Source organism: Molothrus aeneus, chromosome 10, assembly GCF_037042795.1.
Source record: "Molothrus aeneus isolate 106 chromosome 10, BPBGC_Maene_1.0, whole genome shotgun sequence".
Classification (NCBI taxonomy): domain Eukaryota; kingdom Metazoa; phylum Chordata; class Aves; order Passeriformes; family Icteridae; genus Molothrus; species Molothrus aeneus.
In genome coordinates, this window is record NC_089655.1 from 5,008,557 (window position 1) to 5,132,500 (window position 123,944).

The 123,944-nt window shown below is 50.5% G+C and overlaps 7 protein-coding genes across 8 annotated transcripts; 4 read left to right on the forward strand and 3 right to left on the reverse strand.

The window, feature by feature from the left end:
• Positions 1 to 5,131: 5,131 nt before the first annotated feature.
• Positions 5,132 to 21,010, reverse strand: TRA2B (transformer 2 beta homolog). 2 transcript variants are annotated; one of them, XM_066556277.1, is made up of 9 exons: positions 20,880 to 21,010; positions 14,722 to 14,855; positions 11,261 to 11,423; positions 10,228 to 10,416; positions 9,285 to 9,400; positions 8,350 to 8,433; positions 6,563 to 6,625; positions 6,048 to 6,121; positions 5,132 to 5,544 (listed from the first exon to the last, which is right to left on the reverse strand). In XM_066556277.1, the coding sequence occupies exons 1-9, from the start codon at positions 20,913 to 20,915 to the stop codon at positions 5,534 to 5,536; spliced, it is 870 nt and encodes a 289-aa protein (XP_066412374.1). In that variant the 5' UTR covers positions 20,916 to 21,010; the 3' UTR covers positions 5,132 to 5,533. The 2 variants fall into 2 exon arrangements, with proteins under 2 accessions (XP_066412374.1, XP_066412375.1); XM_066556278.1 differs by lacking the exon at positions 5,132 to 5,544 and having other exon boundaries at positions 6,040 to 6,121.
• Positions 21,011 to 32,706: 11,696 nt separating this feature from the next.
• Positions 32,707 to 38,552, forward strand: CFAP410 (cilia and flagella associated protein 410). The gene is made up of 7 exons (XM_066556447.1): positions 32,707 to 32,820; positions 33,432 to 33,450; positions 34,032 to 34,078; positions 34,778 to 35,007; positions 35,879 to 36,044; positions 36,398 to 36,491; positions 37,648 to 38,552. Exons 1-7 carry the CDS (start codon positions 32,744 to 32,746, stop codon positions 37,771 to 37,773), a joined length of 759 nt encoding a protein of 252 aa, XP_066412544.1. The 5' UTR covers positions 32,707 to 32,743; the 3' UTR covers positions 37,774 to 38,552.
• A 3,309-nt stretch (positions 38,553 to 41,861) lies between these two features.
• Positions 41,862 to 48,116, reverse strand: PFKL (phosphofructokinase, liver type). The gene is made up of 22 exons (XM_066556501.1): positions 47,982 to 48,116; positions 47,396 to 47,469; positions 47,223 to 47,300; positions 46,947 to 47,136; positions 46,648 to 46,813; positions 46,514 to 46,558; positions 46,311 to 46,419; positions 45,900 to 45,995; positions 45,728 to 45,820; positions 45,303 to 45,428; positions 45,151 to 45,215; positions 44,913 to 44,976; positions 44,680 to 44,826; positions 44,512 to 44,582; positions 44,338 to 44,425; positions 44,066 to 44,218; positions 43,773 to 43,937; positions 43,548 to 43,609; positions 43,121 to 43,232; positions 42,933 to 43,032; positions 42,712 to 42,817; positions 41,862 to 42,627 (listed from the first exon to the last, which is right to left on the reverse strand). The coding sequence occupies exons 1-22, from the start codon at positions 48,064 to 48,066 to the stop codon at positions 42,480 to 42,482; spliced, it is 2,343 nt and encodes a 780-aa protein (XP_066412598.1). The 5' UTR covers positions 48,067 to 48,116; the 3' UTR covers positions 41,862 to 42,479.
• Positions 48,117 to 48,262: 146 nt separating this feature from the next.
• On the forward strand, positions 48,263 to 53,060 carry PROCR (protein C receptor). Its single transcript, XM_066556897.1, has 7 exons — positions 48,263 to 48,290; positions 49,418 to 49,505; positions 50,350 to 50,530; positions 50,598 to 50,682; positions 50,777 to 51,013; positions 51,861 to 52,127; positions 52,209 to 53,060. Exons 1-7 carry the CDS (start codon positions 48,263 to 48,265, stop codon positions 52,319 to 52,321), a joined length of 999 nt encoding a protein of 332 aa, XP_066412994.1. The 3' UTR covers positions 52,322 to 53,060.
• A 5,975-nt stretch (positions 53,061 to 59,035) lies between these two features.
• DNAJB11 (DnaJ heat shock protein family (Hsp40) member B11) lies at positions 59,036 to 70,655 on the reverse strand. Its single transcript, XM_066556768.1, has 10 exons — positions 70,525 to 70,655; positions 70,143 to 70,299; positions 67,015 to 67,112; positions 65,985 to 66,117; positions 64,929 to 65,071; positions 64,271 to 64,353; positions 63,741 to 63,798; positions 63,134 to 63,245; positions 62,460 to 62,619; positions 59,036 to 59,414 (listed from the first exon to the last, which is right to left on the reverse strand). The coding sequence occupies exons 1-10, from the start codon at positions 70,590 to 70,592 to the stop codon at positions 59,350 to 59,352; spliced, it is 1,077 nt and encodes a 358-aa protein (XP_066412865.1). The 5' UTR covers positions 70,593 to 70,655; the 3' UTR covers positions 59,036 to 59,349.
• A 326-nt stretch (positions 70,656 to 70,981) lies between these two features.
• TBCCD1 (TBCC domain containing 1) lies at positions 70,982 to 80,595 on the forward strand. Its single transcript, XM_066556598.1, has 7 exons — positions 70,982 to 71,320; positions 71,443 to 71,592; positions 73,010 to 73,376; positions 74,619 to 74,805; positions 76,088 to 76,585; positions 79,330 to 79,502; positions 80,103 to 80,595. The coding sequence occupies exons 1-6, from the start codon at positions 70,982 to 70,984 to the stop codon at positions 79,454 to 79,456; spliced, it is 1,668 nt and encodes a 555-aa protein (XP_066412695.1). The 3' UTR covers positions 79,457 to 79,502; positions 80,103 to 80,595.
• Positions 80,596 to 82,318: 1,723 nt separating this feature from the next.
• On the forward strand, positions 82,319 to 89,611 carry CRYGS (crystallin gamma S). The gene is made up of 3 exons (XM_066556853.1): positions 82,319 to 82,339; positions 86,955 to 87,197; positions 89,339 to 89,611. Exons 1-3 carry the CDS (start codon positions 82,319 to 82,321, stop codon positions 89,609 to 89,611), a joined length of 537 nt encoding a protein of 178 aa, XP_066412950.1.
• The last annotated feature ends 34,333 nt before the right edge of the window (positions 89,612 to 123,944 follow it).

Genomic DNA, 123,944 nt, shown 5'->3' on the forward strand with positions numbered 1-123,944 from the left:
TATATTTATCTACATAATTACTTAATACAATTAAAACAAATACACAAACATGATAAATAATATAAATAATCATGTTTTTACAGTGCTTTTTTGGAAAACAAGAATGTGTGAACCCTTCCCAAGCCAGATGCAACCAGCCATCACTGCGTGTGATCCCATTGTCGGAAAGGCTCCAGGAGATGCCGAGCCTGTGCCAGACACTCCAGCCATGAGCTGTGCACGTTCTCTGCCTGCTGGTAGATGGCTCCTGCAGCCTCTGGGGCTCTGCTGAAGGGTGTCCTCAGGTCACCACGAGTTGGTGTCACCACCTGCCTGCAGATTAAGTGACATTTTTCTCTCTCCTTTCAAGAATAAAAGCATAATCCTTGTGGAATTGCATTGAGGATATGATTGGAGGCAGAAATAAGGTGCAGAATAATCCTGGCTGGGTAGGTGACAAGTGGCCTTGTGCTCTTGGAACGGAGCATTGTGTCCAGGGCCAGGTGTCCCTTCCTGTGCTGGGGGGTGAAGGGCAATAATCTGAATTCCCCAGATTTTAAGGCAATTAAGGACACTTAAACCACCACTCCTCCTGCTGCTCCATCCCACTGCCAGTCTCGCCTGGCATACGGAGATGGATGGAGTAGGAATAGCGGTGACGGGTGCTCAATGCCATGCCTACAGCAAAAATAGATGTGGTTGGGCTGCGATGATGCAAAGCCAGAAGAATCCTTCTCCTCCGATTTCTCCGGCTTTGCTTTCAGTGCAGCTCCTGCCTGGCTGTCATTTGTCACCGGTGCTCGTGGCTCCTCCATCCCCAGTACATTTTTTGGGGTGATTTTAGGCTGAAATTGGTTGATAAAGTCCTTTTCAAAGATCTTGTTCAAGTCATTCCTGCCTCCTCAGGAATGAGTTATCGACAGGAATGGGGTAGGAAGCTGCTGGGTCATTGTGTGAGGTCACTGCTACTGGGAAGCAGTGGGAGAAACACGAGGTTTTGGGATTAATTAGTGCCCACGGGATGCAATACTCATATACTACTCCTCAAATCAGCCTTTTGCTGGAGCTGGATGTAACAGAGGAGTTACCTGCATGAGCTCATCCCTCCTGCCCCTGATTTTTGGCTTTGCAGAAAGAGCTCAACAAACAGATGCTTTCCCAACCCTATGGAGCTGATACTGTTTCCCAGTTTTGGTGGATCTGTCTTGGTCCAGATGTGATGTTCAAGGGAAATCTGTGCTTTGAGGAGGAAGATTTCAGAGCACTGGTACAAAACAGCTGGAGAGGTGACAATCAGATGGAAAAAAAGGTCCTAAAAGCAGTGCAGGATGCAGTAGGAAAGGGAAAGCATCTTTCAAGGGTAGCCTTGTAGATGGCTACCATTCCTCCCTGGAAAGAGATGCTGGCATGGAATGAGTCTGGAATGCAGCAGCAAGACTGATAAAATGAGCAAAAGGCCATGAGAGGTTGAAGGAGGGTTTGTTTAGTCTGGAAAAGGACAGGATAACCCACTGTGTGTGAAGGGCTGCCTTGAAAAAACAGGACAAACTAGGAAAAAACCGGAGTGTTTGGTTGATTGGACACAGGAAGAGCAGGAGATGCTGTTCCTCAGCTGGAGATTTTGAGAGGAGGTCAGTCAAACATCTGGGACTACCAAATCCGTGTTGGGGCCAGCCTGGGGGGTTCCTGAGTCTCCTCCCAGCTCAGGGAAACAGCCTGGCCCACAACTCCATTTTATCCCAACCCTTTGGTAAGCCTGTCTCGGAGCAGGCAGGTCGGGATCCATGAGGTTCCATCACCCTGTTCTGGCAGACTGGTCTTACTGGGACTTGCACTCAGGGCACTGGTTGGGCTCCTGCTAATGGAGCACCCGTGTTGGGATCTCTCCTTGGATCCCACATCCCAGAGGGTATTGGGAACAGGACAGAGAAAGGACAGCAGGGGGAGGGAGGATCCTGCCTCAAGCCAGCAGGGATGTGGTGCCTCCAGAAGTGACCCCAGGAGGCTGCAGTAATCCAAGAGGGACAAAGGCAGTGACCAGGCCCAGGAGGAACCCACCTCACCTCTCTGATGTGCAAGTTTTCCCTGAAGCCTTAAGGATATTTTTCACTATTCATCACACAGAGAATCTCAGGAGAGCTTCCTCCCACCCCTGCACTGTTGGGATTGGGAACAAGGTGGGAATGCAGCTGTTCATTCCTCCATGGGGGACACCTCTGGCTGCAGAGACTGCACAGGTCAGGCAGTGCCAAAACAAAGCCCTGAGTAAACCCTGTCCTAAAAATGAACCAATTTCCTTAAGGAAAGGACTTGGTTTGTCGTCCTTTGTTCTCTCCAGCCAGTGGCAGAGATGACTGTGCACAGTGGGACTGGGACATGCTGCCAGAGCAGCTCCCACCTGCCCCTCACCACTCTGAGCAAGCCACCAGGCAGCTCCAAGCTGGGCCTGATCCCAAATTTCCCTCATGTGGTGGTGATGAACTGCCTGAAATGCAATGTTTGGCTTTTAGAAACCTCCCAGCTGGAGAATGGTGCAGCTGCTATGGAGGAGAGGGAAGAGCATGAAGCACTGGCACGAAAGCAGCCCACCTTGGGAGATGGAAAGAGCAGAAAAATAACTCACAATTTGGTTGGAAAATGCATCCATGCTTTTCAACCCTTTTGCTCACCCTTCGCTGGGACATGAGTGAAAATTTATTCACTACTCACTGGATTTCAGAAGTGTCCAAGTCTGCAACAGTCGGGAATGCTGAGGTGGAGGCACTGGCATGGCTGGGTAATTAAATTCTTGTGTTAATTACAGTTGTGCTGGGGCTGAGCATGAGTGAGACATTAATGATGGGAATGGTGGACAGACACCAGGAGTTCCTTCCCAATGAGCTCCAAGTTTTGCTGACTCTCCCAAGGTGATGACAAGATGATCTGCGGGAACATGGTGTGGAGCACAGGCCAGGTGCCAGAGATGGGCACTAAGAAGGGTCCTTGGAGCTGTACACTTCCTATCCAAGCAGGAAAATGAAAGGATCAGCTTCTCCCAGCTCCAAAGCTGCTCCAATGGGATGGGAGCACCTGCATTTTGTGTGAGCAATCTGCAAAATAAATCGCTTGAACCCAATGAAGGAGATGCAAGGAAAAATGGGATTTTTAGGAGCTCATGGAATGCCATGGGGAGCAGAGAGCTACTGCACTGCTTGAGCAAGGGGTGCCTGAATGTACTGAACCCACGACTGCCTTGATACTGCACAGCTCCCTCAAGCTCCACAATCCCTCCAGGGCCCCTCCTCGTGCCCAGGGAAAGGCAGGAGATGCTGCAGGGACAGCAGCATCCCCTGCACAGGGAGAGGCTCAAACTGCCCCAGAGGAAATTCCACCTGCATGCGTGGGGAGAGGACAGCGGCACAAACAGCTCCTGGTTTCCTTTTTCCCCTCCACGTGCTTCCAAGGTTTTTATCTGTCCTCTGCTGACAGGAAAGCAGGTCTGGAAAGGGCACAGCCTGTCACATCCAGCCAGCAGATGCTGCTCCAGCAGAGATTCCTCGCTGCCCTGGTGGGATCCATGCTGGGGGTCAGGGTAGGCTCCTCCTCGCATGGATCATTCCTGCCTCACTGCTGGCAGAGCACCAGGCCAGCCTGCTGTGGGTTCCAGCACACACATCCCACAGCTGCCTGCCAGCCGTGCCACAGGGCAACACTACAGCCTGGGAGCATCAGAGCCTGGGCTGTTCCTGGACTCAGAGCCCTTGGAATGATTCAGCAGCAGGAAGTGCTGGACAACAGGCTCTCCTCCCCATGGCAGCTAGAGCAGCTATTCTCCAAACCCCAGAACAGCTTCAATGGGGATTATAGGGGGGCACCTCAGCAAGCTGCTGCTCACAGAAAACACCCATTTCCTCTGGAACCCTTGGTGGAATTTTCATCTGGATCTGAGCCTTATCAGCACCTCTGGTCCTCACAATGACATTGAGGGGCTGGAGCATGGCCAGGGAAGGGAACAGAGCTGGGGAAGGGGCTGGAGCTCCAGGAGAGGCTGAGGGAGCTGGAAAGGGGCTCAGCCTGGAGAAAAGGAGGCTCAGGGGGGCCCTTGTGGCTCTGCACAACTCCTGACAGGAGGGGAGAGCTGGGGGGTCGGGCTCTGCTCCCAGGGAACAGGGACAGGACAAGGAGAAACAGCATCAAGTTGTGCCAGGGGAAGCTCAAGCTGGAGATCAGAAGGGATTTCTTCATGGAAAGGGTGGTCAGGCACTGGAAGGAGCTGCTGAGGGAGGTGAAGGTGGTGGGATCCCCATTCCTGCAGGCATTTAAAAACCCTGTGGATATGGCTTTTGGGGACATGGGTACATGGTGGCCTTGGCAGTGCTGGGGAGTGGTTGGAGTCCATCTGAGAGGGCTTTTCCAAACAAAATGATTCCATGATGCACCATGGCCTTGCAATGCTCACACCAAGCATGGACCTGGCACAGGGATTTGGGACACGCTCAGCACAGGGGCCATGTGACACCAGGAGCAGCCAACTCCAAAATGTGTCACCAGAAGCAGCTCAGACAATTTAAGATAATTACTGCCATGGTCCTGTTGTCCACTCTGGAGAGTAAAAACAGGGAAGTTTTAACAAATAGCTGGTTAACTTGTAAATCCCTAAGACACCTGGTGTGCTGCTGCTGGCCACCTCCTCTGCAGGCAGCTGAAGTAGGTGGTGCCTGTTCCCTCAGTCTCTTTCTTTGCATGATGGCACACCATCCTCCTTAAACTTTGTTCCCTACATCCATAGAAATAATCAGTTTTGAGTCTAGAAATTTCCATTATTTCCACAAAACCCCACATTCTCACCACAAACCAACGTGGAAAGCTCCTCCAACACAAGATTAAAAAATAACTGGCTCACAGATCCAAGTGCACAAATTCACTACGTGGTATGACAGATACACATGAAGTGTTGGTCTAAAAGCTTTTAAATACAAGTGGCAACAGCTAAACACCCAAATAAGGGATTCAGTGCTCATTTCACAAGGAAGAAATGGACTTGAGAAGCACCTCAGGTGCAATTTACTCGTGGGACACCAGAAGAGACTGGTTCCTCCTGGAAGGAGTGGATGGCACTTGCCCTGGGATTACCTCCATGCTTTTGTTTTCTTGGCAAAAATAAGAAGGGGAAGAAAAAAACAAACGTCTTTTTATTTTATTTTCTCACTTTCAGAAAGCATTTTACACAGGTTTGGATCTTGGGAATAACTTGGAATCAGTAGAAAAAACTTACTGAACAGTTTTTGTCTTTACAATAGAAACCTTTCAGGAGTCAAAATGGAGACTAAAAAAATACATGCAAAACATACTCCTTTCAAAACACAACTGGAAACAAAGCACCAAACTACACAAATATGCAGAATGAAACAGCATTGAACACCACAGAAGTTGTCTTCATAAAAGGTGTAAAAGTCACCTAATTCACTAGGCACTGTCACTTGGTTTAACAGAAGAGACAATAAAAAAATATTGTCCACAAACTCGCAATTTCAACTCAAAGGCTGTAGCTAGAAATTCCTCTATGTGTCATGCTTTAATAGCGACCTGAAAGACAAAAACCCAACAGTCAGACTTCATGGATTGAATGATTTCTGGCTCAATCCACTGCCTCTCCTCAAACCTGCATCAGATCTGAGCTGATGGCCTAGAGGTAACCAAACCCCCAAACTCCTGTTTTAAGAGTTCTGGAGGAAGAAACAGGATCTTACACTCAACACAAGGGCTGTTATCTCACTTGGTTTTTCCTAAGTATTTACTCTGCCCTCAAGGTTTCTGAATGAAGCAATAAAGGAACTGTGGCTCAATAAAATATCCACATCAAAGTCAATCTTAGTGGACACAGAAGCTCAAAAGAAGTTCAAGGAATGGCAAATTTACTTTTGAGACATGAACTCTGTGACTGGGCTAGGCCCAGGTATGGTAAGGTTGGAGGGGCTTGGAGCAACTTGGTCTATGGAAGGTGTCCCTGCCCATGGCAGGGGGTGGAATGGGATGAGCTTTAAGGTCTCTCCCAACCCAAAGCACTCCGTGAGTCCATGGCTACTTACGAGGTGAGTAGGACCGGGATCTGGACCGGGATCTGTAGCCCCCTCGGCTGTAGTATGGTGACGGTGACCTCCTCCTGTGGCAGGGGTGACACACACAATCCCTTTGTTAACACCTGCACAGCTGAGTGGCAGCAGCTTTATGTGGGTAGCTCTAACCCCATCCTGGTCTCAGGAATGCTAACAAGCATGGGAGACCTGATCAACGTTTCTACTGGGTAACAAAGCAAAGATCTGAATTCTTTTTTTTGTTATCAGTATTATTTTTGACTAACACAACAAATACAAGCTCTTGCACTCACAATCTGCTTTCATGTGAATTTAGTTTGAAGCCAGAAGCATCCCACACAAGCAGGGTAAGCCAAATCCACCTTCACTTTTAATCTGAATTACTTGTCCAAGGTGAAGATGTCCTTGATTTACAGTTAGTGCTACAGCCAGGTACCCCCAAATCCCTCCAACCCAGGCTCTCCCAAGTTTTGTGGTTCATTGTCCAGTTCCACTAATCCAGTACACACCTGTAAAACTGATCCCTGTCCTGAACAGCTCTCCAGCCTCCTCCGCCACCGCCACCTCCTCCTCTGTGAAAACAAAAGCAGAATGACTTTTAGGAATTTCAAAAATAAAAAGTTCACTGCACAAACCCCCCCACATCGAGTAAGAAAATCATGTGAAGATAAGACAACATTACTTCCTACACTGGGTGATGCTGAATTACTTCATTTAACATTGATTTTTAAACACATACCTACCCAAGGAAAACCCTTTTACTTATTATTTTCAAGTAGCAAGATCAACTCACTATCCTGAAGAAAAACATTGATTCCAAGGTGGAGGCAGGGAAAACCCTCCTATCCTTACATTTCAACACTTTAGAGTCACACTTAAACGAGAACTGTGATGCAACTTCTTATGGAGAACAAAAAACACCTTATAGCATTAACACTGAGTGGCTGGACTGGAACCTCCTCAGATTCAGATCAGCAAAGCTTTACCAGGAGACTAAATCAAGTTTAAAGTCTTCCCCAGCTGTTTTAGGGGAATTGCTTTTTTAAAAGTTTATTCCCTTATTTACAGACAGCTCTTCAGGCAAAAGTAAGCCTCCCACTGCAACAAGGAGAAACTGAAGTTTTAACAGGACAATTCCCATTTGACACTGCATTTCCCTTAGGGCATTATTTTCACAGAGGGCAGGGAATGCAAAGGAATTGTTACCAATGGAATTTTTAGGGTGGGGTATGCAATGCTCCACTGCATCTTGAACAATTCCAACTTTTTCTTCCACAGGGAAGCCCTGACAACATAGCAACACTTCTCTCTTCCTCAACCAACCCATGATTGTAGGAGGGGAAAGTAGCACCATGACATGAAAAGTAGCCACACACGAGTCATACTGGCTCCATATTTATTCACAGAAACACAGAATGGTTTGGGTTGGAAGGGACGCTAAACACCATCCAGGGGCACACCCCTGCCACAGGCAGGGACACCTCCCACTAGAGCAGGTCACTCCCACTGGCTTTCTCCTGACCCAATCACAGCTTCTGCTAACACCCACAAACCCTATCAGAAGGAAAAGGCGCCGCTTAAACTTGGGCCCACATCGTAACTTTAACACAGAATTCTGCAATTGCAGGAATGTTTGGTAGTGCAGACAGAAAAAAACAACTATTCTTTTTGTGTTCAATTTAACAACATCCCAGAAATTGTGAGGATTTTGCAGGGGACAAGGATTTTGCTGGAAAATGCTGTCACCAAAACCAGTCATGATTACACACACATTCAACCTGACAAGGGGTGTTAAAAAAGCCTTTTAATGCAATGTTCAATTCACAATTCCTTATTTTAGGCAATTTGAGGTGCCATAATTATCAGCAGGAAATACTGGGGAGCACAGAAATTTCCCATTTTTTATCTACTACACTGTGCTCAAAATATAAGTTGACACTATAATGCCAACTCAAATATTAATCTGCACCATTTCAGTATTAACAGATGAACCAACTAAAGATTCTAAAATGAAAATGCAAAGAACACACTTTGTTTTTCAAAACCTAGTGCAGATTCAGAAAACATTTTGGACTAAGCTAGGCCACAGGTCAAACACCATCAAGTATTTCTCAATCCAACCAAATGGATTTGTACTGAGCAATCATTTTGGGGAAGATTTCACAGGAAGATTCCAGAATGACAGCGAGTGCAAAAATATTCTGGAATAGTTATGTAGGATGAACAGGCTAATGCTTGCACAGGCAGATGAGAAAGCAGAGTTTAGAAAGCAGCAAAATATTGCAAATATTCTGACCTGTATGACCTGCTGTAGTAGTCACGGTCATCGTAGCCTCTGTCGTAGCCTCTGTCATAGTAATCTCGTCGCCGTGAGCTCCCACTGCAGGGAGTGAAGGAAATTGCATTTACCAAGATACAGAACTTTAACTTTGTTTGCAGTCTGGTAAATTTACACTATTTAAACTAGATTGTATTATTATTATGTCCCATCCTTACAGCTGGAAGACTATGAGCACTCCTGTTTTCCCACCAGTGCAGGTGAGAACAGAACTACTTAAATAATTGCTTTTTAAATGCTTGAACTTTCAGCTGTTTTCCTCTACCTTTGTAAACCTCAACTTTTTGGTATCACAGCCACAGGAGAAATTCCATTCTGAGACAAGTCACTTCTAACTCTGAAAAAGCACCTGTTCAATGAAGTGCCTAAAAAAAAATCAGAAGCCTGTAGTCTCAACATCACCATAACCATCAGTAAGCTGAAAGTCTTGGGAAATGAACAGGGAATGACTTGGGAAAACAACTGACACTGTTGGCAACTTTATGTCAAAGTGCAGCGTGTGAACACAGCAAACTGCTAAGCCCTAATGCTAACTGAGCCACCCAGCTCCTTGATCAGCACTTGTTCATTCACTCTTGAAAACCTGAGCTTGCAAAGGACATGAATATTTGAAGGTACATAGGAAAACTATTTAAAATAATTTAGAAATAGTCAAAGTGTCTTCCTGTTGACACAAGCATTACTACTGATGCTCAACGTCTCATCAGTGTACAGCACAGCAGTCACAAATACGGAAACACAACTTGAGCATTAATGTGGAAGCCCAAGAAACCAGGAAAACCACTCAGAATCAGGTCTCTCAGAGGAGAAACAGGAGTTTTTACAAAACAATGAATCTTATCCTGTTCTGGTTGGGGGGGAAAAAACCCAACAAAACCATGGATAAAACTTACTAAGTGGGTCTTCCCATATAAATTCCAGGGGTAGGTGTGTGAGGTCTTTTTGTTATGGAAAAGTCTACCCGGATCCTTCTTCCATCCAGCTCCATTCCATTGGCACGTTCCTTTGCCTAAGGAGTGACAGAAGAGCATTAGCTGTAGGTATGAACTCTAGCAACAACAATTTCTAACTACTGCTTTAAGTGTTAAAATGTCCTAAAACACAGTTCAGTTTGGAAGCAGGTCTGAGTGTCACATCTTGCAGTGAATGTACTGTGTAAGACAACTCTAGGCCAGCTGGACTTCAGTGCCAGTAACCACTGAAAATGTGACTTTTACAGCATTAAAATCCTGAAAGGAACACCACTGGGCAATTGTTTCAGGGCCTCTGACATGACTAAGAGCAACCTTTGAACATGCTGATGTAGGGAGATGCAACTACTCCACCACACAACATAAAACATTTACAGGTTAAAAGAACATCACTAAGGTATTCAAATCCATCCTTCAACTACCATAACCTTGAAACAGACTCACAAATAAAAAGTAAAAAACCAAAACCAATTGTGCTTTGGTTTATTTTTGTCTGTCAAGTAGCAGGACCTACATATCAAGCTGCAAACCAAAATGGAAGACTTCATGACCTGGAAAAAATGTGGAAGAGATGTGGAAAAAAATGGAGATTCTCTGGAGTGGAGTTTATGCAAAATGTAAGCCTTGTTCTAGCCCATAAAGGGTAGCTTTACAAGGATTGGTATGAGTATAGGATTCTCTACTTGGGTGACTACAGAATTCCCGATTCATTCTGCAGCAGTAGTAAGCCCAAATTCCATGATTACAAGACTCCAAGTATCTTCCAGGCTATGAGTTTCCCCTGGCTATACCCTGTGACAGAACACACACACCCCAGGAGCTCAGAGCCCAACAAACATGGCCCACACTGTGTACCCCAAGCTACCTCCTTGGCATCCTCGACGTTCTCGAAGTAGACGAAGGCGAACCCTCGGGAGCGCCGTGACTGCTGATCGTACACGATGGAAACGTCGGCAATGGGGCCATACTTGGAGAAAACCTCTCGCAGGTCTCGTTCTGTAGTGTACAGACTCAGCCCAAACACTCCAAGACAACAGTTTGGATCAGGATTTGCCTAAAGGAAAGGACACAGATATTAAGATCAAATTGGGGTTATTTGCAGTGCAACGTATTTCTCGAGTCATGACTGTCAGGGCTTCAACAAGAACAACTAAGGTGGGGCTGAGATCTGGGTCATGTGAAAAATGCCAATCACTTGCTTTTTTTTGATTTTAAAAGTTTAATAGCAATAAAATGGTTAGAAAAATAGTAATAGAAGTAGAGTAATAATAATTACAATTTGAATTAGGACAATATGAGACAATAAAGACAGAGTTATGGACGTCTGGGTACCTTTTTCTGGGCAGCACAAGCCCGAAAAAGGACACACGTTAACAGAGGATTAACCCTTAAAAACAATAGCCTGTTGCATATTCATACACCTCATCCATGATGCACAAATTCCATTCAAACACAGGATTCTGTCTGGTCAGTGTCAACTTCTTCCCCTGAATCCTAACAGCACCTTCGAGGCGGGAAGAAGTTCGTTTCTTCTGATAAGAGGGCAATAAATTCTCTTTCTCTGAAAGACTGAGGTGTCCTGTGGCTGCTATCTCACTGCGAGTCCTTTCTTTAAAAAAAGTATCCTACATCGCATAGTTTCTGTTTTAACATTTCTTATAACCTAAAACTATATTTAACACAGTACTTAAGAGGATTAATACAGCATTACTTTCTAACACAACAAATATAACATTCATTTTAGTATTTGCAAAAAGCCAATGATAAAATACGCATTTTTCACAGGTCACCTGCTAATAGACAGTAACACATTAAACCTACAGGAGCACAAGCCTGTCACAAACCCCCTTTGTGTTTCTCAGGGCACAGAGCCCATGACCCATGGCTCACACACGTACCCTGTTCCCAATGTGACGTCTGCGAGTAGACATGGGGGAATGGCTGTGGCTGTGCCGCCGCCGGTAGTCCCGACTGTACGACCTGCTTCTGGATCTCCTGTGCGAGCGGGACCGCGAGCGCGACCTGGTGTAGTGTCTGCGGGAACTCCTCCTCGACCTAGACCTGAGGGAAAGAACACAAAGGTACAGTGCTGGGCTTCTTGGGGTGGTCAGCATTTTAAAAATCCAGCAGACAGCCACAAAAAGCTCAAATAATTGTTTTCCAAATTCCTGCAGTACCACATACCTCAGCTATAATCCATTTACTCACTACTCTTGAGGACTGTGTGCTAAATCTTTACTATCAGATTACTGCAGATAGTCTCAGGGCATTCCTGCTGCAGTCCAGGAACTTGCACTTGATCACAGTCAGCTCTTCCTTTAACAAAGCTACCTGGGTGTGACAAGTTAGGGCTTAGAATATTCAGTGTTAGGGTAAAAACAAGTGGGTTGGCTTTCCTTTCACAGGTATCAGTCAAAGTGAACAGTAAATACGCTTTAACACGAGGCATGTACCACTAAGGGGGGCACTCTCTTAGTGCTGCCTTGGGTGACACTGAAAAGCAAATGCCCCTGAAACAGAGCTGAACACAATCTGAAGAAATCAATCCTGAGCTGGCTCATTTACCTGCTGGTATTTCAGCAGTTACTTGGCACTGTTTGTTCATGAATATTTACATGTTCAGACTCTTAAGTGCATTTATGCAACTGCTTACTAATTCTTTTTCCCCAAAAATAATTTCTTACATCACAAGCTCTGTGGACATGGGGGTCTGAAACTCTTCAATTCCTCCTCCCAAAGCCTCACCCCTCCCAACACAGGCAACCCTAGAGGAGAAGCTGGGCACTCACACAGGGATACTACACCTGATCTTGGTCTGCTGATGGCTGCACTGAGTAACCTGCACTCCACACCACTCCAAAGAAAAACCCCTCAAGGCTAAGAAGTGCAATAAACAGTGTAACATTCAATGGATCTGAGTCACAAATTGCTGATTTTCAGGCTCTTGTGTCTTAAATGTCCCCTTCCTCTAATTCCACAGCAGCACCACCCCACTGGTGTGAGGGAAGCTCTGAACCTGAACTGCTTTTACTCCTGAGCATTTAACAGCTTCTTCCAGGATTTCTCACCAAGTGTCACCAAACTGTTCAATCTAGCTCCTCAAAAACCACCTCCAACCTCATCAGGAGAGAGCCAGAGAAGCTCAACTTAAAATGCATATTCATGTCCAGGAGAAATTAACTCAGCATGTCCCATTACAGCACTTCTCACTACGTATTTATAAAGAAAACATTATTTTGGCAACAAAATAAATAAAAAAAAAAAAAAGAGAACTTCCTAAAGCTGGAAAACAGTAAAAAAAGAGAGAAAGAATATCAATAACAAAAAAAAGAAGCTCCACGCATGCACACAGCCACATTTCAGACACTGATATAGGAAAAAAAAATTAAGGCAAACAGAACTGATATTTCAGGTACCAGAATGGTATCAGCCAAAGATAGGAACTACAAACATTAATAAAAGTAGATTTTAAAATCAAGTATATCCACACCCCAACTGATAAAAACACCAGGACACAGGTTGGTTCCCAAATCAAAGTTTAATTTATAAAGCTTGTAACTCAAAAATACATTTGCAACAGAAACTACGAAGAAATAAAGAAGTTATCACAGGGTTATTTCTAGAGTTCAATGATCTGCCCATGACCACATCTCAACGTGTGACAGCACTGAACAGAGATTAAAGTATGTTGTTTCTAAATATGTGCCTCGACACAATTCTGTCCAAATCTACTAATCAACACTAACTCTGGCACGTAATTCCATTATTTCCAGCCAGAGGCACCTTCAAGATAGCTGTTAAATGCTCAGGAAGCCATGGCAGTTATAAACTTCTACTGTTTGGTCATTAAAAAGTAAAAAGCCAGTTGCCAGGGTATTATTTAAACACTGTTTATTGCAAAACTAAGATTTGCCAGGTCTCTCATAAATTCTACATCTTCTATTTGCTTCCTCAGAATTGTGTACCATCTGTGACTGTATTTTTACTCAGTATTGTGGTGATTCTGTAAGTGGGAAGTATTTTAAGGAATATGGAATCCCTGGAGTCATATGGATTAAAGGACAGAAGAACATGCTGGGAGGGTGTCCTGACTTTGTTGCTTTAATATTAAAAGGCTCCCCAAAGGTGTTCTGCAGCTTCCCTCCCCCGAGGTTTTCAAACCCCAAGTGGATAAAGCCCTGACAGCAGAGTCAGAGCCCAGAGCCCTGAGCAGGACCTGGGACTGGGCCCTTCCTGAGCTGCCCCAGCATCTCTCACTGCTGGCACTCCCACAGGTCACTCAATTCCACACTCACTAATGGTATTACTCTAACAAGTATTTACTCCTTTTATTCAACACATTTCTTCTTACACAACAGGGACTGCCAGGTGCACAATATGACACTTGTGACTGTGCCTGAATCAAACAAAAAACCTCATTCTTCTGCTGTCAAAGCTTCCCAATTACATTCCTTCTCACAAAAGCCTTTCTGTCTGATCTTGCAAGATTTAACACACTATTTGATGATGTCTTCAACCCTGGGTGATTGCTGACAGCACAGTATCTTCCTCCAGCCTGCCCCCCAAGCTTTGGCAATTCATTGCTTGTTCACATAAAAAGTTTGTTGTGAACAGCACACCTGAAAACCACACTGCTGAAGCCTCACTTTTTATAGCCTGAATGCCTACAAACGAGTAAAGAAATTACCAACACATTAATTTCTGTAGTCAGCAGTCAACTATCTACTCTTTTTAAGAGGAATTCTGACCCTGCACAGAGCTTGTTTGGCAGGAGAGGTAATACAGTGCAATAGGCACGTGGATGTTTGTGCTGCCACATAACAAATACAATAAGCAAGTTCTCCACAACTTTTCTGGAGAGCTTGAAGAGCTGTCTAATATTCAACACTTCCTACCCTGTTAATTTTCAAGCTAAATTAACGTATTTAAAATGTCAAACTGTGAAATTCACATTTATCTCTACTGCTTCTTTCCACTACTCCAGGAACATCACTGCTTCCAGTAAAGAAATGTAATACAGGAATGTGGCTTAAAATGGGAAATCTGTTGATGCACCAAACTCTGTTAATGCACAACAAAACTATGATCTAGAGTTCCTAGTACGCCATGCTCAGACACAAGGCAGTATTCCAAGAGATAAAAGGCACTTCCAAAGTGTATCAGCAAGGATACAAGAAGCAGCAGAAATATCTGAATTGATATAATTTGGCTTTCCCGATCCTGAAACCACGCACGCCCCTTTGTATTCCATGTCCACAGAAGAGTCACTAACTCTGGAAACAGAACTGGCTAAGCTGGGCCACCTCTGACAATCATCTGACTTGTGAGGAGGAGGAAGAGGTAAAAGAAGCAAACTCACCTGGATTCAGACCTGGATCTAGATTTTGACCTGGAGCGCCTGGAATCCTCCTTAGAGCGAGATCTTGCAGGGGTGTGCCTCCCCGACTTGCCAGACCCATGAGCACTTCCGCTTCTGGAAGCAGAACGGGATTCCTGCACGCAGATATTGAAAGCCTAATTTGTACACAATTCCTTGTTCACCTAGGGGCTGTAAACAAGCTCCAGTGAAATAAATGGTAAATATTCATAGCTATGTGTCCGGGCAGTCGGCATTAGCACTGCCTAGATTTTTAAGGAGGTTTTTTTTTTTTTTTCCCTGGTAGACACTTCTTTACCCTGCATGTACTTTTGCTATTAAACAGATAATGCATGCATGTTTAGCAAAATATACAGGGACACATAAACAGACTAGTAATTACTTAGCGTAGTGCTTTCAGATTCCAGATTACTTCTTATCTTAACTTCATTTTTATTCCTTTTCTTCATTCTTCCGTTTCAAATTCTGACTTCTTTCATCTTCCCCACTTCACACAAATTGCTCAATATTCTACAAGTGGGACTTCTGGTCTGATAATTAGCATGCATTCACTTTCTTTTTTTTCAAATTTCAGCTTCACTTATTCCTGAGCTTCAAATAATTCTCATTTATAAAACTTGTCAAATGGCGACTTCCGCATTTTCCTTCTTCAACATTAACCTTAATAGAAAAAGAACAGGATGAAGAATATTTAAGAACTCCAGGATAAAATCTAGTGCCAAAACTGAAACTAGAAAAAAAAAAGTGTTGTGGACTTTTACTATAAATGCAGTTCAAGAATTGAATCTACCAAAGCCCTACAATTTTATCAACCGGTTCAGTCAACTCAGTTTAACTTAGCCCTAAGTAGCTGAATTTGCTATTTATGCCTGTATTTAACAGTAAGTGCAACTGGATCAACTGAGAGCCTACTAAGGAATTGTAGCATCAGGAAACTCAAAATAATTTGCACTATCAGCCACACACTGAGACAAAATCACCAAGGAGTGACTCCAGTGAGGTCCTGCTGCGGCCATTGACAGATGTGCAGAAAGCACAGCATTGGTCATTCCATGAACTCCAATTATCTGAATGTTGGGCCCCTCCTGCAGTTTGGAAGCCCTGGTGTGAAGGTTTAGGAGCACACACCCCCAGCTGCCTGCACAAGTGGGATTACATGTGCAGGCTTTGTGTTTCCACAGAAATCTGCATTCCCCACTGACCAGAACTGCACTGGAGCCCCACATTCCCAACTGCTCTGGACTAACACCCCACCTGCTCTGTTATTTGTTGGCAATCTCCTCTGGCAGTGACATGACCTAATTAGCAGTTTTAACTTATGTATTTTTATTTTAAAATCAGTATAATACTTGGTTTTAGTCATATGCCTTAAACACACTAGTAGAAAGTGTTCTTCATTTCAAGATATTAGAGAAAACTTAAAATTCAGCAGAATTATACTTCTTTCTAGAAACAATCCTTAATTTAGTGTAAATTCTGATGGAGAAAGCTCACCAATGACACTGAGTACCAGCTTTTTTTCAAAAATCCCCTGTTTTATCTTTCTAACATCTCTTACACCTGAACACTAATTTAACGGGAATCCTGCACCAAGCATTCACAAATTTATTTGCTAACCTGAAACTTACACACTTCAATCACTCCCATACAACTTCAACCAAATGTTACCAATTTGGTTCCATTCCATACAGAGGAAAGAAACATGATGCACAGGACAAAGCAGGTTTGCAATTAATCCCAAGAGCAACAGAAATAGCACAAAGTTGGCCAAGGCTGTATTCTTCACACAGATGTTTAATGTTTTGTTCTAAACTACAGTTTCCCCATGTAATAACACTGCAAAGGGCAGGGGGAATATTTAGGAGCAATTAAAGTTACAATTAATTAATTTAATCTAAGTCCATTAGTACCTTGAAAGAAAACACTCCACAGAGATGAGTTCTGAGTTAATATATTAATTTTGCCATAAGAAGTCTTAGCTCTTTAACAAAGTTAGAGAAAGCAAGATTGAAGAAGGATTAAAACCCAAACCAAGATTACTTTTCACCTGAGGAAAAATACTTCAATTCACAAAAGATAACCTGGGCTAAACAGAAGGAGCTGTGTCCAAGTACAGTTGGAGACCAGAAAGAAAAGGAGAAATGCAGGATTGGAGGGAAGCAGTTGGGAGGATTTTGCCCACAAACACACACCAAACCCTTTTTCAGAGCTTTTAAAAGTTAAAAAGCTTTGAAGAAATGAGTAGAGAACAGGCAAGTCTTCATATATTTGGTACATTTTTCAGGCAGTCTTTGCTGCACTATGCTAAGGTTGATATGGAATCTGGACACTGATTGAGGAGCTGAGCAGAAACTCAGGAAGAAAATGTCTTAAAGACAACTATCCACCAAAATTAAAACAATTTAACAGCTGGCCTATTTTCATTCAACTCCTTTCCATTTTATATTTCCCAGTCTTTAAAAATCCACTTTTTTTCCCAAATCATCCTTCAATCCACCATATTTTATAGGATTATTGCACTTCTTTATTCCAGCCCTAAAGGAATTCAATGCACCTCACCTGCTCTGGGTATCACCAGAACCGGTAATAACCCCAAAATTACCACGTTGCCCCTGTTCCACCCCAAGCCTCAGGGAAATCCTACCCAAAATTCCAAGTACCAGAGACCTGCAGCACTGAAAATTTATTTTACACCCTTGAGGGTTCACATCAGTCACTCCCACAGCTCGTTTCTTGCATCTTTTTTTGTTTTTCTTTATATTTGCTTTTCCTACTCTTTGCTCTTTCTCTCTGTGAATTTTAAGTTACTGAAAAATGCCCAAGTGTGCTCCTGGCGTGACATGGGAAAGAGGGAATAAACAATCTTCTTTACCCTGCCTGTATTTCAGCACTGCTGCTCAGCAGATCCAGACTGGTATTCACTAAACAATAACCATTTTCCCCCCCTAACTTTGTCAAGTGTGAATTTAACCTCCCTCCCCTACATCCCTTGGTCGTTATCAACAGTTCTTCCCTTTTATCAGGGACTTCTGGAATTCACGTGGAAGCCCCAAAGTCCAGGCCTGAGGATTCCAAATGGTTCATTCCAGACCTTGAGCCCGTTCAAAGCAAGTGCTGGGATGATTTTAACAGCTCTAAGCACATTCACAAAGAGCCTCACAGCCATGTACTCTGAGCAGGGAATGTCCCAAAGCAGGATTATTTGGGGGGCAGTAGGTGGGAAAGGTTTCCATGGACAGAAGCAGTAGATGATGGCCACAGTTCTTTGTACTTCTGAGATCCAGGTTTTCCTCACAGGAATCAGAGTTACAGATTTCAGTCAGCAATGTAAGATACAGAGAAATAAAAGTTTTAAGGTTTTATAATCATATATTCCTATGAAGTTATGTATTTCCACTTGTTTTCCTAAGGAAAGGTGCAGCCTCACATGACACTATCAGATCTGCAGCCTCTTTATATAAGGTGTCACTGTGCTGACTGCACATTCCCCAACCTCTCCCTTATGGAAGTTGCCTCCCTTCCCCGGAGGGACACGAGATCACTGCTGGAGGAGCTGGGCATTCACTGAAGGGAGAGCAGAACCACCCCTTTCCAAAAGATTCCAAACTCCACACAGAAAGAACAGCGTGTTCTGAAAAATCAGGCCACAGTTTCCTCCCACCACCTCTGCCACTGGCTCCTCCAGTGCCCAGGCTGGAAGGAAATTAATCCACCAGCAAAAAGCAAATTATCTTCTAGGTTTGGGCACTGAATGAGCTCCCCAAGAGGTGCCATCAAGTGAGGGAGGAACACAGGGTATGGTCCATCCCTTTGGTGGCACTGAGTGATCAGCTCATCTCTGACCTCAGATTTCTTCCTCAGACCTCCTTCTCACACAATTTTGTAATAAAAAAATCACTCTTCCTTGAAAATACATGTATTATATACCTTGTAAGTAATCTGTAAACTGAGCTTTTCTACATAAAAAACCCCAAACAAACAAAACCCCCCACCCCGACTTGCATATTGAAAAGCTTCTGACCACATACCAAGCCATCACTATCATAATTAACTAATTCACAGGGTAGGATTCATTAATTTGGCCTTTAACTCATCTTCTTGCAACTCCTCCATGCCTGAATCCCATGTGCTTCAGTGAGAACAATTTCAGTGAAAACAAAATTGAGTTGGAAAAGCATGGCATTGCAGCATAACAACAGCATCTCAAGTATATTCCAGTACTTAACAATTTATAGTTTCTTCAGTTCATTCCCCTGTGGAACATAAGCCATGAAAGAGAGTTCAAGTGGGGATTTTTTCATCTTCTTATCTTCCCTCCCCCTTTTAAAAACACCATAATCCAGAGTAAATTCGTGCTGCTGCTTAAACAAGTCCCATTCCTGGTGAAAGCACCTGGAATTTCTTCATCCCAAAAGCTGCCATGAGGGCTCAATCAAGTCAGGCCTGCAAACCAATGCAGCTGGAAATGGAGTACAAGATCCAGCTGACTGAATTCCCAGATCTGACTGCCTGAAGAACACCAATAAAGGAGAGAACAGGAGCTCAATTCCTGCTGGCAGCCTGCACTTGGGACAGTTTAAGACAGTTGCTATCATATTCCAGATTATTTATCCAAACACTAACTCAAGTCTGCAGAGACTCCAGCTTGGAAAAGCACAAAAGCCATTGACTCAGTAAAACATAAGCCTTAAGTAAGCAAAAACCCCATAAATAACACAGGCAAGAGCAGAAGGAAAACCAATCCCTGCTCCGGTCTGGAACAGCAGGTGTGCAGCTCTATGGTTTCACCAACACGTCCATTTTAAACAACTTACCTATTTAAAGGTCACAAAAGTTCACACATAATCCATTCTAGGCGCTAGCAAAGACTGCCTACAAATGCTTTAATACATTTTTTATATTAAAAATACAATAAAGCAGCAGACAACAATTTCTGCCCCAGTATTCTGCATGACTGTTTCACACAAAAAGACTTTGCTATAGAAACTTTATTATTTCCACTCTTTCTGACTGAAAATATAATGCAAGTTATCCCAGCTTTATTACTTTATTAAGACTACACTGGCTTCCAGTCTGACCTTCACAACAATTAAAGCATCTTTAAAAAAACTAACACACAATTCACCCTGAGCAAAAAACATCCCCCCTCTAAAAAGATCTCGTGAATGAAGATACAAATGAAACACTGCTGCTAGCACGAGGATATTCCTTAATCCCTCTCTTTCACCATTCATTCCTATTCTTAGCCCCCTGGAGAACAATTTTTTCTAATGTTACCTACCTTGAAGTAGAAACACTCAGACATAACAGCTTCTAATAGTGAATTAATTAGATAAAACCGTATTCTAAGAAAGACATTGCTCAAAATTACTATGTTTTTTAATATTTCTTGCCCCCTCTAGTTTATAACTTAGGAACTTATCATCTCCACAATTCCCTCCGATACTACAACAAAATATTTGAATTATGCTAAAAAATCCCCAAAACACAGTAGTGACCCTAAATAAAGACATCAAAGGCTGATCCAGTAAATAAAAAGCAACTACTGATGTGTATCACAAACGTGAATCTTAGCAAAGCATCTATATGGACATTAATAAAAACTTTTTAGGACAGTGAGATCTTGCCGAAGCTAGGAGCCCTGGGAGGCATCTGCTGCAGGTTTCACAAAGCCAAGGGGTTGCCTCCATTATCAAATTTAAATTAGGGGAGACCCCGAGCCACCTGGACGCCAGGCCCGAGAAGCAGAGTTATTGTTACAGGGAAGAGGCAGCGAAAAGCGGTCTAAATTAAAGAGCAACTCAAGAGTGGATTGCAAGGCGGCTCTGGAGAGAGGATAATAACAGGATTCCCCCTCCGCAGGGGTGGGATGGAGGGCTCGGGGCCGCCATTTTGTCCCTCCCGGGCGCGCGGTCCCGGCCCAAGATGGCGCCGGGCACCTCATGCGGGGAGCGGCCCCTCCGCCATCGGCCCCACCGCGCCGCCTCACCCGCCTCTCCGCTCCCGCGGAGGTTCCGCCACCCCCAAAAGGGGACACGGGGGAACCGGCGCCACCCGAAGGCGATGGAGGGGTGCGTGGGGTGGGGAGAGAAGGGGGAGGGGGGCCCGGCCGCGCAGCGTGCTCGGGCTCCGTGTATTACCCGCTCGCCGTAGTTTTGCTCCCCGCTGTCGCTCATCGTCCCGTCCAGCTGCTCCCGCCACCGCCGCCCGAACCGGACACGACCGACCCCGGCGACAGCGCCGTCCGCGGGGGAAGTGACGAGACCCCGGGGCCGCGCGCGCGCGCTCGGCAGGACACGCCCCCAGGGGGACATCCCTGAGCCGGAGACCGCGCCCCAAAGCCACGCCCCTCACGGACCACCCCTGAAAAGAAGGCCACGCCCTCAACCTTAGACCACGCCTTAAGAAAGAGGCCACGCCCCTGCCCTGAGGCCGCCCGTGGGACGAAACCACGCCCCCTCTTGGCCACGCCCCTTCGCCCACCCCAAACCCCTCCGCCCTCACGGCCCTGGGTGCAATGGCCACGCCCTCTGACGTAATCAGTGAGGCCAATGCCACGGTCCCACCCCCACGAAGCTCCGCCCCATTGAGGCCCTGCCCCTCCTGCCCTCAGGTGAGGCCCCGCCCTCAGGTGAGGCCCCGCACCCTCGCCCCAGGTGAGGTTGCGGCTCTCGCCCTCGCCAGGCCGCTGAAACAGTTTAAAAATGTGATTGCGAGGGACTTTATTTGAGTGTTAAAGCATTAGTCCAAAGCACGTGGGCAGAGAAGAGCGGGATATTTCTTAGGCACCCGCTCGAGGGCAGCAGAGTGTCGCTGAAATGGCGGGTTTTCCTGTACTTGGCATAGTTTCTCCACAAAGTATGTGCAGTGAAGACGAGCGTCACAAACACCTCCATTGTATCTGTTTTATGTCACAAGCAGCGCCCCGAAGGGCCAGGACTGTGCAGGGATTAGCAAAGGACACCCACACAGAAAGGACCACGCGGATTTAAAACACACAGCTGTGGTTTAACCAAAATACTGAATTCTTCAGTGCTTTTCAAACCACAACACTGCACAAGGCTGGGAGTTGGGAGACAGGAGGACACATTGCACCTGCTCAGCTCATCCCAGGGAATCCCAGAATTGTCTAGTTCAAAAAGGACCTCAAAGCTCATCCATTTCCACCCCCTGCCATGGGCAGGGACACCTTCCACTATCCCAGGTTCTCCAAGTGCTGTCCAGCCTGGCCTTGGACACTTCCAGGGATCCAGGGGCAGCCACAGCTTCTCTGGGCACCCTGTGCCAGGCCTGCCCACCCTCACAGGTGTGAAAAACGCCAATCACTTGTTTTTAAAATTTTAAAAGTTTAATAGTAATAAAATTATTGTAAAAATAGTAATACAATTGGAGTAGTAATAATTTGGACAATTTGAATTAGGACAATATGAGACAATAAAAACAAAGAGTTGCAGACAGTCCGGGTACCTTTTTCTGGGCAGCACAAGCCCGAAAAAGGACACATATTAACAGAGGATTAACCCTTAAAAGCAATAGCCCATTGCATATTCATACACCTCACACATGATGCATAAATTCCATTCAAACACAGGATTCTGTCTGGTCAGTGTCAACTTCTTCCTCATAAGCCTAACGGTGTCATCCTGCCTGAACGAGGCAGGAAGAAGTTCATTTCTCCTGATAATGGAGCAATAAATTCTTTCTCTCTGAAAGATTCAGGTGTCCTGTGGCTGCTATCTCAGTGCAAGTCCTTTCTTTAGAAAAAAAAGTATCTTACATAGCACAGTTTCTATTTTAACATTTTGTTATAACCTAAAACTATATTTACCACACTACTTAAGAGAATTAATACAGCATTACTTTCTAACACAATATTCATTTTAATATTTGCAAAAAGCCAATGATAAAATACATTTTTTTCACACAGAGAACAATTTTTCCCTAATATCTAATCTAAACTACCTCTCTTTCAAGTTGAAAGTTCACCTTTTATCCCACAAGCTTCTGCCACAGGACATAATCCTGCTCTAGAAACACTTCCATAACCACCTGACATCCCAGCAGTGACTATTTTTCTTCACTGGAACGCATTTCCTGTGCAGTGAGGGCTGGGTAATGCCCTGCCTGCCCCTTGTGCTGTTAACAAGCAGCTAGGCAGAGACCTGAACATGTCTGTATCTCTCCTAAGTGGGATTTCTGGACCTCTCCTAAGTGGGATTTTTGGACCTCTTCTAAGTGGGATTTTTTGGCCACCAGGGTTTTTTCCTGGTGCCATTCCCCACACAGGTTGAAGTGGCAGCTGAGAATGCTGCAGGAGGAGGCTGGAGGCAAAGTGCAAAGGGAAAAGAGCAAATTGCTGATAGCTTCGCCCTGCATTCCCAGGTGATGACTACAGAGACACCCAGGGGGAACCCCAGCTCCATTTCCATCACCTCTGACACTTGTGAGAAGAGACAAGCCAGAGGTTGCTTGGCTGCCTTCCCTCTCCCTGCCAGCCCCAGAACACAAAGGTGAATTTATCAACTAAAGAGGAAGGTGAACGGGATTTTCACAGCTTTTGCTGATTTAAAAATACCACAGGGCTTTTTTATGCCAGTTGGTTTCATCTCAGTGCTTTGCTTGTGTTACAACACAGTTACTGACACGCTGATCCTGAGCTGGAAGGGAGCCACAGGGATCATCCAGTCCAAACCCTGGCCCTGCACAGACACCCCAATAATCTCACCCTGTGCCTGAGAGCGTTATCCAAATGCTCCTGGAGCTCTGGCAGCCTCGGGGCTGTGCCCATTCACTGGAAACCTGATCAGTGCCCCAGCCCCCTCTGGAGGAAGAACCTTTTCCTGATATCCAGCCTAACCCTCACCTGACACAGCTCCAGCCATTCCCTGAGTCCTGTCTGTGGTCACAGAGAGCAGAGACTGGAGCTGCCCCTTGGGAGGAAGCTGCAGCCCCTGGTGAGCTCTGCCCTCAGCCTCCCCTTCCCCAGGCTGAACAGACCAAGTGACCTCAGCTCCTCCTGCCCTTCTTGCAGGAAGTTTAATGGACATTTGTTTTCCAGTCTGTGGTCTGTATTTACAAATCTATGCAGTACTTGAACCTCAGAGACTGCAAACCCCAGAACTGCCTACAACCCTCACTGCAGGACAAGGCATTGTCCACCTCTCCTCAAGTTCTACCCATTCACCAGTGGGACAAGAAGACACCAGCAGGGCTAAATCATCTGGAATTTCCTAGGAATTAGGGCCTGTCCCATGGTGGCAGACACCCCAATGCTCCCAAAAATCCTCTGAGCAGGAGAAAAGGGCATGGAGGAATAGAAACAGCTGATGTGAGCATGCTTTGATCCTTTCCTTCACATTTAAATGTGGCTAACCAGCAGTTAGGGAAGCCTCCCTACCTTTGGGGAACACCTGAGCCTGCTGTGTCTGGCCTCTGCAGCAGTGACACAGAGATGTGTGAGATGATCCCAAGGAGATTATCTATCTCCCTGCTCCCAGCAGCACCCAGAGAGGCAGCCTGTTGTGCAGGGAGTGCAGCTGGATTGGAGAGGCATTTTTCTGTTTGCTTAGGCCATTTCCAGCTTGTATTGCAGTGTCAGTCTGGATTTGGGGGCCTCCTGGCCGTGGTCTCCACAGACATATTCCTGCCAGAGTTTGTGAAACACCTTTTGCAGTTAAATTAACAGTCTCATCTGTGCCTTGGACCCTGTTTCCTACAGAGTTCTCTCTGAGAAAATGGCTGCTCATGGCTTCCATGGGTGCACTGTTTCCTGAGCAAAAACCTGGCTGATCCCTGGCACAGGGAATGGTGGGAATGGACTTACAACCAGTTTTGGCTGGGCACCACTGGGGCACTTCAGGGCTCAGTGTTGGACCCAGCACTGTTTAATATCTTTATCCATGATCTGGGCAAGGGAATTGGCCGCCCTCAGTACGTTCAGAGGTGACACCAAGTTGGGTGGGAGTGTGGAGGGCAGGAAGGCTCTGCAGAGGGATCTGGACAGGCTGGATCTGTGGGCTGAGGGTCAACAAGGCCAAGTTCCAGGTCCTGCCCTTGGGTCACACCAAGCCTGTGCAGCTCCAGGCTGGGGACAGAGTGGCTGGAAAGCTGGGACAGGCCCTGGGGGTGCTGGTGACAGCAGCCAAACATGAGCCCAGGTGTGCCCAGGTGGGCAAGAGGCCAGTGGCCCCTGGGCTGTCCCAGCCATGATGTGTCCAGCAGGCCCAGGGCAGTGACTGCCCCTCTGTGCTGGGACCTGTGAGGCACCTCCAGCCCTGGGGACAGTTCTGGGCCCAGCAATTCAGCAAGGACATGGAGGGGCTGGAGTGTGTCCAGGGCAGGGAACAGAGCTGGGGAAGGGAATGGAGTACCAGGAGAGGCTGAGGGAGCTGGGAAAGGGGCTCAGCCTGGAGAAAAGGAGGCTCAGGGGGGACCTTGTGGCTCTGCACAACTCCTGACAGGAGGGGACAGCTGGGGGGTCGGGCTCTGCTCCCAGGGAACAGGGACAGGATGAGAAGAAACAGCCTGGTAGTTAGAGCTGAGATGCTAAAATAAGGAGCAAGTTCCATAGCACCCAGTGCTCTGTAGAGAGAGTTGTTATCAGTTATTTTTGCCCATAACATGCATCCTGTGAATACATTTACATGGGAATTGGGATCCTGCTGATTTGCAGATCAAAGTAAAATATGATGTTTCTTTATGCAGAGCATGTGATGCTGTGAGATGCACAGGAAGGAGCTTGAAGGGACCAGGATGATATGTCCCTCCTTTATAAAGAGACCAAAAAACATGGGAAAAAGGCAGAACATTAAAGTCAAGGTGGGCTAGGAGGCTCCCTCTTGCCTTCCTCCTTTCTGAGGATTTAGTGAAGGGAGCCCAAACAGAGTGGGAGCTGTTGGGAATTTAAAAAGAATCTGGAGAAAGGCACAAAGAGGCAGGGAGCTGAACCAGCACTTTTCTCCACCCAGATCTACCAAGGACAATGCTGCTTTGCAGCCAAGTTGTTTCACCTCTTAATCCTGTTCCTTCCTCACACCCCCCCTTAGGCGGTCAGTGTCATGCAAGAACAAAGATTAAGTGACGATTAAGAACATGTAAGGGAAGATTAAAGATTAGGAACAAAGAGTGAGTGAAAAGTCATGAGGAGAAAACGTTTGTGCTTCAGAGCTGCTGTAACAGCTCCCAGAACAGCAATTTCCCTCTATCCAGTTATGTGTAATCCCTAAAATTGATCCCAAGTGAAGACTGGCTCATGCCTACACTGTTGAGGCCTCTGGGCTGCTCTGACTACATCCAAATCAACTCCTGGTGGAAACCTTGCAGCTGTTCCTCAGCTGAGCAAATGCTAAAGTACATCCATAGGTCCTGCTAATTGAGATTGAACTTTGATGTTAATTTTTTCAGGGTTTTTTCCAACAGATGACCAACCAAAGGAAAAAAAATCCATAAAACCCATAAAAACAAAGGTGGGAGTTACTTAAATTCCTGATTACAAGTGCATCTTGGAAGTTTCACAAATCAACCTGCACAGTTTATTCTCAGGATCAATGGAATGAGTCACCTGCTATATTTGCCATGTTTACCATGTAAAAGGCAAACAGGGATGCTCAGCTGGGGGGGTTGTGGCATTTGCCTAGTGAATTGCAGGCTAAAAAAGCCACACTTGTGGAAGTTATGGGAAGGAGATTGTTTGTTCCAGCAGCACATGTGTGCAGCTGCAGAGCCAGCCTGGCAGCTCCTGCTGCCCTCAGCCTCTCTTCCCCCACACCACCCACACAGCACATGGACAGGCTTCCAGAGCAGCAGGAACCACAGGAGGGAGTGAGCCAGCTCAGGAATCAGTGAGGAGTGTTGGTGGCTCTGCTGCCGAGGGGGACAGACCAGGCTCTCAAACAGCTTTTCCCTGGAGCATGGGTGGCACCTTTTCCATGTGAGCTCCCACTGCAGCCCTTCCTGGCTCTGTGCTGCCCAGAGATCTGCCACACCCAGCACCTGTGCAGCTCTCTGCTGCAAGGGGATCACAGAAACCATCCTGCTAGGAGTAGCCTTTATCCCCAAGTCCCAGCTCAACTTCCTGCCAAAAGAGCAGAGGGAAGTGAGCAAAGCAGATCAGAATCATTTAGGTTGGAAAAATCAAGTTCAACTGTAGCCATGATATTTTCTGAAAAATCCTTTCCTTAGGATTTTTTTCTCTGTAGAAGCTGAGAGGCCTCAGGAACAAAATGTACCCAATGGTTATCTGCTGCTGTGGAATGCAACAGGTGCATCTGGGATTGGTCTCATGGGGTTGTTTCTAATTAATGGCCAATCACAGTTCAGCTGTCCAGACTGTCTCCATCAGTCACAAGTCACAAGCCTTTGTTATTCATTCTTTTTCTATTCTTAGCCAGCCTTCTGATGAAATCCTTTCTTCTATTCTTTTAGTATAGTTTTAATGTAATATATATCATAAAATAATAAATCAAGCCTTCTGAAACATGGAGTCAGATCCTCATCTCTTCCCCCATCTTTGGACCCCTGTGAACACTGTCACATTCAACCATCAACCTTACACTGCTAAGTCTACAACTTGTTCCCTGGGACCTGAGGCAGACTCGTGACCCTGTCAGGAGTTGTGCAGAGCCAGAAGATTCCCCCTGAGCCTCTTTTTCTCCAGGCTGAGCCCCTTTCCCAGCTCCCTCAGCCACTCCTGGTGCTCCAGCCCTTTTCTCAGCTCATTTCCCTTCTCTGGACTCACACCAGCCCCTCAATACTCATTTTATGTTCTTGGCTGTGATTTCCCTTTACTTGGCTGTCATTTCCCTATACTGTTTTGAGAATTGATATTTGTTGGGTGAGATAGATCTTGTCTGTTGGGAAGTTCCTCATCCTGCTCAGTCCACTGGAGCTGTGCAGTGTCCCCAGGTGGCTTCAGGTGTGGCTGTGGTGTCTGTAGAGCTGCTTTGTGGTGAAACAGGGCTAGTGCTGGTGTCATCACAGGACAACAGAGGGAGCAGGAGCTTTCCTGGAAGTCCTCTCCAAAGTTTTTCCCCAGAAATTCTGCAGAAGCTCCTCTGTTAATTTGGCCCTGGAGTGCTCATCTGTCTCCCTAGCTCTGGAAGTGTCTTGTAGACACAGGTGTTCCTCCTCTTAGCTGGCTCTTCAGAGGGAATAAAAGGGGATATTTCCCAAACTGAAACCTGACAGAGCCTGTGTGACGTGCCTGTCTCCATCCATCACCATGACATGATTATTTTGTTTGCTCTGGCCAAACTTTGGCATTTCCTGCACACATCTAAATAGTGATTGCACACGGTGTTCTGGATCCAGGGCAGTGACAGCCCTGGGAATGTCCTGTGGGTGGAAGAGCTGCTGGAGAGCTGCCATGAGCATCCTCACAACTACAGCATGGCCAAGCCTGCCGTGACCCCACACTGCCTCATTTCTGAGCAACAAGTTGTTCCTGTAACTGCTGCATTCTCAAATGCATGAGGCTTTTCCCAGGAAAAGGAAAGGGCAAGGAGCAGAGCCCATCTCAGGAGGGCTGAGCACCTCTCCAGGATACGAGGAAAATAGAACTCTCCCAAAGCTATATTGCTCTTTCTATCATGTTTAACATATTCTCCTCAACCAGGATGGTGCTTGATAGGGACCAGCTTCTGGAACACATAAAGCTGCTGTGGGGTTGCACCAGGAGAGGTGGCTCTGGTTGCACTCCCAGCTGCCAGGACTCAAGAGGTGTCTCCATACAGGCACTGCCATCTATCTCCATCTCCACAAAGGGTTAATGAGATCTGACATGGCCAATGGAGGACAAAACCACACCATGCAGGACTTGAAGGAATGTCAGGAAGCTATACTAACGGGAGATTTGGGTTGGATAATAGGAAAAGGCTCTTCCCCCCCAAAAGTGATGGAGCACTGCCCAGGCTCCCCAGGGAATGGGCACAGCCCCAAGGCCACCAGTGCTCCAGCAGTATTTGGACAATATTCCCAGGGATGCACAGGGTGGGATTGTTGGGGTGTCTGTGCAGGGCCAGGGGTGGGACTGGATGATCCTTGTGGGTCCCTTCCAGCTTGGGGTATTGTGTGATTCCATGATACCTGGGAGGGCAGACAGCCATCGGTGACAGTGACAAGTCTGGAGAACAGTGTGGACATGTGGCTGCTACTGGCAGCAAGGAGTCATCACTATCACTGGCAGCTGCCATGTCCTTCAGATCCCCTGTGTGTGACCCCCACTCCAACAGCAATCCCACACCACATCCAGGTGGTTCAGTTCAGTAACCAGGACACTTGGGGGGTTCCACCTTTTCCTTCTGAGGCTATTGTGGGTGAGCTGTGAGACCCTGCACAAAGGAATCACAGATCACAGCAAATGTCCTGGTTGGAAATGAGAGGGAAAAATACATACAAGGATTACATGCAAGAAATGGCTTTCCTGTACCCTCCACAAAGCCATCAAACAGGTTCTAATAGGCTCATTTTATAAAACACTGATATGAAGCTGCAAAATAAATGTGAGGCTGCTGTGTAGTACAGACCTGACTGAGGGTACTTCAGATATGAGCCCAAGTGTGCAAAGAGCTTTTTGCTCTCTGGCTCCCACAGACTCAAAAAGTGAGCACAACCCACCACCGGGAATTAGGGGGTGAGGTGGGGCCTCATCAGTGCCACGGGGATACCTGACCCCTGCTCTGGAACATTGAAAGATCCTTTAGTGACACTGCAGGGCTGTGAGCAGGCTGTGGATGTGCCATGGATTGTAGGTGATCCTGTGCAGCCTGGAGAGGCCACGTGCTCCCAGGCCTCAGGGGTTCTCCTGCTCTCTGCACGCACATCACAAGCCTAAATGCATTATTTAACTGCTCTCTTTTTAAAAGACTGGGGCAGAGGTTTGCCTGAGATGATTATTGCTACTGCTTGCAGAATTAAACTGTGGATTAAAATAGGTTTTATTTAATTAACTTGAATGAAATAAATGCTTGTGTCTGATTCAGTCTCAGGAGAGGTCTCAGATCAGACAGTGCCAGTAAAACTGACTGACCTGTGCTTCTTCCAGCAGGATGAGCACAAAAAATCTCTCTGTGGCATCTAGAGAAGATTCCTTAATCTCCTTAGCCTGTCTCAGGGACAGGCTTGGCTGCCAACAGTGCAGGGGCTGGGATTGCAGGGCTGGGTGGTTGGAATCATGCTTGGGTGTTCCATGTTCCAGTGGAAGTGAAAGCAGCCTGGGATTTGGTGAACAAAAGTACCCCAAAGTCCTGGATAATGCTCTTCCTCAGGTCCTGCTGCTGCCCTCACCAACACATGGCCCAAGTGCCCCAATCCTGAGCTTCCTCATGCCAGCTGGCCCGTGGACAGCTGAATACAGAAAACCTAAAAATTCCAAGAATTGCTCTATCTGAATCTTGCATATCCAGCTTGAAAATCCTCATGCACCACCTGTGTTCTGGATAATGTGATGTGATGATGATCTGGATAATGTGTGATGGCATCTGAGGCAGAGAGAGGGAAGTGCAGTGGGATGATCTGCCTAACCCATTTATACCACATTTTTCCTGACAAGTGCATACTCACTGATCCCAAACAATGCATCCCTCAGCCCTTCCCTTATCTGGAAGTGTGGCAATCAGGAGGGGAGGGAGTTCAGTGCCACCCATCTCCTCTCCCAACACAAGGCAATCACCACAAACAAGGCTTCACTTCCAGTGTGTTCCATAGAATCATCAAGGCTGGAAAAGCTCTCTAACTTCAAGTCCAACCATTAACCCAGCACCACCATGTTCACCACTGGCTCATATCAGGAACAGGGTGTCCAGCAAGCCCAGGGCAGTGACCATCCCTCTGTGCTGGGACCGGTGAGACACCTCCAGCCCTGGGGACAGCTCTGGGCCCTCACAGCAAGAGAGACATGGAGAGGCTGGAGCGTGTCCAGGGAAGGGAACAGAGCTGGGGAAGGGAATGGAGCTCCAGGAGAGGCTGAGGGAGCTGGAAAGGGGCTCAGCCTGGAGCAAAGGAGGCTCAGGGGGGCCCTTGTGGCTCCGCACGACTCCTGACAGGAGGGGACAGCTGGGGGTGGTCAGGCTCTGCTCCCAGGGAACAGGGACAGGACAAGGGGAAACAGCCTTGAGTTATGCCAGAGGAGGTTCAGGTTGGACATCAGGAGGAATTTCTCCACTGTAAGGGTGGGCAGGCCTTGGAAGAGGCTGCCCAGGGAGGTTTGGAGTTCCCATCCCTGCAGGTGTCCAAGGAATGCCTGGACATGGCACTCAGTGCTCAGGGCTGGTGACAAGGTGTGGTGTCACGGCATATGCTGCAGTCAAGGGCGCCATGATATACAGAGTATCACCACACAAATTCAGAAAGCTTTTAGCATTTGCTCAAGCAGAGTAACACCTTAGCTCATCAGAAAGCTTCAGGCATCTGCCCATACAGAGTAACATTGTGCCACTCCAGAAAGCTTCAAGTAGCTCATTGCTATTTTACAGTACAACCTTTTATACTCTTCATCCCACATGCCCTGCACCTGTGTGCCCTCTGCTCCCTTTGGTGGTTGGGCAGTGCCCCTGGGCACTCCATGGCTCATTGCTGTCAGTGCTGCTCACCTGCTGCTCACAGCTGTGCCCATTGAGGCTCAGCCCCACTCCCAATCGCCACAAACTGTGTGCCTACAGCACTGGGGATCAGTCACGGGTTGGACTTGATGAACTTGGAGGTGTTTTCCTCCCTCAATGATTCTGTGATTTTGTAAACTATGTCCCTAAGTGCCCCATTGACACACCTGAACCCTTCCTTTTGCAGCAGCACCCAAACACCCACACAAACAAACATGGAACACCCAACCTCCATCCTGCAGTTGTTCGTGTTGCCAAATAAGGTGGAAACACACAGAAAAACATTGGGAAACTCTGTATGAATCCTTTTTTTTTTGGACTAACCACACTGCTTCTCCAGTCCTTTTTATTCCAGCTCTCCCATTTAATCACCTGCTGCTGTTACACCCCTGAAGATACAAACTGGAGGTTTTCCCACATCATATGGTGGTGTAGAAACCCAGCAGTCCAGAAGATTCCTAAAGGACTTTGGCTCTGTAAAAATGAGTTCTGAACCACTTGAGTCCCAAGGCTGAGCCAAAGGTGAGCGTCAGTTTTCTTATTGTCACATGGGATAAGAGGAGTAAGAAACTGTAGTGCTGTATTAGTCATTCTTGAGATAGTCATTAACTATTATTTGTACAATAGTTCAAGGGCTGAACTATCACCTGTTGGAATGTTTAGGAACTGATTGAGGAGAGAGGGGGCCAAGGATGCAGATGGGGAGCAGGCAGGGATGGGTCAGAGGGCAAATTATATATTTATTATAGCAAATGTGGATATATGCACACTGCATACATGTATTGATAGAGTGGTATATGGAGATATATGTGTAAAGTCACATAAACCACACGAGTGTATAAAATTATACACTCATGTGTTATGCCAAGGCGGAATGGGTTCAAATTGAAGGAGTATGTTTAGGTTAGATATTAGGGAAAAAAAATCTTCATGTGAGGGTGGTCAGGCCCTGGCACACATTGCCTAGAGAAGCAGCTTGTGCCCAACCGTGGACGTCTTCAAGGCCGGGGCTTGGAGCAACCTGGGATAGTGAAAGTTGTCCCTGCCCATGGCAGGGGTTTGGAATGAGACGGGCTTTTCCCATCCAGCCCAAACCATTCCACGATTCCAAGGTGATCCTTCCGCATAAACATACACCCACAAAGGCGCAGCTCTGTGTACAAAACATTCTTTAATAAGCCATAATTAAACGGCTAATAGCATTTACCCGTAAACACCAATAACCACCTGAACGCGCGCCCGTTGCGGCGGGGCCCGGGGGCTGCGGCGGGGCGGGGAGGAGGAGGCGAATCCAGCCCCGGAGCCGCGGCGTGCCGGGGAGGAGGAGGCGAATCCAGCCCCGGGGCCGCCCCGGCCGGGCGGGGCCTGGGCCCAGCGGTGCCGCCCCTGCAGCCGCGGCCCGGCCCGGCATGAGGCTGAGCCGGGCGGCCGTGCTGGCGCAGGCCAAGGCGGCCGCGCTCGACGGCGTCCGCCGCCTCAACTGCTGGTGGGCGCGGGGACAGCAGGGACAGGGGGCCGGGGGACGGCAGGGGTGAGGGGGGGACAGGCGGGGATGAGGGGGGGACAGGCGGGGGTGAGGAAGGAGGACAGGCTCGGGTGAGGCTGAGAGGACAGTGATGGAGGGGGCACAGGCAGGCCTGGGGTGGGGGCACAGGCTGGGATCAGGAGAGGGGACGGGCAGGGATGGATGAGGGGTGGCAGGCCAGGATGGGCAGGGGACAGGAAGGGATGGAGATGGGATAGGCAGGGATGAGGCTGGGGACACGGCAGGGATGGGGAGGGGGGACAAGCATGGAGGGAGGGCAGGAAGGAGGGAGCTGGGTGTCAGGCAGGGATGGGGAGGGGGGACAGGGCTGGGTAAGGGCAGATGGGCAGGAGTGGGGAATGGGCAGTGCTGGGTGAGGGGGGTCAGGTAGGGCTGGGTGAGAGAGAACAGGCAGGGCTGGGGAAGGCGAGGCACAGCAAGGCCCATGACAGACTGTGCTGGAGCAGTTTGGTGGGGCCAGGCTGGGGGCTGGGGCGGTGAACCCGGCTGTGGGGGTGCAGGGGGAGGCTGAGCCCTGCTGTGCTTTCCCTGACTCCCCTCTCCTCTTGCAGGGGCAGCCACCTGACAGATGTAAGTACTGAAGGAGCCGGTGGAGCCTGGGCCCACAGCTGGAGCAGGGACACCATAGAGGCCATAGGGTTGGCAGGGCACTGGGGAGGGCCTGGCTTCGGGCTGGCCTGGTGCCTGTGAGCTGCGGGGCTTTTCAGGGTTGATTAGCATCTCACACCATAAAAAAAAAAAGTGATTGCTGCTGTTTCCACATTGGAAAATTTCTCTCCAGGGCCCAGCATGGAGCCTCGGTGAGCAGGACCCTGAGTGCTACCTCTGTGGTGATCTTGGATGAGGTTCTGTCACTAGGGGCGGGCTGGCAGGGGTGGGAGGGAGTCTTTTTTGCATGTGGAGGCTGCAGAGTTGCTGGAGCAGAAGAACAATGTGACACTGGCTGGTATCTGCACTTCCACTCCTGAGCAGAGGCTGGAGGAGCTGCTGACACTGCACTTGCTGTGTCAGAAAATCTCTGGTGTTGTTAAGCTCGGGTTAGACTGAAGCAACCCCAAATTCCTGATGGTGCTTTTTGTGATTTCAATTGAGTTTTTTTTATATTTTCCCCCATGAGTGCCAACTTGTTGTTTCTGTCTCTTGCTGCCCAGATATCCATATGCCGGGATTTGCCCAACATCGAGGTGATCACGTTCAGGTGAATGCCAGTTTGCCAGCTTTGGAGAGGGCAGGGAAATCACCTTTTCCTGGGGATGGTTTCTTCCCATGTTGCTGGGGTTGTGTGTGTGAGCTGTCTGGCTCTTTGTGCCCCATTTCTCAAGCAGCAGAGATACAGACAGGATTATTCCTTAGCAGCTCCTCTGAACTACTCCCTGTGCTCCTGAGAAAATATTCTCTGTTTTGACAAGTGATAAAACCCCTTAGGATTGTTGCTCCTGAAATTCTACTCCATAGTTTCTACAGGGATCTTCTTGGCCTCTCTATGTGGCCTATTTCCAAAATACTTGTTGAAATATTTTGTGGATCTCTCAGAGCTTTCCCTTTCCATAATATGCTCAACTTTCACCTATTCTGGGGATCCCATGGTGCCAATGCTCTGCGAATTGGAGCCTTTTAACTTGGAAATGTTACATGGGTTCTCCTTGGGTGGGTGTGAGGAGCTGCTACAGAAAAGGGGGCAGGTTTGGAGGAAGAAGAGGCTCTTTGTAATCCTCAGCAGGGTGGAGCAAGGCTCTTTCTATTCTTCCCTCTGCTGACAAAGGAGAAATGCCACAACCCATGGGCTGAACGCCCCTTGCTGTGCCCTGCTGGGGCGAGGCTGTTGCAGGAAGGGGGGTGGGAAGTGCTGTGCTCCCCCCTGGATGGGGCAGGATGGGCTCTGACCGTGTCTCCGCAGCGTGAACGGCATCTCGGACCTCGAGCCGCTGCACCAATGCCAGAACCTGAGCGAGCTCTACCTGAGGAGGAACAACATCAGGAGCCTGGATGAGCTCTTCTACCTGAAGACGCTGCCGCGGCTGCGGGTGCTGTGGCTGGCGGAGAACCCCTGCTGCGGGCCCGACCCGCACCGCTACCGCATGACCGTGCTGCGCAACCTGCCCTGCCTGCAGAAACTCGACAACCAGGGTGGGCTCTGCTCACCTGCACACAGCCCCGGGCCCCCAGGGTGGGCTCTGCTCACCTGCACACAGCCCCGGGCCCCCAGGGTGGGCTCTGCTCACCTGCACACAGCCCCGGGCCACCAGGGAGGGCTCTGCTCACCTGCACACAGCCCCGGGCCACCAGGGTGGGCTCTGCTCACCTGCACACAGCCCCGGGCCACCAGGGAGGGCTCTGCTCACCTGCACACAGCCCCGGGCCACCAGGGTGGGCTTTGGTCACCTGCAAACAGCCCCGGGCCAGGGCCACCTGGGAAACGGGGATGTGTTGGCTCCTCTCGAGGGCATCCTTTGAGTTTTCTTAGAGTCAGGAAGTGTTAGGGGTTGAGTTGGATCCAGTGCTTCTAAGCTGTTTACTCTCTTTATCTTCCCTTTCAGTTTCTCTTTGCCTTTCCCATCTTCCTCCTCTTCCCCTTTTCCCTATCCCCTTTTCCCTTCCTTTCCCTTCACTATCCCTTCCCTATGGTAACAAAACTGAGTGCCTCATTATAGCTCAGACAGTACCACTAATTAGTGGTTTTTAGAGCTCTGTCTCTTTGCTGTGGCCAGACAAAGGTTCTATAACTGGATCTGCTGCTGTAGAAAAGCTTTTCTGTTTTGCTTTATGATTTTGCCATCCAATGGCAGAAATTTGGTTGCTTTCGGAGCCTCCTCCAGGGACAAGAAACGGTAAAGCATGTTTGCATCCTTCCCTGATACTGTTCTCGCTTTGGGAGGCTCGTGATTACTTCCAGCATTCTCCTGCACTCTCTGCAGCAGCAGAACCTGCCCCGCTAGAGATGCCATCCCCTTGGGCTGCTGCAGTTCATAGCAACAGGCATTTGTGGTGTCCCTTGCAGCTGTGACAGAGGAGGAGCTGTCTCAGGCGCTGGTGGATGGCGTGGAGATCACGGCGCCGCCGGCCCGCAGCCCTGTGGAGAACGGCTGGTGCAGCACCGCATCCAGCGCCGCCGGAGCCACCACGGAGCCCCAGAGCCTGCTCAGCTGCAGCCTGGAGGACACCAAGTGAGGGCTGGGCAGCTGCCAGCATTGCTGGGATTCTGAATTTGTGTGTACAGGAAAGGAGCCTGACATTCCAGGGGCCAGGCCCGCAGCCGCTGCAGGTTTCTGCTGTGCTGCTTGCTGCAGTGGAGCTGTGCTGGTTCCGTGGGGCTGGTTCTGCTGTGGCAGGTGGCTTGGGCTCATCAGCTGCATGTGCAGGCAGGGGTGCATCCTCTCTGATCTGGGAGCTCCAGTCCATTCCCTGGGGTATCCTCCAGCTGGATACTCCTTGCATGGGTGCCTGTGATGAGGAAGGATTGGCCTGGCAATTCTCCCACCTGGTCATAATAACATTTGCTTTTCCTCCCTTTTTTTAGCAAAACTCAGGACGAGCTTGATATGAAGCTTGTTCCCAGGGGTAAATATTCCTCCTTTTCCACTCAAGAGACAGACTGCAGCTGCAAGAAGAGAGTGAGTATCTTTTAAAGACCAAATTGCTTTTCCTTGTATGTGGGGCTGAGCCCCGGCATTGAAGGATGTGAAGAGGCTTGGATGTCCCCAGAGGAGGGGAACAGAGTTAATGCTAGGGCTGGAAGAAATGTCCAGGAGCAGCTGAGGGCTCTGGGTTTGTTTGATTTGGAGAGAAGGAGGCCAAGGGGTGACCTCATGCCCCTCTGCAGCTTCCTGAGGAGGGGATATGGGGAAGGGGTGCTGGGCTGTTCTGCTTGGGATCTAGTGATAGGAGACATGGTGATGGTTCAAAGCTGTCCAGGGCAGGTTCAGACTGGACATCAGAACATGTTTATTTAGCAAGAGGAGGGTCAAACCTTGGGAAGTGGCTGCTGAACAGGAAGCTTAGGTGGTTCCTCAGCCCCCTCCATCATGTAGCCTTGGATGAATCTGGATTTTGGTGGTTCAGCTGGGAATTGCAGAGTGCTGGACTCGGTGCTATTGCATCAATCAGCAGAGCAGGATCTAACCCACATTGCCTCACTCTGCCATAGCTGCCTAGAGCAGCACCACAAGCTCTGACCTTTAAAAATGAGGAAAGTGGCCCCCCATTGCAGCTGAAGAGGTTCAGGTTGGATGTTGGGCAAAAGATTCTCCCTAGAAGGACAGCTATTTAGGCTGTGGAATCTCTCCCTGGAGTTCTTCAGGACACGATTTGACAGGGCCACAACCTGGCATTGGCACTGGTCCTGTGGGGGTGGCAGGGCTGGGGACCTTCAAGGGTCCTTTGCAGAGAGCACCAGCTCTCCTCATTCCTCAGAGCCGGGCTGTCCTTTCCCGTCCCACACGCGCTGGAGAGCGGGTGCAGCTCTCCTGGAGGTGCAGGCTGGAGCGTGGCCGGCAGCCAGAGGCTGTGGGCAGAGCAGAGGATGGGTTTGTCCTGCATTCCAGCCTCATCACGTGCCACATGCGCCTCTCCCTGCCTGTGTTTGCCCCGAGGGCTCGGTTGTGGTTGTTAGTCCTGGTCCCATGGCTGCAGGTGGCTGCTCCAAACTGCTGCCCGTGGTGGTGGTGGTGGTGGTGGTGGTGGTGGAGGAGTTCCTGGAAAGAGCAGGGAAAATCTTGTGTCCTTGTCCTGGCTGGCTGGTACAAAGCAGTGTGTGCTTTATCCCCACAGAACAATGTCCTGAATGCCATCCTGCTTCTCATGGAGGAACTGGATGCAGAGGGGCTGGAGATCATCCAGCAGACGGCGGTGAGGAGCCTCCAGGCCTTGCAGAAGAAGGAGCTGCAGGAGGAGTGACAGCACCCATCCCCCTTCCAGCCTCCCCAGAGCCCCAGCCCCGCGGTGCTGTCCTGCCCACATCCCTGGCTGCAGCCAAAGCCTCGGGCATGGGATGGGATGCTTCTTCTCTGGAGATTTCCTGCCAGCACAGCAGGCTCTGACACTGTACCCTGTGTGCCTGGGGCTCTTGGATGGGAGCTGCAGGCAAATCAGCGAGGCTGAAGGGAACAGGGCTGCTGCCAGAGGTGCTGTGTGATCCGAGGGGGAGCAGGGCCTGCTGATGGCTGGGAGGGCCTCCACCCCTCAGTCAGCCTGAGGGGGGTGCACAGCACCTCTGAGGGCAGTTTGTACCTCAGAGATCTGGTTTGGTGGGGTCTGACAGGGAGACATTGCCTGAGATGGTCACCAAGACCTGTCTGTGCAGGTGGTGAAGGTCAATGTCCAGTTATTAATTTATTTTCCAGCTCCTGGCTGACTTCCTCAGGTCCTTCCTGGTGCATGCAGTGCCTGCCGGTCAGGCAGCCCAAAGGAAAGCTCAGAGCAGCCTACCTGAACCAGGAATGACTCCCACATCCTGAATGCTCAGCTGTACTCTTCCCCCCAGCATTCCCTGCAGGCATTAGAGCAGCTAAAAGAAACATCCCAGTTCAAAGGCCCTGAGCATTTTGCCTGCTTTGCACAGGCATCAGGGGTGGGTGTTGCTCTTTAACTGATAAAACTGCATTTACCAAGTTTTGTAGAGCTGTTAAGAACAAACTACTGTTGTGACATACCAAATAAACCCAATTATCCCTCAAGGCCGTGTAAGTGGTGGCTGGAGTTCAGCAAAGGCCTGGCTGGGGGCACTGCTCCATTACCTCTGGTTCAGGGAGTGCATTGTGAGCCCTGTGGAGCAGGAGGAGGGCTGGGAGCCCTGTGCCTTCCCGCTTCACTGCGCCTCTGGAACGGTGAGCCTGCTCCCAGCGCTGCCCTGCAGGGCCACTGGGCTGGCTTGCAGCCTTCTTGCAGCCACAGCAAAGGCAGGGAGCAAAGGAGGTGCTGAGGAAAGCTCAGTGCAGAGCCACCTGGGCAGGATGGTGGCCCTGAGGTACAGGACACGAGCCCTCCATGTCTCCCAGTGCTGCACTGGTGGCGTGGCCGTTCCATGGCCCCCTGTCCCTGTTAGTGCTGTGCTAGCAGGAAGGAATGCTCCTCAGGGATGGTGACAGCCCTGTGTCCACAAGCCTGTTTGCCTGACCTTGGTGGGAACAGACACAGCTTGACCCTCATCACTCAGGGGGAGGTTTGCTGATGCCTTTAACTCCTTGAATGACCTCTGTTCTTGCCTTTTGCATTAAACCCAGCTGCCCTTTTGTGATTTATGATGTCCCAGACTTTGACATCCGGGGCCTGGGAGACTCACCCTGCTGAGTGCAAGTCTTCTCCCAGGCCCCTGACCTGTCCATGTCAAGGAACAAGGGAGTTGCTGTTGGGGTGAGCTGGACCCCCAGTTTCTCTGGGAGATGAGTGATCAAAGGAAGTGTCCATCAGGACCCAGTCATGGGGCTGGTGGAGCAATCACTGTGCCCTTGAGGCCACACTGACACAATTCCTGGAGAAGCTGGGCTGTTTTTTTGCCTACGTGCTCGTCATCCTTGGCTGCTGCTGGTGCTGCCCTCGGGGCTCCCAACTGCTCCTTGCAGCATCCCAGCAAACCCCAGTGGGAGCTCAGCCCCTCCAGGGCCCTGGCAGCCTGCCTTCCCCTGCAGGATGGGAAGGCCTGCTCTGCCCTCTCTTCAGGGTGGGCTGGTTGTGCTGGGAAGTCTTGGAGCACAGTCACGCCCCTCCTGCTCATCCTTGGAATTCAGTGGCTGTTCCTGTCCGTTTTCTCCCAGGAATTTGGCCTTCCAGGTATTTTTTTTGGTGGAAATGAGGTGTGGGGGCTGCAGTGACTCCTGTCCCTCAACATGCAGCTGATCTGAGCCCTGTCCCCATTCACACCCTAAACCTGTTTGCTGCAGGGCAGTGCTGCCGACAGATTTTCCACATGACCTGCTGTCACCCTGCCCTGCCTCAGCTGGGAATATCGAGCAGTGAATGCAGATGATTCCAGCTCTGGAAAATGCCAGCAGCTGTACTGAGCTGTTCCCTTCAAACCACCCTCAGAGACTCTGAGAGGCTGCTGGTGAGGCAGGTGTGAGGTCCATGGCTGAGGGTGGGAGGGAAGGAGTGGGTGGGGGCTCCCCCAAAGTGGAGTGGCACATGGGAGAGTGGAAGAGCCCATTTCCCACCCAGGAAATGGAGCTCCAGGAGAAGCCAGGTCTCTGCCTGGGGTCTCCAAAGCAGATAGTTATTTACAAGAGCAGCAATGCTGCCTCCATCAGCAAGGTCTGCTATTTATAGGTCCAGGCAGGAGACAAAAGTTACCATCTTCCTCCAGAGCCTAAAATGTGTTCAGTTAGGGAAAAAGCACTGAAATCATGGAATGGTTTTGGGTGGGAGGGGACCTGGAAGCCCATCTCATTCCACTCCCTGCCATGAGTAGGGACACCTTCCACTAGCCCAAGTTGCTCCAACCTGGCCTTGGACACTTCCAGGGATGAGGCAGCCACAGCTTCTCTGGGCACCCTGTGCAGGCACCCTCCCCACCCTCACAGGGAAAAATTTCTTCCCCATATCCCATCTAACCGTGCGGCAGTGGGAAGCCATTCCCCCTTGGTGTGTCACTCCAGGCCCTTGTCCAAAGTCCTTTTCCAGCTTCCTTGTTGGCTCCTTCAGGTACTGACAGTGAGGTCACCTCAAAGCTTTTCTCCTCCAGGCTGAGCAATCCCAGCTGTGCCAGCCTTTCCTCCCAGCAGAGCTGCTCCATCCCTCTGCTCACCCTGGTGCCTCCTCTGGACTCTCTCCAGCAGCTCCAGGCCCTTCCTGTGCTGGGCCCCAGGGCTGGGGCTGCTCTGCAGGTGGGGTCTCACCTCAGCAGGGCAGAGGGGCACAATCCCAATCCCTTTCCTGCTGCCCACCCTGGGATCAGCCCTGCACAGGAGGGTCCTGGGATGGGGCATGGCCAGCCCTCACCATCTGCAGCCCCAAGTCCTTCTCCAGGGGCTGCTCCCTCCGCTCATCCCCAGCCTGGATTGATCCCAGGGGCAGCAGCAGCACTTGGTGCTGTTAAACCTCAGGAGATTCCCATGGGTGCCTTCTGGAGCTTGTCCAGGGCCCTCTGGATGGCCCCGTCCTTCTGGAGTGTCACTGCACCCTCAGCCTGGTGTCACCTGCCAACCTGCTGAGGGTGCCCCAACCCTCTGTGCCAGTGACGGAGACCTTAAATATCACTGGTCCCAGCACAGACCCTGGGACACCACTGGGCACTGATGGCCACTGTGAGCCACTGACCCTCTGGATGTGACCATCCAGCCAATCCCTAATCCATCTGACAGTCCATGCATGGAACCCAGCTCTCCCCAAAGCAGAGAGAAGGATGTTGGGTGGGATTGTGTCCAGGCTGTCTAGAAATCAGCATAAATGTCATCCATAACATTTCCCTTGCCCACTGAGAGAGTGACCCCAGCAGAGAAAGGCAGGGGGCAAGTCAGGGGCAACTTTCACTTGAGGACAGCTCCATGGGGAGGACAAAATATCGGCATGCTTGACCCCAAAGACTGTGATGCATGCTGATGCTGTCCCACAGGCTGGAGCTGTCAGCCAGCAGCCCCAGGAGGGAAGTGGCCTGGGAAAGGGGCTCCCTGTGACTGTCTGGCACAGCCTCAGTGTGCAGAGCTCAGCCAGGCCGGCACGCTTGGCCAGAAGTGTGAGAAACTGCCTCACAAACAAGCACAGCACCACCCTAAAGCACTTGGGTGGTTCCCTTGGAGGTGGGAACCCATGATTTTTCTCTGGAATCACAAAGCGATTGCGAAAGGATGCTGACCTTGCACCCACCATGACTTGGACAGGGAGGAGAAGCTGCCTGTGGTCCCACTCTCCCAGGCTTTGAGGATGCACAAAATCAGAGAACATCTTGGCCCGGCATTGACCCGGCTTGGGAAACGCATCAGGCTTTGCTATTCCCCCCACCCCAGCCCTGTCCTGCACCCGTCCTCCCCACAATGACCACTCCAGGAGGCAGGTTTGGCTCCAGCAGGTTTTATCTCTAGAGGAGAGGAGCAGCGCCGTGGGATGCGGGGGTCACGGAGCAGCGGTGAGGTGACGGACACGGCGCCCACAGCCACGTGGTGACGGTCGCAGCCAAGCGTCATGCAAGGGGACAGGGGCTCGCCAGGACCCCCGTGCTCAGCCCTCGAGACCCCCACGGGGCATGGAGCTCCACAGGGGCACCCAGAAGCCCCATGGAACTGCTCCGACCCACTCTGGGATGGCTCCGCATCCTCCTCGCTCCCCTCCCGCACGTGGGGCAGGCGACTACAAGCAGCAGCAGTTGGCTCAGGCGGTCAAGCCGCTAAATAAGGACTCAAAATACCCCATGATTAAATAAGAATAAACTATTAAGGGAAGATTAAGGGTCTGGGCTGCGCGGCTGGGCTCAAGCAACTCTTCTGCATCCGCACAGGGACCAGAACCCGCAGCAGTGATTGTGCCGTTCTGGGACACAGCACCAGGCTCTGCCTGCTGTAAGGGGTCGATGGCAAAGCTACAGGGCTACTGAGAACAGAGGGGACACAGTGCTCCCCCAGCAGCATGTGGGCACAGGGAGGACACGGCGGGGGCTATGGGCCAGGCTGGTGGGACTAGAAGCCCTTCTCGATGCTGAGGGTGCGACGGGTGACGTGCTCCATCTGCCCCGAGATGTACTCGGTGAGGCTGATCTGGTAGTTGGCAAGCATCTTCAGCATCAGCCGTAGGTTCAGCCACCACTGCTCCTGGGGCAGCCTGTGCCTGTGCAGGGGACACAGCTCTAGAGCAGACACCCCAGGAAGATTCCCCCAGGAGCCGGTGAACCGCTGGGGCACGGGGACTTACTCAAAATCCGTGACTTTCTTGAGCTCTGTCACAGGGCTGAAGGCCACCACCTTCTTCCGCAGCCCGATCACACAGGCAGTGTCTCCAGAGTTGGCAAACACACGTCCTGGGAAAGGGACACTGCTGACCTTGGCCACCTCACTGGGGGCCAAGCCTGGAAGCCTGGAGCAGCAGCCACCAGCCTTCCCTACCCTCCGTGGGATCCCCAGCCCTCAGCTCACCCTTGCTGTAGACTTGCTGCAGCTTCTCTGACATCCACAGCACCGCCTTCACTCCCAGCTTGGTCCCATAGTTCCGGTCAAAGGGGGTCGGGGCTCCCCCCTGGGGACAAAGAAATGGGGATGTCAGGCCTTGCCCAGCTCTCAGGGCCAGGAGGGCCCATGCTACCCTGTCCCCTGTACCTCTGTACCTGCTGGAGGTGGCCCAGGACATTGATCCTGCAGTCAAAGATGCCTTTGCCCTCGGAGGAGTAAAGGTTGTAGAGGAACTCGGTGGTGTAGTGCTCGTGGCACTTCTCATTGCTGGGGAGCAGAGGGAAGGGCTTGGGGGGCTCCTCCTTCCCCTGGCATGCCCAGAGGGTCCCCCTTTGTTTCCCATAACTCCTTTTGTGTGGTGTTTTGTTCTCCCTGATGCCCAGAGTCCCAGTCTGTGTCCCCAAGAGGACCCTGGGGCCGGGGTGAGATGGCAGCAGAGGCACCCACTGTCTCCAGGGCCAAGTGCCAAACCTCACCGTGCCTGGGACCCCCCTGTGGTCATGGGAAGGGCTCAGCTCCAGCCTTGCTCCCTGCCACAGGGCTGGGGTTTGCAGTGATTGTCCCCAAGTGCCCCCAACTCACCGCAGCACCAGCCCTCTCTGAATATCTGTCTTCATTTTGTCAGTCAAGTGCTCCACGTTGGCCTGCAAGATCAACACCAAGATGCCAGCAGCCATCCTGCAGCCGCCCTGTCCTGACATCAACCCAGCATGGCCATGTCCTCCAGCTCCTGCCCTGCTCTGGAGCCCTCCCTTCCCCGATTTTTCTTCTCATTTTAGCCAGAGAAAGCCTCTCCTGCCCGCCCACCTTTAAGTCATGGATAGTGAAGGGATCTTCATAGACGTAGGCAGCGTCGGCGCCCACGGCGATGCCGGTGACCGTGGACAGGTACCCGCAGTAGCCCCCCATGGTCTCCACAATGAACACGCGGCGCTTGGTGCCCGAGGCCGACTGCTTGATGCGGTCACAGCTCTGCGCCCAAACAAGGGGAGGTCACACCAGGGAAAGCCACCTTTCATGGGACATTGGCCACTCCAGGCTGTGATGGAAGGTGGTGGAGCACGGTTGCCCCGTGAGCTGTCCCTGTTGGTGTCCCTCACCTCCATGGCAGCATTGACAGCTGTGTCAGAGCCCAGGCTGAAGTCGGTGCCGGGCACGTTGTTGCTGATGGTGGCGGGGATGACACACATGACGATGCAGAGCTCCTCATACTGCCCGCGAGCCTCCACCAGCTGCAGCACCCCCTCGTACGCCTGCAAGCAGCCGAGGGATTGGGAAATGCTGGCTCTGCAGCCAGGTCTGCATCCCAGAAAGATTCCTCTGGGATGCCCACGGCCACCCCGGTTCCCACTGAACCGAGGATCCGCCGCACCTCAAAGCCCCCAATGACCAGCAGCCCCTGGATGTTGAATTTGCGCACGTTCTCCACGATCTTCTCCATGCAGGTCTTGGGCAGCGTCCTGTGGTGGGGAAGGGGGGCAGACAGTGGGGTGAGGATGCTGGAGACACCCTTTCCCTATGTCCCCATCCCCTGAGCTGCACTCACCGCTTGGTGCCCAGCATGGAGCCGCCACGGCCCAGCCATCCTGCCACGTCATGCCAGCCCACCTCGCGGACCTGCGGGCAGCAGCGACAGGTTAGGGCTGGGAAGAGCTCCCCTACCCCAAGCCCAACCCCATCCTGCAGGACATCCCTGGCTCAAGGTGCCCCTTACCTGCCCCTTGGCCAGGCCCTCGAAGCCGTCGTTGACCACGTAGATGGTGTGTCCCTGGCAGATGCCAATGCGCACGGCCGAGCGCACCGCAGCGTTCATGCCGGCGGCCGGTGCTCCCACGTTCAGAATGGCCATGCTAAAGGGGCTCTGCGGGGACACAGATGGGAACAGCACATCCCCACATGTCCCCAGGGCAGGGATGGTACACCCTGCTGCTCCCCGTCACCCCTCACCTTCTCCTGAGCTGGCTTCTGGTGCGCGAGCAGCTTGTAGATGTTCCAGTTGTTCTCAAAGCTCCTGCAAGGACATGATGATGTGTCCCCAAGGCATGTCTGGGAGAAGAGGAAGTCTCCCCAGTGCCCCTGGGGTGTGACTGGGGACACCCTTCTGGCTGCAGGAGCCAACAGCTTCCCCAGAAGAAGCCCCTATCCAAGAGGGATGTGTCCCCCGGTCCTGGTCCCTGCTCCTCACCTTCCACGGAGCTGGATGGCCTCGTCAAACCTCTTCTCATCCATGGCCTTCTGTACATCTTTTGTCTTGAGGAGGGAGAAAAATGCAGCACCATAACACCCACGTTCACAGGGAGGGGAGTGAGACCCCCAGCCAGCTTCCCTGGTACTCACCACCTGGACACACTCCATGAGCGGCAGCCGCACCGACTGGTTCCCAGAGTGACTGACCACACAGGCCGGGGTGTCCGGCGTGGCCTCCAGCAGCGCCATCACTGCCTCCATCCCCATCTTGCTGCTCTGCAAAGGGACAGGGGCACCTGTGACACTGGGCCCACCAGTGCCAGCTGGGTGGGATGCTCAGGGATGCTCCCACAGGCTTGGAAACCATGTGGCTGCTGATTCACTGCTGGAAAGCTGATGGTTTTATTTAAAAATCCATGAAATTTGGAGTAAATGAGGAGAAATGGGTGCACAGCTCTGCCCAGCACAGCAGGGCTGAGCCCATCTGAGCCTCACCCCAGCTGCAAACCCTTTCCATTGGGCAGAGGGATGGCAGGAGCAGGGTTCCCCCTCTCTGTGTCCTCCCCTGCACCTACCAGCACGCGGTCAAAGGCGGACGGGGTCCCTCCGCGCTGCACGTGGCCGAGGACCGTGACCCGGGTGTCGAAGCCCAGGCGTTGCACCACCAGCTGTGGGGAAGAGGGGACACCACGTTGGGGACCCGCCGGTGTCTGTGGGTGCCAGGGTGGTGCCGGGGCAGTCCCTTACGTCCTTCACGTAGTTGGAGGAGATGGGTTTGCCGCTGCGGTCGATGGCGCCCTCGGCGATGATGATGATGTTGAGCCGCGAGCCCCGGCTGCGTGTCTGCCACGAGGGGAGGACAAACGGCCACCACGGCTCAGCTGTGTGTGAGCACCTGCCCTCCCCTTCCTGCTCTCTGTGCTGCCCCAGGGCTGGCTCAGGTCACGGGCAGCTGAGCCCCCAAGCCAGCGCTGCCCCTGGCACGCGAGGGCTGGATTTGCGCTTGGCTGAGTGCCCCGGCTCACAGGGACAATGGTGGCAGCTCCTGAAGCTTCACAGGGGCCGGGCACGGCTGCAGGGCTCAGCCCGGGCCCCCACGGGGACTCCCTGGGGGGAACAGGGCATGGATGGGGTGGGATGGCAGGAATCCCCCCTCACCTCCCCGAGCCTCTCGCACATGAGGTCCTCCCAGCCATCCTCTGGAGGGGATTCAGGGATGAAGAGCCAGTCAGCGCCTGAGGCCAGGCCGGACACCAGCGCCAGGTACCTGGGGGGACACGGAGGTGGCAGCACTGGCCCCGAAATGTGGCATCCCATCCCATCCCACCCCACCAAGGGTTTCCCCACCTACAGGGACTTACCCGCAGTGGCGACCCATCACCTCCAGCACGAACGTCCGCTGGTGGCTGCAAGGACGCGGGTGGGAAGAGAAGGAGGTGGGTGGGTGAATGCAATGGCCAGGGCGCTGCAGCCCCCAGCCCCCCGCCCCCCTCACCTCTGTGCCGTGGTGGTGATGGCGTCCACGACCTCCATGATGCGGTGCAGCGCCGAGTCGGTGCCGATGGTCATGTCGGTGCCGCAGAAGTCATTGTCGATGGAGCCCACCAGCCCCACGATGTTCAGGTGGCAGTTCTTCCTCGCCACCTCTTCGCTGATCTGCCCTGGAGGGGGGTCACGGCCACCACACTGGTTATTTCAGGGCACCATCATGGGGCTGGAGCCCAGGCCTCCTTGGGGTCACAGCACTGGGGTGACCCTCTGGACCCCACCACCCCAAAAGAGGGGCTCACGCACCATCTCGGACCAGCTCCTCGAGCAGCCCAGCCCACTCGGAGCGGAAGATGTCGGCTCCGGTGAGGCTGCCGTCGCCGCCGATGACGCACAGGTTGGTGATGCCGTGCTCCACCAGGTTGCGGGCGGCGCGGAGCCGGCCTGCCCGCGTGGTGAAGGCCTTGCAGCGGGCACTGCCGATCACCGTCCCGCCCTGGGGACAGAACGGGACACGTGGCTTGTCACACACCTTTGGAAGGGCTGGGATCTGGAGTCCCGTGGCCCCATGATGGCCCTCACCAGCTGGATGATGTTGGAGACGCTGAGCCAGTTGGCTTGTTTGATGTTGTCACCTCCCTCCACCAGCCCCTCGTAGCCCTGCAGAGAAGCAGAGGGTGGAGGTGAAAGGCACCCTGGCACAGGGGGGGTGGATCCCCCCGGCCATGATGGGGAGCAGGGGGGGAAACCCCAACCTCATAGATGAGGAAGACCTTGGCTCCCACGTATATCCCCATGCGGGTGACAGCGCGGACAGCGGCGTTCATGCCTGGAAAAGTGATTTGTGAGCTGGAGCATTCCCAGGGGATCCTGCGCCCCACGGGGGATGGGATCCTACAGGTGACCCTGAGGTGTCCCTTCAAGCGGGAGGAACCCCATGGGACCCTGCACCCCACAGGGAATGCGATCGGATGAATGACCCTGAGGTGTCCCCTTGAGAGCCACGTGGGCTGAGACCGGGGAAACTCAGCGCACAGCTGGGGACGAGAAACTGCCCGGCAGCGAGCGAGCTGCTTATGCCGGGGGGGACGGGGACGGGGATGGGGACAGGGACGGGCACACCCCCTCCGTGGGGCTCCCCCCGTGGGGCCCCTGCCCTCCCACGGCCCGAGGGTGCCGGGGACGGGAAAGCGGGGCGGGCACACGGCAGGGAGGTCCCCATCCGCCCGCCCGGGGAGCAGCGCGGGCCGCGGGCTCCGGCCCCGGGCGGTCGCGATCACGGGCACGGACACGCGGGGACACCGCGGGCCCGGGCCGAGCCCCCCGCCCCGCCGGGCGCACCTTGCGCGTCGCCGCCGCTGGTGAGGACGGCGATGGCCATCCCGGCCCCCGCCATCCGCAGCCGCTCCAGCTCCGCCGCCGCCATCGCTGCGCTCCCGGTGCCGGCGCCGCCGCCGAGGACACGCCCCGGGACACGCACGGACCGGCGACACGCCCCGGGACACGCCCCGGGACACGCACGGACCGGCGCCACGCCCCGGGACACGCCCCGACACAGGGGACACGCCCCGGCCGCCGCCACGGAGCGACAGACGGCGGGACACGTCGCGCCGTGCCGCGGCATGGTGCGCTATTATATCGTGCGGGACAGTGGGGACATCCTGCGGGAGCTCCGTCGCTGAGTCCTGAAGGATTTGGTTGATGGAGCTGCCCAGCCGCTCTCCAGGATATTTAGAAGGTCATGGATGTCCGGTCAGGTCCCAGGTGATTGGAAGAAAACGGAGTTTTTCCTTGTCCCCATCTTCAAAAAGGGTGGAAAGGAGGAGCCTGGGCCCGTCAGCCTCCCCTCTGTGCTCGGGAGTATCCCGGGCTAGGCCCTCCTGGAAGCTCTGCTGAGGCAGGAGCAGGGAGGACAGGAGATGACCCGGGACACCCAGCACGGCTGCACCAAGGGCAAGTCCTGCCACACCAGCCCAGTGGCCTTCTCTGCTGGGGTCACTCTCTCAGTGGGCAAGGGAAAGGTTATGGATGACATTTATGCCGATTTCTAGACAGCCTGGACACAATCCCACCCAACATCCTTCTCTCTGCTTTGGAGAGAGCTGGGTTCCATGCATGGACTGTCAGATGGATTAGGGATTGGCTGGATGGTCACATCCAGAGGGTCAGTGGCTCACAGTGGCCATCAGTGCCCAGTGGTGTCCCAGGGTCTGTGCTGGGACCAGTGATATTTAAGGTCTCCGTCACTGGCACAGAGGGTTGGGGCACCCTCAGCAGGTTGGCAGGTGACACCAGGCTGAGGGTGCAGTGACACCCCAGAAGGACGGGGCCATCCAGAGGGCCCTGGACAAGCTCCAGAAGAACCCATGGGAATCTCCTGAGGTTTAACAGCACCAAGTGCTGCTGCTGCCCCTGGGATCAATCCAGGCTGGGGATGAGCGGAGGGAGCAGCCCCTGGAGAAGGACTTGGGGCTGCAGATGGTGAGGGCTGGCCATGCCCCATCCCAGGACCCTCCTGTGCAGGGCTGATCCCAGGGTGGGCAGCAGGAAAGGGGTTGGGATTGTGCCCCTCTGCCCTGCTGAGGTGAGACCCCACCTGCAGAGCAGCCCCAGCCCTGGGGCCCAGCACAGAAAGGGCCTGGAGCTGCTGGAGGGAGTCCAGGGGAGGCACCAGGGTGAGCAGAGGGATGGAGCAGCTCTGCTGGGAGGAAAGGCTGGCACAGCTGGGATTGCTCAGCCTGGAGAAATCTCCAGGTGACCTCACTGTGGCCCTCCAGTGCCTGAAGGAGCCAACAAGAAACATGGAGAGAGAATATTCCCAAGGACCCTGACAGAAGGGAATGGCTTCAAACTGCCAGTGGACAGGTTCAGATGGGATACTGGGAAGAAATTCTTGGCTGTGAGGGTGCCGAGGCCCAGAGCAGCTGTGGCTGCCCCTGGATCCCTGGAAGTGTCCAAGGCCAGGTTGGACAGGGCTTGGAGCCACCTGGGTGTCCCTGCCTATGGCATGGGATGGAATGAATTGGGCTTTCAGATCCCAGCCCACCCAGAGCATTCCATGCCTGTATTCTGTGCCATGGCATGGATGCCATTATTTGCCACCCCAGGCTGTGTTATCTGTGCCAATGACATGAGCTGGAGCATTTAGCAGAAATTTCACATTTTAAAATGTTTAATTTGTAATTATTTTAGATGTAATTAAAAAACAAACTCATGGAGGTTTGATCCTGCCATTGATTTCTCATCCCCACTGCCCATCTCAGCTACCCAGAGTGTCACGTCTTCCCAGGGAGGGGGGTCCTGTTGCTGGATGCCCTCTCCACGGGGGATGGGATCCTACAGGTGACCCTGAGATGTCCCTTTGAGCGGGGGGAACCCCATGGCACCCCTCAGGGAATGGGATCCATATGGGTGCAGTGTGGTGCTGGGAGGCTGCTCCCTCCAATACTCCCCATTCCCTGGCAATGCTCCCCATCACGGTGTCCCCCTGCTCTCCCACATCCCCCGGGGGGTAGGACAGGGCCCTGCCCATGGGGAAACTGAGTCAGGTGTTGGCAGCTCGCCCAATTCCATCTGTGCCAGGAGGAGCTGGAGCCTCATCCTGCATCCTCAGGCACCGCGGGGCCCGGCACATCCGGCAGGGAAGGGGTGGCTCGGGTTAAGGAAATGGGAGAGACCTGGCCGGAGTCCCGCTCTCCTCCCCCCACAGCCCCACCTCCCCGGCCCGCTTAACATCCCCCAGGCCAGCCGCGAGGCCAGCAGCGCCAACAGAGCCCAGCGCGGTGCCGGGGCTGAACTGCGAGCCGGGACAGCAGCGGGGCCACCAGCGTGTCCCCAGCGCGGTGCCGGGGCTGAACTGCGAACCGGGACAGCAGCGGGGCCACCAGCGTGTCCCCAGCGCGGTGCCGGGGCTGAACTGCGAACCGGGACAGCAGCGTGTCCCCAGCGTGTCCCCAGCGTGTCCCCAGCGCGGTTCCCGTCCCCACGATGCTGCGGCTGCTGCTGCTCGGCGGGATCCTGGGCTGCGGGGCTGAGCAGGCAGGTAAGGCTGGTTGGGGACAGCGGGGTTGGCGTGGGGGCACACGGGGCTCACGGCAGGTGACGGGACGGTGGCTGATGTCCCGCGTGTCCCGCAGCTCCGCTCGCCTTCACCATGCTCCAGCTGACCCGCGTCTACAAGGGCAATTCCATGTTCCGGGGGAACGCCAGCCTGAATGGGCAGCTCAGCCATGTCCTGGAAGGGAATAATGTCACCCAGGTGCTCCCGCTGGAGCCTCCGGACGCCTGGGCCCGGCGGCAGGACGAGGTGATCACCTACCTGGGGAACTTCAGGAAGCTGGTGATGTTCTTCAACAAGGAGAGACCCACCGATTGTGAGTGGTGCCCGGGGGACGGGATGGGTGCCCTGGGGAATGGGAGCCTCTTCCATGCTGCCATGCCCGGGGATGGCTCTGCAGGGACAGATGGGCAAAGGGATGGGGACACAGCAACGTGCAAAACCTCCCTGTGGGCAAAGGGAGCCCTTCTATGGAGCCGGGAATTTCTTACCCGGAGCACACCCTGGGAACGGGATGATGCTCAACCTGTTGCTGGTCCTCAGGAAAAGGGCTGGGGGCTGCAGCCTGTGGGGTGGTGAGGTGTAGGAACCCTGTCTGCTCCTGCCTGTGCTCTGCCTGCATCCCACCTGTATCCCACTGGAACCCTGCCTGCGTCCCATCTGTATCCCACTGGAACCCTGCCTGCATCCAGCAGCCTGTGGGAGCTGTGGGACGCTGCTGCCGATGGTTTCGTGCTCCTGCTGGCTCTGCCCACAAGCCCTGTCGCTTCTGCTGCTCCTGCCCGAGGTGCTCTTTCCTTTCCTTTCCTTGGTTACCCCCAAACCGGTTTTGCCCCAGCCCCACGCTCTGTACCTTTGGGGAGCCGGGTGTCACCCCGGAGTCTCAGGCATGATCTGTCCCTCTCCTCCCGGTGTCCCTGTCTGGTGTCTCGCTCCATCCGCAAGAGCCATGAGCTCTGTGCCCAGAGCCTCCCTCTCTGCAGAACCAGAGCTGTGCTGGGTGGGGATAAGGGAAGGAAAATAATCCCGGTCACTGCCATGCTCAAACCGAGGGCAATCAAAGCTGTGGGTGGTGCTGAGGCTGTGCAAACTCCGTGCCCAGTTTGCTGCTGGTGCTCAGACCGAGAGCTTGGTGACCATGTCCCCTCCCTCTGTCCCTGCAGTCACCCATCACCTGTGCTGCCACCTCGGCTGCCGCCTCTACCCCAACGGCACAGCCCAGAGCTTCTACGAGGTGACCCTCAACAGGACGGCGTTCCTGAGCTTCCACGTCCCCAGCGCCACCTGGGAGCGGCGCTGGCCCGGAGAGCTCCCGGTGGCCGCCTTCGCTCAGCAGCAGCTGATGAAATACCCCATAACCACCCAGGACCTGCAGTATTTCCTCAACACCACCTGTGTCAGCCTCCTGCAGGCTCAGAGCGCCAGGACAGGTCCGTGCTGGGGCCGGGGCTGGGGCTGGGGACGTGGTGGATTGGCCCAGTTGTCACCTCTGTCCCTCTCGCCTTTTGCAGGAAGAGTCAGCGGCCGATCGCGCACCCCGCTGGTGCTGGGGCTGGTCCTGGGCAGCCTCGGCCTGCTGGGCATGGCCCTGGGCATCTTCCTGTGCACAGGAGGGAGCTGCTAGCGTGGGCAGCTGTCCCATGTCACCCCATGGACACAGGGGATGCACCTGTCATCTCCCTGTGCAGCCATCACCACCCCGTGGAGGCGGGGGACAGACCCATCATCACCCTGTGGAGTCAGGGATGGATCCATCATCTTCCCAAGGATCCAGGAACTCTCCATGGATCCATCATCACCCTGAGGAGGCAGGGATGGATCCATCATCCTCCCAAGGATCCAGAAACTCTCCATGGATCCATCATCTCCCTGTGGAGTCAGGGATGGATCCATCATCACCCCAAGGATCCAGGAACTCTCCGTGGATCCCTCATCACCCCAAGGATCCAGGAACTCTCCATGGATCCATCATCACCCTGAGGAGGCAGGGATGGATCCATCATCTTCCCAAGGATCCAGGAACTCTCCGTGGATCCCTCATCACCCCAAGGATCCAGGAACTCTCCATGGATCCATCATCACCCTGAGGAGGCAGGGATGGATCAATCATCCCTGCATAGAGACAGACGGGGATGAAAGCCCATCAGGGGACCAAGCCCATCCCTCACAATGGATGCATGTCCCCAGTGCCACAGGCTTTGCTCCCCAAGGACACTGGTGGCTTCCCAGTCCTGTCCCAGCTGGGCTGACCCCTCCAGCAGCCCCCAGCCCTGTGGACAGCCCTCACTTCAGCAACGCACTGAGGCTCCACACAGAAACACTGGGCATGGATGGGAAAATGGGGGGGAGAGGAGTGGGGGGGAAAGCAGCAGGAGAAACAGCCATGGAGTGGTTAAAAGGATGGTGTTAAACCCTCGTTCATCCCTGTTCCAGAGGAGATGGAGGGAGGATGTCACACCTTGTGTAATAAAACCACCCATCAGCTCCCACCACACCTCTGGCTGCTCTTATTCCCCTTGGCAGCACTGCTGTGGGGCTGTGGATCCATCCTGGCCCATGGCTGCTGGTGCTGGGTGGGCTTGCTGGTGTTGCCAGCCCCTGTGCCAGACCTTGGGTTGTGTGCTAAGTTTTCCAGGTCTCTGGAAAGACACTGGTGGTGTTTGCACTTCCTGAACTCATTTCAACCCTCTCCCAGCTTTGGTCTGACTCAACTGAGTAATTTTCTCAATGTTTTTCATTACCTTGCTCAGTGTAAGATGCTGAGGTCAAGTACACACAGCTGTGAGGGGACAGCTTTCCACAATCCAAATCTGAGCTAAAACCTCCACTCTGGCTGTTTAAACTTTGATTGTGTCGATAAGAAACTCTTGACCACGTTTCCCTTTCACCCGAAAGTGGATTTTGAGCTCTCCTGTGCATCTCCACTGCTCTGGCAGCAGGAAGGGAGCCAGGAGCTGGCTGGGGACAGGAGAGAGAGGCTTTCCTGGATTAGCTTCCAGCTCTTTCTTTTCTAAACACCCTGCGAGCAAGAGAGGGTGGGATGAGGGAAGATGGGAAAAGAGACGAGGGACAGAAGAGATGCAAAGATGACCTTAGGGGTTGTCCTCATAGAGGGATAGAGGAGGAGGAGGTCTCCAAAGGCCACATCTCATCACCCTGGCCCCCAGCCACCCCTGGAGCAGCCCCCACCTCCCCCAGGCTCCTGGGGCAGGGGCTGGGGCGCTCCCCACCCTTGGCGGGCTCCTAGAGGCCAGAGAATCCAAAACAACACGGCCGAGGTCTGGAACGTCACGGCTCAGCCCTTGGAGCAGCGCCCTTGGCAGGAGCTCTGCTGTGGGCTGAGTGCTCCAGGGCCATCCAGGGACACCAGGGCAGTGCCCAAGGTCACACGTGCTGCATCTGCAAAGGGATTCAATCCCTTCCAGCTGGGAGAAGCTGCTGCATTTCCAGCTCTGCTTTGAGTTTCAGACTCGGGGCATCTCTGCTACCTGCAGATGTTGCACTGTGGTCCTCAAGACTTGGAGTGATTCCTGATCTCAGTCCCCTCTCCCTGGGCTGCAGCTCCTTGCTCTGGCTGGGATGGCTGAGTGCGGGTGCTGTGGGATGCCCGTGGCTGTGATGGAGTGGAGATGGCACCCGGGACTGACAGACCCAGGTGGCAAACACTGGGGGGGAGGCCTGGAACAGCAGAACTTGCTTTGCTCCAGAAATGTGTCATCTTTTGGACAGATGAGCAAGTCTGAGCTTGTCCACTTCAAACAGCTCCAAAAAAGCCTTTTTCCTGTGTGTGTCTGGAGAACGCTCCAGAACGGAGCTGTCTCTGCTGCTGCTCTTGAGTTTCCACAAGGGACTGGGCAGTGGGGATCCCCTAAAAGTGCAGAACCCCAAGGAACAGCCTCATCTTCATTGGTGTCCATGGGCAATGCACCCAACCTGGCACCTCCATCCCAAGGCACCTCCCTGGAGGTGACATCAGTGTCCGTCCTGGATGTGGTGGCCAGCAGCAAAGGGTTATGATGGCAGCATCCACCTCCAACACATCCAAAAATTTCCTCTCCCCAAAACCCTCAAGTGTCTCATGGTAAGGCCTGGCTGGGTGTGGCAGCCGGGGGACAGTAGCCCAGCTGCCTCAGAACTGGGAGCTGGGCTCCTCTTCCAGCACCACTCCAACACAGATTCCTGGCAGCCAGCAGCCACATGCACGGCTCACCCTTTCCCAAATTTGGTCGCTCTTCCGCTCCGATCACAGCTCGGGATGGGCGCCAGTGCGTATCCCATCAGCGAGGGGTGGTTTCAATTTTCTCCTTGGAGGACTTCTGTGCTGTGCAGGAGGGTGAATGAACCTGCATGGAAGCCTCTGGCAGCTTTAACCAGCTCCCCGAGTGACCCATCCCTGTTATCTGCAGCGATTGCCAGGCAAGGCTTTGTTTTCCATCAGCCTGCTCTGCTGCTGCTGTCTTGGATAAGGGCTCAGATAATCTGCCCTAGCCTTGATCCAACAAGTGATCCTCACTTGTTCCAGTGAGGCAATGTCCTTGTGCACCAGCTCCTTCCTTCACCCAGCCCATGGGGAACTTGGACGGGATGGGCAGGTCACCCCATTTCCTTTAGGACATCAGCTCCCTCTGCAAGGTTGGTATCTCCACCCGTGTCCTTTGGGAGCTGCTGTGCCTCAGGACAAAGGGCTGGATGGCTCCAGGAGCTGCCTAAAACCAGTGATGGATGGGCTCTGGTGCCTGCTGGGGTGGGAGGGGGGAAAAAAGTGGGGCTGATGGGATCCATCTGGAAGGAAGCGGGATTATCCCTGTAAACACCTCTTACGCACTCGGCGCCTGCACTGGTGTCATTGTGGCTTTTCAGGACTAAACAAACCCCATCCTTCCAAATTCTCAGAGGTCACGGTGTCACAGCCACAGATGTTTTAATTCCTGACTTTGGGACATGCTTGTTAACACCAGAGACTGCACTGGGGGCGAGGGGATTTGCTTCCCAGCAGCCTCCTGCTCCCACATGGAAAGGAGCAGCTCCCTGGAGAAGCCTCTCAGCACAGGGAAGGGCCGTGCTGCTGGCCACTCCCTCCTCGCGGTGCCCAGCGCTGCCCTCTTCCCTTCCCGCTCACCTCCCAGGTCAGCAGGAGGAAAGGGGAGGAGAGAGCTGGCTGCTGGCCAGGAGCAGGGATAGGTGGCAGCGGTACCACCCATCCCACACCTCTGCCCTGCCCCCGGGGGCTGCTCCGGAGCAGGCCAGGCTGCTCCACCAGCTCCTGCAATGCAGGCGAGCAGGGATGGGATGGGGACTCCTGGCTGGGAATCACAGTCAAGAGTCCAGCGAAAAATCATTGCTTCACCTTCTTTCCCAGCTGGAGGTTCCCACTCCAAACAGAATAAACCTCTCCTGGCACCAGTCCCTTCTCCCTTCTTCCTCCACTGCCCAGCCCTGGAGCAGAAAGGTTCAGAAGGAGACAAAGATATGAAAAAACAAGATTTTTCTTTGGAAAAGCCCAAGCTTGCTTGCACCGTGCATTCAGAGACGTTTCCCTGGGAAAATGGCTGTTTGGGAACACTTTCACCCACTTCCCAGAGTTGGGAGCAGCCTTCAGTGTGACTGAGGCCATTGGGAGCAAAGCTCTCCTCCCAAGACCCCCACACCAGCTCCTTGGAGCAGCCCCAGAACTTCACCCTCCAGTCTGGGATAGGGAATGTGGCTCTAGGTGCAGCCAGCCCAGGCTGTGGAGGGACAGAAAACACAGACAAGGCTGCAGGGCATGATGGATCTGAGCCCTGTGTTCCCTCCCATCATCAACCTGCTATGGAATTCTCATCCCATCTGCTCCTTCCCCTCCCCTGGGATGGGAGGGATACAGCCAAAGGGTGGGAACACAGCTGATGGAGGTGATGACATCTAAAAGCCAGCCTGTGGTGAGGCCCTGAAAGAACACACACAGCCCCTGGAGGTGCTGAAAACCATTCCCTTCAGGAATAAACCAGGACCCCATTTCAGCCAGGCCTTCCCAAAGCAGCAGGGACTTCTGGGAGTGCATTCCAAGGACAAGTGTTTTCCTAGAAGATTTGAGCAAGATGCCTTCATCTGAGCCCTCACAATCCTCACCGTTCCAAGGATTTAGGTTAAAAGAGGCCCAGGAAATTTGTGTTTATTTGTTCCAGTTTGGGAATGGCATTGCTTAGAAAGGACTGGAAATTCAAGCTGTGCATTACAGAATTCCCAGCCTGGATGTTCAGTCAGGATCCTTGTTTGGTGCCAGACCAAGGTGTGAACACCTAAACCTCATGGGAAGCATTTCTATGGATAAAGGAATCCATGTGTGCCATAATTTGCTTCCACCAGCTCCATGTCACAGGAAAAGGGGACAGGGAATGCCATGGACACCCAGCACCCTCTGCACCCCCAGTCCTTGGAGGACAAATATTCCATGATCCTAAAACAAGCACACTGTGAGTGGGCCAGAACCAAAACCACTGGGAAAGTTTGAGCAAGCACTGCTGTTGCTGCTGGGCAAAAGCATGGAACCCTGGAAGCTTTGTCTGGAGGTGGGAAAGGTGTTGGAAGCTGGTTCTGAACACACCCCACATCATGGGGGAAGGGTGGAAGGAAGCAGGGAGTTTTGGTTGGAATTTGGGGCTTTTTTTCCTGTCTTTCTCCCTGCTGGTGTGCAAGCTGGGGCTCTGCAGCCATTGTTGTGTTCTCCAAAGAGTCTGGCCCCACAATGCAATAAAAACAAACCACAGGAAGGAAAGGAATTAGCAGGGAAAGGAAAAGCAGCAGTGGGAACGAGGACTCAGGCCCAAAATAAACCTGCAGGCTGCTGCTGGGGGTGCAGGTAGGAGAGGTTACACAATGGAGCTTAGGGGTGAAATCCTGGCTTTTTGGATTTATTGCTACAGGTGAACAGGGTTGCAAGGGGTTGGAATAACAGGAAACAGCCCCAGGAACAGGAATATGGGAAGGAACTTCTTTGAAATCTGAGGTTTCCTAGAAACTTGAACTAAGGGGGAGCAGAGGCAGCACCTGGAAAAAACTGGGCATCGTGGGCAAAGGAAGCAGCCTCAGCTGGAGTTACCACTTTATCCTTATGGATTCTGAGGAGAAGCAGGAATTTGGCATTGTGGGTTTGTCTCAGCTGCTCCCCAAGCCCCTGCTGTGCTCTGCCAAGGCAAATGTACACAGGATCCAACAGGAAATCTTCCCAGGGCTGCTGCTTCCCCTGCGTCACTGCCCTGGAGCTGCAGGGGTGGGTGGGACTTGCTGGACCAAGGGCAGCATGGACACAAGGGGCTGTGCCCACCTCGAGCTGCTTCCTGCTCCCAGGGAGTAAACTGAAAACAAAGCTACCTTGAGGCTGCATCTGCTGCTCCCCAGCAAACACTTCCCTGGAGGCACACCAGAGCTCATCCACTTCCCAAAGAGGGAATGGGGTAGGGAGAAGCTGGAAGGATCCCACTGTACAGCCCCTGAAGGAACTGGGAGGAGCGTGGAGCCAGGTGGCACTGGGCTCTTCTCCCAGGGAACAGGTGACAGGACAAGAGGCAACGGCCTCAAGTTGTTCAAGGGGAGGTTTAGATTGGGTATGACAGAAAATTCCTTGCCTAAAAGGGTGGTCAAGCACTGGCACAGCTGCCCAGGGCAGTGGTGGAGTCCCCATCCCTGGAGGGGCTTAACAGACGTGTGGATGTGGCACTTGGGGACATGGGGCAGTGGTGGCCTTGGCACTGCTAGGGGAATGGTTGGACTTGACCTCAGAGGGCTTTTCCAGCCTAACTGATTCCATGATTTTTGCTGCTGCCTGGCACAGGGAAGCCCAGGTCTGTCCCAGAAACACATCACCAGGGAGGTTTTGCCATTCCAACTCCAACAAACACTTTATTCCCATCAGCCTCACCCGTCCTCACGGAGGACAGAGCGCAGGAGGGGAGGGAGCTTTTCCAGACTGGTTCCATGTGGGGGCAACAAGGGACAACCAAGGCCATGAGGAGCCATTCCCAAATTCCACTGTGACCATGGAGTCCTTGCTAAGCTGGTGCAACTTCAAATTTCTGACCAATTTTTGGGATGTGGTAGTTAGGAGAGCCCACAGAGGCCTTGAAAGACTCTTTTCCTCATCAATTGTAGGGCCTGACACAGCCCAGTGCACTTCCGACAGCACCAGTATTCCTGCCCCAAAACCAGATTCTGAACCAATACCACACTCTGGACTCAGAGGGGAAGGGTAGGAAGGGCTAGGATTAAAAATATCACCCCAAAACAACAGGAATTTGGAAGAAATTTACACGAAGGACATAAAAAGCAGGAGCAGCTATGAAAATATGTTGAGATGGCCAAGAAAAGTCACATCAAAATATATTTAAAAACCAGAAATTCCAATCTGTGTGGAATTTAAAACTCCTTTCCCCCACCTCTGTTTTTCTGCTCAAGGAATCTCTGTTGTTCCAGGACGTGGAACATGATAGGCAGCACCAGTTATGTCCTGAAAAAGTATTTCCCCAAACTCTGAGCACTTCCATAATTTACAAACCAAAGATGAGCTAAACCTCAACCATCGCCCCCCTCCCTCTTCCCCCTTCTACAGTGGGCAGGAGAAAAGACTGCAAACAAATCTGACTTTGCATTTCCAGGGAAGTCCAATTTTTCCACACATCAATATCCCTGCAATCCATTGTAGACCTTCTGCACTGATCCTTGCTTCAACAGCTGCTTGAGACCTGCAAGGGAAGGGAGAGCGTCACACGCAGAGCACAGCAAAGATGACAGGATGACTTCTCCAGCACTTCTTCCCCATTCCTGAAATCCCATACACTAAACACTCCAAGGAACTGGCAGTTCAAGGATCTGGCAGTATCAAATTCTTACCAAACAGGCTAAAGAGTGAGTCAGCCCTTAAATCCATAATAGCTCATCTCCTGGGGTCGGCACGGCACGACAGGGAAGGGCTGGCAGGTCTCCACTGCTGCTTAAAGGGCAAGCCCAGAGGGAGCAGAGGAAGCAGAGTGGCAAGGGTGGATGTGTCACTGTTTTTCCAGAGATTAGAGAGGGAGTCCCCTCTGATGAACTCAGCCTGGTCACTCACTGCCCTGGAACCCCTCAGGACACAGCTCAGAGCAGCCTCAGAAACCACTGAGCCCAAAAGAGAGGGAAACTCCCAACACTGTGGGCGACCTTCAAATAACTAAAAGGAGGACATTGAGGGCTGAGGCGTGTTCAGAGAAGGGAATGGGGCACCAGGAGAGGCTGAGGGAGCTGGGAAAGGGGCTCAGCCTGGAGAAAAGGAGGCTCAGGGGAAACCTTCTGGCTCTGCACAACTCCTGACAGGAGGGGACAGCCAGGTGAGGGGTCAGACTCTGTTCAGGGGAACAAGGGACAAGATGAGAGGAAATGGCCTCAAGTTGCTCCAGGGGAGGTTTAGACTGACTATCAGTAATGAAACCAAGCAATTTACTTGTACAGAAGAAAATTCCAACCTTTAGGCATGCAAATCCTTCAGGAAATCCTTCTAAAAACCAGTTTGTCTCCCTGTAACCCTTGTCCTGCTTGTCTATCCTTAAATCTTTTTGGCTACATGTTCTACTGTCCTTGAAAACCAGTGATGGGATGCATAAGGGTCACAGTAGCTGTGTTAAAACACTGGAAAACTGCCCTGGAAGTAGTAACTGGAAGCAGGATGTCTCTCTGCCAGGCAAGAACTTCTCATGTTCCTTGCCTGATGGCCAGAGATTCCTGAACTTTTTTCAGGAACACCAGGACAAAGTGAACACATATCCAGGAGCTGCTCATTATTAGAACAAGTCATTCTCCAAGGCAAATTCACTTCCTGAGGAGCCTTCAAGTCACTTTCCAGCTGGTGGGTGAGAGGATGTGGCTCCTGGATGTCTGGTTCTTAGAAAGGAAGGCTGTAGCTGGAGAAAGGTGTAATCCTGAAAAAAACTGGGATTAGCACCATCCCACACCTCATTTCCCAGCAGCTCCCACACCTCTGGCAGAGCACCCCCAGTAGTGCACAGGATATTTCAACATGTACCCAAGGTTTAATCAGGAATTCCAACCAGGAATCCTAACAATTGGTGCTACTGCACTTCCCTGAAGTGCAGCCTGAAGTCAATTTTTCCTTTGAAATGTTGTTGATACCAACAAGAAGTGACAGGTTACAGCACAGAGGGAGAGGAAGCCCTGATCAGCAGTGATCAAGTCCCACTGCAGGAAAGAAGGGATATTATTTCTGTGACTCCAAAGGTGGGGGTGGTGCTCTTGGAGCCAGAGTATCTTCTGACAGCCCCAGGAGCTGGATATGTGGTCAGGAGATAAGAAATGAGGAGCACTGCCAACAATAAGGAAAAAAGGGATGTTTTGAATTCTGAAGCCCACAGTTTTCCATTGAATGTGTACACTGAGCTGCTGCCACACGCAGTGATAGACCTATTCCCTCATAAAACTCCTGATATCGTGGATGTTTGGAGATACCCAGCACACAGAAAGGCATCTGACTGCCTGCCCAGTCACCTTCCCCTGGGAAATGTGTAATTGCTTTGGGAGGGAGAGAAACACCCAAGGCCCTTTGCCTGAACACACCCTTGCCAGTGCCATCATCTCTCTGTTCCCGGATATCCGCAGAGGTGTGTGAGCAATTCTGTCAAAAACATGGAGGCTTCTGTCACTGCTCCTTGACCAGGGTCCTCTAAACTGCCAAGAGCAACAGCTGGAATAACCTCACATGTGTTTCAGAGCTGCTGTTGCCTGATGAAGCTTCTGGAAGGGCAGCAGAGCCTGGACTGAGACTCCACAGTGACGAGGCCATTGTGCCCTGTACAATACTCTTGGAACAAGAGGGAAAGCAGAGGGATAAAACCATGAAGCAGGATCACTCTAAGCCCAGCCCAGAGGTACAGAGCCCCCAGCCCAAAGAGCTGCAGGAAGAACCTTGGGACATCTGGAGCTGCAGCCACCAGCTGGACTGCACAGGGCAGCAGTGTGGCCAAAACCCACCCAGTGCTTGGCTTCCCACTACAAAATTGAGGAGTCCAGGAAATCCACTAAAAGAAGACAATCCACTTCAGAAGAAGCCCTGGAAGAAGTTCTGGGGATTTCCTGAAGAGCTGCACTAGTACATGCCAGGAATATCTTTGTCCCATGACAGAGGATGAGAACCTTGATTCCTACTCTGATGTGGAGCAGCAGAACCACAGAGGCTGCTGGAGCAAAGAATTCCCTGCTGGGAGTATAGGATTTAAGGATTTACCCTCCTGGCAATTTTAGGATTCCTACATGGTTCATCAGGCTTCCATTTGAAGCTGAGCAGCGGATCTGTCCTAGAGGGAGTAGGCTGGAAGGAGCTGTGGGAAGGAACAACTCTTCTCCTGACACAGTGAGACATTCCTTACCCTCAGCAGCAGAGGGATTTCCACCAGTCTTGCCTCCAAGAAAGTAGCAGCAGGGGCTGGAAAACCCTTTGTGATCCCATTCCAGCCGAGGCAAAGCAGACAGAGGCTGAGCCCAGCAAGGCTGTGGGGTCAGACAGATGGGCAGCACCAAAACAAAGCACCTGCAAACTTGCCAAGAGCTGCATTCCAGCAGCAGCACATCCCAACCTCAGCAGCCAAGCTTCCTTGCTTCCAAGGGAAGTGGGAGTTCATCAGGGGCCACCAGCCAACTGTGCTATGTTGGACAAGGGGCACAGGGACAGGAGAGCCCCTCCTGACTGCTCCAGCCCCTGGAGGAGCTGTGCCAGGTTCAGGCTGAGGGCTCTGGGCACGCACCTTCCCGCTGCTCCGGCGTCAGCTGCTCCTTGGGGAACTCCACATCAAAGGTGATTATTAGGGAGCCTTTGATGTTGTTGTTATCAAAGTTTGGAAGACCTTCTCCCTTCTTCCACAGCTTGGCGCCGGGTTTTGTGGTTTTATCCCGCACAATGTGAACCTGGAGAGAAAAGGAAAGTGAGAACATTAGTGGTGTTACAAGATCCCAGGATCACTGAGGTTGGGAAAGACTTCCAAAATCATTGACTCCAAGTCATGACTGATTCTGACCTTGTCAAGCAGAACAGAGCACTGAGTGCCACATCCAGATGTTCCCTGGACACATCCAGGGACGGGGACTCCACCACCTCCTGGGGCAGTCCATGTTCTGTGTGTGCACCCCAATACTCAAACACTCTGTTTCCAACCCACTGGAAAGCTCCAACTGGCATTGATTCCTTGCCAAAACCAGTGATATCCCATGGGTCCAGGCTGTTTCACTGGACACAGGCCAGAACTAACACCACCCTCTGCTGCTGGGACAGCCTGGAAGTGAGGCACTTCTCATAGAGAGTCCATTGGCCTGAAAATGCTCCAACAGAAGGAATACTGTAGATGACCAGACCCTGAGCAAGCCAATCCTCAGCATGGAGCTGCAGGTGAATTTGGGATGGACACAACACCCTGGGCCTCACCTTGTGCCCATCCAAGTGGGCAATATCCATCTCAAAGCCTGTCAGTGCCTCGACCAGCGAGATTGTCACGTTTGTGTACAAGTCATCTCCTCTCCTTTCAAACACTGGGTGCCTGTGGAAATAAGAGCCATTGAACTTTACTCCTTCCCCAGAGGGGAAACAGGTCCTTGAGCTTCTTTCCTTCAATTTGGGAGGTTGGAGAAATCATAAATAGGAGGGGAAGTGAAGAATGAATCAAATTTAGCTTCATTTTCCTGTATAAGATATGCACTGATAAATGCCTTTTCTATTTCTAGGGCACTGAGTGGTGAGGTGTGGCAAGAAGTCCTGACTCACACAGCAATTTTCTTAGTAGTGCATTTCCTTACAATAGCAAGATTGTGTGCTAGGGAAAAGGAGATATTTATTCTGAATCACACATGGTGAATTCAAGCCAAAAAAAATAGGATACTTTGATAATTCTACTTTTAACAGCATCAAGTCCAGCTCCTCCAGCACCACGAGGGCTGAGCATCCTGCATAGCCCTGAGTGCCAGTCCTGCACCTGCCCTGCTAAAGGACAAGCTCCATCTGGCCAAGCAAGAGCCCAGCTAGGCCAGAGACTTACTTCAGAACTTTTATTCGGAAGCGCAAATCTCCTGGCTCCCCATCCACGTGGGGCTCACCTGTGGGGGAGAAAGCAAAGTTTTGTTTAAAGGAAAGGAAATAGGAATGAGTGGAGAGACAAGCAGGATATTACAGTTAAAAGGGAAAAAAAAAAAAAAAACCAAAACCAACTAATTGATCTTTAGATGACCAAAATTCTGCTTAAACATCTCCTAAAGAGCTTAGGGCTTTCTGAGTGCTGCCTCAGCAAGGTCACCTCTGCTTTTCTGGAAGACCTGTCTGCATGTTAATGAAATCCTTTAGCCACTGAAGGGCAGAGGGGATCCCTTCAAAGGCTCAAGCCTGGAACAGATGCTCCTGCTCAGGTGTTGTCCCCACTCCCAGCTAAGGGAGTGGAACTGTGTTATCCAGACTTAGGAACATGCTCCTGGATTTCAGCACATGCAGAGAACACAGCACTTCCCACCACATGGGAACCATGTGCCAGAGGATCATGGAGGAGGAGCAGCTCAGAGCTGAGCACACACTCACCTTCCCCAATGAAGGGATACTCCATGCCATCCCTCACCCCTGGCTCTATCTCCACTTCCAGTGTCCTCTCTTCATTCACCAGCCTGAAAAGGGGAAGAGCAACCCAGCACTCGGTTTGCAACTTTATTTATTTATTTCAACTTCATCTCAACTTTTAATTTGTGTCCCTGGGGAAAGGAGACCACCCCCACAAGCTCACACATGCTGTCCTTGCTCACATCTAAACCTAGAGAGTCAGAGCTGCCTTTCTGGTGAGCTGAGACTCAGGGAGTAGAGGAGGCAAAGTTGAAAGCTCCCAAACACACAGTCAGCAGCAGGGGGTGCGATGGCATTCCATTTCAGCATGGCATTCCATATCCAGCTGTTCCCAGCTGTGTGCTTCCCTTTCAGATCTAGCTGTGGAACTTTGTGCAAGGAATAAAAGGCTGGAAGGGGAAATTGGGGAGCTCTGCACCCAACAGATGCAAGAATCGAGAGTGGCTCCCTGGAAATGAGAACCCGGTGTTAATCCTTCCCAATGTCCCCAGCTCTTCCTGGGAACACAGGCGCGTTCCCCCATCTAGCGGTGGGTTTTGGAATAAACCTCCCTATATTGATGTCCCTACATAAAATCACGGAATTTAGGATTCTGTGGAGCAGGAACGAGCACCAAACTCACTTGACGTTGGGACACTCATCACAAACAACTTCCTGAGTCATCTGGAAGCGCCCAGGGCCCAGCTGGGTGGTTCTCATCTCCTGCCTGCAGTTGCATTTCCGTTTGCCAGGGGCCTGTCTTGCCACTGGCTTGTTCCTGACAACCTGAAGGGAAGAGGGAGAGGCTGATGTCAGTGTTCCTGGGTCTCCATAAGGGTCTGGATTTCTCTGAACAGAGAATGGTTTGGGTTGGAAAGAACCTTAAAAATCAGCTAATTCCAGCCCTGTCCCACAGGCAGGGACGTATTGTGGTGTGGTGCTGCCACAATAGCTCCAAATGTGGCCTTGGCAAAACAATGACAAGTTTTCACCTTGTGATCACACATAAACACCAAAAAAGCTCTCTCTGACATCACTATTGCCATTCTCTTTCCACACAGGAAAGATAACACTAGGATGGAACACCCCACACTTTGGTTAATACACTTCCTTGTACCACACAATGGGGAAATTATCTGGAGTTCCCCCAACAGCCACAACACAAAAATCAACCACTGGAAAGCCAACCAGCAGACAGGAGGGATTGTCAGCACCAGAAATGGAGCTTGCTTAAAAGAAGATAATAATTTTCCACATACTCTTCTCAGTTATATAATCTGGAAACTTGCAGTGACATGTTTAGCTGTAGAAGGAGACTGAAAAATTCTCAATGTGGTTTTACAAAAATTGAAAAGTGAATTTGAAGCTTATCAACAGCCCCTCAAATATTCCTAAATTCTACAGAAGGACAATTTACACCTCTTTCAACTGGGCTGCTGCACTATTCAAGCTGAGCTGCTGACTGACAGCCAACAAATCAGTATTATCACACTTTATGGAGACACTGCCAGATGCAAAAGATGAATAAATGTGTGGTTTCTTCAGTAAACTACAGGAAATAGCACCACAACATTCTCTACTGCCAGACCCAGAAAAGGAGCATCTATTTCAGCTCCAATTTTTGGGATAAGATACTCTGAACTCTGGTCAGGCACCTCAAACCTGGGAACACAAGAAACACTGAGACAAGTAAACTTACTTCTACAAAGTTTCCTGAATACACCTCCTCTAGTGTGACCTCCAGGTCCACGATGATGTCACTTCCCCGGGGAATATTCCTGTCTTGCTGGCGAGGGCTCCCTCCAAACATGAATCCAAAGTCCCCAAAGAAACTGGAGTTAAGCACAATGGTTAGCTCAGGAAGGAGGAATTCTAGGCAAATGCTTCTACTCCACTAAAAAGCAGCAATCCTAAAGCTCCAGAGTAAACCCAGGAACCTCTTTTTGTTCCTGCAGAACATAACTGAAGTCTTCAAACGCAGCAGCCATTTTGGAAGAGTTTTCTGCACTAAAGAAAACAAAATTTGGAGCAGAACATTCAAAATCTGACCTCTCCACACTGCACTGCTGCTCAGCTGCCACCACCAAAAGGAGTAAACTCTGAGTAGCACTGCAAGTCACTGCTAGCAGGTTGGTTTTCAGTAGTTTGGGGACAAGAGGGATGAGGAAAACTCCCTAGGAATTCTGCATATTGTCCCTCAGAACAGAGCAGAGCAGCAGTGCAAGTCCTCACCCAGGATTACAGGAGCTGAGCAACTTCTGGAATTATTTTAGGAAATTTATCCAAAGGGGCAGGAAATCAGGTTCTGTCCAAGCAATGTGCAAGTGCATTTGGTTTTTAATGCTCCAAATTCTACAGGGGCTGTGCAAGTCACCATAGCATTGCTTTGCAGAAAGAAAAGTGTCCCCAAAGTGATGTGAGACAACAGGTCAAACCCCAATCACACACAGATAACCTGAGAAAGTTTCCACATGTTTGAAGCAGGTGCTGCACCTGAAAAATCACCCACAGTGCCCAGAGGTGCCCACATGGGAAGTCTCCACTGGTTTCTGCTTGCAGCAAGGAGTGGGGCACACCAAAACTGGAAATTGCATGTAAATGTATTTCTTCAAATTCTCAACTTGCACATCAGACCCTGGGCCAGGCAAAACCCCATCAAAAGGGTTCTTGAGCATCACAGAATCAGAGCAGCAGCTGCAGGACAGCCCAAAGGGGTTAAAACTCCTTACTGGGAGAAGATGTCTCCATGGGAGCTCTGGTGCCCGTCCTTCAGGCCCTCCTCTCCATAGGCATCATACTGCTTCCTCTTCTCCTCATCTGACAGCACCTGGAAAAGGCAGGGATGGAGGAAAGGCTCATCTGGAGCTGAGGGGAGGTGTTAGACAAGGCTCTGAGGGCCCTCTCAGCACTTTTCACTGGGGACTCTACAGGAGCTCTGCTTGCTGTGCTGTCTGGAAAAGTTAAGCCCATAAAAAGCACATTTCATTCATTAAAAAAGCAGGAGCAGACTGGGAAACATAAACATTGAGTTTATCTTAAATATTAAAAAAATAATCACAAGGAATAACTGAAATCCTACAAAGCAGGACATGCTGAGACAAATAATCACATACCACCATCCCTGTGTCTCAGCCATGACTTTTAAGCATTGATTTTATTTCCTAAGTTTTGATCTTTGCTCTTCCTGCCTCAGAGATCCAGAAGTCTCTGGTCACATTTAGTGTTCCTTGCCCTTCCTCCCTCATTGATCATATTTGGAAATGCCAGAGTTGGCAGGTTGGCTTTCAGAAGGAGTGGGAACAGATGGAGAAGCAACTCAACAGGTGGAGAAGCAGCTAAAAGAGGAAAACCTGCTGAATTTGGGGTGTTTGGAGAAGCTGTGGCTGCCCCATCCCTGGAAGTGTCCAAGGCCAGGTTGGATGGAGCTTGGAGCACCCTGGGACAGTGGGAGGTGTCCCTGCTCATGGCAGGGAGTGGAAATGGATGAGCTTTAAGGTCCCTACCAACTCAAACCATGCTAAGATTCTGTGGAATTATAACCACTGATAAATGTTAGCAACAAGGGAAAATTAGCAGTGACTTCATCACTTTCACCCAGCAGGTAAGGGTTCAGTGGTCCCTCTGCCACTTGAGATTCCCATGGAAACTCCTCCCAAATCCATCCTGAGACTCATGGCTCTGCAGAAGAGTCTCAGTCCCTCTCCTGGGATCAGTCTCTTTCCTGGTTCAAACAGCTGAATTCAGAGCACACAGCTCTGGGCTGGAATCACTGAGCCTGTGAAAATGAAGACACTGAGCAGGTTCATTAACCTACTTTCCCCTCAATTTTTTGGGAAAGCTTTGCCATAATCAGCTACCCACCCCCTGAGCAGCAGTGCTGTTAACAGAGAGTTTATGGTGAAGAAAATTCTGCATTATAAGGGACACCCAATTCTGGTTCCATTCTGCCCAAAAATCAACTCACTGTGTCCCACAGCTAACTCAGCAGAAGGGTTTCCAAGCTGTCCTGGCTAAACACAGATGAAGACCTGGCAGGGAGGGCATCAAAAGCTTCCTCCAAAGCTCACACACACGAAGACTGGATTTCTGATTCCATTTTACAAACACTTTTTCACTCAGCTTTTGAATAGAGAGAATAATCTCAGCTGCTGGCAAACACTTAAACCAGCTGGAACTCGAGGAAGAGGCAGAGAAATCCTCTGCCAGCAGGAAGTGCCAACAAGATCCCAGCTCACAGAAGCAGCACCAAGCTCACAGCTCCCTGTGCATCAATCCTGAAGTGCTGCAGATGATAGGGGATTACTTTTTTCCCACAAAAAATGTCTTTATGTTCATTTTTCCTGTGATAATAAAGCCAGTTTATATAAGTCAGAACTAAAAAGGGGTCCCAGCTTTTAGAGAAAACAAAAGTGAAGATTTTTCTTTCTCAACACAAAGAAATAAATGCCAACTGTTCTCTCACTTCCTCTTTTGAGGAATATTTGCATATCTGAGGAGCACCAGGGATGGAAGCAGGAGCCAGGCTACAAATCCTTTTACCTGCAGCTGGGTTCTTCCCAAAGGAGACTCCAAGCTCCCACCCAAAGAGGAATTCACTGCTAGGAATTTTTGCTAATGAAATTTTTCAGCATCATTTTCCTCTCTGCTGCACAGTGGGGAGCAGGGGCAGATGGAGTCCAGCAGTGACAGAAGGAGGACAAAAAGGACAGAAAACATGTAGGAAACATTCCATCACTGTGTATGTACAGGTAAGGAAAGCAGGCTTTGACTTCACACCCTTGGGCAATACAATGATCTGTATTTGATTCATTTAATGCACTGGGCTATTGGTGTGGGGGATCATTTGCATGCCACAACATTATCATGGAATAACAGGAATCCTGCTGTGTCCCACAATTACTTTTCTCACTTAATATGCTCTAAACCCAAGGCCAGCACCTTTCACTTCCCATCAGCTCAGACTAATCCCAGTCAGGCCCTACACACACTTGGAGCTGCTGCACCTCCCCTCCTCCCCTGAGGAACTGGGAATAAATTCCAAAGAACTTTAAGCTGGTGCCTTGGCTTCCTCCTGGCTGAGGGAGCTGAGGGGTGTTGGACTGTCCTCTGGCAGGAGCAGCTCTCCAAGCAACTTGGTAAGCTCTGGATCTTTGTTTTTCATTTGGGAGAGTATCTGGAACTGGATGTATTAAGAGGGGCAGGATAGAATTTGGTGTAGTAATAGGAGGGAAAGCAACCTGCCCTTCATTGCAAGGTCTTTATCTGTGTTTAGCCAGGACAGCTTGGAAATCCTTCTGCTGAATTGGCTGTGGGACACAGTGAGTTGATTTGGTTGTTTTGGGTGAAATGGAACCAGAATTGGGTGACCCTTATAAAGCAACTTGGTAAGCTCTGGATCTCTGTTTTCATTTGGGAGAGTACCTGGAACTGGATGTATTAAGAGGGGCAGGATGGAATTTGGTGTAGTAATAGGGAGAGGATGGAAATTGATGAGAAGGAATAAAGGAAATTTGATGTGGAAGGTGTCCATGCCCATGGTGAAGAGATGGAATGAGATCATCTTTAAGTCCCTTCCAACCTAAACCATCCTGGGATTCTGTGACAATAGAGATGTGGGATGGAATTCACTATATTAACAGGGGGAAGATGGAATTTCACATGGTAACAGGGGAAGGAGGGATTCCAGCTGCACCTTAGGGAAGAGCCTTTAATTCCCCACAAACCTCCTTTCCCATCCCCTGAACGCTCCAGGATGAATCCTCACGAGTCTCAATGGCCAAGATCCAGCCTGGTTTATTTTACTACGAGCCCCATCCACCCTTCCCAGCCCGGAGCCATTCCCGGCTCCCGGCCTCACCTCGTAGGCAGCGCCCAGGTCCTGGAACTTCTCCTGGGCCCGGGGGTCGTCGGGGTTCCTGTCGGGATGGAGCTGCAGCGCCAGTTTGCGATAGGCCTTCTTGATGTCCTTGATGGAGGCGCCGCGGGACACCCCCAGGATCTTGTAGAAGTCTCTCCTGCCGTGGGGGGGAGAGAAAAGGTGAGGGAAAGGGAGCGGGGAGAGGGTGAGGGAGAACGGGGATGGGAGGGAGACGGGAAGGGAGAGGGGAGAGGGGGAACAGGAGAGCGATGAGGGGAAGGGAGCGGGGTCCCGTCAGCGCCGCGCCTGCCGAGCCTGAGGAGGGGGAAGGCCGGTGCTGAGGCGGAACCCCAGACCCGTGGGCGCGGCCCGGCGCACTCACCCCGCGGCGGCCTCCCCGCAGAGGCAGAGCAGGAGCAGGCAGAGGCGGCCGATCCAGGCGGGGGCCATGGCGGGCCCGGCCCTGCCGGCTGAGGGGGAGCGGCGGGAGCGGCGCGTCCCGGCGGCTCCGCAGCGCCCCGACCCCAGCCAATGGGAGCGCGGGGTGTTCCACGCTAGCCAATCCGAGCGCGCCGCCGCTCAACGCAGGCCAATGGGCTGCTCACACTTCACCGCCGCCGGCCAATCGCCTGCCGGAGCGTCGCCGCCGAGCCCGCCGGTCACGCCCCACCGCCCCTCCAGGGTGACTTCCTTCCGAACAGCCAATCAGCGAGCGCAGCGCTTTTTCCCGCCCTCGCGCTGGCAGTCTCAGCCAATGGGCGGCGGCTCCCGGCAGGCGGGAAGGGCCGTCTCTATGGTGCCCGCGGTGGAACCCGGAAGTGGCGGCGGCGGCGGCGGCGATGGCGGCGGCGGGGCCGGTGCGGTTGTGGGTGCGCACGGAGCCGTTCCTGGTGGGAGCGCTCCCGGCCCCGCCGCCCGCCCGCCTCACCCCGCACTACTTGCGCAAGGCGGCCGCCTACGCCCGCGCGCGGGCGGACCAGGGCTGCTTCCCGCGGCTGAGCTGGTCCAGCTGGCGGCACATCGCCTGCGGGAAGCTGCTGCTGAGCCCCGAGATCGCCTGGCTCTACTTCGAGCTCTTCCGCGGCCTCCGCGGGCCCTCCCCGCCGCTCCGCCTGCGCTGGGCCGAGGTTGAGGCGGCCTGCACCAGCGCCGAGGAGCTGGAGTGGGAGCGGAGCAAGGCAAGAGCCCGGCCTAAGGCAGGGGGAGTCCGGGCCCGGCCTGAGGCAGGGGGAGCCCCAACCCTGCCGAAAGAGGAGCCTGGCCCAGGCTGACAATTCTCTGTCTCTCCCGTGCTCTCCAGCTCTCCGTGGACACGCTGCAGTTCCTGCTCTTCCTGTACGTGCAGCAGTTCCACAACGTGTCCCTGCGGCGCTCTCTGCTCGGCGACGAGTGGCCCAGCCCCAGGACCAAGTCTCCCAGCCTGTCAGGGAAATTGGGCACGGAGAATAAGGTACTCGTACCTCCGGGACTGCCCGTGTGCAGGAGCCGCTTCGCTCTGAGGGGGCTTGGGGAAGGGGCTGGTTTGTTCCCGGGAGGGTTTCACCTCTGAGCAAAGCTCCAGCTGCACAATTCCTGTTCCATAGTAAACGAAGTGAAGTTGTTGTGATCTCTACAGTTTATAAAATGGATTTTTAAAGTTTTCCATGAGACTTTCCTGGAGTCCAAACCCAACTGAATATTCCCCGAGAGTCTTGGCAAGTCTCCTTTTGAGAAGCAACAGCCTTTTTTGCTTTATTAGTCAAGCAGGGAGCTCTCCTCATGCTCATAGTGCCTTTCCCATGATCCCAGTGTGGAATTTTGGATTCCAGGGCATAATATTTTGTTTCTGAGAGGGGAGTTGGTTGTTCAGCTGTAGATCAACTGCATGGAAATGCTGTTTCCTTTTAAAATACTGCCAGGTATTTAGGAAGGAGTGAGTTGGATGTGTCCTGTGAGCAGCTCTGTGTGTGAGAATGCATTGCAATTTGCAACCCTGTGTAAGGCCATGCCAGCCTCTGGAATTCTGGCACAGATGTGCTGCTGTGAGTGGGATAAGCTGGTGAAATGTAGCTTGGGGCAAGCTGGAATGATTAAAAACAGGAGCTGGATAATTTTATCCTGAAACGTTGAACAAAAGTGGTGAGGACAAGGTGTAATCACAGCCCTATGTTCCTTCAGCAAAACTCACCTTTATGAATCTCTGCCTGAATTGCAGTCTCCTTTTTTTGGGCTGCAGCCCTTTAGAATTTGAAATAAAGATTCTTTCAGAGGGTTTGATTTATTGGAGAAATGATCCTCTGCTTTTTATCCTGGCACTGAATCCTGGCTGCAGGGGTTTTTCCAGTGGAGCAGCTCCAGGACCTTGAGTGTCAGTTATTGATTTGTGTCCTCCCTTTGAATGCCAGCAGCAGTGGCCTGGGTTTGTGTGGGGCTGTAGAAGAGCCTGGTGCTGCTCTCTAGAAGGAAATACTTGATACTTGAGTTGGAATTAAATGCTTTATTTTGAGTTTTTGGGGGGAGGTGTCTTTCCAGCCTTGTGAGAGCAGAGCAGCAGGAATGAGCACTGTACCTGACTGGCTTTCCTTCTTCTAGAAGGATTCTAAGCAAGGATCTGTATATATGATGTCCATGGAGCTTCTCAGCTTGGAGAACTCACCCTTTGTGTGTTTTGCTGCCCCTCCAGAATGAATACTTGGTACTTGAGTTGGTATTTTGAGCTTTTTGGGGGAGGTGTCTTTCCAGCCTTGTGAGAGCAGAGCAGCAGGAATGAGCACTGTACCTGACTGGCTTTCCTTCTTCTGGAAGGATTCTTAGCAAGGATTTGTATGTATGATGTCCATGGAGCTTCTTGGAGAACTCACCCCTTGTGTGTTTTCCTGCCCCTACAGAACTGGGACGACCAGGAGCACCTTGCCTTTGTTCAGAGCCACCTCTTGGATATCTTGGAGCTGCTGCTGGAGCCAGAGCAGCTCTCAGCCTCTTCCCATTCCAGCTGCAGCAGCCTGGTGTCCTTTGAAGCCGTGTGTGCCCTCAGCTTCCTGCTGGAGGGCACCGTCAGCAATTCGGGCACCGTCCGTCCCCTCCACAAGCTGGCCCTCAGGCAGCCCTGCCATGGCCTCAATGGGTATTCCAAAGGCTCCAGAACCTTCTCCCTGCACAAGCTGGAGAGCTGGCTGCGCTCCTCCCTCACTGCCAATCCCCTGGGAATAACTGTCTGTGTCAAGGCTGGCAAGAAGCTCGCGTGGGCACAGCAAGGTGGGCAAAACTGCTGGGAAGGTGTTCTTAGATAGACAGAAATATGGGGGGAAATGGGGGTGTGGGGGGACATTGGGATGTGGGGGAATATTGGGATGTGGGGAGAAATGGAAAAATGTGAGCAAAATAGAAATATATAGAAATATACATAAATACGGTAAGTACGAGTATGGAAAAACAAAAGCAGATGTGCACAGAAATGTAGAAAAATAGAAATAAATATATAAAAATAAAGATAATAAATAAATATATAGATATAGTATAATAAATATGATAAAGATATAAACATAATAAAAATATATAGAAATAAATAGAATTACAAAAGTTTGGGGGGACATTGGGGTGTGGGGAGACATTGGGATGTGGGGGGGGAATGGAAATATGTGAATAAAATAGAAATATATAGAAATATACAGTAATACAGTAAGTATGAGTATGGAAAAACAAAAGCAGAAGTGCACAGAAATATAGAAATAAATATATAAAGATAAATATATAAATATAATAAAGATATAATAAAAATATAGAGAAATAAATAGAATTACAAAAGTGTAGATAAGTCAAAAAATACAAATAGAGGAAGTTGAAAATACAGAAATCAATTTAGAAATACAGAAAAATAAATCTAGATAAATAGTATAAATAAAATTTTAAGAAAAATAACCCCAGAAATGAGAACTCAGCTCTTGTTGCTGACCAGGGATCTGGCAGTGGGGTGGGATCTGGTCTAGGTTTCCTTGTGTCCAATCCAGCCCCTCTCCTTCAGGGACATGGGAGTGGAGCCAAGGCACTTTCCTCCTTAGGATAAGGAATTTATCTCAGTGTTTTGTTTCCCTGACTGCAGGATCCCAAGAGGGGCAGTGGGTTAGGGAGGATGGGGAAGGGCTTAAGGATTGCATCCTAGAGGGAGCATTTCCCCTTTTAAAACACACAATTCCTGCTTAAAACTCACCCTCGGGATCTTCCTGCTAAGCTGAGTCTTGTGTTCAGCAACAGGCCTGTGGAACTGGAGATTCTGGAGCTTGTGGGAGGCTTTGACTGCTCCTAAGTAATCTTTTAAGTGGTTTTGGTCCTTCAGTGTCTCTCAGTTTCTGAAATTTCTGGTGCCTCTTGCTGCTGACCTGCCCAGGAGGCATCAGGGATGGTGTGACCGCTGTGGGATTTACCATCCTTGAACTTTGGGGCTGATTCTTTTCCTGAGGGATTGCTGCACCCAGAACTTGTGTGGGCTTTGTTTTGCAGTGGAAGGAGCAACCAGGAGAGCCAGGATTGCCTGCAGTGCCCGGGTGGTGCCAGAGGTGTCCCCCCTGGTGATCATGAGCCACGTGTACAGGCAGACCCTGGCCAAGAGCTCAGACACCCTGGTGGGGGCTCACGTCAGAATCTATCGCTGCAACGACTCCTTCATTTACCTCCTGTCCCCTCTGCGGTGAGTTTGGCTTCTCCTGGGACTCAGCTGGACTCCTGGTGACCATGAGTGTGTCCTGGGGGCCAGGAGGCCAGTGGGATCCTGGGGGGTGTTAGGAAGAGCATTCCCAGTAGGTCAGGGGGTGATCCTGCCCCTCTGCTCAGCCCTGTGAGGCACAGCTGGGGTGCTGTGTTCAGGTCTGGGTTCCTCAGGAGGGGCAAGGAGCTCCTGGGAGGGTCCAGTGGATGATACAGAGATGATGAAGGGACTGGAGCATCTCCCTGACAAGGAAAGGCTGAGAGAGCTGGTCCTGGTTAGTCTGGAGAAGACCAGACTGAGGTGGGATCTCATCAATCCATACAGAGATCTCCAGGTAGTGCCAGGCTTTGCTCAGTGGTGCCAGTGACAGGATAGGGAGCAATGGCCATAAACTAAACCACAGCAAGTTTCACCTCAACATGAGGAGGAACTTCCTTCCATTGCAGGTGCCCAGGGAAGAGGTGGAGTCTCCCTCTCTGGAGACATTCCAAACCCACCTGGACACATTCCCATGTCACCTGCTGCAGGTAACCCTGTGGTGGTGTTTGCAGGGGTCCCAGGAAGAGGGAAGAGATGAGAATCTTGACTCTATGTTTCAGAAGGCTGATTTATTATTTCATGATATATATTATATTAAAAGAAAATTATATATTAAAGCTGCACTAAAAGAATGGAGAGAAAAGGATTTAATCAGAAGGCTAACAAAGGAAAGAAAAAGAATGATAACAAAATCTTGTGACTGACCAGAGAGTCCGAGACAGCTGGACTGTGACTGGCCATTAATTAAAAACAACCACATGGACCAATCACAGATGCACCTGTTGCATTCCACAGCAGCAGATAACTATTGGTTACATTTTGTTCCTGAGGCCTCTCAGCTTCTCAGGAGGAAAAATCCTAAGGAAAGGATTTTTCAAAAAAACATGCCCAAGACACAGGATTTTTTTCCAGCTGTCTCGGACTCTCTGGTCAGTCACAAGATTTTGTTATCATTCTTTTTCTATTCTTAGCCAGCCTTCTGATGAAATCCTTTCTTCTATTCTTTTAGTATGGTTTTAATATAATATATATATATAACATAATAAATCAGCCTTCTGAAACATGGAGTCAAGATTCTCATCTCTTCCCTCTTCCTGGGACCCCTGTGAGCACCACCACAATCCTGGCCAAAGGATTTTTCATAAATTATGTCTGTGACAGTGACCCTGCCTTGGTCTGGATGGAGGTTCCTTCCAGCCCTGATGGTTCTGTATTTCCTTGGCAGATCAGTGACCATCGAGAAGTGCCGGAGCAGCACCTTTGTCCTGGGCCCTGTGGGGGTATCAGTCCACGTCCAGAGCTGTGACAACGTCAAGGTCATCGCCGTTTGCCATCGCTTGTCGCTTTCGTCCACCAAGGGCTGCACTTTCCACACCCTCACACCCACGCAGCCCCTCATCCTCTCGGGGAACCAGGCAGTCAGCTTTGCCCCTTTCCACACCCATTATCCCATGCTGGAAGACCACATGGCTCAGGTGGGCTTGGCCACTCTGCCAAACTACTGGGACAGCCCCATGCTGGTGTGCAGGGACAGCGGTGACACCAGCGTCTTCCGGCTCCTGCCCCCCTCAGACTTCTACACCTTTGTGATTCCCTTTGAGATGGAAGGAGACACCACTGAGACCCCAGGGGGGCTTCCCCAGGAATACCAGGAGGTGCTGAGGCAGCGGGAGCAGAAGGTGCAGGTGTGGCAGCGCATGGTGAAGGAGGCAGGGCTGAGCAGGTGAGTGTCCCCTCAGCCATGTGGACAGAGGGTTGTTTGATGGGGATTCCACAGAAATCCTTGAAGGATGGCTTGGGTTGTGGGAGCCTTGTCTTGCAGGCCAGTCCTAGAGCATTAGTAATCAGCAATCCTGGGATTCTGCTTGGTGATGGGGGAAGACTAATGCTCACAGGCATAGCTCAAGAGCTGTAGAATCCCAAAATGCCTTGGGTTGGAAGGGACCTTAAAGCTCATCCTGTTCCACCCCGTGCTGTGGAACACCTTCCACTATCCCAGGTTGCTCCAAGCCCTGTCCAACCTGGCCTTGAACAGTTCAGGGATCAGGGGCAGCCACAGCTTCTCTGGGCACCCTGTGCCAGGGCCTCACCACCCTCACAGAGAAGAATTTCTTCCCAATATCTGATCTAAATCTGCCCTCTGGCAGTGGGAAGCCATTCCACTATGTCCTGTCACTCCAGTCCCTTCTCCAAATCCCTCTCCAGCTCTCCTGGAGCCCCTTTAGGCACTGGAAGGTGCTGTGATGTCTCCCTGGAGCTTTCTCCTCTCCAGGTGAACACCCCCAGCTCTCCCAGCCTGGCTCCAGCCCCTGGAACACCTCCGTGGCCTCCTCTGGATTCCAGCAGCAGCAGCAGCACATCCTTGTTGTGCTGGGTATCCCAGGGCTGAAGGCAGCTCTGCAGGTGGGGCCTCACGAAGTGGGGTCAAGGGGGACAATCCCCTCCCTCACCCACGCTGCTCCTGAGCAGGTGCTTTCTCATGGATGCATTTTCCCAGCTTGTGAGGCTTCAGGAAAAGCATTCCCAGATGTTGCTGAGGTGAGGGATCCACCCTGGCCGTGGATTGGGCCAGGGCTGGGTGTGCACCCTGAGCTGCCTGGTGTCCCTCTTAGCCCAGCCTTCCCCTTGGGATTGAGGCTATAAATGGCTGTCCCAGCCCTTGCTGATGTGAGCTGGGAATGTGCACATGCATCATTGCAGCAGATCACCTTTTGGCAGTATCTTTGAAATTCCTCTGGAGCAGATCACGTGGAATCCTCTGCCCAGCTTCCTTGGCAAGCACAGAATGGGGATAAACCCCCATTTCAAATATCTGTTTTTCTTCCCAGGCTGCTGCTTCCCTCCACAGTTTTGGGAAGGAGTTTGACCTGTCAGAACCTTCCTGTGAAAGAAATATGAGGAAATAGGGGATGATGTGCTTAGATTTGCCATCATCTGCTGCAGTCACAGGAGGCAAGAGCTCCCTGCTTATTCCATAAAAGGGGGGAAATTCTGGCAAGTTTAGAAGCTTGTTGAAAAGAAAGTGGGCAGCTGACAGTGGAAAATGTCTGTTGTCTCTTGCAGGCAGGGAAACAAGAAGGGAGACAAGTAGGAAGCTTAGAGCAAACAGGATATCAGGCTTGTAGAAAGAAAAAAGCTGCTGTGCTCAAGCAGGGAGGTGAAAGAGAGTGTTAGAAATAAGAAGACATCTTTCAAGAAGTTGAAGTTGTCTGATTGAGGAAAGTGGGGCAAAAAAAGAATGTAAATCCTGCCAGGCTGAAAGTAAAACCCCCGTAAGACAGGACCAAGAAGACAGCTTGAGGAACAACTTGCAAAAGCATAAAATCCTGTTTATTCATTTTTCTGAGCGTATCAGACAGAAAGTCTTTCAGGGTCGGTAGCAGATCAAGGTAGAGAAAAAGCTTTTGGAGAAGATAAATCCACAAGGGAAGAAAGAAGTGGCTGCCTTTGTGTTCACTGGGGAGGAATTTGGGTTAGTTTGTGTTCCAAAACCCTGCTTTGTGGGGAATGGCTCAAATGGAAGAGAACATACAGACAGCAGCCTTAACTTGAAAAAAGGGTGTGGATACATGGAGCCTGTCTGAGGGTGAGTGGGACAAAACTGAATAGAATGGCCTGAATTGGAAGGGACCTTAAAAACCCAACCAGATTCCAACCCCTTGCCATGGGCAGGGACACCTTCCACTGTCCCAGGTTGCTCCAAGCCCCATCCAGCCTGGCCTTGGGCACTGCCAGGGATCCAGGGGCAGCCACAGCTACTCTGGGCACCCTGTGCCAGGGCCTCAGCACCCTCACAGCCAAGAATTCCTTCCCAGTATTTGCTGTTCAGAAATGAATTGTGTAAACTGCTTGAAAAAGTCCATCAGGAGCTACTCAACGCCTGTGCCACCTTTGGCTTAAGAAATTCCAGATGTGAGCTGATCCCAGAGGACTGGGATGCTATTCTGGAGATGATTTTGGGCATCTGACAGTGCTAGTTAGCCTGGGCTGAGTGGCCTGCCCTGTTAGGCCTGCCAAAAACACTCCAAAAAGAAAATGATGTGAGGTGTGTTTATAGGTGCATTTTTTCCCTGATCTCCATCCTCTCTGGTGCTGTCAGAATAGAATTTCATGTCCTTAGTGCTTAAGCACTGGTTGCTAACCTTAGTGTTCTCCCTTTTCAGACAGTTTTTCAGCTGTGCCCTGAGGGGAAAGTGGAGGCAGCCCTGGAGCAGGGTGATTGTGGTGGTGGGATGGAGAATTTTCTATGACTTCTCCAAGTGCTCCAGGTTCTGCCTTTGGGGTTCATTAGCATCACATTAACTCAGTAAAAACCTTTTCTGGTTGTCTCTGCAAGGTTCAGGAACCAAGCTTGGCTCTTCCTGATCCATCTGGAGGCTTGTTTGGATAGTGAAGACATGGTAGAAGTATAATACTGTGAATAAATGTGAATTTTTCCATATTTCCCTGCTGCTTTGTCTGTTTCAGGGATCAGAGGAAACAGTTCCAGGCTGTGGTCGAAAACAAATTCTATGAGTGGCTGGTTCAGACAGGGAACAGGCAGCAGCTGGACAGCCTGGTGCCTCCTGCCCTGGGCTCCAAGCAGGCAGGATAACATTCCTGGCCAGGATAACGTTCCTGGGCAGCAGAAGGAAAGGGAGGTGAGTAAAAGGCCTCTTTCTCTTGCTTCTTCTCTCCTCCCCAGGGACTGTCCCATGTTGGTGTGCACAGCCAAGGCAGAGATAGGAGAAGCCAGGAGTCTGAGGGAATGTTCTCACAAGAGCCTGGCATTTGGGTTTAGTTCCTACTTTCCTGTCAAAACCCATTTTCAGCTGAAATCTGTGTCCTCAGCTTGGCCTTGCTGCCAAGTTTGATTTGTTGGAGGCATCTGTAAGGCAGATGGGCAAATTGCACATAATGTGATATAAAACTGATTGGAATAGCTGCTCTTTCAAAGAAACTCTGTGCATTGATGTCTACCCATCTCACTTTTTGCTAAAGAGAGTTGAATGAGACTTTGGGTTGTTCTTTCAGTGAGACTTTGGGTAGTTCTTACAATAAGACTTTGGATAATTCTCACTTACTCTTCCCAAACAGAAGTGGTTTAGGAGCTGGAGACCTGCCCTTATTGTGCTCTTCTGCCATGGCACGTTTCAAACCATTAGAAAATTGTTTTATTTTTTATTTAGCCTTTGAATTCCTTTTTTTTTTTTTCTCTGCTGGTGTTAGAAGTAAAATTGCCTCCTTTTATTTTGTTCCAGAGCTCTGGGAACAGCCAGTGATCCACTCAGCCCAGTTCTCATTAAGACTTTGTGCCATCCCACCTGCACCCACTGGATCTGCCAGCCAGCCCTGGTGAGGATGGGACTGCCTGGCTGCTGTAGGATTCCTGAGCATTGGTGCTTTGCCAGGAATGTGCTGTAGCCATCCTGTTGGTGACTCAGAGGTGCCTGGCACTGGGGGAGGATGAAGAGTGCCTTGTTGCAGAGCTGTCACAGCAGTCCATAGTGTCCAACACACCAGGTTTCCTGGGACAAAGCTGGATGCAGGCCCTGGGCATCACCTGCATCCTCATGGTACAAACCAGTGGTGCTGTTTTAATAAATGTGAAAAAGAAATGTTTAATTTTTTATGAATGAAATCAAACTGGTTTTTTTTTAATATGAAGATGGCACTTTTAGAAGATAAATTTTTTGTATATGGTTGCATTGTTTTGACAAATGTCAATAAACTAGATTTGTTGGATAAACCTGACACATGTCTTGGGGAAGGGGTTTTACCTGTACAGTTGGTCTTAGGGGGACACAGCATCTTTTATCTTAATGAAATGTGAAGCTGTCAGACAGAGAAACTGCTAATTTATGGGACAAGTGGGGTAAAAGAAGAATGTAAGTCCTACCAGGCTGAAAGTAAAACTCCTGTAAACTTCAGCCATGCAGCTGAAGGCTGCCCTGGCACAAAGTTTTGATACAAGCCCTATTCCTATCTCTCATAATTTTCATAAAAATTATCAGCTTGAATAAGCACCATTCTCATGTGCTGGTGGGATGTGTTTTGGGGAGATGTGCTCATAGCTGAGCACTTAAATAAGCTTGGAAAATAGGCAAAGGCATTGCATGGATGAGTGGAGGCAGCAGCTGGTGGTGCCTTGGGAAGAGCTCTCCAAGCTGAGAGAGGGGAAGGCACAGTGCTCTCGAGTGCACTGCCTCAGAATTCCTCTGAAGGTCTCTTGGCTCCTGGGCAGGCAGGTGAGGTGAGTTTGTTATATTTATTCTATTTATATAAGATGAGTTTATTGTATTTAACCAACCTCTAAAGGAGGGATGTGCAAAGTGACCACAGCTTTGAGCTGTGAACATGCTGATAGAACCCAGCTTGTGCTCGAACTGTGATCTTCAGTGCTCAGTGAGAGCAACAGCTCTGGGTGATTCAAGGCTCCTAAAATGGGAAGAGAAGCAGCTGCTGATTGTGTGTGCCCCAGGCTCTCCCATCTGCCTGCATTTACAGAGCTGCTGTTGCGAGAGTGCTTGTCCTGACAGATTTGAAAGAGGGGCTGCGTGTTTCGGGCGCTGCTGTGCCAAATTCGTGTCCCTTTGTCTCACTAAGCCTTTGGGCTGGGGCACTGAATAGCTGCAGAGGTGGTTTTTCATAATGCACTGGCGGGGGGGTGGCTGTGGAAGCCAGTGATCCTCGGCCTGCCCGCTCCCAGGGCCAGAGTGTGGCCAAAGGGAAAACTCCTCTGCTCCAGCCTCAGGTGCTGGGCTGAGAGTTGGGGTTGAATTTGTGACACTTGAAGAGACAACAGAAATCTGGGCATCGTTGGATGTGTGAAATCACTCTGTGGGGAGTGGGGAGGTGGCCACACTTCCTTCTTTCCCTCTAAGTCAGGAGGTATTTGGAGTGGTGTGGCTCCAGCTGAGGGTGTCCCAGGAAAATCTGCAGCCTCTTTGCTGCACAGATGTCTCCATTGAGAGCTTTCAATGCAGAGCTGGTCTTTGCAATCCTCTGCTGTCTGCTCTGAACACTTTGTTGTTCCTTAACTGCATCGTTCACTGCACCTGAACATCCCTGATGAATACCATGTGCCCTCCTTACAAATGGGGTGGGTCTCTAAGAGCCAACAAGGATTCCTTCTTGTTTAACAAGCTTGGAAGGGAGGGAGCAGCCAAATTACCACCCGTCCTTGGCGGGGGGCTGCGTGTTTTGAGTGCATTTGGCAGAGTTTTGGTGTTCTGACTCAGCAAATGGTAACAAAGGGAGGATGGCGAAGCCTTCCTTTATTCCATAATCCTGTTTGCTTTTCTGGAAATCGGCTATAGCCTCAGAATCACTGACTCAATTTTTGGATCCTATTCTCATGACAAAGCGGCTGTCTGGTTTAAAACAAGCCCGTTATAAAAAGGGCACCTCGGATCCTGGCTGTTTGTAACAGCTGCTGACGTTCCTCCGGCACAGGGGAGCTTGGCTGGAACGGAAAATGTCCAGAGCTGGAACCAAGGTAAGTTTGTTTGCAGTGTATTCATGATTTTGGCTAAAAGTGCAGAATTTTGCAGGGATGAATTGTGGAGAAACTTTGTTTTTTTTGTTCTGCTGACAGCTTCCCCCTCTGTCAGTGTGTGGGCAGGGGGAGATGCTTGAAATCCCTCCTCACGTGGAGGGAAGCTGGAGCTGAGCCCTCCCAAGTATTTTCCCAGTTTTTGGCTGGTCCCTCTAGGTGTGGCTCTGCCAGAGGATGGAGTCAAGCACAGTGACTGGTGAGAGGCATTTTGAAATGGTTCTAAATCAGCAGGGTCTGATGCCTTGTGAATTGGGGGTGGAGGGGCTGTGCCAGCTGGGAATCACTGTGCTTGCAGAGCAGGGTGTCATGGAAAGGTCCCTTGGAGAGAGCCTGACTGCCAGCACCAGCAGAGCTGCCACATCCCTTTTCCATGGCGGAGCAGAAGGTGTGCTGGGACAGAAAGGCTCCATGGATGGCCATGGCACCGAAGGGAATCGTGTTCCCGGAGGGATGATGCACACCGGCCTTGGGATTTGGTGCAGTTGGCAGGGATGAACTGAAATCAGAGAAGGAGGTAGGTTGGGAAGCTCAGCTTCAGCTGGAGAGATATCTCAGGTGGGGATCCAGCACCTCAGGCTTGGGTTTAGCAGAGCTGAGCTGGCTGATCCCACAGAACTTGTACTGAGTCTGGGACTGGGCAGGGAGAAACAGCTGGGAAAGGAAAGGGAAAGGGAAAGGAGGGTGGGGACTTGGGCCAGTGTCCTCTATGGAATATCAAATGCTGTTAGGAGGCTGCAGGAAGAGCTTCATCTGAGTTTAGCTTTTGGGCTGGGTTCCTCTCAGCCTGTGGAGGCTGTGAGACCCAAGGGGCTTTGGAGGCACTGTGGGTTTGGAGGCACTGGGCAGTGCCATGGGATATCTGGCCCTGGCTTTTCCGTGTCCTTCGGCTCTGTGGCTCTCAGGCTGTTGGGCTGGGAAGCCAAGGGGCGTGTGCTGGTGGCTCCTGGATCCTGGGGTGCAAATTTTCTGTACCTAAACCTAAAAAAGGTCCTGGGGAACTGCAACTGCTCCATCCTTGAGTCTCCTATCAGCTTGGAAAGCCTTGAGCACATTCTGCCTTTCCCCTGCCGAAAGCTGTGTCCCCCCGAGTGTGCCACTGGGAATTAATGGAATTTGTGCTGCTGGAGGGCAGCAAGATGGCCAGGAGGAGTTATCTCCTAGTTCTGTATGCTGTGCTCTTGTTAAGCACATTCCATGGAAAAGAAAAGGGCAAAATAGGGAATTGAACATCATTCCTCACAGCCCCGGTGAGGGATCTGCCCTGGAAAGGGACCCCTCCTGATAGAGGAGTGGATATTTTTTATGAGTTGGATACTTTTTTATGAGTAAAAAATGGATATTTTTTATTATTTTCCTTCTAGCTAAGCTGCTGTTGAAAAGAAATATGTGATAACTCAGGTGAGGTGACCAAAGTTTTACATTCCTGCAAGGGAGATCTGCTCTGGCAGATGTGGTATGTGCCTGGTAACCCCCAAAAGGCAAGGTTGGACATGGAGAGGTTAACAGGGGAGTGCTGGGAGCAGAGCTCCTGCAGGGTTTGGCTGAAGGAAAGTGATTTCCCTGCAAGTGAGAGGGGACAGAAACAAAGCTGCAAATCTGGAATTGGAATCTGTAATTATTCTATGGGTGAAAACATCAGCCTGAATCCATGCAGGAAAGCTGGGAAGCAAAGGTCTGAAAGGAGCTGAGGGTGTGTCTGAAGGGCTGTGCTGGAGAATGGGTGGGGATGATCCTTTAAATTCTGAAATTAAACCAAGGAGCAGCACTTAGGTTGGACACAGTTTTGTAGGAATAGCCATATCCTTAACTTGCCTTTGGATTTCTTTGGCTTTGTCATTTTATGAGTGCAGGGGAAATGCTCCCCTGGAAACATCAGGCTCCAGTTTGGTTGTGTTAGGCTGGGTGGGGAAGGAACATCACTGAATCCCAGAATGGTTTCAGTTGGAAAGGACTTTAAAGCCCATCCAGTCCCACCCCCTTCCATGGGCAGGGACATCTTCCACTATCTCAGGTTGCTGCAAGCCCCATCCAACCTGGCCTTGAGCTCTTCCAGGTTCCCTCTGCCCAGAAAGCAGATCCACACTGGGCAGAGTTTATAATCAACCATGTTGGACAGGAGTGGGACAGGATCAGAGCTTGGGGACGGATGTTGGAGAGAGGGATCAGCCATCCCAGCAGAGGATAATGCTGAACTGGGAATAAATGAATCCCTGCAGAGGCTTTTCCAGGGGTGCTGTGGCTTCCTTGACCAGTGCCTTCTGGAAGAGGGTGACTGGTGATGCATGACTGCCAAACCCAGTGAGCAGGGCTTTCGGTGTTGCCTTTGGGTCAACACCGAAAGATTTTTTGGGTGATACCTTTAGGGACAATGATCCAGAAGTAGGCTGTGGAAAAGGCAGTGGGCTGTGGCCAGGAAGACCAGGCCAGTGTGGTTAACTGCCCAAGAATGGGAAAACAGGAGCATTTCAGTGCTCTCCTTTCACAGCCCTTATTCACTGCTGGAAAGGTCAGAGTGATCCCCAGCTCTCCACTGAAGGTGGGAAGAGCTTGCTCAGGATGTTAGGAGACGGGTTGTTTTGTGTGCACCAACTGCTTTGTGATGGCAAATCAATCCTTGAAATTAAAAGGAAAATAGCATTATCCTAATAAATGTTCAGTAACAGGCCACAAAATCAAGAGCATGAATCCTCTGGCATGATCAGTCTGACTCCCCAGATCCCTTGGTGAGGCTGGTGGGGCACACTGACCAACCAGCTCCAGGAAAACTCTGGCTAATTTAACTTTTAGCACAAAACAAATGATTAAAAATAAAAAGTGAGAGAGCTGTCCTGCATTTGGGTTGAAACACTGACAATGAGTGATTTTTGAAGAGCAGGGAGGTTACATCGATACCAGCGGCCAAAGCACTGTAGGTGAAGTACTGCAGGTGTGGGGGGGTGTCTTAATAATCAAACTATGGCAAAAAACATGGGAAAATGGATTGGGTGTGGCTAGAAAGATTCTCTCTAGACCATCTGGCGTTGTGAGCAAGCAGGGGATGTAGTCAAGATAGATGTGATGGTTTGGAAATCCTCTTGGAGAAGAGCAATGTTTGATGAGTAATTGTCACCTGGAAGGATCTAAAAATGGGGCTGGAGAAAGGACTGGTCTGGTCTAGGGCTTGCAATATTTTAATGAAGGGATTTTTGAGGAAAACTGAGTCTCATCTCCAGGCTGTCTGGGTGGGAGGAATGGGATTTGCTCATCAGCTCCAAAGATCTTTCAAGCCAGGTTGTGTTCAAGGATAAAGTGCTTTGGGATCAGCAGCCTGGCTATAGAGCAGCTCTTGGGCAAGAAATGTGGGGATGGATTGTGAATTTGCCAGAGGTTTCATGGACTTGCAGCAACCAAAGCAGAATGAGCCAACTGCAAATACAATCCTTGGATATCCATAAAACTGCTCCCCACCCTGAACATGGAATGCACCCTTAGTTTTTCCTGGCAAGGGCAAAGCTTGTGTGATGTCCAGCTTTGGGCAGTGAGTTTTGAGAAAGGAAGTTTGGGGTTGTTCAAGTGGGAACAAGGATGGGCTAGAACACATGATCTGGGAGGAAAGAGACTTCTCCACCCCCTTCAGATCAGTAAAGATCTTGCTGCAAACACTTGGTAAGTCAGTATAAAGGAAATAATGGAATTGTTAAGGCTGGAAAAGCCCTCTAAAGGCATCAAGTCCAGCTGCTAACCCAGTGCTGCCAGACCCACCCATGTCCTCAGAAACCTACTTTGTAAATTCCATTCACTTCTCACAGCTCTCCAGCCATAATTTAGTAACTCCTGATCTAGAGAAGGTGGGAGGGAATTGCTTTGATGGTGTTTTGCTGGAAAAAAGGACAGGGACTTCTCTGTGGGAGTGTTGCGTTGGACTGGGACAGAACAAAGGTCTGGGAAGGGCAGAACACTGGTGGCAGCTGGAGACATTGGGGCCAGACAGGTGAATTAGTCTGACTGACTGCAGTTGGTCCCATTCCATGGCTGGGCTTGATGATTTCTGATATCTCCAATATTGTATTTGTGGGGTGCCCCAAGGAAGGGAGGAATGATGAATCTGACTCCATGTTCTCAGAAGATTAATTTATTATTTTATGATACTATAGTATATTGAAGAATACTAAACTAAACTATACTAAAGAATACAGAAAGGATACTTAGAATGCTAAAAAGATAATAATGAAAACTCGGCACTCTTCCCAGAGTCTCAACACAGCTTGGCCCTGATTGGCCAAAGAGTGAAAACAACTCTCACCAGAATCCAATGAAACAATCACCTGTGGATAAACAATCTCCAAACACATTCCAGATAAGCAAAACACAGGAGAATCAAAGGAGATAAGAATTGTTTTCCTTTTTCTCTGAGGCTTCTCAGCTTCCCAGGAGAAAAATCCTGGGTGATTTTTCAGAGAATGTGAACGCCACACTGAGGGCTCTGCTTTCAGATATTTCCTGCCGTGATGTGGCTGGAATATGGAGAAGTTCTGGATGAGGAACCTCCCTTCTCTGCCCCCTCTGTTCGTTTCAGGTCACCTTCTATGAAGACAAGAACTTCCTGGGCCGTTACTACGAGTGCGACAGCGACTGCCCCGATTTCCACAACTACCTGAGCCGCTGCAACTCCATCCGCGTGGATGGAGGCACCTGGGTGGCCTACGAGAGGCCCAACTATGCTGGGAACATGTACGTGCTGACCCACGGGGAGTACCCTGACTACCACCACTGGATGGGCCTCAACGACCGCCTGGGCTCCTGCAAGTACATCCAGATCGTAGGTGTCACCCCTTGCCAGGGGATGCTGCCATTTATCCCATCCTGGGAGGGTTTCATGTGGGGGAACGTGGTGTCCTGGGGAGCCACAGAGAGGGGGCTGCAGGGGTTTGGTCCCACAGTCCTGCTCTGGGAGTAGCAAGGTGTTTGGTGTGGGGAGAAGGTGAAGGTTTCCCAGTCTGGATTGCAGTGGGAAAAGGCAGATCTCTGGTGGTGTTCACAGGGGTCCCAGGATGAGGGAAGAGATGAGAATCTTGGCTCCATGTTCCAGAAGGCTGATTTATTATTTTATGATATATATTATATTAAAACTATACTAAAAGAATAGAAGAAAGGATTTCATCAGAAGGCTTGAAAGGAATGGAAAGGAGTGATAATAAAATCTTGTGACTGACTAGAGTCCAAGACAGCTGGGCTGTGATTGGCCATTAATTAGAAACAACCACATGAGACCAATCCCAGATGCACCTGTTGAATTCCACAGCAGCAGATAACCATTGGTTACATTTTGTTTCTGTGGCCTCTCAGCTTCTCAGGAGAAAAAATCCTAAGGAAATGATTTTTCATAAAATATGTCCGTGACACAGATCCCTTTGAGTGTGGGTGAGTTTCCATAGGTAGTTTCATCAGCATGTTCCTTTAGGGATTTCTGTGTCCAGGCAGGCTGCTCCAGAGTTTGCCTCTCATTTTTCCCTGATGTGTAACCAACTGATCCAACAGCTCAAGGCCTGTAACAGTGGAATATAGGTTTTGCAGGAATATTTAGAATGAGGGGAAGTTTCCTCTCCAGCAACCCAGGACTCCCTTCTGATACAGGGAGCTGAATCTGTGTCACCAAACCCTTCTGGGTGTGGAGAGCCAAGCCCAGTATCAGTTCTGGAGTGCCCAGGAACAGGAGGGATGCCTGGAGCCCTCCTTGGCCATGCTTGGAGCAGCCTGGTGCCTCCTGGTGTGAGGAGAGCACAGGAGGTGTGCTCATCCCCTCCTAACTGATGGTGGGAGAAAGGAACAGAGGGAAGGATCCTTTTGGGAAGCCTATTGGGAGGAGCATCTTTTAAGATTGGGATCGTGGATGAAGTGTGGATTGGTGCTGCTGCTGCTGAGGTTTTCCAGTAGTGGGGCAGATTCTGCTGATCCACGGGTTGATTAATTGGAGCATGGCTGTGAATTCCCACTGCATGGAGCAGATCTCACCACTGAGAACAGGTTCTGCTTTTCTGCCTGGGAGTCTAACGCCCCTCTGAGCCTGTTCTGGCTTTAAGCTGGGTCTAAATCCCTTTGCATGGGGCAAGGAGAGTTTCCAGCCCGCTCAGAGCACTGATCTGGCTTAAGACATGGAGCCAGAACACGTGTGAGACACAAGAGCAGCACAGCTTCCTCCACCAGGATGAAACGTGGGAGCCTTATCCCGCACATCCGCCTGGTCCTGGCTTTCCCCTGCCCTGGGGAGACCCCGCAGAGCTCGGCTGGGGCTGGCAAGGAGGGAGCAGGCTGGGGAAGGTGTCCGGGCAGCTGCAGATCAGGCGCGGATCCCGCGGGTGCCTTCGGGCAAGGAGCGCTGCCAGTCCCGGTGGGACCCAGCGCTGCCTCCGCAGCAAAACACGGCCCCGCCGGGCTCAGCAGCTCATCGCACTCCTCTCCGCCCGGAGGAGACGGGACTGGAGCGGGGCTGCCTCTCTGATGCTCACAAGGAGCACTGAGGGACTCAAGGCTGCCTGGGATAGCAAGACCGGCACTGCTGACTCGAGCTTATCACTGTTCTGCGTGCGATGCTCTGTTAGAATTTACCCCAGCTGCTTCTCCCTGTGCTTTTGGAGATTTCAGCCCTGTCCTGGTGTGCTGGGGGTGGCTGGTACCTGATTTGAGTCCGGCTGTGCCCAAACTCTGCCCCCATGTCAGAGCTGGGACATGTCAGTGCCTCCATCCAATGCTCTGGCTGCCAATGAAGTCACCCAGAGAAGCTGTGGCTGCCCCACCCCTGGAAGTGTCCATGGCCAGCTTGGAGGGGGCTTGGAGGAACCTGGGATAGTGGGAGGTAGAACTGGATCATCTTAAAATCCCTTCCAACCCAAACTTTTCCATGACCCTATGATTTTCTCTCCCCACACTTTTTTTTTTCTTTTTTTTTTTTTTTTTTTCTAGCCAAGTGGAGGCCGAGGCCACATCCAGGTGTTTGAGAAGGGAGATTTTGGCGGGCAGATGTTCGAAGCCACCGAAGACTGCCCCTCCATCATGGAGGAGTGGCACATGCGTGAGGTGCACGCCTGCAGGGTGCTGGAGGGCGTCTGGGTGTTCTACGAGCATCCCAACTACCGGGGCCGGCAGTACGTGCTGCCCAAGGGGGAGTACCGCAAGCCCGTGGAGTGGGGCGCGGCCAGCCCCGCCGTCCAGTCCTTCCGCAGCATCTCCGAGTGAGCCGGCCCCGGGCAGGGCTGCCACACCCCCCCAATAAAGCAACTGAGTCGCTCAGCTCCGCCTTGTCCTGCTTATTCCCGGGATTTGCGTGCGACGTGTCCTGCCTCCAGAGAGCTGGGGTGGAGCAGAGCCTTCTCTGCCTGATTGTCACCCCCTTCCCCATTCCCTGCCCCTCTGATCCTTTAGGAAAAAGCCATTCCCAAGCTGGAGTTTGTGCTCCAGCGTTCGGCCAGCCCTATGCAGCAGTGGCACCACACATCTCTGGGTTCCGGTTTTCAGTGATGGCTGTGGGTGGCTCGGTCTGTCATGTCCCAATGGAGTCCCTGCCTGCTCTGTTGCTGCTCCGTGGTGGTTTGGGAGAAGGGATGAGGTTTTTGTCACTGCCATGTGTCCTCTTGGACACCCTGAGCAGGCAGCTGCTGTCCTGGTACTGGATGAGTTCTGTCCTCCCGGGACTGGGAAAAAATGGAGATCCCAGATGGAGCAGGAAGGGGACAGCCATAATCTCCTTGGGGAATGCAGGGGACACTGGCAGCCCAGTGTGTCAGCTACAGGATGTCCCCTGGAGGTGTGGGCCAAGGGATTCAGCTGCTTAAACTGGGGCTGGGCACCGCATGGAGCTGGGAGCTGGAAGCAGGCTGGGTGTGGGATAGAGGCAGTGAGTGCCTCTGGGAGGTGGCTGCTGAAGGGCAGGAAGAGCTCCCTGGACACCTGAGATGTGCAGGGAGTAGAGGGGGCTCCCAGTTAGCCACCAGAACATCCCACTTTGCCTGGTGCTACCAGAGAAGAGGCAGGTCCCAGGCAGGAGTAGCTGATGGCTGGGCACTCTTCCCCTGGGAGCTGCAGCCTGTTTGCACATGGAGCTGAGGGGCTTTGGGATAATGAGGCTGGAGGTGGAAGCAGAGCCCTCCCAGCCACGCTCTGCAGTCTCTTCCCCTTGCTGTATGAGGTTATTATGGAGCAGGGAGCCAGGGGAAGGGATGCTCGTCAAGCCACGGGGCTGCCACCTCCTGGGAAAGCTGCTGCCGGTGGGGAATGGGAAAGAGCCACCACGTCCAGCCCCCTGGACTTCCCCCAGGACAAAAATCAGCTGAGGAGTCACCCTCCCCTTCTTTCTCTCCCTGCTGTCACCCCCTCCCTCAGAGCACTGCCCCATTCCAGCCTTTCCCTGCAAACAGTGATGCATCTTCACCTGCTTCCATCCCTCCTCACCTTCATGGAGCAGCAGGATGCAGATGATCCAACAACACAGTTGGGTTTAGCTGTATTTTTCCCCATATTATTTCTCCAGGACTAGCCCTCAGCTCCAGATCCCCTTTTCTCCCTGGCAAAGCTCTCCAAGGGCAGAAGTTTGAGCACAGCCTGGCTCCTGTTTTCTTTTTGACAGTGAGCCTGTTGCTGTCCCTGTTGTGATGGAAAATCTGTAGGTAGGAGCCCCACCCAGTGCATTTCTAGCCAACTCCCACCCTGATTTTGGGGACTGTGCCCCTGTCCCCATCCCACATGCCCTGCACTGGATGGGTTTGGGATACTCCAGCTCTGTGGTTGCTGGTGTGCATCCACCTTACAGCACTGGAGGAGCCAGAGCTGGATCTGTTTGCCCTTAAGGTAACATTTTCCCATGTCCTACCCTTTCACTGCTGATGCCCCCACTTTTAAAACCCAATTATCCCAAGTCTTCCCTCCTTCTCCTCCAGGCTTGTTGCAGTGTTGTGGGTCCCCAGGATGAGGTGAGAGATGAGAACTGGACTCCAAATTCTCAGAAGGCTGATTTATTATTTTATGATATTATATTAAAAGAAATAATAGACTAAAACTATACTGAAGAGAGACATCAGAAGGCTAGACAAGAATGAATAATAAAAACTTGTGACTGACCAGAGTCCTGACACAGCTGGACTGGGATTGGTCATTAAGTTAAAACAATTCACATGCTGGGCAAACAATTCTCCAAATCACATTCCAGAGGAGCAAAACATGGAGAAGCTGAGGCTTCTCACCTTGCCAGGAGAAGAAATCCTGGCAAAAGAATTTTTCATAAAATATCACAGTGACACAGGCTCTTGCCCTTGGGTGAACGTTGTGTCCTCAACATTTGCAACCGACACAAATAACAATAAACTGCTACTTGGGTGGTTTTTTTTTTAACCATTAGTTTTTATCTTATTGTTATTCCAGATGACTTTTTCCATTTTTCCCCTGCCACAGCAGAGGAGGGTGCCTGTGGAGATGAGCGGGGAGCGCAGCAATGTGAGCCCAGCCGTGCGGATGCCGGGTTTTCCTTGACAGCTAATTTCCATTCCCCACTATCAGGGGGTCTGCTCCAGTAATTGGCATGCAGATTGTGTCCGGTGGGCCTGTTAGACACGAGCAAAGGCTCTGCTGCTTGGAAAAAGCCAACCCCAGGCTGATGGATGGGGTGTAAGGAGGTCATGGGGAGAGAGAATTTCCAGATGCCCGCGTGCACACACCTATGAAATTTCCTATTCCATGCTCTCCCCCCCATCCCTACTTTCTTTATCCAGCAAACTCTAATCTATCATATTTCATTGAGACAAATCCTGCTCCATTTCTCTGTCTCTCCCTTTTTCCCTCTAAGGGAAACGTGATGGAACCTGCTCCTGGATTTAATGAGAAGATGGTGCGGCGTAGCAGGAATTAAAGCGGTGCCATGCTTCATTAGCAGCTGGGGATCACATGGAGCAAGCCCAGATGTTAATTACACTTTGGGAATTAATTGGTATAAGGCATTTCTCTCCTCCATCATCCCTAATCCAGTGGGTGTGTGAGGACTTCTGGAAGCAGAGACCTCCAGGCAGGTGTCTGTCTGTCTGTCCCCCCACCTCAGCCTGCCTGACACCAGCTGGTTTGGAGATTTTGAAGTCACCTTCATTTCCATCCCCTTGGTGCCCAAGGACCTGCTGTAATTTTTCCCTCTTTTCCTTCCTGTGACACTCTCCTCCAAAACTTTTCTCCAGCTGCTGGGGAAAGCAGGTCTGGATGGGATGGGGCAATGGTGGGAGGTGGCACTGTGTTGAAGGAGGAAAGAACATCCCCCTCAGAGCTGGTCCTCCCCAGTGGATTCCAGGACATCCTGGTCCTTTCTCCTGCTCCTTGACCTGTCCTTCCTGGCCCATCCCTCCCCTCCAGCTCTGGAGGCAGACAGGGGAGCCTCAATCTGCCTCCACAACTCTGCTGCTGAAATCTCCCCAGCTCTCCAAGGCCAACGGTCTCCAGTTTCTTCCCTTTCCCATCTTGGGTTCAGCCTGACAAAATGCAAAAGCTGGGGGGGGGGGGGGGGGGGGGGGTATTATTTAGCCAGAGAACACAAATTATATGCTTGGAAATGAAGAATGTTGTTGCAAGTAGAGACAGCCACAATACACAGAGCATCACCACACAGTTTCAGAAAGCTTCAACCCAAACAGAATTAACACCTTACCTCATCAGAAGGCTGCAAGGCTCTGCCCTCCTTGCTCTTTAGCCCAGCCTTTTATCCCCTCCTGTTGATGCCCTGCACCTGTGTGCCCTCTGCTCCCTTTGGTGGTTGGGCAGTGCCCCTGGGCACTCCATGGCTCATTGCTGTCAGTGCTGCTCACCTGCTGCTCACAGCTGTGCCCATTGAGGCTCAGCCCCACTCCCAATCACCACAAACTCTGTACCTACAGAATATTCCTCTAAATGCTGCCAATTTGTTCCTTTCCTGAGCTGGCTGGTGGTGGCCTGGTGTGGGGCATGGATGTCACTGAGATGGAGCAGCACATCTCTGGTATCTGGTCTGGAATTTACTGCACAGCTCCAGTGGGACTCTCAAACTCAGCTCTGTTCCCCCCAAACTGCTCCCAGGCCCTGATGGTGGGACACAGCCACCACAACCAGCCCAGGCTCCCATTTTCTCTCCTCTTACCAAGGTTCTCAGGGCTTTGTGGGTCTTCCCTTGGTGTTGCTGATGCTCTTTGGTCTCAAGGTGTCAGCACCTTGATGTATCTTTGTTCTGCCAGCAAAGATCACTCCTGGATGAGAGCCACTGTCCCTTCTCTCTCATCCCTGGGAGGGCTCAAAAAGTGTGTGGATGTGGCATGAAGGGACAGAGATGTGGCAAAACAGAGCAATTCAAGGCCACTTTGGTAGGAGTTAAAGAAAAACAATGTTTTCAAACCTGCAAAATTAATGGTTTTGGTGTTGGATGGAGAAAGAAGAGGAGATGTTTAATCCTTTTGTTTAAACTTTCTTGATTTTTGGTTTAGGGTTGGGCATGGCAGTGCTGGGGAAACAATTGGTGCTTTTTGGGGACTTTTCCAACTTAAGCAATTCTATAATTCTGTGATTTCACAATTCTATGATTCTATGCTTCCATGATTCTGTGACTCAGGGCAGCACTTCATTGCCACCTGGTTCCCTTGGAGCCCTGCCACTTCAGATCCTGCATTTCCCACCATCTGCTCACTGAACCCCAAGTCCCTGAATCAGGGATTCAGCCTCCACCTCAACCCCTGCCTGGGCAGTCTGAAGATGACTGCAGCCCCCACTTTGGTTTTGGCAAAAACACTTTGCAGGTGTTGTTTTTCCTCTGTTTTATATGTGACTCACCCTGTGCATTCCCTGTTGGCCCTGGCTGAGCTGTGGTTTCAGGATACTCCTTCCATCCTGTGAGCCTGTGGATGATGCCTTGTGGAGGCTGACCTAGAACAGAGGCTGGACAGAGTTAAAGAATAAAGTAGGGATTAATTAAAAGGATCTCCTCAATGGATCTTGGGCAGCACAAGGGCTACACCCAAGATGAATCAAAATGGTCACAAAATGCACAACCGGGCATGAGGTCTCTCCCTTTGGTCAGTTCTGCTCCATTTGCATCTTGCAGTTCATTGTCCAATTCCAGCTTTAGCCCATGCAGTCCCATCCTTCTTGTTTTTCTCTCTTCAGTCCATGTAGTTTGTGCTCTTGGGGCTGAGATTTGGATCATTTGTCCTTGGTGCCCAGCTGGAGCAGGAATTGTTTTGTCTCCCTGCTCTGTGCACAGAGCTCACCATCCCCTCATATGAAGCCCAGACCCACACACTAAAGCAGCACAGAATGGGAAAAATATAAAAGCTAAAACACGAGGCACCATGGGGAAAGTCTGGCCCAAATCTGGGCGGGGAGAGATGGAGCTGGTTTCTATCTGTCTCACACAGATGTTCTGGAGACTCCATCAGTGTCTGGCCACTGTCACATGTCCTGTCACCCAAAGGTGCGGGGCTGGCCGTGTCTGTGAGCGTGTGAGTGGTGCCGTGGCAGGGAGCTGCCTCTCCAGCATTGTGTGCGCTGAGGGATGCTGGCACACCAAATGGGGCTCTGAGATCCCCTAGAATTGCAGAGGGAAAGGAGAGGAGAGGGCACTTCCCAGGACGCTATCCTTCCCTTTGCCAGAGCCCAGCAGAGGGCAATAGAAGCAAATGGAAGAGACGAGACCTTGCGAGGGATGCGCGGCAGGAGCAGATTCCAAGGCAGAGCGACCTGGAAGCGGAGGGATGTGCAGGAGGGATGTGCAGGAGGGATGTGCAGGAGGATGTAGGGGCTGAGGGATGTGCAAGAGCAGGGACCGTGCGCCCGGAGCGCTGCGCGGGGAGCAGGGCTGGGGGCGGGTGCTGAAGGAGCAAACCAGCAATTAAAGGTTATTTTGGTAAGAAGTTAAAGCAAACCGATGCTTTCCTAACTCCTAAATTCAGTGCTTTGGGGTTGGATGGAGAAGGAAAGGGAACTATTTAACCCTTTTGTTTAAACATTCTGGATTTGATGTCAGTTTTTATGAAAAGCTGCATGGCTGAGCACCTCCAGTGGATGATGCTGGGAGGGAAGGCTCTGAGAATTCCCAGCCCCGATTATGTTCCACCTGGTTAATTGTGTGACTGAGCCCAGCTCAGTTTCTCTTGGAAACCAAATTCCATGTGTGCCTGGAGCCTTCTGAGGGCTCTGCCTGAGCCCTGGCAGGAGGGATGTTCTGGACTAGGGCTGGCAGCGCCCACGGGCTCCCTTCCTCCCTGCAGAGGGAAAACCACGGCAGGCTGTGGGGGGAAAACAGCAGGGAAGAGCTGGGAACAGCATCCCCTTCCACCTTCCTGCAGCAGCTGGACCAGCTGGGACAGAGCTTGGGCAGGAGCTCTGCTCCTGCTCCCTGTTCCTGCTCCCTGCAGGTATTCCCAGGTATTTCCAACTGGATTTCCTACACATCCAGGTCACCTCCCTATGGTTTTTAAGGGTTTTTTTTTTTTGGTCCAAATTCTTTGGAGTCACACAAGGACGTTTAACAAGGAAAATGTCCCATGGCAGGAGTGTGATCCTACAGCTGCCCTCACAGCCAGGACAGGGGATCTGCAGAGCCTCAGGGGGAAGTCATTCCTGGAAGATTCCCTCTTGAGGCCTCATCTTTTTTTGGGGAAAAACAACAATTATTTCAAAGGGAAGGGTCAAATCTCTGTGACTGGGAGCTGCAGATGGCCTGGATGCAGGATGCTCAGGAGGACCTGACACCCCAGGAAGCACCTCTGGGGGTTTTTTGGGGTGCTGCTGCTGCGGGGTGCGACCTTAGGGAAAAAAAAAAAAGATGCTTTTTTGGGAATGTGGCGTTTTTGTTGAGCTGCTGCTGCTTGGAGAGAGCACAACTGGGCTCTGGTCTTAGAGGAGAAGAAGGAAGGGTCGTCCCCACCTTCCTCTGCGGAGCCCCTCATGCGCCTCATTAAGGCCGTCCTTGGCGAGACGAGCGCGGCGCGATCTGCCCATCTCAGCGTTATCTCCCGATCTGCCTCCTCTGCTGCCACGCTTCCAGATGCTCCTTATCTCCTCTCACCTTCCCGGAGAGCCAGCGTGCTGGGGGCAGGGCCGGCTGCCCAGACTCCCCACCTGTGATCTCCCCGGCTCTTATCAGGCTCCCTGAGTCCTGATCGAGCCCCTGTCTCAAAGTCAAACGGATTTTCTGGCGGGGCGAGCGCGCCCAAGGTCGGGCGGTGGCGGGGAGGCTGCGGGGACCCCGCTCTCCCCCTGCGCCCCGCTCCAGCCCATTCCCCAGGTAGCGCCTCTCCCCGTTTATTCTCCAGCATTATCAATTACATTTGGATTATTATTCCTCATTGAAGCCCAAGCGAGCCGCAGACAGCTATTTCCTAATGGGGAAACGTTACAGGCAACTTATTAAGGAACAATGCGTCATTAAGGGGGGAGAGCTTCAAAGGCTCCTAAATGCGTTTCAAAGGACACAATGTGGAGCGGATCCTGCGCCGCATATCTGGGGGACATGGGCAAAATTTGTGACAAGGAATAGACCGGGCCCAATGTAATTAACTAATTCTCGATCAAAGGGGTTTTAGAACTGAATGGTCAGGGAATTCAATTATGGGTTTCCTAATGAAGCACTCTGTGCCAAGGCAGGGGGATGTTTTCTTCTGGAGAAGCAGGGCTGAGGATCAGGGCTGGGATTGGGAGAGAAGCACCAGAGAGCTCCTACCGAGTGGATTGGGTGCAGGGGGTACAGAGATCATGGAATCATGGAATCCCAGAATGGTTTGGGTTGGAAGGGACCTTAAATCTCATCTCATTCACACGTGCCATGGGCAGGGGCACCTTCCACTAGGCCGGGTTGCTGTGAGCTCCATCTGCCACCATCCAGGTTCTCTTTGATGGCTGTCTGTCCTGGACATGTCCCTGTGCTGGGACGTGTTCACCCCACCTCTGAGTTTGGGCAGATCCACAGCTCTTTGGAGCCAGAGCTGCTGGAAGGAGCTGTGGGATGCAGCAGGATGGCTGTGCCAGGGCTGGCATCTCCTGATCCCCTCCCTGGAAAACCTGGGCAAGCGAGATTTCCTCCTCTGCTGCCTGAATCCAGCCTCTGGCAAAAATAGCATGGTTTTCTGCTCATGAAAGGAGCATCTTCTAGTCCTCCACTAGTTTTCTCTTATTATAGAAAGTTGATTTGCTCACTTTACAAAGGGAAATGTATTATGAATTTTCCCTTCATTCTCCTCCTTTTTTTTGCCCCGTTTAACAACCGATTTGTGTGTTGCATGAAAGTTACACAGTTCTTTAGATGCGTTTGCTATTTTATTTTCTTTCATTCAAAAATATGTCAGTAATCTTTTTGTTAACATGAAAGATAAAGGATTAGTAATGCAAGATGCAGTTTTCTTGTAACCTTCTTGAAAGCAGACTATAGTTTCTTATCTGGCTCTAACATTCATTTTCCTGAAATGAAAAAAAAAAAAAAAGAAAAAGGACTTCTTAAAATGAAATAAACTATATTCGATTCAGACGAGCAGCGCCAGCAAAGGAATTTATTGCAGCTGGCAGAATGGAGCAGCTGCACTGAAGTCGTTGTGCCGCAGCACTGGGGACCTTCCCCAGGAACAGCTCACATGGATCATTGGGCACCTGGGAAATGCTGCAGTGAAGAGAAACCACTGTAGAATCATGGAATCATGCAAGGGTTTAGCTTGGAAAAGGTCAGTGAGATCAGTGAGTCCAGCTGCTCCCCCAGCGCTGCCAAAGCCACCTTTAAGCCACGTCCCCAAGTGCCACATCCACACGGCTTTTAAATCCCTCCAGGGGTGGGGACTCCACCACTGCCCTGGCAGCTGTGCCAAGGCTGGAGAGACATAATAAAAGATCCAACCTGAACCTGCCCTGAGTCAGCTTGAAACTATTTCTTCTCATCCTATCAAGAGCAAACCTTGTGTTGACATCATGACATCTCCTAAGACGTGCCTGTCCAGTTGGCAGCCACCATATTTGCCTTGGGGACATCCAGGATGTCCCAAGTTGGAGATGGGCCACCAATTCCTGAGCTTGGTGCTCATTGCAGATGCACAAAGAAGCTGCCAGGGAAGCTGTGGCTGCCCCTGGATCCCTGGAAATGTCCAAGGCCAGGTTGGTCGGGGCTTGGAGCAACCTGGGACAGTGGAAGGTGTCCCTACCCATGGCAGGGGTGGGAGAGGATGAAGTTTAAATCCCTCCCAACCCAAACCATTCTGTGACTGTGATTCTACCATCTTCCACTCATGGATCATGAGGAAACAGGGATTTAGAGGACTTCCAGCTCCTGAGAATTTATTTGAGCAGTGTTAGGTGTCCAGGAGGTCCCACCTTGTGTCACCCTACCTGTCTCGGCTCCTGTCCTCCCTGCCAGATGACAGGGCTTCTGCTTTGGGCTGTGCAGGCTGGCAGGGGCAGCCAGGGAGGAAAGGACATGGAAAAAAACCAAGGAAGGGAAAAGGAGAGATAGGGACAGCAAAAGGGGCTACCAGGGACCAGCAGGTGTTTGAGAAGAAAACAGCTTAATTTTCGTGAAATGGTTTGGGTTAGAAGGGACTTAAAAGATCACCTCCCTCCAAATTTGATGGAGTTGATTTCTTTGTAGATACAGAGGATGAAAGGAAAGTCAGGGTGAGCAGGGGCTGGTTTTACAGCACCACAATCCTCCAGTCTGTAAAATCAGGATAGCAGACAGGGAATGCCACAGCCCAGGAGGAGAGGAGATCCATGTGGGTGCACCAGGATGTCCTCCTGCCCTGCCCACCCTGCTGCTGCGCCAGCCAGCCTCCCCCACCAGCCTGACAGCTCCCCAGGGGTTAAATCCTTTTATAAACTGCTGGATTTCTGTGGCAATCAGCTAATGGGTGCTCAGCATCTAAACAAGGTATTTTCCCTCCTTCAGGTGGATTTGGTTATTATTGAGTTGGCCTGACAAGGAGCCAGCATTTGCAACTTTGTTTATAACCTGGTTTGCAGGGAATACTTTGTTTTGCTCCAGAGAAACTTGATATTTTCTATTGTAGAGGGGAATGACGATTTCTGTTCCACACCACACAGATTGCAGGGCTTAATAATTAAATGAAATAAAAGCATCATCCTGTGGGCTCAAATCTTTGCCTTCAATGTTTAATGGGGCACTTGTCCTGTGCTAACAGATCCGTGGTTTCATTTGAGGGAAAAGTGTGTTTTCATATCAAAGGAGCCCCCCTGCACTGACCCAGCCTTCCCTTCCCCCTCTCTGCCCTGGCACACATGCTATTTTAATATTTCATATATTTCATAAGCTTTTATGCTTCTAAAAGAGAAGTGAATTTGTGGAGAGTTGAGCTCTCCAGAGCTGTACTTCAGAGCTGGGAAGTAATTCAGGGTGAAGCCTGTATTAATCTCAGGTGAGAGAGATATTTAAATTCAGGCTACCAGTGTGAATATAAAATGGGGATCTCTTTACAAAAATTTCAAATTGTAATATGCAAAGCTTAAAGAAAAGAAACCCCAAGGGAACAGCTTTCTTCTAGAACATTTTGTTCCAACCATCATCTCTTTACCTTTATTTTTTTATTTAAAAAAACCCTCCCTTTGCCATTTTGTATTTTTAAATTAAATCTTTCAGTTTTTAAAATGAAATTCTTTATTGCTGGGAGATGGTGATGGGGAAGGGGGAGCAGGATGTAAGTGCCTGGCGGTGAAAAATGGTGCATGGACCCAAATTTTAGCTGGCACAGAAGGAATAGTGACCAGTGGGAAAATAAATCCCTGTTTGGTTGGTCTAAGGAATGTGGGGCCACCTCCCCACTTGGGGGATGCTGCCCAAATCCTGTTTTTGGAGAGAAATCTCTGCTTGGAGGGAGGAGAGAGGCAGCACAGCCATGTCCTTGCATCCTCCCCCACCAGCACTGGGGAGCACTGGGATGAGCTGGTCCATCCCATCAGCTTTCTTCTTCTCCACAGATAAACCTCAGAATGGATTTATGATCCTGGCCAGTGGCCACATTCTCTGAGTGCATTTTGGCAGGATGGGGATCACCTGCAGGTGTCTGTGCTGGGCATAATGAGCCAGAATATCCCAAATCCCATGGTAGCATTCCTGGGAGAGCCCTGTGTTTGTATCCATGGCAAACACCTCCGGCTGCATAACCAGCTCCCAGGTCAGGAGAAATGGTGACAGATGACATGCTATTATCAGCTCTGTCAATTAATTAAATGATACATTATGCTTATGAGGGTGATATACTGAGCCACTCTAGATTAAGTGTTGCAATTAAGTCTTTAATTTCTATTTAATAAGTAAGTTATTATATGTTAATAAAAGATCAATTAGTTGCTAACAGAGCATTGATCCAGGTACAATGAGTGTGTCAGGGAAACATCAGGGCTGACATGGAAGGGGCTGGGGGATTTTGTGCATGACATGTGTACAATTAGGATTTTAATAAAGACAAGCTAGAGTGGGCAGGAGGCATCCAGGTGGGTTTGAGATATTGCTCCATGTGTGAAACCTGGCTCTTCCCAGGCTGGCAGTGCTGGGACAGCCAGTACAGACCAGTCAGAGAATTCCAGGATGTTTTGGGTTGGGACCTTAAAGCTCATCCTATTCCACCCCCTGCCATGGGCAGGGACACATCCCACTATCCCAGGTTGCTCCAAGCCCCATCCAGCCTGGCCTTGGACACTGCCAGGGATCCAGGGGCAGCCACAGCTTCTCTGGGCAGCCTGTGCTAGGGCCTTACCACCCTAAAAGCCAGGAATTCCTTCCCAATACCCCATTAACCCTAGCATCAGGTAGTGGGAAGCCATTCCCCTTTGTCCTGTCACTCTAGGCCCTTGTCCAATATCCCTCACCAGCTCTTCTGGAGCCCTTTTAGGCACTGGAAGGGGCTCTGAGGTCTCCTTGAAATTTTCTCTTCTCCAGGTGAGCACCCCCTGCTCTCTCTCCTGTGATGTCAGTGATAGCAGGCGCTTCTCCTGTGTGGGATGACCCCAAGGAAGGACCTTCCACCAGGATGGTCTCCAAGCCAGGTGGTTTTACTGCTTCCTGCTCTATAATCTGTACATCATGGCGTTTTTCCACGTGCCTGATGCCCCTCCTGCCAGGACCCCCTTCCTCCCCCATCCCCATCTGTTGCATTGTGATTTCATGGTTTACCTCAGAACCCTGGTTCCTCCCCTGATGATCCCTCCCAGGTGTGTCAATCACCTCTCCTTTCCCCTCCCTGACCCTTGCCAAGCACTGTCTGTTGGTCCTGGAATTCCAGAAGGGCACTGAGTGATTGGGCAGATACAAAGATGCCCTCTACCCCTGGGGAGACATTGGGCCATCCAGGTGTCCTTTGTCCCTTGAGATCTCCTCCTATATACCTGGTTTGTGGCTCCCTATCCCTTCCCACCTCCATCAGAACCCTCCATCAGAACTGACTCCTTTCCTTCACCATTGCCTTAAATCTTTTCCATCAGAGGGAAACCTGAGGAGCAGCCCCTTCATGGGAGGAAGCTCCATCCCACAGCCACCAGAGCAGGATGATGGGCTCCCTACCCCTTCCCTCCTACCCTTTCCTGGGTAAAAGAACAAGCAACCACGCAGTTTGGGGAGTTCTTTTGGAGCTGTTGCTGCATTCAGAGGCCTGTGGGCCGTAATAAAGCTCTGGATTTAAACCCTCCATTGGAACCGACTCCTTTCCTTCACCAACACCTTAAATCTTCTCTGTCAGAGGGAAACTTGAGGAGCAGACCCTCTATGAGAGGAAGCTCCATCCTGCAGCCACCAGAGCTTCTGCATGCTGGACTTGTCTCCAAGTGTTGCCCATCTGCAACATCCAGCCAGCCAAAAGTGTCTCTGGGGTGAAACACCACCCACTCAGCCAGCCAAAAGTGTCTCTGGGGTGAAACACCACAGTTGCCACTATTTAATTCAGCCACAGGGGCAAGACAAGCCAAGGCACGTCCTGTCTGCACTGTTGGTAATACCAATACCCATCCGAGCCCGCTCATTCCCGCTGGGAAATTCCAGGTGAGCGCGGAGCAGCAGTGGGGAGCCTGCGGCTGAGCTTCCAGCGGGAGAGGAGGGAAGCGCTGGGCTCCAGCAGAGCCAAGATTCCAGCTGAATATGGATGACATCATTATACGGGTGATCCTTTCAGCAACAGCGAGCTGGGTTTTAAAGTAGCGACCTACAGCATACAAATGATGGGTTTAAAGGAAATAAAAAAAGAGATGATTTGAATAGCAGACATTTAGAGAAGAAAAGCTTCCTCCCCCCCCCTTTCCCCATTTCTAATATCTTCCGACGGGGCAGGCGCTCTGCATTCGAAAAGAAATTAAAACACTCCTCCTAAATACACTCCAGGCAGTAACAATGGCAAAGTTAAGAAGGTTACGAGACTTAGTTGTCCCAGCAACATGTCATCAAGTTGGAATGAGCAGGAAACACAGATAACGGGGAGAAGGAGGAGGGGGGGAGGAGAGGAATAAAACCACAGGAGGAAAAATGCCAAGAGATTGAGGAAGAAAAGGGAAACCCCTTTTTATTTGCTGTTTCGTTAGGATGAATCTGATTTTATAGCCCCTAAAAGAGGCTAAAATATAATCTCCTTTTGTGTAATGTGTGTGTTAGGAAAATGTGTCATCAGCAATTCTTCTGTACATGCCAGCAATAGTCAGAAAATTAGCAGGGATATTCAGGGCTGGCTACAAAGAAAAACAAACAGAAGACTCACATTTCCAGCCTGAGCTGTCATTTAAGAGTGTTTCCAACTTTTTTGTTCACCTTTTTGATTGTTCCTTATGGTTTGTCTCCGCTGCAGCAGCAGAGCTTGAGGTTTCCAAAGGAAGACAAAACAGAAGGGGAGGTTTGGGATGTGGCTGTAACTGCCTGGAGAGCCCAGGGCTCTCCCAGTACTGAGGGTTTTTGTGCTCAGCACTGGCAGAGGACAGAGAAATGGAGAAAAAAGAAAAATGGGAGGCTTATCAGAGCCATAACCCCAAATCTGGTCACACATGGGCCGGTTATCCTTATTCCAGGTGCCAACCTGGTGCTGAGGCTGTGTGGCACATCCACCCCAAATGGCTCCCATACAGGTGCAATCCCAAGTGTCACAGGAGCTCACAGCTTTTCGTGGTTGTGTCTCCAAAGCCCTGAGGTGCTCACCAGTGCCCACCATTGCCAGGTATGTTAGTTTTGGGCTCTCCAGAAGGACATGTGTTCACTTCAGGTCAACATCTCCCCTTGGAAGTGTTCCAGGCCAGGCTGGATGGGGCTTGGAGCTACCTGGAATAGTGGAAGGCATCCCTGCCCATGGCAGGGGATACGATGGGCTTTAAACCATTCCATAATTCCAAACCTTCCAAACCATTCCATGATTCTCTGATCCTATGATATTGATGTTTGATTCTTGACTAGAGTTACAAGGCAAAACTTTAATTAAAATAGTAATTAATCACTCAGCCTGTGGTTGTGGCAGGAGGTTTGGGTGCTGCTTCCTCTACTCCCAGACAGAGTGCACTGGAGTGGTTGGCAGATTATTTGGATCTAAGGGGATGATAACTGGAGAAATGGGGCTGAACTGGGAGAAACTTCAGCTTCTTCAATCAGTTCCTGAGGACAGAGCAGGGGCCTGGGGAGGAGCCCCTCCACCATCCCCCAGACTCAGTCCTCCCTGGAGAGGAGCGAGGTTTGTAGGGAGTGAGGAGAGGATGAGGGAGGATGGACTTGATGATCCCATAGAGTTATTCCAGCTCTGTGTCCCTAAACTGGACTCAGTACCCAATTTTATGCACTACTTTTAAAAGCCCTGACCCATCTTTTTTGTGTGTGCTACCCCAAAACTCACGACACCCCCAAGTCCCTCCGTTGCACCTGAAACTTCACACTGTGCCTTGGCTTGCTCCACACTGAGATATTTTTGCTGCTTGCATGTGACATACAACCACCCAAAATGATACTGATCTCTGACAAAAATCCCTCCTCTCTCCTTCCCATCAGTTTCTTCCCCAAATATTTATTTGTTGTGCCTTTTAAAAAAAATTTAATTCTCTCTTGCTGTGGCTTCTTGTAGTGGATTATATTTTACAGCAAGTCTTGGTTTAGTTAATTGATGGGGAGCTTTGCCTGTGAGGATTCTGTAATCCTTGGCATTTTATCTTTGCAATAATTGCTGTGTTTGTGATTATTTCAAAGGACTCAGGGAAAGCAGACAACAAGAAAACAGCTCATCCACTCCTTTTTTGCAGCTTGTCCAGGCACCCGGGTGGGCTCCTTCTCTGCAAGGTGTTTCCTGTGCAGCACAGAAGGAAAACCAGGGTGAAGACCTGGGACCTGGAGCAGGCACAGCAATGTCACGAGATCACTGAGGGCCTTGGTGACACAGTGGCACTGAGGACTGGGAGTAATCTTTCATCATAAAAAGTTGCCTTTTTGGTTAAAATGGTTTCATTGGGATGTTGGTCTCTTCTCCCAGAAAAAAGTGACAGGACAAGAGGAAAATGCCTCAGGTTGCACCAGGGGAAGTTTGGATTGGTTAGTTGGGAAAAATTAATCCCTAGAAGTGTTGTCCAGCCTTGGAACATTAACACAGGGCAGTGGTGGAGTTCCCATCCCAGGAGGGGTTTAAAAGCTTTGTGGATGTGGCACTTGGGGACATGGGTCGGTGGTGGCTTTGGCAGTGCTGAAGGAAAAGTTGGACACGATGATCTCAGAGAGCTTTTCCAATCTTAGTGATTCCATGATTCAATAATAGACACCTTTCTGGCTTTGGGCAAACTGTAAGCCCCTGAGGGCTTAGATCTGACAGGAGGGATGGTGGGGACATGCTACATGGAGGACACAGGGTGCACAGCCACACCTGCATTTGCCGTGGGGTTTGGGGTGCTGTTGAGGCCGTGTTGGTGTTTGCTGTGGGATGTCAGGAATGGGGCCATGCTGGTGTTCACCAGGGAATGTTGGACACAAGCCCACATTGATGGTGGCCTTGGGCCACTGGGTGTGAGGCCAAACTAGAATTCACCATGGGACACTGGGGTTGAAACCACACTGTTGTGGTATTTGCTGTGTGAGGCCACACTGATGCTGGCTGTGGCTGATCAGACACGAGGCCACACGGGCATTTTCATGGCATGCTGGACATGAGACCATGTCTGGTGGCTATGGGATGACTGTGGGATGTCTGTGGGACATCAGGAGTGAGGCCACACTGGCATTGGCCGTGGGACATTGGACATGAGGCCACAGTGGTGCTGGCAGTGGGACATTGAGGATGAAACCGCACTGGTGTTGGCCATAGGACACAAGGCCACATTGGTTTTAGCTGTGGGACCTTGAATGCGAGTGTTGGGTCTGAGGCCACACCGGTCTTTGCTGTAAGACAGCTGGACACAAAACCACACTGGTGCTGGCTGTGGGGTGTTGAGGATGAAACCACGCTGGCCATAATGCCATGCTAGTGCTGGCTGCAGGACACTGGACACAAGGCCACAGTGCTGTAGGCCATGGGACACTGGACACAAGGCCACAGTGCTGTAGGCCATGGGACACTGGACACAAGGCCACGGTGGTGTAGGCCATGGGACACTGGGGATGAAACCACGCTGGTGCTGGCCATGGGACACACTCCACGAGGCCACGCTGGCATTTGTGGGGGACACTGTCCAGGCTGCCACGCTGGTGCTGTTTGCCAGCTGGCCACTGGAGGCTGCTGCTGTCTTTGCAGTCACCGGCAGCTGCCTGAGGTCCCGGAGCACCCATGGAGCTCTGCCCGGCCAGCACGGCTGGACAGGAGGCTGAGGCTCCTGCTGCTCCCCCAGCACCCCGAGGCTGAGCTGGGAAACATTCTCCTTCCTTGTCTTTCTGTCCTTCATAGCAAGGAGGGCAAGAAGCTGGGTAGGGATCCTGGGCTCCTGAGAAGGAAGAGGCATTTCTGTGCCACACTTTGAAGCAGCATGATCTTCCAAGCTCTCAGTGCCCAGGTGTGTTTTTAATAAGAAATACAGACTTTTCAGTGCTCTCTGTGCATTTTCATAGATTTAGAAGCTGTTTAAAAGGGAGCCAGCCCTGGTATTGTGGACAGCCCTGGCATAAAGCCAGAGCCCTGAGTGTGCTGATGTCTCTTGACTGCCCTGAGCAGTGGGACCCTGCCCCACACACACCCAGCTGCCCATGGGCTCAGGAACTCCATTTAAGCCCAGACCTGGGTGTTTGCTGCTGGCACAGGCCCTGCTGCAGGTGTGCTTGCCTGCAGCCTTGCCTTTCTCCTGGGTAGGGCTGGAATGTGTGTTGGGTTGAGCTTGTCTTTGTCCCATCTTTTGGGGGGTCTCTTGGGATGGGCTTTGGGCTGGTCCAGCCCTTTGTTGTGTCAGGAGTCCATTGCCAGCACTGGGTGGGCTCTGTGGGTGCTGAGGGGCTGTGCCAAGGTTGGTGAGGGTGCTGCTTGTTCCGGGAGCACCCTTGGCTCTCAGCTCATCCCACCTTGGACAGTAGTGGAGCTTCCTGCTGCGTGGTACAGGTGTAACCTCATTGGAATGACCCTGCTGTGTGTGACTTGCTGGTTGTCAAACTAAGGGCTGCCCACTACTTTGAAATTTATGGGTGAAAAACATAATCCAGATGGGACGTGCTCTGAATGCAACTAAATTTAAAGCAAATTTGGAGTTGGACATCCAACCATAAAATCATGGAATGGTTTGGGTTGGAAGGAACCTTAAAAATCACCCTATCCAGTCCCTCCACCTGCCATGGGCAGGGACACTTTCCACTATCTCAGGTTGCTCCAAACCCCTCCAACCTGGCCTTGGACACTTCCAGGGATGGAGCAGCCACAGCTTCTCTGGACAACCTCTTCCAGGGCTTCACCTCCCTCACAGGGAAGAATTTCTTGCTAATATCCAATCCAAACATCTCTTTCTTAGTTTAAAACATGGAGAGCCCTGACTTCTCCCATGGACATGGTGTCACTCATGCTTTCATGATCCAGCTGCTTTTTGTGAATGCATTATGCAAAATATTATACTTTTAGTGAATCCCATGGGGAACAGAGGCCATTTGAGTTCTGTGGTGTTGTCTGGAGAAGGATGAAGATGTTGTCTGGAGAAGGATGACTCCTGCTGTGCTGTTTTTTAAGAGCTTCCAAGGATTTGGTGAGTGCAGAGCACCTAAATAATAAAAATCACAGGATATGTTTCAGCCATAGAGGTAAAAATGTCCTGAAAAGATTCTGTAGCTTGTCAGGGTGGTGGGAATGTGCATTTACCTGCTTGGCTCTTGGGTTCCCTGAAAGATGGCAGTACACACACTACATTTATGAAAAACTCTTCCATACTTCTCCCTGCTCTAACTGGAGTTTTGGTGGCTTCATTTGAGTCAATTCTCTGGGCTTTTTTTGCCTGTTATAATTTGCTCAAGCCCTTGGAATACACAGGAAAACTCCTTAAGTTACAAGGGTCTCATGATGAAATGCTTTCAGTGTATGGGTTCTGCCATGCTCCAGCAATCACAGGTGATGTTTCTCACCTTCTCTAGGTGTCCTGACTGTCCTCTCAAGCTCAGCCTCTGCCTTATCTTGGTGTGATGTGCATCAGCTCTCTCATGTCCTAGTCTGGGTGTGGGAGTGGCTGTGAGCTCTGTGCTGGGATTGGGGGGGGGCAGTGGGATGTGGAGTCTCCCCCAACCCCTCTGTGAGGCAGAACTGTGCAGGATTGAGAGCTCAGGGCACAGGAGGGAGCCTTCATCAGCCTGAGGAGACTGGATTAGCTCCTGGAGATGCCTAGGGGGTCATTGCTCTCCTGCTGCTGCTTCATAAGCATGCTCCTGGTGCTAAATCCAGGGAAGTGTCATGATTGCAGGAGTGGAGCTCAGCTTGATCAGTTCCCAAGGCTGGCTGCTGAATTCCTGTGTTTTCCTAAACCTGTAAGGGCTGTTATTGCTCATGATGCTCCTGAGTTTTAGACCTGTCCAACACATGGGCAGCTGTGCATTCAAATCAGCTTCTGCCCCTGGAAGAAAGGAATATCAGGGTTATCTTTGGGACCTAATCCTCAGGATCACCTCCCTGTAGTATTGGCACCAGGAAAAGAGGTTGAGCCAATTGCTGGGCAGAGATCCTACAGCTCTGCATGACACCAACAGACACAGACACAAAGAGACTGGAAACCCCCTCCAAGATCATTGAGTACAACCAATGCCCCTGGGAAAGAAAACTGGGCTTGCTTGAGGTTCCAAGATGCCTCAGTGCAGAGTCTTGTCAACATACCCTAGGAATTAACCTTCAAAACCCAGGCATTTGGGTGCTGAAGGGTAGAAATGGGTGCTGAAATACAGAGGCTGGATTTGGGAGAAAAGGAGATGTTTTCCTCATAAAGAAGGCAAGTATTTGAAGGGAGTGGAGAACCTTGGCAAGTAAATCCACAGAGCAAGAGGGAGAACAGCTGATGAGGTAGTGCAGGGTCTGAGGCCATGCTCTTGGCACACAGGAGTGGCTGCACATTCCCTCTCCAGCTCCTCAAATCAACATGTGATGAGCAGAGATCTCCAAGGACATTGATTCCTGTTCCTCCTGCTCAACTGCAGGTGGATCCCAGAGGCCACTGTGACCTCTCTCATGTCTTCAGACTTGTTTCCAATACCTGTAGCAAATCTGTGATGCTCTCAAGTCTCTGTGCACTGATGGTGACTGTCTGAGATTCTGGCTTTGCTCCCAGAGCTGATCCTGACTTGGAGGTGACCAGGGAGGGATTTTATGAATAAAAATAAAATAGGCTGGTGCAATCAGTTCTGAGAAAGACTAATTGTGACCCAGAGGTAGTGGAGGCTCATGTGGCAGCTCTACCAAGGTCATGAGACTCACCCTATTCCAGTACCTCCCTGCCATTAGCACCATAACAGAACCACTCCCTGTAAGAAAAACCTGGCATTTGAGGCAGCTTCTCTTCTGGCAGAGCAGAGGTGTTTTTTATTCCACATGGGGAGAAATTTATATGCAAAATGATGGATACAATTGACTCCCTGCCTTTAGGCATGTAGGGGAAGAGCTAAAAGAGGTTGTGAGCGCAGAGGGAGGAAGATGTGGAGAGCTGTGGCCAAAATGAGACAGCACTGCAGGAGCAGGTTAACAACACCTTTGTACCCCAAAGGCAGGGGAATTTGGGATCGCTGCTGATGCAAGGAGACTCTAAAAAGGGAGCAGATTGATGCTGGAGAGCAGGATGTGCTCCTTTGTGTGTATTTGAGCTGCTGGCTCTACTGGCCCTGGATGGTCATCCTAGGTCTGTGCTGGGTCTTCTGGATAAATTCTTGGGTTACCTTTGTGAGCTACTGTTCTGCTAAGCTAGGCCTGAGGGGATGGCCTCTATGAGATCCCAACAGTATTCTGAGTGTCCCTTAAATCCCTTTTGTTTTGGACCATAAAGGGGGAAATGCAGTGCATTCCTTGGAAAAGCCTTGCTCTGCCAGCCCTGTGCCTGACCCCACTCCTTGTATGCAGAACTTGTTGCTGGGAGCCCTTAATGTTTGTGCTGCTTCATCTTCCCAGGGTTTGGATCTGGCACAAGGGGCGTGAGCCATTTCCCAAGAGCCTCAAGCATTTGGGCAGCATTTCCATCCTCTGGCTGCCAAGGTTTTCCTGCTGCCTGGGGAAGCAGCAGAAGCACTCCAGAAATGACAGAGATGGGAACGCTGCTGTTTGGAAGCAACAGCACCGAGGGAGAAACTGTCCTGCCTTTCATCCACAGAGTCGATCCTTGATCACCTCCTGTTTTTCATATGCTGGTGAAGGCAGGGAGCAGGGAGGGAAATCTCATTAAAGACCTTGCTGTTGGGAATGGCTGGATAGCTCATTAGAGTGGGCAAAATGACTCGTTTCCTCTCTGCAGGTTTTTTTTCCCAGGAAATCCGTGGAGGGAAGGAGTTCATTTAAAAACAAATATTCACAGCAGCGTGCCTGCAGGACACAGTGCTCCAGCACAAGATTCAATCCCAGCTCCCAGGGAAGAGCTCAGCACTCCTTCCCAAAAGGAAAACCTCATTTAGGAGCATTTTTGGGTGCTGTTTGATCTGCCACGTCTCAGATTGTGGGGATGGGTCTCCTGTGCTGGAAAAAAGTGGGAAGCAAGAGGAAGGAGAGGTGGAGTTGAGGGGGGTGTCTGTCCTTTAGCATGGGGTTCAATCCCAGCACCCAGGGAAGAGCTCAGCGCTCCTTCCCAAAAGGAAAACCTCATTTAGGAGCATTTTTGGGTACTGCTTGATCTGCCACGTTTCAGATTGTGGGGATGGGTATTTCATGCTGGAAAAAGTGGGAAGCAAGAGGAGGGGGAGGTGGAATTGGGGGTGGCTGTCCCTTCCCAGCACCCCACCCCACGCACACTTGCGCACGTGGCCGCTGCCGTAGTGCCGTGCTCCTGCCAAGAGAAACTTGGGAAGGGGGGAGAGCCAGGCAGAGACAGCAAGCACACTTATCAAGTGGCTTGGACCGTAGCCGATTTGAAATATTACTAACCTTGCATTTTCAAATTTGATGCACAACAACCAAGATGCTAATACTTTCCTTAGTTTAGAAAAAAAAATCCTTTCACCCATCTCTTCTAGCCGAAGATTAGGAGAGAAGCTTTAAGAAGATTTAAAAAAAAAAAAAATCAACTTCTGAGCAGCGGAAAAAATGGTTTGTGATTCAGGGGCTCCGGGCAATTCATCATGGAAATTGGGTTTCTTAGCCGACATCATGTGAATCCTTTCGGCCCTGTCAACTTTTTAATACATTACATTGAGAATGTAAATCGTGTTGGTGAGGGGGAAAGAAGAGGGGGAAAAAAAAAAAAAAAGGGAGAAAAAAGAGAGCTGCTTCATTTTGGGTTTAGAGGGGAGGCAGCTTGAGGCCTGTAATTCATATTAACTAAATAATAATACTAAAAAAAACCTCCTCTCTAAATCTACAGATATGGATATACACCTAGGGAGGGAGGGGGGAGGGAAGTGAATGAGACAGCCCAAAATTGAAACCATTTTATCCTTTTGAAGGGTGAGTATTTGAGAAGGGTTTGTTATGGATTTATTTTTATTTTCTTTATTTTTTTTTTATTTGGGTTTATTTTATCCCTTTCTCAGCTTGGGCTCATTCTTCCATCAAAGAGAAGAGCAAAATGAATGTTTTGGAGGTGGAGGAAGATGGAGGAAACAGAAAAGGGAAAAGCTGCAGTAATATCTGGGATCTTTTTGGAGTTTGGTGGATTTTTTTTGCTCACATCCAGGTGATTTGGATTAACTCTTTCATGGGTGGTGGAAGCTCCTGCTAATTTTTTGACTTTTTAGAGAGTGTGAAAATAAAGCTCTGGATGGGGAGTAGCAGATAGTGCTGTGAGATCCCTGAGACTGGGCTTCATGGAATTGCAAGCATGAACCTCTTGGTGCATTTACTCCCTGAAAATGTCCTTTGGGAGGTTCACTGTGAGCTAAATGGAGCACAAAGGCTCCACATAAACCCCTGGATAGGGCTTAGCTGCTGCATGGGCTCCCAGCTGGCTGGGAGGTGGGGAAGCTTCACCAGGCGTGTTCTTGTTATAGCTGGTGGCTTCTCCTGTGCCTTGAAATACTCCTGGCATTAGAAAATGGGGATTGATCACTGAGGAGAGGCAGGGAAAACACAGAGTCTCCAGCCTTGCAGGGAAAATACCTTTATTTTTTCTCATTGGATGATGCTACATGGAGATTGAGACTTATTTAATGCCAGTCATAAAATAATTCAGGGTGCAAAGGACTTCTGTGGTGCTGTACATGGGTGTCCTGCTCAGAGCTGGGCTGGCTCCTGCATCCCAAACCTCTCTGCTTAAGGCCAACTCAGGAAAAAAACAGGAAAAGAGGTGGAAGGATATGTCAGGAGGGATTATAACAAATAGGACAAAGAGTTGGTTGGTTTCAACACAAATTATGAGCATCAATGTAATTGTATGAGAATAGAGTTATGACAAAGGTCCCTTCAGTACTCCCAGAGAGGGGAAAATGGCTGGAAGTGAGAACTGTGGCTGGGGCACATCAATAAAAATCAGTGAGTATAGCTTGTTTGGGCTGCAAAAGACTTTTGGAAAGCATCTGAGCAGTTAAAAGCCCTCTCAGAAAAGCCAGAAGGACGGTCTCCCTCTGGAATGCTGCTGCCAGTTTTGGATGCCTGCCACAGGCAGAGGGTGCTGGGGAATGGAAAGGGCTGGAGCACGAGGGCCAAACTCCTGGCTGGGGGACCTGAGAGTGGCTTGGAGCTGATAACACAATGTGCTTTTGCCAGCAGTGTCTGCTCTGCTTAGTGACACCCAAGTGGAGTGTTGGAGGAGTCACCAGTGTGGCACAGGTGGCACTGGGCTAGGCGTGTCATCCCTTGGGGTTGGGTAGACCCAGTACACAAAAAAATCTGTCACCAAACTGCTGTGTGGGGAGGAGCTCCTTTAAAAGGGTCATTAGTGGCTCTTTTGGGGGGAATTAATCAGGTGAGTCCAACTCTTCATCCCTCTCCCTTTCTTTCCCAGCCGTAACAGGAAGGACTGAGAACTTCCCACCTCTCCCATGGGAGGGACAGCTGGTTTATCACTGATGCCTTCCTTGCTTGGCATCTGTGAAAGTCCTGAAAGAATGATGTAAAGCTGAAGGTGTTCTCTTTACTTGTGACTTATTAACTGCAGTTGAACTGTTTAAATAACAAATATAAACCCTGAATGCTTCTGTTAGGGTTAACAATCCCCAGTTTTATTCTTCTTTTGGCTGCTGGATTTGGGTGCTACTCCTCACTCCAGACTGACAGCAAACACTGATCCTGCCATTTTCCTGGAGACGTTTGCAGGTGAATTTGTGGACACACACATGTGGACTGTGCAGTTATGCAGATCAAGGGGGTTGATATTAATAATGCACAAGGAAGAGGCTGGGTGTTATTTTTATGCATGGGAATATTTCTGTGTGTGACTTTGAATTCCACAGTCAAGCAGTTGATGTCATCGATGTATTATTTAGTCTGAGGCTGGGTACAGCATTTCCAGAGGGGTTTTTGGGCCTGGTGTCCTTCAGAAATAATTAATTTCCCTTTTTGCTGCTTCCAGGTCTGCACAGCTGCAGCTGGAAAACAGCCCTTGTCCTATCTTGTTTCCATTTAGACATTGCACCCACGGCCAGAACCTAATCGTGGATGTCTCCAACTCCTGCCAAGAACCTGGTCTGCTCCAGCTTCAAAAGGTTCTGGAAGAGTGAAACCAACACTCTTTGTGAGTAGACTCCAAAATATTGCAGTTCATTCATATGATGATGTCCAAGGACTTTTGGACCCACTTCCCTGTCAGGGTGAGGAGGCCCTGGCACAGGCTGCCCACAGAAGCTTTGGCTGCTCCTGGATCCCTGGAAGTGTCCAAGGCCAGGGCTTGAAGCAACCTGGGATGGTGGAAGGTGTCCCTGCCCACGACAGGGGGTGGCATGAGATGATCTGTAAGGTCCTTTCCAGTCCAGGCCATTCTAGGATGAAAATTCCATTGGTGGGGTTGCCTCTGAGGGTCTGAAGAAAGGATTTCCCACCTTCCTTTGGGAGTCAGGAGGGACAAATCTCAGGCAAGGAGAGACCCTTATCTACTGATGAAGGTTGTGTGGGCAATTCCCTGCTCAAGCCTGGACACATCCTCCCCTCATTCTGCACAACCTGGCTGCCTCTAACCTCAACACCTGCAATCCTAGAGGAATCTCCCTCAAGAGGAGCTTCCAGAGCCTTTGGAATGTGCACACTCTCACAGATGGATGTGCACATTCCTAAGTCCTTCTAGGAAAGCCTTAGGCAGGTTACTTTTTTTTTTTTTTCTCCTCCTCTGGTGCTTCAATCCTCAATTGCCACTTGCTGGGATGGTGGGAATGAGTTGTTGAGGCTGTCAGGGCTGTGCAGCACATAATGAAGTGCACACACGTACATCTATACATTCATACGTGGGCAGGCTTATGTTGTGATGCTGTAATACAGCTTAATTAGGACATCACTCAGGCATCTGGGACTATGCCTAAGCTGGAGATTTTTTTTATTTTGGTTTTCTCATTTAGGTTTTAGTCAGGTTCCCAAGTGAAATAAACAAAAGGCTAATTGCTTTTGGATTTTAATTACCACTGCAATACCTGGGTTTATTGTATGAATTGTGTTTTATAGGTGGTGAAAGGACACAGCCAGCCAGTGACAGATTCTCAGCTGACAACAGCTCTGTTCAAACCAAAGGAATTCTTTGCAGTGGGATCCAAAGGACAGCACATTCATTTGCTAAACTCCTAATTTTTTTTTTGTTGTGGAATGTAACTTCAAGACTTGGCTGACTTTTAAACATGATATAATTAAGCACGCCTGAAAATGCAGTTACAAAAAAAAAGAGACACAAAAGTAGAAGTACTTTATAATCCACAGTGTTAAGTCTCTTCAAAATTCCTTGGATAGTTACACTGCTGCTTTAGTCAGGGTGACACAGCACAGTCCTAATACCTAATCCCAAGTGACTCTTCACACAGTGACTCAGTTACCAGAGCTGTTTGGCTCCTATCTGGTTATCTTTAATACCTTGATCCATACATCTTCTGTCTGCTTTGCCAGGAGGGTTATTCCACTGATTTTCAAGACTACAAAATAGGCAAATCCTCATTCTACATCTATTTATTAATCCTAAAAATATTTGACATCTTTTTTCAACCCAGCTGTATTTCCTTGTCCATGATGTCCTGATTGATCAATTGCAGAAGAAAAAGAAACCCTTCCTTGAACTGCTTCTAAATTTTATTTTGACAAGCTGGAAACTCCAGATTTCCATTTTCATTGGTGGTCAAAGGAAATAGCAGCAGTCAGATAATGTATTTCAAGTGTATTTATTCCAAATATGTCTATTTGGGAGTAATGTTGAGACTTACATAAATTTTTATATAACAAGCCTTGCACATCTCTAAACCCAAGGAAACTCACCTGAACAACTTTGAGATTAGTCCTTCAGAGTGAAAAGAATAAGAGGTGAAGAGTGAATTCATAGTTGAATGAACCATCAAATCCTGAGAGCCCTTGGCAGAAGCTGAGTGTGGATTTGATGGAAATCCTGATTTTTTTGAACCTATGGGCAAGAGGTTTGTGGAAGGACAAAGCATCTTCTGTGTTGAGCCCTCTTTGGATGTGTCCTCACAGGTAAGTTAATTATAATTTTGGAAGGATTTAAGGTTCACATGTAGGGAATTTGGTAAAAGGGCCATACAGATTTGAAGCACAGTGGTTGCTTTCAGCAGAAGACTAAAAGAATGTCTTGCAAACCAAATATTTGAAATAATGGGATGTAACAATTTAAATTTAACTATGTTTCTTTGGAAGTCCTGTGCTGAAAGTATGATGATCATAGAATTACTGGTTTGGGTTGGAAGGGCTCTTTAGCCCATCCCATTCCACTCCCTACCATGGGCAGGGATACCTTCCACTATCCCAGGTGGCTCCAAACCCTGTCCAACTCAGCCTTGGACACTCCCAGGGATCCAGAGGAAGCCACAGCTTCTCTGGGCACCCTGTGCCAGGGCCTCACACTCTCACAGGGAAGAATTCCTTCCCAATATCCCATCTAGCCCTGCCCTCTGGCAGTGGGAAGCCATTCCTCATTGTCCTGGCACTCCATTCCTTGGAAATATTCTCTCTCCATGTTTCTTTCTGGCTCCTTCAGGTACTGGAAGGCCACAATTAGGTGATCCTGAAGCTTCTCTTCTCCAGGCAGAACAATCCCAACTCTCCCAGCCTTTCACTGGTTTTAGCTCAAGACTAGAGATGAAAGCACACTCAGGCCTGTTCAAAGAAGGGTTTGCTCACACCATTGTGCAGCTCCAGCTGGTGCCTTTCTCTTTCAGCCCAGGGTTTTAACTCTTTGAGAGAGGCTGTAGAAATCTCCTTCATTTTTGTTGCCTTGACTGTTTGACCCAGAAAAGGGGACAAACCTTGGCTGTCCCAGTGCCCTGGGTTAGGGCCCCACATCAGAAGGAATTTCCCCTAAAAACTGTTTAATAAAATTGTCCTGTAATTTAGAGAAAGAAAAAACTATTTGAGTGGGAAAGCTGGGACCTCCTGGGTTACTGCTGTGGGCCTTTCTGGTTGGAGAAAAAAAAAAAAAAAAGGGTTTATAGAATTCATCTAGGCTGTATGAATTGGTAAAATGTATTGATTGATCCAAAATGACCCAAATCAAACAATGTACTTTTCATTGCCGTCAAATGCAAGATCAAATAGGAAGAAAGATTAGGAAGCAATGATGGGCTCCAGGAGGTTATAATTTAGATATATATTTCTGAAAGGTGGCAGTGAATTTGAAGGGATTTTTGAATTTTAAAGGATTTTTTGTGTCCTTCCTTTTGGCGTCCCCAGACATGGAGGGTTTTGTAACACCTGACAGAGTGATTTGGAGCAAATAAGGGACATTATCTCCACTAATGGAGCTGGGATGATCCTTGTTGGGAGGCAGGACTCAGACATGTTGTACACACACTATGAGGGGTCATAAGTGCATCAAAAGCTGTGGGTTCAGCAAACACCTGCAAATGAGATGAAGTCAGGAGATCAAAAGGAAGCTCTAGTGGGTAATTTGACTGTGATATCTCAATGTCAACACCTGCACCAGGTACTGGAGGCACCTTTGCTCTGATAGCACTTCCTACTGAACTCCTAGAACAGAGAGCTCCTAACAGGGGCACTTGGTTGGGCTGAAGTATGATAAATTCCCAAGGAAAATAAGATCCTGACAGTGAGAGCAATTAACTGCTGGAGCAGCCTCTCCTGAATCCCTCAGGACTGTTTGCCTCTTTATTCATGACAAAAGGGCTCTCTGAAAAGTTCCCTCCCATTCAGCCACTGCCATGGAACTGGCCCCAACTCTCTAAGGAAGTGGAAATCCTTCTACTGCTACACTTGGGAGATGAAATTCTGTGATCCTCGTGGCCAGCACAGCCTTCTCCAGGCTCACTCCAGGTAATGCATTCAGGTACAAACCCACACTCCTCTTCACAAATGCCTTTGGCACAGCTGCTTCCCTGGAACCAGGAAGGAAAATCTCACGAAGCCACTGTGATCTAATGAAAAAGGATTTCCCAGATGCTAGACCCACCAGAATTCCTGGGTACAAGATGTCCCTGCTGTGTTTTAAAATAGGAATGACACAATGGGCTGTAATGCCTGACTGTTCCTGAGAGTGTGAGCACCCTGTGGTGCTTATTGGGATTGGAAACTTGACTCCAGCCAGGAGAAGATACATCCAGCCATGGGAAGTCATGCTCTTCCAACACCAGTTTTACACTCACTGTGCCTCAGCCTGGCTTTGAGACAAGTGTTTCAAGTTCCTTTTCTAAAACTGAAGGGGTTTTCCTGCCTTTGGGATGAATTCTGCTGAAGATAATAGAAGCAGATTTCACTTTCTGACCTTAATCCTTCCGTCTCTTCCTGGCAGCTGGAGCAGGTTGTGCCTAGGAGCTGGCAGAAGGAACCCTTGGCTGTGACAAAACAGCCAAGGTGTGAAAGGAGCCAAGGATGAGGCATCTATGTATGATAACAACTTGTTAGTACTTTCTTTACAATTATTTCATTCCCCTTTTCCCCTCACTCATCTCCTCTTTTACATTAATTTTGCTTTTTCTCTTTCTGCTTCTCTCTCCCAGTCTCGTTTTCCCTTCCCTCTATTCTGTCTTGCATGTATCAACCTTTCCTGCCACAAATCAACCCTATTAGAAGCTCCAAAGGGATTCTTTCCAATGGCCTCCCTTTGTGAACTCTGCCTTTTTTTTTCTTTTTAATCTGCAGTGTTCCACATTACATTGCCATTGATTTAATAGACCACCATGAATTTTACTGCCTGTCAAACAACAGCACAATTATTTTGAATTCTATTGTGGCAGAGCTTGACACCCAGCTCTGGATCACCTTACACTTTTCACCCTTGCTAGAGTGCACTTGAAAATCCAGGATAATGTTATGTGTGATTCCAGGATGGTACTTTGTGGCATTGTTTTAATTCAGCATTTTAGAAATTGAATGATTTGGCAGATGATGGATAAAGATGGTCCCACTTACCTGATCTGGAAATGACACATGGAATGTGGAAGTCATTACAAGGTGTTGAAAACCCAAACCAGTTCTGTTCTTCCCTCTCACTGCTCCCAGCTCTGAATAAGTGAGATGGGAAGAAGACCTGTTGGTTCATTGGGCATGGGCTGATCCCAAAAGCTTCCCAAGCAGGATGCTGGGTCCTCTCTTGCTGGGCATGAATGAGTTGCTCTGTGTGGAAAAAGGCTGGATCCATGTGCCTGGAGGCACATTCCCTATGGAGAGGCAAAAACTGTCTTTGAGTACTTTGAGAGCAGATGTTGGCACTCACCAGTGTGCAGCAGATTTCGGACATGGAACGAATGGATTACAGCTGTATCCAAATAAAGAAAGGATTGGTTCATTCAGGATTAATCAACTCTTTGTATCCCTGTTTAAAGAGCTCCTTCTATCATCTTGCATGCCCAGGATAAGTTGTTTTCCTGATGACAGGGATAACAGGTTGGGTCTGTGTTGTCCCAGGGGCTGCACATGCAGAAAAGCTCCAACTCCGACACAGAATATGCTAAGAAATGATATCCTGTGAATATATTAAGGAATAGAAACAGGTTTGTTGGTGAAAGTTTGGACTCAGAAGATTAAATGGCTTACCAAGGGCATGAGTGAGTCTGAGTTGTGCCTGGGACCTGTTTCCAGCGTCCTAAAGTTTTATTCCAAGATGTTTTCCTGTCCCTGCTGAACATGGTCCTTCCCACAAAGAAATGTCCTCCTCAGGGTCTGAGGCAGATGGATTTGGATTGTGAGTGATCACAGAAAGCTGTTTTGATAATCCAGATTGATTATGGGCTTTTCCTTTTACAGAACCTTCCTGTTCCCAGGAGATCTCCTGCTTGTGTTAAGGTGTAATGTCAGTGTGTGGGGATGCTCCTCCTTGCCCAGCCCTGAGCTAGGGCTTTGGGGGAGGTTTGCTCCACCTGTTCTCTGCACTGGAGAAGGTTTATTGTCTCCTCTCAGGAAGCTGGTGGATGATACACACATCTCACTGGTCTCCATCACACACAGGGCTCAAATTTGTTCTGTTGCAGACAAAATTTGTCCTTTTTTTTTGGTTCAGGGTGGGAAATTCATGGCCTGAATAAATCTCCCAGGGAACTTGTGCAAGATGTGGTGGCTCTGCAGTGCATATCCTGGGAACCTGGCAGAGCAGGCAGGTCTCTGTGCTTTATGGCCTGTGCAGAAGTAGGATTGAGCCCAGGTCCCAAAAATTTAAAGTTTAAATGGGCCAGTGCCCTCCTTCCCCAGCATTGTGACAAATATGCCTTGTGATCCATTGTGGAGATCCCAGTCAGCCAGAATAATTAGGTGGCAACTCAATTTATTGCCTGCAGCCCTCTAAAGCTCAGGAAGTGCTCTTTCAGCCCTCAGCTAGTATTTAATCAACATATCATAACTTTCATTAAGCCTAAATGCAATGCTCCTGAGATACTAAATTTAAAGTGCTCCTGAAAACCAGGGCTGCTTTTGCTTGATTTACATATCACAGCATCATGCAAAATGGGACCAGGGTGACAAGGAGCCTGCATCACAGGCTCAGGAGGCTCCAGAGAGTCTTGTCCTGCTCTGACACCTTTCATACATCACCAGGTACCAAGAAAGTGGGAGAGGGGTTGGAAAATTTTTAAGGCTCTGAATTACAGATAAAGAAATGGAGTTGCAGTGACAGCAGCTTCACCTGAGCATCAAAAGGCACCTCTGGGTCCTTGCAGAGGTGTCTCCTGCAGTTCCACAGGCAGGGAAAAATGTTCCCACCATCTCAGGAATGAAAAGAAATGCTGCGTCCATATGCTGAGCTCTCCTGGGCATCCCATGACACCTGCTTGGGAACACTGTCCAGGGCCATCTGGAAAGCCCATCCCTGGAGGGACTGAAAAGCCCTGTGGATGTGGCACTTGGGGACATGGGCCAGTGGGGCCTTGGCTGTGCTGGGGGAATGGTTGGACTCTGATCCTGGAGGTCTTTTCCAACCCAAAGAATTCTATGGTTTGGACACCTCCTTTGCCCTCCCACATCCAGTGCTCCTCAAAGAGGACTCCACCCCTGAGTCCCCTGCAGCTGCACATGGGCAGAGAGGCTCTGCTTGTACCTCCCTGCTGAGCTGCCTTTGCCAACTTCTGAGCTTGGTAATTCCAGAGGCACCCAGCTCCAAATGCCCAGCACAGCTGGTTGCAGTTTGGCTTGGCCAATTTGTGCCCAAATTGTGCCAGTTCCTACATTGGCCAAAAAAATCTCTGTAACTGGTGACACCAACTTGCCTGGGCTGAACAATGGGACACCCATGTCCAGCTGGGATGGATGGGGAGGGTGAGGGAGACACAATCACACCCTGGTTTCTGACTCTGCAAGATTCCCAGGAGGTTTGCCAAGAACTGTAAAACTTTGGCAAGTGTTGGAGATTGGCTTAAAACGCTGAAGACAATATTTAAACCCCATGGAAATTCTAAAACAAGGATGTTATTAAAGTGGAATTAAGGACAAAGGAGTTGCTAATATCTACAAGAAAAGGGAGAATTAAGAATTTTGGGGTTTAAAATAGTATTAGAATATTAGCTGAAACCTAGAAATAAGGTTTATCTGTAAAACATTGTTTCTAAGAAGGTTTCAATTCATGGAAGAGATAATAACTTGATTTCAGACATCTCATAACACGTTCCCTTGTGCCAGGGCCATCCTGGAGCTGGGATGGAAGGGTGCTGTGTGTTAGTCTAAATTATAAGAGCCACTCAAATGGCAAGGGACAGGATTAAACCCCAGCATAAATACCCTTTGGAAAGAACATGAATCCTTGTGCCTCAAGAGAAAAGCCAAGTTCAAGTGAGAATAGGAAACTTTTGAAAGGAAAAGCTCCATTTTGAATAAGGAATTTTTAACCACAGTAAAACTTTTTTTTTGTCTGGCTGGTTTCTAACCCGGGAAGGCATAGAGGAGCTATTTTTTAATCTCAAAATTAAAGGTTTTCAAAGCACAGCACTCCCTTCTCACTATGTTCTAAATGTGAGTTAGTTGTGAATGTTTTTACAGTTATCAAAGACTTTCCCTTTGTTTGTGTTTGTTTGTTTGTTTGTTTTTTAACACTGATTGTGTTAATTAGATTGTCTTAATGTACTGTGGTAAAATGAAGAACTTGAGGAGGATAGAGCTGTATCCTAGGCTTGCCTGGAGGATGATGGCCTCACATACAGGTCTGGCCCTTGGCCATAATTTAATTGTTAAGACACAAAAGCTGTGGGTCCCAGGATGTTGCCAGCAGGTCAAGAGAAGGGATATTTCTTCAACAGTGTGAGGACACATCTGGAATACTGTGGGCAGTTTGGGGACCCCAGTACAAAAGATGCTGCCAAACTAGAGCAAGACCAATGGAGATGAATAAAATGGTTGTGGGGCTGGAGTCCAGAACAAATGATAAGTGCTGGGACAGGGACCGAGGTCTGGGAGAATTCCATTCTTTGGAGATATTTACCATTTGGCATTTTCTTCTTTGAGGTTCATAGAATCCCAGGAAGGGTTGGAAAGGACCTTAAAGCCCATCCAGTTCCACCCCTGCCATGGACAGGGACACTTTCCACTATCCCAGGTGGCTCCAAGCCCCATCCAACCTGGCCTTGGACATTTCCGGGGATCCAGGGGCAGCCACAGCTTCTCTGGGCACCCTGTGCCAGGGCCTCGTCACTCTCACAGGGAAGAATTTCTCCCCAGTATCTAATCTACAACTGCCCCATTCAGTTTCCTCCAGATGGTGAGACCTCCAGCCTCCCTTCAGTGCCTCCCATGGCTCTGTGCACTGTGGTTTTCAGGCTGAGGTTGCTGAGGTGGCTGGTGGGGACCAACTCAGACCAGAGCCATCAGAATTAGCAGAGTTGGCTTCCAGTGTCCGGTACTCCATGAATCCAGAGACACCTGGCAGCTGGAAAAGTGGTAAAAAGCCAGAGAGGGACAGGTTCAGCTCCCAGCCAGAGCCTTCCAGTGTGAGAATGGTTGTCATGTGCACAAAGCAGCAGAGTTTGGATGGAGCTGTTGGAATTTTTGTGCATGCACAGAAAAGTTTTTGAAGCTGCCTGGCTCCACTGGAAAGCTGTGGAGCAGAGAGAGACTGTGTTGTTTACCTTCTCTAAATCCATTGCAGACTTCATGAAGATTCAAGAGACTTTCTTGCTGGTTGTCCATGGGGAATAAGGCATCACCTTATATATAAGGATAAGATGTTTTTCCTCTGCCTGGGGCAGGTTAGAGATGGAAGGGAGCCAATGCATCCTTGAGGCTTGTCTAAAATACCCAATGGAGCAGCTCCCTGTGGCTCAGGCAGAAGGTCTGGAGGCAAACAGGCAGGCAAGGTCCTTCCTGCATCCCATGGCTGTCTCCTAGTCAGTTGGAAGTTGAATATCACTGGCAAATGCTCTTGTCATTAAATATATTCTTTAGCACACAGATGATCACTAAACTAAGCTATAATTATTGGTGGAGCTGGCAGTGCTGCCTGCAATTCAGGTTGCCAAACATTTCCCATTAAAAGATTCTCTTTTCCAATGCTAAATCCTTGCCAACATGGAACAGTTCAGGCTGAAATTTTCAGTTGCAGGCTGTTGGCTCAGGTTGGGCTTTGTGTACATGAATATGTGTGTGTGTGAGGAAACAGGAGGGAAATAGAGTTTAACCAGATCCAAGAGTGTGATATGGGGAAAAGGCATTGTTTTACAGTTATTTAAGGGAAAAAATCCATCACCCACATTGTTGAGAAATTGTGTTGCTTTCATGCTTTTTTATTTTCACAGGGGCTTGAAATTTGGCTTTGGGACTGATCTGGGACTTTTAACTCCTTCAAACTCCCTGGTTTTGGCCAAGTCAGATGCCTCTGCAGATGTGTTGAAAAGAGAAGGTTTGCCCTGAAGTTTGTCCAGCCCAGGGCTTCAGGAAGGAAGGAGGATTCCTCCTTCCCAGGGCATCCTGGTATGTGGTTTGGCCCCAGAATAATGAGAATGCAGAGTGGATTTCCTACAGCCAAAGCATTTCTCACAGAATAGGGAGGCAAACACACTGATTGTGTGGGATAAGGGATTTCTGAGCAGAGGTGGGAGGGGAATGCAGAATGGGTCATCCAGGAGATGAATGGGGAAAGGGTGACAGTCCATACAGTGAGGTGTGTAAAGCCTTGGAAGGTCTTACAGCTTCCAGTCTGCTCATCCCAACTGGTTGCAGGAGCAGTCCACAGCCCTTTGTGCCCACATCTCCTTCCCCGGGATCAGAGGTGGGTTGAGGTGAGAGTCCTGAGAGTGGGAATTTCAGGAACCATAATTACAAGCATCATTTTTACCCTGTCTCCAAGGCTGGGGAGATTTCCCTCTGAATCTTTTCTGTCCCAAAGCCCATCAAGTCGTGACAAATTTGCTGAACTGTTTTGGCTCTACTGTCAAAAATTGTTCCGGCTAGAACACCTGGTTTAGGTATTTTGGTTTTGTTCAGCTCTGCAAAAAAAAGCA

Bases quoted from the DNA above. Each gene is read 5' to 3' on its own strand.
- PFKL (XM_066556501.1), bottom strand. From the start codon at position 48,066: ATGGCGGCGGCGGAGCTGGAGCGGCTGCGGATGGCGGGGGCCGGGATG. The intron at 46,559-46,647 runs GTGAGGGGGGCG...GCGTCCTTGCAG, and splicing joins ATCACCACCACGGCACAGAG to CCACCAGCGGACGTTCGTGC. The intron at 44,977-45,150 runs GTGAGGAGCAGG...ATGTCCTTGCAG, and splicing joins GCCATCCAGCTCCGTGGAAG to GAGCTTTGAGAACAACTGGA.
- PROCR (XM_066556897.1), top strand. From the start codon at position 48,263: ATGGTGCGCTATTATATCGTGCGGGACA. The intron at 50,531-50,597 runs GTCCCCAGCGCG...GCGTGTCCCCAG, and splicing joins AGCAGCGGGGCCACCAGCGT to CGTGTCCCCAGCGCGGTTCC. The intron at 51,014-51,860 runs GTGAGTGGTGCC...CTGTCCCTGCAG, and splicing joins CAAGGAGAGACCCACCGATT to TCACCCATCACCTGTGCTGC.
- DNAJB11 (XM_066556768.1), bottom strand. From the start codon at position 70,592: ATGGCCCCCGCCTGGATCGGCCGCCTCTGCCTGCTCCTGCTCTGCCTC. The intron at 67,113-70,142 runs GTGAGGCCGGGA...TGCCTTTTCCAG, and splicing joins ACCTGGGCGCTGCCTACGAG to GTGCTGTCAGATGAGGAGAA. The intron at 66,118-67,014 runs GTAAGGAGTTTT...GCTTAACTCCAG, and splicing joins CATGGAGACATCTTCTCCCA to TTTCTTTGGGGACTTTGGAT.
- TBCCD1 (XM_066556598.1), top strand. From the start codon at position 70,982: ATGGCGGCGGCGGGGCCGGTGCGGTTGTGGGTGCGCACGGAGCCGTTC. The intron at 71,593-73,009 runs GTACTCGTACCT...CTGCCCCTACAG, and splicing joins AATTGGGCACGGAGAATAAG to AACTGGGACGACCAGGAGCA. The intron at 76,586-79,329 runs GTGAGTGTCCCC...TGTCTGTTTCAG, and splicing joins AAGGAGGCAGGGCTGAGCAG to GGATCAGAGGAAACAGTTCC.
- TRA2B (XM_066556277.1), bottom strand. From the start codon at position 20,915: ATGAGCGACAGCGGGGAGCAAAACTACGGCGAGCGG. The intron at 9,401-10,227 runs GTAGCTTGGGGT...GTCACTCCTTAG, and splicing joins ACGTCGAGGATGCCAAGGAG to GCAAAGGAACGTGCCAATGG. The intron at 6,626-8,349 runs GTCAGAATATTT...TTGTTTTCACAG, and splicing joins TACTACAGCAGGTCATACAG to AGGAGGAGGTGGCGGTGGCG.
- CFAP410 (XM_066556447.1), top strand. From the start codon at position 32,744: ATGAGGCTGAGCCGGGCGGCCGTGCTGGCGCAGGCCAAGGCGGCCGCG. The intron at 34,079-34,777 runs GTGAATGCCAGT...GTGTCTCCGCAG, and splicing joins ATCGAGGTGATCACGTTCAG to CGTGAACGGCATCTCGGACC. The intron at 36,492-37,647 runs GTGAGTATCTTT...TTATCCCCACAG, and splicing joins ACTGCAGCTGCAAGAAGAGA to AACAATGTCCTGAATGCCAT.
- CRYGS (XM_066556853.1), top strand. From the start codon at position 82,319: ATGTCCAGAGCTGGAACCAAG. The intron at 82,340-86,954 runs GTAAGTTTGTTT...TGTTCGTTTCAG, and splicing joins TGTCCAGAGCTGGAACCAAG to GTCACCTTCTATGAAGACAA. The intron at 87,198-89,338 runs GTAGGTGTCACC...TTTTTTTTCTAG, and splicing joins CCTGCAAGTACATCCAGATC to CCAAGTGGAGGCCGAGGCCA.